Source organism: Lichenostomus cassidix, chromosome 1 (genome assembly GCF_008360975.1).
Source record: "Lichenostomus cassidix isolate B80296 chromosome 1, HeHo_3.0, whole genome shotgun sequence".
In the NCBI taxonomy this organism is placed as follows: domain Eukaryota; kingdom Metazoa; phylum Chordata; class Aves; order Passeriformes; family Meliphagidae; genus Lichenostomus; species Lichenostomus cassidix.
The window spans coordinates 77,321,096-77,464,558 of NC_139479.1; the positions used below are offsets into that span (position 1 = coordinate 77,321,096).

A 143,463-nucleotide genomic window follows, 5' to 3' on the forward strand; every position below is an offset into this window, starting at 1 on the left:
CCCAACAGACATATAGTTTAAATACAATGGATACAAATAGTATCTCACTATCACACAGAAGGACTGAAGCAAAAGTCTGAATTCCCCTCAATCATGTTTTACATGATACTTAACATTATCTTCTTTGTGCTGTATTCACCACAGCTTTGACAGCCTCTAAACACCTAAGAAAGACTGGCTATGTGTTTTTCATTTTGTATATGCTACAACCACATACAATTTCAGGAAGTATTGGAGGATGTCTGCTAGTGTTTTACTTAGAATTAATCTTTTACACCTTTGATTCGAGGAAGTTCCTTGTCATTCTTTCTTTCAGATATCACTCACCTGTGTCATCCACATGGTATTAAAAATGAACACAGATAATTTTACTACTTATCCATGGTGCTAATTTTATTTTACTGTTTCCTGTGTTGAAACCACAAAATGACAGAATATTCCCTCATTAAAAAAAAAAACCACCAAAAAACACCCAAATGATAATATTTGTAAGATAATAGTAAGGGATGTGGCAAGCAAAAGTAGGTTAACAGGCTGAATAACACTTATTTTGCATCAGTTATACAACAGTCTTGTGAATTGTCCTTAATTGGTTTTGGTTATGTCAGGCCTTTATTTAATTCTCCATCACTTTTAAGAGCCCTGAGGTAACACACTTCACAGAGAGAATATTCTGACTGACTTTGAAAATGTGGTATTGTTGAGCAGAAAGACTCACTGAGCAGACTGCTAGTTTCTTTCAGCAGCAGGAGAGATCCAGGAGGTGATTAGCTTTGTTCTCATTTACAAAGCACCAGTGGGAATTTCTAAAGGGTTTCACAGGCCCTGGGGATAAGGCCAAGAACAAAACAGGGCAGTCAAAAGCAAATAGAGCACTTCATCAATAAACTACTTAGAGATGCTACATCAATAGCAAATTAGGAAGAAAGGAAGGCACTCTAATACTTTCACATAGCAATGGAGGTTTAGATATTGTTTTTTTTCCTGCTTGACTTTTTTTAAACAACTGCACCTCTATCAAACTAAGCTTAGTAGAGGGAATAGAGGTAATACCAACTCACCACAAGGCTACTTGATAAGGTTTGAAAGGGAGACATGCACTGCTTTCTGCTAGTTCCACAGTGCTGACCTCTCCCAAGGGTTACCACCGCCAGGAACTCCATCCCCGGAAAGGCTGGGAAGAGAGTGCACCAGTGGGAAAAGGCTACCAGGAATTGCCTGAGTGCTTCCTAAAGATGCTGAAGCACTGCTGCCACAGCACCCCCTGCCCGCCTGTGCCCACAGAGGACACCATCTGCTCGCCGGACACGGGTGTGGATGGAAAGCTAAACAGAAGAGGCAGGGAGACAGTATCACATTAGTATCTCAGTTTTTATTAATAAGTGGTGCTTCTACAATGGTCATTGCCCCTAACCAGAAGGGAGGGAAAAAAATCAACATTTAAAATTATTTTTATAGCTGGAACAAAATCAGCACAGGTCTATGGATCTTTTAATTATAATGATGTCGAGGTGTTTTGTTTGGATTTTAACACTGCAATAAAACACTAGCAATTTGCTTACTTTTCAAGTAAGGATCTCACTTTTAACCAGAAAACAGAGTTTTTATTTTAGAAAAGCCTCCACAAAGCCAGTTTTCTAGGCTGAAACCTTCCCTCCCCCCAAACTCATTTGCAAATTTATTAACTCTTTGTTCAGAAGATTAAATGAGAAATACAAAAATAAACCCTGCTTCAACAAAGTTATATTTTCAAGTTTAAACCGTGCTTCAAAACCATCCCACATCAGCCTTGCTCAACACCAGCTGATAGAGTCTAAAGGAAAGAGCAACAAAGGCAATTTCATAGCTGCATTATGCAGTCTCAGGTGGGGATGCTGCAAACCTGCTTCGGCATCCTGTATGAGTCCTGCCGACAGGAATAAAATGGGAAACAACAGAGAAGAAGAAACACATCAACTAATTTACTCCTTGGAGCATTAAGAGGGATGATGTTTCAGTAACCATTCTACAGCTGTAGAGTATAAAGATGTTTAGAAGACACAGGGTTTATCCTGTTTTGAGGTAGTATTTAAAACAGGAAGGTCCATTTAGACAGATGCTCCTGACATCAAATGCTCTTTACCAACAAGCAGGCCTCTCTGGAAACCCACCTGCCTCCCAACACATCCCCAGTGGTTCAGCCTTTTTGTCTCATGAGATTCTTGCTAGAACAGCTATACATTTGAAAGACATCTGCATCCTTGGTACGGGAGGCTTAAGATGCACTGCCTCAGTCTTTGTAAGCAATGCCAAGAGTTTTTCTCTCGCTCCTCGATTGCTCCAAAGAACTGAACGTACCAAGACTCTTCCCGCAGGAATGGATGCCGAGCTGTGCCTGCAGAGCCTCCGGGCGCAGATGGGCACGGATGCACTCAGTTTCAGCAGGTTAACTCCAGAGGATCGGAGCCAGCGCCCTGCAGACTGACCGGTGTGACTGTGACTGTGACCTGCCACCTTTCCAGCCTCTCCCCATCCAGCTGAGGGACAGACTCAATGGGGATTCTCCAGCAGTTAAGCGCAATTACCAATGTGAGGAGCACAACTGTTTTAACTATAGGAACGCAACCCAAGTGGAAACCCAAACGCAGGTGAGCTGACTTCAAGGGTGATGCTTGACTGTGACCATTTCCTTGCTCTTGGGAACGACCGCCGCGCTCCGGGGATGGAACCCGGGCACTGCCACCTGGCCTTGGCTCTCAAGAGGACGAAAGGACAGAAGGCGGCCCACCCTGCCCCCTCACGAAGCAAGCCCCGCGCCCAGCGGAGGGGCTGCCCAGGGCTGGCATCAGCTAGCCCCGCTCTGCAGCCCGGGCGGCTCGGCCCCCTCAGCGCCCCGCCTCGGCCCGCCCCCCGCGCGGCACGCCGGGCCAGCATGGCCGCTTCCCGCCCCGCCGGGCGCCGGGCGCGGGGCTGAGGGACGCGGGGACACCGCCCGCCGCCGGGCCACCGCCCGCCATGGAGGGGAGCTCCAGCTGCGAGAGCCTCGGCGCCGGGCGGGCGGCGGCGGCGCGGCCGCCCAGCGGCGACTCCCTGTCCAGGTACCGCCCGCCGCAGAGCCATCGCCGCCCGCCCGCCGGGCTCGGCGGCCGGGAACACCGCGGGGCGTGGGGCAGAGGGAGGGAGCGGGGAGGGGCCGCCGGGGAAAAGGAAGCCGAAGGGATGGAGCTGGTGCTGTTCGCTCCCTCCGTGGGCGGGAGGCTGCCGCGTTTCCCCGGGGTCGGGTGTCTGCCGCTGAGGTGTCCGTGCGCGGGGTGGCTGTGGGGTGACGGAGCAGGAAGGCAGGCGTGGGCGCTGCTCGGCTGCGGCACAGCTGCTCTCTTTCGGAGGCCTTTAGTCAGAGCAGGAGGTGCCACCCCCGCCAGGCTCTCGGTAAACCTGCATAGGCACAGCAGTGGCCCTGCCCGTGGTACCTGCGGTGGAGGGATGTGGGAGATGGCAGCACAGGTAAGGGTGCTGGAAGGGCAGGGCTGCATCCCCTTGGGAGCTGCCTTCCCGCACGCCGCCGTGCCCACGCCAGGCCTTGTCCTCTGCAGCAGCATTTTGTGGCGTGTTGAGCGTTCGTGGTTTTGCCATCATGGCTTTTTATGAGAGCTTGACTTTGCGACCTGAATGGCTTGTAATGCCATGTGGGTAATTTTCAAGGTCTTTAAGCCACGGAAGCCGAAAGGAGACTTTTGTGTTCTTCCCACCCTCCACGGGCTATCAGTGAAATTTGAATTTTGTGACTGAAACACATCCTACTTGGGCCTTGTGTTAGATGGAGGAGGTTGCAGTAGGGTAGCAAGGACGGGTGCTGAGGGACTGTTTGGGCTGGTGGTGTGGGAAGCCCTGGCGTTGTGGTAGAGTCTGGGAGCAGGATGACCTGATGGCATCTGAAGGTTGTTCTGTCCCATTCTGGCTGCCCTTGCCATGCCCAAGTTGTAGGATCACAGGATAACTCAGGTTGAAGAGATCTCAGCATCCCTGAGTCCAGCCTTCTGCTCATACCAGAGACAGCTTTAAGGTCAAATCAGACTGCTTTTGGCTTTTACCCAGTTGGTCTTGAAAACCTACAAGGATGAAGTGCACACAGCCTCTCTGGGCAGCCCATCGGCATCTCCTGCATTATCTTCCGCTGGCATTGGGGCACTGGGGCTGCTTTTTTGGTCCTCCAAACAGTCTCTCCTCAGCCTCTCCACACAGGCAGGGTGCTCCAGCCCCACCATCCCAGTGGTACTTCCCTGAATTCCCTCTAGCTCACTAGTTACTTTCCTGGACTACTGGAATGCAGTATTCCAGAAATGCTTGAATGAGAGCTGAGTAGAAGGGTTCCTTCCCTGGACCTCCTGGGTCTGCCTCTGTTCTTACAGCCCAAGATGCTGGTGGCCACTTTGTTGCCAGCATCTCCAAACTCCCATGCTTGGCTTTTACCCAGCTGTTCCTCAGACAGGCAGTGCCTAGTTTGCAGAGTTTGAAGGGTTTCTTCATTCTTGAGTCCTTCATGACTCCTGACCCTCATTTCACCCTTCTTCATCAAATTCTTCTGTTTCCTGCTCTCTGTACTGATTTCCTTGTACGGTTTTACCAGTGCCCTGCCAGATGCCTACAGGCCTCTTTCCCCCTTACCTAACTGACCCAATATATTCTTCTTTTTATCTCTGCATCAGCTCAGGCAACTTGGACCCATCTGGAGGTCATTCACTGTAAGAGGCCTATGGACACTAAAGAGAGCTTAACTCAGAAGAGCCAGTGGCTACAAGGAAGCTCCTGTTGAGCCTCTCGGCAGCATGCCCTGCACAGATGGAGCTGTGGGGAAATGGAGATGATAAATCTGTTTCTGTTGAGCATGCACAAGGCTGTGTCCTCCAAGTCCTGAAAGGGCCCAGACTCGTAACGGATTTCTTGGGATGTAAAAAAAGCTTATTCAAAAGCTTTCAGAATCTCAAGTCTCTGCTTGAACATCTAGAACCCATGGAAGAAAGCTAGCCAGTTGGGGGTCTTTTAATGTATTCCAAACAAAATATAGGTATTTGAAATAGATTAATGTTTTTCATCTGTAATTATTAATAAAAAGACCCTCATCTTGACTTGGTGTATGCTGTGAAACTTTTTAGTTGAAGTGGTTCAAGATTAGGGCAAAATTACAAGAAAATAAAACAAGGCTCTTGTAATGAGAGATGCTTGGTGACCTTTAGAATGTTTATTATCAGCTTCCCTTGCCAATCTAGTGATGCATATACACAACTAAATAATTGTCTATGAATTGGACAGTGATTGATTTTAATCAGTTTTTTTTCATTAAAGCTGTAGTGCAATCTGATTTTATACATCAGAATAATCTTGTGAAGCTAATTGGACTATTTGTATGCATTGAAATGTACTTATTTGAATCTCTGTGATTGTGATCTAACAGCTAGACCAGCTTCAAATTGTAACCTATGACACATTTTTACCAAATGATTTTGTTTAAAAAGAAGTTAGCTTTGGGGATGATGTGAGGAACACAATGAATCATGAGGATGCTGTCATCAGTTTTTATAATCCATTTTACTGAAAAGGAACAAAAACCAAAAAATGAGTCGAAGGTCACTCATCCTAGCATCAGTCACCTAGCCATGTGAAGCCTTACTGAGTTGTAGTTACTGAGCTGTTTTATGCAAGATTTAGAAGACTTGGAAAGGTGCTAGTATGAAATGACATACAGCAGTGCATTCTTTGGATTCTGTCAGCTCTGTGTTTGGAAGTGTTGTTACTTGTAGAGGTACTTAAGCTCTAACTCCTCAAACAGACATGCTTGACAGAGTTTACTTGTACATAAGGCTGCTCACATTCAACTAAGTGCCTTGAGGAACACTACAGGTTTGTCTTTCAATAGTGCACATGAGATATGGCAAAAAGGGCATTTGACAGTGAAAGCTGCTTTGATATTTGAATAGACCCTAGTAATGTGCAATACCTGTGGTCCTTGAGGAAGATGTAGGAATAATTAAACAAATGTTACCTACTTTCTGTCCCAACTAGAAAAACATTTGAAAAACTCCTAATGAGACTTACAGTGTAGTTGTTTGTACAGGGTAAAAAAATCGCCAGCTCTCTGTGAAAATACCGAGTTAGTTTCAGATGAGCAGGTCACAGCTTATTAACTCAGCTGCCCTCATGGTTGTGCTGAAACAGCTATTCTGCTTTTCAAGTCTCAGCCGTCTCACCCAGTGCTGGCTTTGTGTGGCACAGCACTGAGCTCTGCAGCTCTCTGTGGTTTCCAGAGGTCAGTATTTAGGATGGACTTTCCCCTTCCATCCTGTTCTCATAGAAGACACATGACCATGAGCCAGCTACTCATAAAGAGCTGTGGTGGTATTTGACAAGCAGCTTGCAAGAAGTGCTTGTGTCTGCAGTGTCTGTCCAGGAACAACCCGTGAGACAGAAGAAGGAGTGAGGTAAAACACTGATTCAAATGTTTGATGAGCTACAATATGGTTTATGTCCAGAAGAGCAAGCTTTTCTCAATGTTACAGAATGCTTTTATATTTCTAGAATGGCCTGAGGATCCTGGGTGAGTGAGTGATAAACACAGTTCAGCTGTGCTAGTTATTCAGACTTCTTCCAAGACCATTTTTTAAAAATGAATTTGCGGATGGGTTTGTTGTACTGTTTTTGCAAATTTGAGGTTGCATATGGACCCTCTGACCTTTGGAATTCAAAGGAACAGCCAACAAAATTCTACCATAATCTTTTCCTTTTGTGAAAGGAAAGCCAGATAGAGTTGTGTATGACTTTAACAGAACATATGAGTCTAGGAAAAAAATTGGTGGCAAACTTCAGATATTTACTTTTCATTAAAAGCGATTAGGCATTTTGTTCATGCAGTCTATGTGGTTATGTTCTGTAGTTTCTGAAGGAGCATAAATCTCTCTGTATTCCTCAGGAAAAGCATATCACAGTTCAGTCTGAACAATTGTCCAATAAGATATCTAAGAGGCTTTCTGTTAAATCTGCTGAAGATAAATTTGCATTGCCTGTGCAAAAGTGTGGAGGCGATTGTACTGTTAAAAAAACTGCTATAGGAGATGTCAGTGATATTTCAACATCAGTATAAAATAAGAGAAAGATAAGGCGGTGGGTAGATGTTTCCCACCAGCATGACTGTAGCAATGCTTGATGTTACCGCTTTCTTGGTTGCTTAAACACCTTTCTTCTGGTGTTTATCATCCACAGAAGTCTGCAGACACAGTGGATCCTATGCACTGCATTTTTACTGAAGCATATGAGAACAATCTTGCTCCTTGTCTTAATGTTTGCAGGGATAAGTCTGAAAACATAAACTCAGTGTAAATCAGTAGAGTAAGGTCTGTTGAACCGATAACTCTGAGAGGTAGAAACTCCCCCCTTGTCTCAAATAAGGCCCTGTCAATACCTGGTCTGATTTAAGGCTATGTTGAAGGAATTCTTTCCCCATGGGTGAGAGTGATGCTGGAAGGAGTTGGGTCTGTGAGCTGTTGGGTGAGGAGGGCTTTAGCTGTAGCACCACATTGCTACCAGATGTATGAGCTTTGCTGATTGAGTTGTTTTGTGATGAGTCATTGAAGTTAAAGTTTGAAAGGGAAGATTTTTGCCAGTTCTGGTGTTCGGTGAAATGCAAGTAGCTGTCGTTTTCCTCATGGGCTTTGAGAGCATTTCTTGCATTTGATTTCTTGTAAGCATGAAGCAGGATTTCTCAAGAGTTGTTACCATTAAAGACAAGTACGTTGCTGGCTGAGTGTTGATAATGAACTGGATTTATGTCTCAGGAAATTAACGCCACACCAATTAGCGACTCCAGAGAGGCTCATTATCATTGATTTTAATAAATGAGTGATAATTTCTAACACTTACTTGCAGCTGAAGTCCATTCTGAGATAGGGGTGGGTTTTTTGTGTATTGTGTATTGTGAAGATAAATAGCAGGTTTACCTGCGTGTAGATTTCCAAGGTGGGGAGAATATTTTTAACAGTCTCAGGGTTTGGGGCAGAAAATAATGAAAATAACATTTAGTCAAAAAGACTTTAGAGCTTTTAATATATAGCAGTACACTTGTGAAGAGAAAGCATTGCCTCTAAAGAATTCACAAATTGTTTTAATAGCAATCTTTGCCATGCACATTTCTGCTCCGGCATTCAGCAGAAGCCATTTCTACTTGTTTCAGAGTATGAGACCTTCAGTCTTAAAAGTCTTCTTCTGTCAGGCACATGCACATCTTTTTGTCTCAGTTCTGACCATTAAATGAAATGCTTTTTATTGATGACAAAAATATTTGGGTTTAAGTATATTTTTCATTTGAGAATATAAAATACGATTGATACTCACCTGTTCATCATATTGTAATTAAGGTTACAGTGGTATTTAAAGGCTTCAGGAATTTGCAGTATCATAGCACTAACTGCTGTACAGATGGCAATGCTTTCTGTGTTGAAGAGACGGGGACCAGCTATTTAATTGTGCCTAAGCCAGGACTACTCTATTTTTAATAATGTCTGGTGGGTAATTTTACTAAGTTTTTGGATGTGGAGTCGCGTGCTGAGATTCCTTGCTGAGAGATTGGGCAGAGTGAGAAAGTCCAAGGATGAGATGAGAAACTGCCGTGGAGACGTGAGGCGAGATCCAACAACTGGCGAGGAGTAAAGCTAGGCTCAGAACACGACTCTCTTGGGTCCCATCAAGCACTGCCTTCTCTGAAGAGAGATGGTAATGCTGTGTTGACTTACAGTCTGTTTGCTAGGCAGCTCTGAGTTGTACACGTAGTTCCTTAACTACAGGCTATTTACAGCAGAGGTGCAATTACAGAACCTGAATTTTGAGACTGAGGATGACCTGGCAATTTTAAATTTCACAGTTCCTATCTGTTGCATGATTGTACTCCTGATAGGTTAACACCTGTCTTGAACATACTTTATCTATTTCTGATGTTTTATCATCTCCCTTCCTTTGCTAATTCTTTTACACCTCGTGTACAATGGCAAGAGCTGTGTTTGGAAAGGTCATAACACCTCTTTAATGGCTCAGCAGATTGATTGTCCACATCTTCTTTTTTGGTAATCTTTTCCTGATGACCTGTTTCACAGTTACTGGTTTTTCAGTGCTGAGGGTATCAGCAGTGTAAAAAGAGACCTGATCCATACACCAAAAGGCTTTTGTTGACTCAGGAGTTAGGCTCAGTGATCCTTGTGAGTCCCTTCCAACTCAGGATATTCTGTGTTACCGCAAAGGTTAGTCGAGGAAAACAAACAACAGGACCTCATTAGAAATGAAGGAAACAGTCCAGAGGTCACTTTGATATATAGGTATTATGTACAAGTGTAGTTGTAATACAACACATGAAAAAGCCTTTTTATTTGTCCATTGGAAGCCCATTCCACCATGAGGAAGAGTGTTACAGGAAGGGAATGAAGTATTTGGTTTGTAGAGGTGTCTGGGATAACCCAGGGAAATGAGAATACAGGAGAGACACTGTCACAGTAATTACCCCATCGTCATTTTTAACTGATACAACATCTGGCTCTTTTATTGCCCCAGTAACTGGGAGCTAATTGAAGAAAAAATATCAGTGAAAGGCAACAAAAAATCAGTGGAACTTTTCAAGTATTTGCTTTTCCCTTTCCTACCATCTGTAGTTACTTTTGCCAGGGAATGTTCTCACTCAGTAATTTTCCAGTGATTTCAAGGTAGCTCTTTTCTTTTTTTCTCTCTTGCTTCTCTGCTCTGTGAATTCTTTGTGATTGCATTCTAAGCCATGATATATTTGATGAAGAGAAAATGTTTGTACTTTTTGAGTCCATATCCCCTTTAAGGTGATTTTCTTGTACTTTTGTTAGCTCTGTACAAATGCTCCCACTTTACAAATCTGGCTTCTGTAGCCTTTTGGCCATGGCTCCAGAATCATTAATGCAGGGTCACCCAATGATTCAAATTTGATCTGGGTCAGGTGTGGGTGTGTGATCATATTTCTGCTGAAGTATTTAGAAAAACAGGGGTTTATAGGGTTTTTTTTTCCTTTGTTCTGGGAAGGTTGGCAACACCTGTTTAGAATAAAACAACATTTTTATCTGGATTTATTTACTGTGATGTAGGACTACATGTCCATACAAAGTGTTATGCTCAAAACCTTGTTCACGGGCAAAAAGGCAGTGCATTTTTATGTAGCAAAAAATTCATTCTTAGTGTAACTGAATTTTTGGAAGTCTATTCATTATTAGCCCAGATACAATTTTTACAGAAAAAGAAAGAATAATGCAGTTAAAACTGTCATACATTCAGTTCTTGGTTTCTACCTCTCTTCTGCTCTGCTGGGTTCCAAGGTTGCTGATTTTATTCTGGTACTGGTGGGTGTTAGAGCAAATTGACAGCATCTGGAGTCCTTTGCGGGGAGAAGTATGAGGCTCATTACGTTGATTTCTTTCCTTACTGTAGGATCCACCTGGGATCATTTTTAGTATGTTTGGTAAAGCAACTTTACACCTATCTCTTCATTGGTCTGAATTACTGTGCTGAACCACAGCCTCATTCATACCTTCTTGCCTTTAGTGAAAATAATGCATTTGTGCTATTTTTATTGCTGTGTTAATAAATCCTATTGTTAACTTCCATTGATACCACTGCTCAGTGGTCTTCTCAAAGAAAAAGATTGCACAGATTGATAGTAGGACTGCCCTCATGAACGGGTTCAGCTAAATCTGCCCATGAAAGCTGGGAACAAGTTGGTTACAGTTGTGAGATTGAAGGGCCTGGCTGGCTGCTGTGGATCGCTGATGCCGAAGGTAAGGGCAGGTCACTGGGACCTCTAGTACCAGAGATGAACTGTTCAAGGCTGACTGTCAAAATCAGTTGATTTAACCTTTAACAAATCCAAACGGATCAGTATCTCATTTGTAAGTAGAAACTCTCTGAAAATAAATGAAAAATGTGGGATCTTCTGCTCATATTTTACCCAAGTTGACTTTTGGAATAGACTGTTCTTGAAAATTCAGGCTGTGTCTTCCAGTCTGAGAATGGATATCTCACTCCCACACTGAAAATGAACCCCCACTCCTTATGAGGAAGTACTTCCCAAGTCTTTTTCCTCAAAGGTGGAGCAACATGCTAACAGAGTAGTCCTTAAACACTGGGTGTGAGAAGAAGGATGTAGGGGGACTGTTGGTGGATGTGCTTAGGACTTGTGACAGAAGAGCAGTCTTGGGCCTTCACGTACCTGTTTGGGTACAGCTTCTGCTGATCTTGCCTCCAACACCATGGAGAGACAGACTTCACCTTTTTTTTCTGAAACTATGATTATAGATTCCACACTCTGATTCCCTTCTCTGCTTCCACCTTGCATAAAGAAAAATACAGGCATTCTGCATGAGATTTTTCTCATCTGATTGGATTGATACAGAGTTCTGGTAGTCTCTGGGTTGGTGTTTTTTTTTTTTTTTTTTTGGTAGACAATGAGGAAGAATGAGTCATCTCAGTTGCTCCACGGTGACTCTAAGTAGAGCCTACAGTGAGTAATTCAGATGTGACCACCTACACAGAACTCCCTCCCCATCATTGTGGTAAGGGCAAAGAGAGCATTGAATTTGGGTTGTTCTCAACTCCAGAAAAGGAAGGAGCTATTTCTTGACTCACAGCATTCCTCTTTTTTTCATGTTAACTAAATATATTTGCAACTGAGAAGAGAGCAGAGATTTGTAGTCTGGTTTCCTAAGCCCCATTTCTCCATGTATGTGTGTGTATCTCTCTAATTTGTCCACTGATATTTTTTGTAACATTTCGACAGTTTTAGCTGTGTTTGGTAGAGGAGTGAAAATAGCAATTTGAGACAAGTTTGCATTTAAGCAAAAAGGGAGATAGGAAGGGAGGGCACAGCAGTTCTTCCTGTACAGGAAAAGTTTATTTCATTTTCAACACAAGGGGATACTTTGATGAGGACGGTATCACGAATATGTGTAGATTGTTTTGGACAAAGCTTCTCTCAAGTTGGAGAAATACATTATATTCCCTCATTTTTGCACTTCTTTCTTTCCCTTTTCTTTCTCTGATCTTTGCAAAAGGCTGTGTTCAGTTAAAACCACAAAGTGAATACAAGCTACTCTGTCACAAGACACTGATTTTCAGGAAACCAGAGTAGAATCTCATTCAGATTGCTCTATCTCCATGTGAAGCAGATGTCTAAAACCTCCCTACACTCAGCAGAATCAATATACTGCACAAATAGTTCAGTAGAACAAAGACAGGTGTCCACTCCAGGAGGGCTGAATTGTTGTCTGTACTCCACTGCCTGGGTTTCCATTGGCTAAGTGGAAGCAGAGACACCTATGTTATCCACCAGCCAGAGGCAAACCATTCTGACCTCATTGGTCCTACTCCTTTTGAGTTATTTGGTTTTTCACATACACTGATTTCTGTTTGAGGAAGCAGAAGTGGCAGGAAGAAGTGGCTGTGGGTGATCTTAGATCAGCCCTCATTTCAGATAAATGAGAACTGATGTACAGAAAATCCTCAGATGAGCTTGCATAGTTTGTGTTCCTCATTTCATTGTAAGGTGGAAGAATTTGAAAGACCTTTGTTTTCAACAGGTACCCTAGAAGTTCTCCCTCATGTTGAAATGGAACTTCTTGTATTTTAGTTTATGGCCATTGCTCCTCATGCTATTGCTCGGCACTACCGAAATGAGTCTGGCACCATTGTCTTGGCACCCGCCTTGGAGATATTGATGAGATCCCTTCTCAGTTTTGTCACAGGTGCTCTGTGTTTCTGAAAACATCCTGTGTTGTCTTAGATTGAATTTCTGGAAACACAGCCCCTAAATTATTGAATACGTGTCTGACTCGAGCCTTGAAATTTTGCTTGGGACCAATTTTGTGCAGGAGCTGAACTGAATAAAGTCACCAGAATAAAGTTGTTCCCAGTCTTTTTATTTGAGCTGAATGTGGCAGAGCACATGGCTGCATAGTGTCTGTGAAAGCTTAGCAAGGTGTTACACCACGTCAGTTTTGCTAGGTGATACAACACTCTCCAGCTTGCTTATATTTATACATCCTTTCCTCCTCCTTTTGATTTTTCCCAGGATGGAACAAGTAATGTCGTTGATTAGTAAATTGCTGGTATTTTTAATTCCTGTGGGTGTTAGGTTTATTGGGGTGAGGGTGGTGTGTGGTATGTGTTTTTTAAAGAAAGTCAGAAAGTTTAACAATATGTGTTACGTTCTAACTAAGGTGTTTCTGTACTAGGGACATAGGAAGGAAGCTAAAGAAAAACTGAGACAGCACATGAGCTGTGAGAAGTGCATGTGTATTTGGTTAATCTATACACAACTGGTTCTAGTACGTAACTAGACATTGAAGCAGTGCCAGAATACAAATCATAAAAGAGAACTTATATCTGTCTTTTTATTCAGTTCTTATTTCTGTCCTAAGGTAAGTACTTATTAATTTTTGTTTCTCTTTCTTTCCTTGATCAAGTTAATATATTTTTCCTAAAAGGTAAAAATTAACAACCAAAAAAAAAGATTTGATATTCTGTGTTTCCATTTTTAAAAATTTCTCTTTGCTCTCAGGTTCTGGACTAGTTTTTGCAACTTAGCCTGGGAATGTCTGAATTTGTCAAAATCCTGATAGTTTTTTACTTGCATGTCTTTCTTTGGCTTGATAGGTTTTTAAGGAAGGGTGTCAACATTTCTATGGTAGATATAAATTCTGATTAACTGCAAGGGTTATTTTGAATTGCATGTAGGATTTCCATCATGGCTTTTGTCTTCATTCAAAGTACTTGTGGAGATAGTTAGATGTTGCCAGCTCTCTTTCTCGTGGGGGTGCAATGGGAAGTCCAGGTTTGCTCTGATGTGGGAGATAGCAGTACCACCCAGGTGTTTTAGTGCTTTGCCACAGGACATCCTGAGCCCTGGAATCAGCATTTTCCACAGCAGGGCTGAGAGACAATGGGTGTTCTTGTAGCACCAGGAAACTCTTGAAGTTGGATTCATGAGTTCCCTTTCTTGAGTCAGAGCAGTCATGCAGCAAGGAGATTCCCTTGGCAGAGGTGGCTGCCTGGGCTGTCTGGGGGAGAAAGCTGCAGGTCAGGACATGTGCTGGTTCATCACAGCCCTGGAGATCTCCTGTCAGGCGTCTTGTCAATCAGTCATCTCCCTGATGGCTTTCTGTCTGTCCCTGTGCAGCACTGCTTCAGCTATCTGAAGCCTGAGGTGCTGGAATGTCTCCACCTCAGCCATATCTTTTTGATCTAGAAATAGTTTTCTCAGGGGGCAAGATCTTCTTCACTTCTAGTTTAATCCTGCCCTCTGTAGCATCTGATAGTTGAAAACAAAGGCTCTAGCTTCTTCTGAACAGTACCAAAGATGCCAAAAAGCATAGCAATAACCCAGGGTGTAGGAAGGCACAGAGAGGAGCAGGTGGGAGCACTGTTCTAGCAGGGCAGCCTTGTTTGTCTTAACAGGAAATGGTTGTGTTTTGAACCTCTCTTCACTTTATAATCTTAATTTATTTTCAATGCTAAGGGCCTGTGCTGGTGACTGGAAACCCCTAAGCTTCGGAGCACAGACCTAGATGTGTGCACCATCTCCAGGAAGTCTGTCAAACCTTCCTCCCAAGGCCTAGGGCAGAGCCAGATGGACAGGGCTGCCTTTCCGTTGTGTCTCACCTGGGGAACGTGGGATGCCTGCCTTGCCCACCACTCCCTGCTCAAACTCAACACTGCAAGCAAAGTGCTCATGCTAGGGGTGGATTTTGCAATCCAAAACATTTCCATTAGGAACTAGAATCAGATCAAAATACTGGATTATCAGCCTGTTTTCAGAAGGTAGTAACTAACTTAGGCCTCTCTGGATATGGGCTGAAATTAAATTGCTGGAACAGAGTCAAAGTGTCAGTTCCCTGCAGAAGTCTAACAACTTCTTGATTTTTTTTTTTCTTCTTTTGTAGCTGAGTATCATCCCATACCAGCTGGGAGCTTGTTAGAAACAAAACTTCCCTTTTGTTCCTCTCATGAATACAGATCATTTTGTAGTTACCTTTCTCATGCTGATCAGAGAATATTGGTTCAGGGGTCCAAGAGCTCCCATTCTTCCTGGTTTTTACCTTCTGGATTGTTGACTCATGAAAGCATGATACTTTGGATTTCTTGCTGTTATTAATTACAGGATGCATATTGGTTTGTCTTTGGGCATTGGTCTTTATTCTTGGAATCTTGCAAATATTTTAAACAATCAGCCTATTGTTAAGCAAGTGCTCTACACACACTGTAGGCCTTTTGTGAATTTCAGTTTAAAAAAATAATAAAAGAATGACTAATGGAGCACGAACGGTGCTTGTGACACTGTAGTCCATTGTGTAACTATTGAGAGCAAAATTTGCATTCCTAGAAAAGCTTGTTCACGGTCAAAATATAGGACATTCTCTTTATGGCTCATGGGAAAAGATGTACTGTATGTTCAGCTCAGGATGCTACGTGGAAGGATCAACTTTTAAAAAATGTCATTTTCCTCCCTTGGAACATTGAAGTCAGACTGAGACCCGGCTTTGCTTGGCAACAGAAGTAACTTTCATTCAGGCAAGTGGCATGGGGGGGCTATTTTGGGTCTGTCACATACATGCACCATGATTTGTTTGCTAAAATAGCTTCTCTTTTAGATGATGTTAAACTCTGACATTGATGGCCTTTTTGTGAGAGTACCTTATTGTGTGCTGTAACGTATTACATTATTATATAAATGTCTGCCTTCTCTGAATGCCAGAGGCAGCCTGGCAGTCAGTGATTTTCTTTCCTTCAAAAGTGTATTTGTTTATGGATTTTAGTTTTTCCTCTCTGAGGTTGTTACAGGTCAAGCAGAGGTTGAAGTGGGATCTTTAAATGTTTAGGAAAATTGTGAGTTCCAGTCAACTCACCTGAAGCTAATAGCTGTCTGTGCTGCATGTGCCTAAAAAGACAGTCCTGGGTACTCAGAGGGGTAAGGCTGCATCTTATATATGCTACAGGTGGTTTCCTGTGGCATTTGCTGTCTAGGTAGAATTAGCCTGTTTTAACTTTCTATTTTGCTCTGAAGAATTAAGGTCCAGTCACTGCTCACTGGAGACACCAGTACTTTGTCTGTCAGCGAAATCTCTTTGGGAAAGGAATTGCCTGTTAAAGTGGGCACACGTGGTGCCAGTCACTGTGGGATTCCTGTCCTGGGAGAGATGGTGTTAGAATGCTAAAACTTAACTCACAGCAGCAGAGCCTGTGGTGGCCCCATGGCAGCGTGGAAGAAAGCACGGAGTACCCAGCTCCTGCTGCAAGGCCCTGCTTCTGTCAGATGCCAGCTGACCTTTCGAGTGCTTGCCTGGAGAGGGGTGCATGAGGCACTTTGAGGACCCTTAGGAGTATATGTGTATACACAGATAAGGACTGTGGGGAGCACTTAGCACAGATCTACAGAGAGCTGCTGCAAATGGGAGAGTCTGATGTGGGCAACAGCTGGGTGTCCCAGGCCAGCTCAGCCAGGGCTGCCTAGGACAGAGTCATATTCATGGGAAACAAGCACCAGTTTGTCTCCCTCTGCTCTGATGTGACCCAGGGGTTTTTTCAGTATTACGTTTTTCTTCTCTTGAAGAAACAGGAGTGTTGGAAGTATTGAAGAGGGAGTGTTGTCAGTCTGAGCTTGGGAGGTGAGCGGGGACCACTCAATACCTCTGCAGCATTATATTTCTAAGAGAACTGCCCTAGTATTACAAGTGGTTCTATTCACAGCCCTGCTGTAAATTCAAATCAATTGGGCCTTGCTCTCTTGGCATCTGAAGCTTCCAAATTAAACTGTGTTTGCCACTTGCCACTATTAATTTGCGGTTTTCACCTTGATTAATTTTTAGGAATGTACATAATGAGAAACTTAAAAAAAAAACAGGAAGAGAGGAAATGGAAATTTGCCCTCTACAGTGTTTTTCTCATTTATGACTTCTGTGTCTGAAACTGTATTGCTCAGTGGTGCATTTTGTCACCTGTTTTCCATGTCAGTTCAGTGACTATTGAAACAAAATATTCTGTTTGATACAGAAAAAATGGTGTGAGCAGCTCATGGCAATTAGTGTCTGAGTAATTGGCACACTTTTGCAAGCATTGAAGCAGCTGCTTGTTGCACTGACAGGGAAAGAGAATTCATAAAGAAGGTGCTGGAAAGGTGGCTTTATCATCACTGACTACTGATTTGTGTTGTGTTATTTATAGGAGTGAGCCAGGTTAGTATTTTAAGACATTGGTACAAAAAAAATATGTGTCCTCAAGCCCTGTGCATGTACTGTAAATAAAATGGGCTTATTTTCCAGAGGTGTGTTTCCCTTCTGTTCCATCATTTTTGTAGAGTTCTGGGTGTTAAATTCATATGCATATTCCTGCTCCTGGATTTAGGAGGGGAACTTTAGGAATCAGAATTTAATCTTCTGATTTTTTTCTGGTCTCTCTTTTGGTTTTGTTTTATTTTGTTTTGGATTTTTCTTTGTTTTTCAGACAGTATCTTATTTTGAAGCAAGACAAAACTCTCTTTTTTACTTTTCAGTCTGAACAAGTGTCACAGAATCACAGAATGGTTTGGGTTGGAAGGGACCTTAAAGATCATCCAGTTCCACGCCCCCTGCCATGGGCAGGGAGACCTTCCACTAGACCAGGTTGCTCAAAGCCTTATCTAACTTGGCCTTGAACACTTCCAGGAATGCCACATCCACAATTTCTCTGGGCAACCTGTGCCAGTGCCTTACCACCCTCATTGTACTTGCCCCTTTCTGCATAGGATTTACTTTTCTTTGGAAAGGTGTATATTGTCACTGTTGAGCCCCTAGCAGAGAAAAGGACCCAAGTTCTCAGTGTGGCAAGAAAGAGAGAGTTTATTATTTTGATTTCAATATATATAGACTTTTCAGAGGTTGCCCAGATTGCTCAGCCAGAAACCTCCCCCTAGGCCTGATTGGCCAGGCCTGAACTGTCCAAATCTCGAGACACTGTTTTAAAAAACATCCAAACTTTATCTTTGTTTATAAAACACAGCGGAATGTTCTCACGAGAAAGACCTGTGCTAGCCACAGTATATAATTTAGGTTCTTGCTGGTCAGAAATGTAGTAGAAGGAATATGTGTATATTTTATGATTTTGCTGAACAGAACAAGACACACCTCTAAGAGCTTGCTCAGAAATAAACATTCTCAGCAATTACATGCTGGGATGGTTTAGCTAGATCACACCTCATATTAATTTTGTGACTTTTGTTCAAGATTTTGCCAGAAGTTTTCAAGTTCTAAGTGATACATGAAATTGATATTTGTGACTTTCTTCTTGAGTCACGCAACCTAAGAGAAGAGGTTGTATAGCATGGTCATCTTCAGGCCTGATGTTCACAGAAAGCTGTTCATAGAAATCTAGCAGAACTTTTTCTTTCCTGCGGACTGTGGAGACAGCAAAGTAAAATGTCCTGGGTTTGGAAGAATGTTGTATTAAGTTCCCTACAACAGGGTTAAGGATATAAGTAGGAGAGCTCAGTCCTGCAGAAATGGTGCATTTGTCTTCATCAGGTTAAAGCTTCAGGGCTTCACAGTTTGATTCTGGCAGTTCCTTTGCATCTTTGTGCTTATCTTCTACCTGACTTGGACTCAGTGTCATGCTCAAACCCTCATAAGGTCAAATTGCCCTCTTCAGAAGCTGTACTTGTGCTTTCTACTTCCAGGGAAAACTATCTCTTCTCTATGCTGGGAAAGAAAGAACTTCATAGTCAAACTCTGAGTGTAACAGTTGCCAAAACAAATGGCAACTACGAGTTTTTGTTTCTCTTCCTGGGCTTTCTTATACGTCACATTTTCTACATTGCAGGGAAATTGCCTTGTATCATTAATGGCATTATCATTAAAGCCTTTTTGAAGTGGCTTAAGACTTTATCACTGGTTCACCCAAAATATTTTCCCTACATGTTCACAGTTTAACAGGTCAAGTTTGTGCATCACAGACTCTTCTGTTTGCAGCTTCTTTCCATCTTTGTTGACAGTTTAAGCTCAGCACGCTGGCATACCTTCAATTCTGCTACGGGTGCAGTAATACCTTTCAATTGCCTGAACAGGAACCACCGGAGGGCATTTGTCTGAGTATGAATTATGTTTTAAAACCATCTGGCATATTGTGGGATAGTCCTAATAATAACAATGAACGCTTTATCAGGAGTTGAGTCACTGTGCTTGGTTTTCAGTGTAATTCTCTTATTAGTTGCATGTATGTATTCCATATAGCCACAGGGTTACTGCTGCGTGCAGATCCTTTATAAGAGCATTTTGCTGACAGCCCGCATTTGGACTCATTTGTCATTCAAAATCTGCCTCTAAAGAAAAACATTTAAATAATAAAAATAATTACTAGGATGAAAGACACAGATTAGTGTTAGTTGCATCCTAGACCTGTTTCCTGTTTCTGTGTGGGGGAGGAATGAGGAGAGGAGTAAATGGGGATGGCAGTCACAGGAGTAAGGTGCTTTCAACCTGTTGAAGGGGTCTCTTTCTGTATTTAACACAGACATCCATCAACAAGATGATGTAGAGCTGCCTGGGCCTGAAGCATGTGGAAGAGAAATGCTAGAGGAGGTCCTTGGTCTTCCCTGGTTCCTCACAGGAACTTACTTATTTTCCTGTAGGCAGAGTTCAAAGTATTTTGTGAACCTGAGTAAATGTTGTTCCCCAGAACCTTGATGAGGTGCAGAGATAGTACCATAATTTTGCATGTGTGAATAGTATTGAACCAGACCTTCAGCTAGCAGTGACTGGCACAGCTCTAGTGATTTTTAACCCTGGCTGAAATCTGTCCAAACCTACGTGTCTTCTCAGATGTTTATCAGGTGCCCCCCAGCCCAGCACTTACATGTGCCCATCGTGCCCTGGCCATCCCTCAGGTCTGCTCTGTGTTGCCTTACTGGTGAAACACAGCTGTTGTGGGGCTGTCCCTGTGAGAACAGAATGTCCTCAGTGGGGTCCTCAGCACATTAAACTGATGCCAGACATACCCGTCATGCTGCCAAAAGTACTGCACGAGACAGCTTTAACTTTACATTGGCAAAAGCTGGGATAACGTGCAGGATCCGTGACAGAAGCACAAGTAAATGATTTGCCTGAGTTGATGCAGAAGGGCTGGTGGCAAAGCATGGAAGAGCTCTGGTCTCCTCACTCTTGAGTTTGTGTGCTAGTCCCAGGATGCTCTCCTGCTCTCCCCCACCCAAAGGCATATGAAACTGTGTGGTTTGAGGATCTTTGCTGTTGTATTGGCAGCAGAGGAGAGCTAGGATTGACTAAACCACTGAAACTAATAAACTTCTCATGTGCACGCAGGGACATCAGATTAATTAGTTTGCTAAGCAGCAGAGCTGGAGCTGTGCAGCTGCCTGACAATGATAAGAGGAGGGAGCTGCAAACCAGTGGCCTTTCTGCTGTCTACTCCTTCCTTCCATCTCAGCTCCCTGCAAATGGCAGATGAGGGGAACAGAGGTAGTGAGCCAAACATATGCAACCTATGCATACTGTGCCAAACTGCATAATCCAGGGCTATTGTTTGCTGTGTGTGCAGGCGTCGCTTCCCAAAAGCTCCCACTGCTGTCACTGGAGGGAGGCTTCTCTGGTGCTTTCTGCGGGAGCACAGGGACATTGGTACAGGGAGCTTTTGAAAATCCACTTCTGAAATGCAAATGCTTTCCTTCTTTAACAGCCACTTGAAGCCAAGCGTGATCAACAAACACAAAACACTTTCACAGCTCAGACATGCTGTGGATTATGGTTCTCCCCCTTTTTCCTTCTTCCTTTTCTTTTTCCCCTGCGTAATGCAAGTTTGCCCCTTAGTTTGGCAAAGTGAAATTAATTAACAATTTCATAAAAATCTTTGGTCTACAATGATTAGATAATCACTGCTTGTGTATTAAGCAGTCACTGCGAACGTACCCAGGCAGACAAAGTTGTGTCAGCAGAAAAACTGGTGAAATTTTGATCCTTTTGTTAGCACTCTCCCTCCCTGGGAGCTGTTCAGAGCTGGTTAGACAGACAGCTTTTGCGAGCTGTTTGGGTATAGCTTGCCCTAGCTTTGGGGCAGAGAGACTAGCACGCTCCACTAAACCTGTCCAGCCTTTCCAGCTCCCTTTTCTGTCACTAAAGGATGTGAAATTTTTGATGCAAATGCTTCTATCAATAGAAGTATCAATACTGTGCTCAGTGATTTCACAGTGGTCACTTGGTTAAATAAGCTGTGCTGCATGGCACACAGGGCCAGGTCAGCTGTTGGTGTGCCCTGGCTTAGGTACTTACACCTGTGCTAAAGGATTTGTAAACTCGGCAGAGTCGCTGACCTTTAAAATGCATTTAAATACACAAAAGTTCGTGTCCTGGAAGGGGAGGGAAGGGAGCTAGAAGGAAGGCTTCTGGAGGCTTACCCTGAGCCTCTGGCTCCCCCGGCTGGAGCCAGTGTGGGAGAAGGCAGGGTGGAGACCCAGGGACAGGAGTCAGAGTTGTCACCCAGCTATGAAGGCATCTACAGTATCTGCTTGCTCACTGATAACTTTAAGTACCTTAAAGTTCACCTAAAGTACCATCTCCTTACGGGTTGCTGTACAGTAAACAGGTGTTACTGTGTGGAATGATTAAATTAAGTGTTTTTGTTTTTTTTCCAAACACGCTTTTAAAAATCAATTTAATTAAATGGGTGCATACATGAGGGTGAACACTTGGAAAATGAAGACTGACCGTGCAGAAACCAGGCTGAAAGAAGTTTCAAGGGAACACATCAGGGGTCTGAGCTCGTTTAAGTAAAGTAATGTAAAAATGTGGTTTAGTGCTAAGCCTAATTTAGCATGCCTGCAGGCTGCTGTGCGCAAAGTGTTCTCAGCCTTCCTCATTATCTCCAGATACAGATTCCTTCCCTTTCTGTGTACTGCATCTGATGATTTATATGGCCATGTAATGAATCCAATCAGCCTTGTTACCCAACAGAAGACTCTCTTCATGTTTATTAATAGTTTACTGCCCCGTCAGATCAGCAGATTGAGCCATGCATCCCTTGATGCCCATCCAGCACAATGGGGATGGCAGCAGTGTTCAGTCTGGGTTGAGAGGAGAGGGGAATGTGACCAGCCCAGCAGCAGCAGCAGACGCTTTATATCAATTTTGTTACAATGAGAAACTGTACGTAAATTCAGTGCATGTATGAGGCCTTTTCATTCACAAGAATGGGAGGTTTTGCAGATTTGGTTCTTGCTGTTTTAGTATAAGATAATTTTCTGCCTGAACAGACACTGTAGGGTGGCTGTGGCATGAGTTGTATGCACAAGTGCCACTGGCCATCCAGACTGATGTGAGTTTACCTGGCAACTCAGCAGGAGTTGAGCACGTTGGAAAGCTGAATGATTAGCTGTTGAACCTTGTACAACAAGTGCATTCAGTGGAATTGTGCTAACCGATTGGCACACCAGTGTCATTTATTTTAAATAATTCTTTTACTGTTCCTAAAGGTTCCATTTTGAAGTTTCTGCTTTGTAGGATGAAAGAGGTGCCAGTACTCTTTAATCCTTGAAAAGATAGGAGTAAATCCCAGCAAGAACCCAATTTTTCTGTAATCCTTTTTGTTTTTAACATTGCCTGTGCAATACTTTGCCAAACTCCAAAGAATAGAAATAAAAATGGAACATTTACATCTTTTGGTGGCTTTTTATCAGCAGCAAAACATTTTTCAGAGAATTAACAAATCTGCAGGCCCTTTAGAAGGTCAGATACAGCTATTTCTAGATTGTCACATGTCTAATTAATAGAAGTAGCAATGGTAATATTCCTGCTGGTGTTTTGGTTTGGCCAAGGCTAGGGTTCCAAATCTGATAGCTGATCCTTAAGAGTGTCTTTACACCCAGCTAAAACCTTTCTGGGGTCGGTAAGAGTATGGGAATTAATTGGCACAGGTAGTGTTTATTGCTGTACAGTGACTTCAGGGAGTAATGTTGTACCGCATAGGATCTTTCTTTACAGCCATCTGGGGTTTTAAAAGCCTTAGTATCAAAAGCTAATTTTAAGCAATTAGGGTTCTAGGAGAGGTTGCAGCATAAAAATGCTGTAAAATATAATCTTATTTTAATTGCTTACAGCTATATTAGAAAAACTGTACAGCAAAAGAAAATTGTTGTTTTGCTTTGTTATTTAGTGAATTGCACTTTGTATCACCAGAGAGGCATGCTAGGAGAGTCTTTTTAATTCTCCTTAGGTTTGTACATATCCTTGAAGAAGAAAAGTTGTGTGTGATGAAAAGAGCTTTAATTCTGAATTTCTTCCACTGCTGTAAAGCTGTGGTTGGAGCTGTGCTGGCGTGCATTCAGGAGTCTGTCTGTTTTCATCCCCTTGCAGCGCACTAATATCTCCCATCTGAAAGGCTGAAATGGAGGCCCTTAGTTTCTTTAATTTCGGATTTGATCCAGTGTTAAGGAAACTTCCCTGTCCAACTATCCAGGAGCCAGTCTGGCAGTCCCTCTCTCCGCACCTGAGCTGGGACCGAAGCCCCTTTGCAGCTACAGCCCCCACACTCGCAGACAGACCAGGTTTCCGTACCCTCTCAGTCCCAGGCTTCCCAAACCAGAGTCTAAGACATCCCATCCTTCAAATAATTTAATCATGGTGCAGTAACTAAATAACAAAATAGCAGCTTGAGCTTGTGTCTCCAAGGAGGGACCCCAAACAAAGGAAACCCTGGGGTTTTACGCCCTGGCAGTATGAATGCAGGAAGGTATGGGAGTCATTGGCTCCTGTGCTGTGTCTCTGAGTGTCTAAACACCTGGCTGGGCCACACGTCCCCAGGCCCTTTGCTGTGCAAAGGGCTGGCAGTACTGGCCTCTTGGCTTGGGCTCTCACCACCCACAGCTCAACCTGCAGCTCCACTGCAGCTGCTCACCCAGCTTTGGGCACTGAGTGTGTTCCTCAGCACAAGCTGGTGGTTGTGTTAATGTTGGCTCAGTCTGAGCTGAGATTTAGGAATGAATTGTGTATGCTTTGGTAATCCCTGGTAATGGCAAGTAGAACAGGTTCTCTTAAAGCACTGCTGAGGGTTGAATAACTGAGAATGGAAAGGGTGGGAATAGTGAAAAATGCCTGATGTGACTGTAAGCAAGTGGCTGGACTTGTCAGCTTTTGAACCTTCTTGAGCACAGTTTTGATGTACTCTGGTGTTTCTCTTTATAGCGCTTCCACTTCGCAGTCAGACCAGTCCACGCACACCAAATCTGCTTCTGCTGTGTCATCTGACTCCATCTCCACCTCAGCAGACAACTTCTCTCCAGATCTAAGGGTATGTATGTTTAAAAAGAAAAAAAATGTGACCTCCCTCAGAGAGTATGTCTTGCTTCTGTGAGTTGGATATGGTAAAATAATGTCAGCTTTCAGTAATGGCAAAATTTATTTAGCAAAATCATTGAAAAGACCTGAAGTCAAACAGGTGAAATTGAAGTTTAATCTTTACCATATGATGTCCTTCTTTATAAAGTTGTTTAATCTTCAAAAAGCTGACTCTGCAATCCTCACTTAGAGATGAATTTTCAAAGCAATTCCATTTTCTTTTAGGTACTTTAAGAAAGTGAAGTGCTCAACCTGTCAGCTGTATGTGCTTTTTCTTCCTGTTACATGTATATATATAAAGTGGTGTTCTGTCTTGAGAGCTTCTGCTTGTTTGTAAACATGGAGTCCTTGGAAGTACCTTCTTTCAGAGAAAGATTGCTATCTCCAAGCTGATAAAAATAATCTTCTGTCACAGTGAATTGCTCTGACATAAAAAAGGTCTAAACAGGGCTCTTTTAAGTCTGCTATTATATTAGTTAATTATAAACTCAGAGTTCTAGTTCTGTGTCACAGGAGTTTTGAAAGCTATCTGTATGTTCCTCTTATGAAATCAAGGGGTTTGCTGATGTATCTTTGCTTTAAAAAATTGTCCCTGAGTATAAAACTGTTGGTACTGGTACGTTCTAGTAACAACCTCAACATTTCTCAGCTGCGGTTGAGAATCTTTGTAAAATCTAAACACAGTAAGATTGCATAAAAATCTCTGAGTACAAAGCTAATTCCTCTGACAACCGTGATGATTTTTCATCCCGTGAGTCTTGTCTCAGTCATCCATAATTAATAACAGAGAGTCCACCTGTTCGTAAGTGACAAGAATATGGATGTTTTTTTCTAAAGGCAGCTTATTAGCCAATTTTTGGAAACTAATCAGTAGTTTATGTGCATTCTATGATAGTTTGCACCTTTTGCCTATGGATACAAAAAGTAATCTTCTGAACATGGCTGGGTATGGAAATTTGTAATATGTCTGAAGTTTTTCCACTGTGAAGTTGGGGTATTCAGTTATTCCAACATACAGAAAACTTCATTTTTAGGTTGAGGCTAAGTGACTCATTTATATTAATAAGATTGCAAATTCTGCTACAGCTCTAACTGTATAATATTATATATATAATATTATTGTTTGAAAAAGCTTATTTTCTTATTTAACTTTTTACTGACATTTACTTATGTGGGATTCCTTTTCCAATTTTGATGCACAATTCAACTTGCCTTCTCAGTTTTTGTGACACTTGAGGACTACCTTTAGAAGCAGAGGACCAGCCAATATTTCCCTTTTAGAATCAAAGTTGTCTTTCTCTTCCAGTGGTTTTCCTTGTAGTGCTGATTGTGTCTTGTGGCTCTTTCCCCCTTTTGTCACCTTGTCTGTGGGAACTCTAAGCTATCTGGGCAGGGATTCCAGCTTTCCTCAGCTTGTGCGGTTCTCCATTCAGCAGGGCCTCTGTACCCACCAGCAATCAAAAACAGTGTCCACAGAGGAATGTTCACTTTGCTGCATGACATATTTTTTCTAAGCAGAAGATGCCTATATATTCATGGAGGCCATCAGAAGCCCATAATTTCATGCTGTGCCACAGTTCCCGTAATTTGCAGAGTGATTTCTTCACAGCCTGCCTTCTTTTTTTATTTCTAAGCAATCTGAAGTTCTGCCTGGGTTAGCACAAATGCTGCTCCTCTTTCATTTTAGCATGGTGTTTCAGGAGAGATGGTGAAGCAGAGAATTACTTATTTACAATGAAGTCACTGCAGGCAAAGTGTGAGCACCTGCTTCTGCTGGCAAAATGCTTCTTGCTCTTCACCTGCATCAACTCTGTGTGAACACAATTCAGCACAAGCCTTCTGTGCTTCACCCAAAGCTCACTCTTGCAGAGGTGGTGTGAGTGGCTATGTTGCAGCTGTGTAGGTGTAAAGCTGGGCTGTGCCTTTACACTCGAGTGGCTGCTTGTCAGTGGTAGGCAGAGCTAGAGAAAATGCATTCCCATGCTTCTGTATTAGAGTGTAGGGAGAAAGGGACATTTCCACTACTACAGGTTGACTTAATTCTCCTACAGGAACTCATGCATTCATCATTTTGCTCTTCATTCCTGTGTGTGTGATGCTGGAGAGCAGCCCTGGGAGGTCAGATGAAGATCTGTTCTCTACCTCTGGGCAGCTTCTCGTGTTGGTATTGCCAGTGCAACTGCAGACCCACCATCTGTCCTCAAATCAATCACTGTCAGTGCTAGTGTGTTACTGTTTGCTCCCTGGGCTTCCTCTTGGAGCCTGGTGCCAGCTCCAAAAGGGAACAGTTATTATGAGTGGTGGTCAGATAATGCCAGTTTCTTTCATGTCTTAAGTCAAGGATGATGAATGTTTCTTCCCTAGGCTTGTCATTCTTTGTCCTTCAAATTGACATCTCTGTCGTGTAACAGTTCCGCAAGCTTTGAAAGTCAGTCCTGTGAGAGATTTTTTAAGGTCCTGATTGTTTTTGCTATTTTCTTTGTTATTTCTGAGATTTGGACTTAGCTTGGATACTGCAGATGAGGCAATACTATTAACTGATACAGTGGCACAAGAGTGTTCTCTGCTCTAGCTCTTTCCTTACCAGCCTGAGTGTCTTGTGCATATTGATTGGCACAAGACAGCACGAACTCCCAAGTGTTACCAGGTACTGAGATTTGAGCTAAGCATCTCATTACTGTGGGACAAAAAGAGGTCCCACATTGTTCCTGGAAGAACCTAAGAGAACAAGCCCCGAAGAGGGAACTGATAGATTTTGTGGTAGCTCTGTGGTATGGGAGGCAAGTGCCTAGGCTATGTGGTGTTCTCACAGGAAGGTGTTGCATCAGCTAGCTTTAAGAGGCTGAAAATAAGCTTTTCAGGATATTGATGTGGATATGCCAGTTATGGGATTGTGATCTTGTTGTGTGTTTAAATTTTTCCTGCTAGAGTGAATTGCTACGTGGATTCACCATCACTCCTACCTCTATTTGGTCTCTGCCTCTGCGTGTGCATTGGCTCAAATTTAGGAATTGAATTTCTGTGACAATGGAAAAACACTTTGTGATAGCTACAATTAGCACTCTCTTTTTCTGTGGGGAATTTTTAGAAGAATAGTAGGCGTCCATTGGGAGGAGGGAACCAGGGGAAGGACCCACCTAATTTCTTGCAGTCTGTGCCTGCAGTTTTCTTTTGGAGTGCAATTAACACTCTGTGTGTGTGCGTGCATGTGTGTAATGAGGTAAATGAGACAACCATTGGGGATTCCTACTAAATGCATGTGCAGTATTTTTCCTAAATCTTTCTCCAAAGTATTTAATAATAACCTTTATGAAGGTTTGGGTTATTTTTTTTAATGTATATTGAGCATGTCAGTATCTGGAACTGAGATTAAATTGCCTTTCCAGTAGAAAGTTTACAGAATTTTCACTTCATAAACTAACTCTAAATAACTTTTGGCTGCTTCAGTTAGTTTCATAGGGAAAAAAAAAAAAAGAAGAAGAAAAAAAAAAAACAACAAACCAAAACCCCAACAGAAAAACAACAAAGCACTCTTAGGTTCTCCTTCCACCCCCCTTCCTGATCTCAGATCTGAAGCCGTTTAGACTTGATTTAGGGTATATACTTTTGGAGGGATTTTTTAGCAAATACACTGCCATATGTTTTAACATAAGTTATAGATCAGGCAAGAACAGAATTGAAGTAGTTGGAAGTGAAAATGGAGCTGGAAATCCATAGATACTTTGTAATTTGGGTTGAGATGTTAAAAACACCTTAAAGCCAACATTGCCAAAGGGATTGGAGTGTATAAATAGCTGTTACAGATTTGGGAAGTTGGTAAAATACAGTGAGTTTCTTGCTCCTAAGTCCTGTAGGCAATATTTTCTCCTGTGCTTATGAGGAGATGTGTCTGTGCATTTTATAGTACTTAAGTCTTCTTGCTGATGCTCTTTTATCAATAGGGATTTTCATTTTTAGGTAGCTGTTGCTTTATAGGATAATGCCTGAAGCTTACCGTGTTCAAAGCTTTGGAGCATCTCTTATTAAAGGGTTGGATCCTGTTCATTTGCAGCTGAGAAGCAGTGGATATGGCCAGCAGAGCCTGCTGCCACTTCCCTTAAGAACAGTACCCTTGCCTGATAATCTGTTAAGGCCCATTGTGTTTGCTTTTGGATTGTATACAGGAAAAGCTTAAACAAAAGGATGGAGAGTCATATGTTGTTTTCTTTATATTGCTTCTTGTGTCTAGAAAGAAGGAAACTACAGTAGATCCATATGTCATCTGCTTAGCTGTGCAGCCTTCAGAAAATGGTTCAGATCTTTTTTGTTAGCATTGCTGTTGTGACCACTAAACCATTCTCCCCTTTGAGGGCAACAGTAAGATCCACAATTCCTGATAGTCCTCTGAAGTCCATACAAAATACTGTACAAGTGTATGAGCCATCCTTCATGACTGTTTGTTCCCTACACTGTGATTTTCCTCATTAATATACAAGGAATTGATGGATTTGCAGTGGGTTTATACATGCGATGCAAGAATATTACTGTAGCATTCCCAGGACTTGAAGGTTAGAAATGGGAAGAAGCAGAGTAGCTTGTGTAACCTTAATTTGTTATCTATTGTGTGTATGGTCAGAGACTGGAGACAATCCCATGTGGTTTATTTTATAAGATACATAACTGGTGCATGACCAAAGGTATATGAAGGAGTGTTTTCCTTCCAAGACAGTAAATGGATACCACTGCTGTCTCCTTAGGTTTCCTGGATTAAATGTGTTTGGGCATAAGTCTGCATTCAAGCTAGCCAACCACTATTCCTTTGCACTCAATGGAAGGACATAGATAATTTATGATCTGATTTATCTCAACTTTAAGGATATGCCCATGCTAGGTGAGAATGTCATGGAGCTGAGCTAGAGAAGTGCTTGGTGCAGATGTTGGGAACACACTTTGAGGGGCAGCAAGTGATTTCTGTGGATCCCAGCTTTAACTGGGCTCCAGTAAAGGTGCAGTTTTGTCTCTTTTGAGAACCTAATGTGTTTCTCTTCTGACTGTGGAGAGAGTGCAGAGTAAACTCTCCAGATACAGACTTACAAAATCGAGGTAAATCCTGTCCCTCAGGTGATGTTGGGCAGGATTAACTGAAATGCCAGTCACTGACTCTGCCACCTTTGTCTTGCTTTATTCTAGCTTTAGTGCTTTAGCTTAGAGTAGTTTTATGTTGAGACGTATATTGTTAGTAGAAAAACATATTGAAGAAAGATGTGATCTCCCCCCTCCATCCTTTGCTGTAAATCACTAAAACTAGCCTCAGTGAGCTTTTCCATTACTATCTCTCTGCCAATGCAGGAAGTGTGTCAGGCTTTGGTTATGTGTAACACATGTTCAACAAGAGCTGGGTTTAGAGAGTGACATAACGTTTTAAACTCTAAGCACTCATTTAAGCAATGTTTTTCAGTTTTGATTTTAAGGGACTTCTCAGTCAGTGAGTGATGCTAGCTTGGAAGCACTAAATCATGACAAAACCTCTGCCGAAGCTCCTCCATGGTAGTTGAAGACTTTCTGCCCTGCCAGTCAGCTCTATGATAATATATGGGGATAAATATTCCTGTTTCGGACTAGCCCTTGACTCTTTGCATGGGACTGCCTGTAAGCAGATTAATTCATAGCAAATGCAAAGATGTCTCATGTATTGGGAGCTTTCCTTCCCGGTGCACTGGACTGTGGCTGCTATTAAGTTACAGACTGTATTGCATGAGCCACCAGATGGTGAAGGTAATTGACCTGTGGTCACAAAACACTTGGCGAGATGTGAGGTGGTGATACAGCAGTGAAATTGAATAAACTGTTCATCTTTTTACTGTCACTATGTGAAGACTTGACTGTACATATCTCTGCATCACTGCTTAGTTATGTTCTCACACGGAGGTGCACTTCACGTTTTTGTGGGTGTACAGGGGTAGAAGCTATGCAGGCAAGCAGTGGCCCTTACCTGACCTGCCAGTAGTACTTCCATAGGTCCCTTTGTACACAGGGATGAAGTCCAAGGGCCAAATCCAAGAACAGGCAGTGCTTTATGTTATCAAAGGTGTCAAACAAGGGGACTTAAAGAGCAGCAGAAGAGAAGTAAGGAAGTCTTACAGGGAAACGTATTTTAACTATCTTGAAATTCTGATTTTGACCATATGAATTGCGTGTGTGTGTCTGTGGGAAATGGGCTTTCTTTCTTTGGAGCATTAAGCTGTTGATGAGCAAAGGCACAAAGCACTGGTTCTGGAGAATGAATGATGCTCTTGTCCATAAGCATGGTCATACCAGGACAGCCCTGTCAGTGACTGGAATTTAGCCCTTGCCATTGCCACATTTTTTGAGGACTCCAGTTTATAGTAAATGCTGCATATTTCATAAGAATTATAATAATTTTCATTTTAAAGTATCCCAAGAGATGCAAAATCTTGGTCATCTCCTTGCACTTCTCCCCAGTAAGTCCTTTTCTGCACCTCCCCCTTCCTTTCTAGGAAACAAGCCCACAGAGTACCCAACCTCTGGGTTGAAAAATACTGATTTCATGCAACTTAGATAGGAGGAAAAGCCAGATGCAGTCAGTTTTCTGTCTCCTGTAGATGGAAATAATACTCCCTAAGTGCTCATCTAGTTAGAAAAGAGCAAAGACAGCAAACATTGCTAATTTTTCTTATCTAGAGGTACCTACATACTTGAATATGGAGTAATGCGCAGTGAAAGAAACCTCTGGAAGCGTTTATGATTGCCACCTATTAGGAATGGAAAACTAAGGAGAATAAGCAAATGGCCTTCATATGTTCTCAAAAATATTTTCATCTCTTCCTAATCAACTGCCATATTTCTCCTAGCTACAAAGTGCAAGAATTTTTCTTTTGTTGAGTAAAACCAGGTAAGAGGTGGTTTCCCCTGCTGCCCCCTGTTACAGTTTTGTAAATTGGAGGACAGATCAGGCAGGAATGAACAAGCATGGTATTTAAAGGGAGTACATGGATTTGTGATTGCATGCAGTGCCTGCCAAGATTTGATTTTCTGTGGATGTTTTTGCACGGAATGAAACATATTTTTTCCCCCTCTGTATGATTGTTTTCTCATTATAACTATGTAATTAGCTGTGTCAGACTCAAAAGTGAAGTTCTTGGTAGCGGAGGTAGAATTCTGTGACTTATTTTATAACTCTGGTTTTGGTCTGAGTGTTTTTCTGTCACTAAGACCAATGATATGAACTTCACTGAATTAGTTTAATGGTTTCCTTGAAGCTTTTAATCTTTTCTTTCACATATATGTTGTTTGCTAAACAAAATTCAGTAAGAATAAAGGATAGAGTCAGGCTAATGTGCTGTCCAAAGTTTTTGAGCAGCCCATGGAGAACAGAGGCTGGTTTGAGCCTCTGTGGTTTGAGACGTATGTGGAACCCTTGGCACTGTAGAAGGTTCTGTATTAAAAAATGTTGGACTTGTCTGAATAGATAATATCTGCAACCTTCTGTGCCAGAGAGCATTGAGTCAATGACGACTTTCTGTCAGAGCCTAATGAGAGAATTGTCTTGAGGCACCAACCCATACAAACTTGAAGAGACAAGCCAGCCGTGGTTGAACGAGTGGCCCTCAACAATGTGTTCCTTTGAGCTTCTAAGCCTTGCCTTGTAGCTGTGCAGCGAGGGCCCAGGAGATTCACCAGCCCAGAGAACCCAGAGAGGCTGTTCTTTGTCACTGGACATTCGGGTCTGACTGGAGAAGAACATAGTGGAAAAAACAAAGCAGAAAACCCCAGGGAAACACTGCATGGTGGCTCCTTCCTCCTGCAGAGGCATCCCTTTATATTACTTTGGGGACTCTATTTCTTTTCTTAAAACACAATAATCTTCAACTTCTTTTTAAAGATTTTCAAGACAGTGGTAAGTAAGCAAGTTCTTTCTCAAGGCCTTTTATGCTTTCTCAATATATATATGGTAGGTAGATATCCCAGTTTGTGATTTGTTTTTTTAGTTGTGTCAGGAAGGCATAGTTAAAAGGCAGTTGCAGTGTACTTTGTATGTTATGACTGTCTTTAGAGTAGTGTAATACGTGATCTGTTGTCAGAACATTTTTTGATAACATAAGTACCTCTTGTGGTTTTTTTAACCAAGCCAGGAGGCTGCCTTTGGCCAAGCTCTCTTAGGAGCTGAATGGGCTTGATGTGGTCTTTGGACAGTATATTTGATTCTTTGTGTACTCTTCTGAAATGATATGTGTCCATAGTGTTTTGTCTTTTCCCCTTTGAACTTTTAATATCCCAAAGGAATAAGACATAAAGCATTTCTCTGCAATTAATATCTTGCAGCTCTGAATGTCTCTAACATAGTTTTTCAAGCCATCTGGTCAAAATCCTCAGAAAAGTCCCTGTGCCTCAATCAGGCAGAGATATTTCTGTTTTCTCCCGTAGTCTTTCTGCTGTGGTATTCTTAATGATTCAAAAATAATCAACAAAGTCCATTTACTTGCTTGATTTATGTTTTATTGCATTTCCAGTAGGATTCTTAGCACATAAATCTTCTCCAAGTACACTTGAAATAGCCATAAATGGCAGCTGAAATTCTCAAAGTAGTGCAGTGTTTGCAGTCAAGTAAGCACGGCTTCTGTTCCGTGGTCCTGCTAATAGAGAGGATAGAAGCACCTTAGCAGTGAAATGCTAGGAAAAATGTGCCCTTCCTCCTGTTGTTAGAAATGTTGCATTTAGAGAAGAAACCTATGCACCTATGAAAAACGGTGCTAAAGAAGCATACTCGTCTTGGTTCTGCACAGATTTGTGTCAGTTCTGCAGCTTCTGTCAGTGTCAGCTGGACAAAATTACACCTCTCTGGGGATTTTTTTCTGGGATGAATGGAAAGAGCTTCTCTGTTTTGATGCAGACATTTTTACACCATCATTGGAGTAATGATAAATCTTGATGCACCTGCCATAGTGGCACTGTCCTTTGTTGACTGACTGATGGAAACATCCATGAAAGAAGAAAAGGATGGAGTGGCAGGGCAATTCAGGGGAAAGAATAGGTCAACATTGAGACTCCCAAAAGGTATTTAAAGCAGAGAAGCATTGGTTATGTAAGTGTATATGTTTTGCTCTTAATTAATAAACAAAGTTAATAAAATAATCAAGTACATAAAAGTAATCTTATGGCTAAGTCTTTGCAGCAAGGCTGACTTCTCTTTTGTGGCTCTTTGTGACAGCAGACAAGAGCCAGCTCTGACACAAAAGCTGTCTTTTATACCTCAGCTAAGACAACCTGTCCTACAAGCTTTGGAGTCATGCCTTTTTAAATGAAATTCATGCAGTATTTGTATCTGATTTGGCTCATTCCCTGCTGCCCCTCTGCACACAGCACGTTTGTATGTCTCTGCAAAGCATAGGATATGACTACTCAGTTTGGGGATGTCCAGGAGATTGGGTTTTGCTATGCTGACCCAATCAGAACAAGGAAGGACCAGGGTTGGGATTTGCCCTTCCAGATTTGCACTGACCTTCCTTTACCCTAGTTGTTAGCCTTCAGTAGGAAAAAGGGTACTTATCCTAAAGGTGCATCTCCTAGGTATCCTGCTTTCCACTGACTGCTACAGAGTGCCCAGGGTGACCAGTGCAGATGTAGATCTCCAGTTTTAGGTGAAATTGATATTCCTGCAGTTTACTGACTACCATGCCTGCAAAGTGGCAAAAATGCTGATTAAGGAGGGTATTTAATAATTTTCCATTTCTTGAGACAAAGGCATTAAAGAGGGAGTGAAGGAAGGTTTAGATATGTTAAGTACAATCAGAATATTCCCAGGTAGTCCTTTAAATGAGAAGTATCAGAGAGATATTTTTCTGTAGGAGATAAAACCTGTCACTTGTCTGTTGAGTTTCAACTCCATATTTCACACCCGATTTGAAAAGATACATATTTTTTAAACTCTACTCATTCTCTCTGTATGTTCTTGCACACATACAGCATGCACGTTCTTGTCCCTGCAGCATATATTTCACCTGTTGCTGCTGACCAGTGCATGCTCATGAGGTAGACATAGATGTGCCGAATCTGTGAGTTCAGGGGCTGCAGAAGCAAAGAGATTTTGTGTGTGTAATGTTTGTCTGTACAGGCAGGTTTTATATGTTTATGTCAAGGGACCAGTTAAGAGACTGCCTTCCTGCTACAGGAAACATAAAATTGGACTGTGTGTAGCTGGAACAAAAGCAGTTCCCAGCTTGGAGAGCTTGTCTTCTCAGTAGATGGAGCAGACATGGTTTTGAGGAAAGGAGTAATACAGGAGCAAGGTGTTCATGTTCATGCTGTCGGGTTGAACGTGTCGTACCAGTGCTGTGGCTTCATGCATAACAACTCTGTTCAAAATGTGCAAAGTGACTTGGAGTGTGTAGGAGGTTACCAAGGAGAGATTAACTCAGAGGAAAAAAAATTGCAAAAAGGGTACATTTTAATATTGTCTAAGCCAAAAAAGATTCCTTTTGCTCATTTTTATTGTGATTAAGGATAGAAGAATCTCTGCAGACTTGGGAAAACTCTTGCACAACAATTTGGTAACACAAACCTGTCTCCCCTTAAGTTGCATGAAGCCAAACAATCTGACCTTTGTGGGTTTCAAGACTCAAATATTTAGGAGAAAGTAAAAGAGAATAACTAGAAAACGGCTAGGAGAAGACCTTGGGTGCTCTCCTCATGCATCTTTGCTATCAGGAGGCTTGTGCAGTGTCCAGGGATAAAGTTACTCTCCCCCTGGCTGGTCCGAGCTGCTCCCTCTCTCTTGCCCAGGCTTTACACGTTCACTCCTGTAGTCACACCCTAAGCTAGTCCTGGCAAAATGATCCAATTTATGGAAAAACTTCCATTGTAAAAGCTGTAAAGTGGACATAAAGGGTGTCTTGACTGAAGTAGACACGGAAGCAACAACAGCACTGGCAGGGTGGGTAGGAGGAGGCAGTGCTGGCTCAGCCTCAGCCAGAGCAGGATGGGGGTTGTCAGCTGGGCTGTGCAGCATTGCTGGTAGGCAAGCACCTCACTAGGCAATACAAGATGAAAACACATCAGCTGTTTTGTTCGTGGGCAAAAAAACAAACCCTGAATTCAGAGTCTCTTGTACCTTCTCAGAGTCTCTTGTACTTTCTCAAGTCCTTCTGGAGCAGTGTTCTGCGATGCACAGACCTCTAAGACCCTGTACACAGAGTTTGCTTGCAGTTCAACTCTGTACCATCCTGGGTTGGCTGCAGCTGCTCAGGATGAGCTGCATGCACGAATTATGTAGGGACATCAGCCAGAAGAGGGATTTTTGTAGCAGCATTCTGGCTGCTGTGTTAGGAGGAAGTGTGAACATGTGGTTGGAGGGACTTGCCAGAACTGCAGTAACCTGAATCACAGCAGTCTTACCTTTTTAGCAGGACCTAAACCTCTTTCTCTGACCCCATACATGCAAGCAAAGGAGATGATAATTTTGTTGCTCAGATCTAGAGGTTGCCTCAACAAAGCAGCAGTTTCCCTGTCTTGGGTGCAGTATTGGGAGGGCATGAGAGAGCTCTGCACCTTCAGCCAGGAGTGACTGTGCTGGAGCTAACACAAGGTGGAATTCTGGAGTAGAGAAGCAGTTGTTAAATGTAGCAGTGTGGGTTTGTTCTGCCAAGTCGCTGCTTGAGCAGAGGACAAAGGTAGGTGGTGGCATGCAGTTCTCACACCCTGTGAGCTGAGAGCAGGACTTGTGTTTAGTTTCTAAGGCAGTCCCATTCTCAGACTCCTAGAGAGGTATTTCATCTAGAGAGAGAGCTGCTGGCAGGTGGGATGGGTAGATGATGTTACTTGGTAAAAGAAGACAGAAATAAAGGCTGTTCTGGTGTGTAATGCAACTTCATTCCTCCAGAGATTCAGTTACCAAGCCTAACATTTTTGTGGGGAAGAGATAACTTGTTGAACTTAGAGGCAAGGCAAAGTATTCTACTTTTATTTGGTCATTGTATCTGTTTCTTACGGAAACCATCTTGGTGATGATTGTGAGAGAAAGAGCTGTGTGTGACTCTATGTCATCGTGGTCCTGTTCCTAAGTAATAATGATTCGCTCCCTCTGGCTGTGCTCTTCATTGCAGATCTCTAAGAACTCTTTGGTTTTATTCCTACTGAACAATATAAAAGGCTGAGGCACACAGAGGGGGGACATTTCAGCTGCAGGTGGTACCTGCCTCAATAGCATTTAGTTACCAGCAGCTGCTGTCTCCCCCCTGCAGCCAGGCTGCCGCAGTCGTGTCCCTGGCTCCCTTCCCTGCTTCCTCGTCTCTTAATTTAATTTTGTGAGGTTTGCAGAGGGCTAAATTTGGGCCCAGCAGTGTTATTTTTAGAGTCTTGAAAATAGGCTAGTGTACAAAAAAAGATTTTTCTCACAGTTTAATGAACCATTTTTGGATTTTGAGGGGGAGAGGAGGATGGCAGTAAGATGGAAGGGCTTTTCATGTCATCTCCTTAGTCACGTAAGGAGCAAAGGGCCCATCTATGATATTGACGTCATCTCAGAGCTTCATGTGCATTGTCCCATACCATTCTTTCTCCTTGATCTGTTTCCAAAACTCCTCTTACCCACCCACTTTTCTTACCTGCTGCCAGCCTCTGTCCTTCAGTGGTGCCACAGATGTCTTGTCCTGTGCCCGCTGCCTACATTTTCAGCCCCACACAGATTGCATTTCCCCGAATCAATTTTAAGGAGCTATTGACGGAGGTGGATTTCAGGAAAATGCCTACCATTCATTTCTTGCTTTCTGCCAGGATGAGTTTCAAGTGTTCATGTTCCATCTAGAGGCTCATTCAAAATCTTGTGCAGGGCAGATAGTGCATAGACTGGCACAACAAAGAGGTATCTGTCCTGGACTTTCTGACCATGTCTGTCTCAGCCTCTTGGGAAGGATAACTGTTGTCCAGGGGTTATGTGCTTGCACTGACTTTGAAATCATCATGGAGTCAGTGCTGTGTTACCTGAGATTGGTATTGTGCTGAAGTCACTCGAGGTGTGGTGAAAATGGGTTTAGTACTCAAGACTGTAGCAAAAAAGAAAGAAATAATAAGAGGGGAGGCAAGGAGTCTGACCTTGAAGTGCTGTGCTTCCAGGAAGCCAGCTGTCTGCTGCCCTATGTTGAAGTGAGCACGGGTTTGGATTGCTAACCCTTTCCTCTGACCCTAGGGACATTTCAGAGAAGTGTGAGCGAGCAGATGGATTTTATTAGACTTAGAAGAGACAGTTTTTAAATTGAAAAGGCTTTCAACCTTGTCTTTACAGAATGATGTTGACATGGAGGTCCTTGTCTTTCATACTGCTTGCCTATTCCTTTCTCTTCTCCCCCACGTGCAGGACAGTGTTTCAAACCCACCTGAGCACTGCCCACCTCTGCCATCTCGGCAGATATTTGTCATACCAAGTGCTTTCTGTGTATCTTACCTCATGTTTGTTTTGGCTGAAGATACAACCCAGTCCCCCAAATGTTTACTGCTGGATGTGCTCCTGCTGACATCTGCAGGAGAGCAGCGAGTCCAGCTGTTGACCGAAGTGATCCTGGCAGCAGCTGCTGCCCGTGTGGGGTACAGACCTTCTCAAAGAAGCTGTGATGCTGTTCTGAACATGCCGAGTATTTTCACTAATGTCCTTCCAAGATAAAAGGCCAAAAAGATGACCACCACTTATGGGCTAATTATCCAGAAGCCTTCATCTCATTCATCATAATCCAGATGTTATCCTGCTAATTTCAGGGCTGTTACTCAAGCACAAAATTGGACCCACAGGAGTTGAGAGTGGGTCTACATCACAGGCTTTTGTCGGGGAGGCCCTCAGTCAGGGCTTTGATGGGGTGTGTGATCTTTGGCCAACACAGCTGTGCTGACAAGAAGTCCTCAACATTGATTTCTGCTCATTATACCAGCAAAACCTTATTTTTACTGATACTGCTGATGTGGGGGAAGAGAAGCTTTCTGGCAAGTTGCTGCCAGTGTGAGTTCTGCCAGTGGTGACCTCTTCTTACTCATCCTGTGGACTCCAGCCCAGCTGCTCTGGCAGCCTCCCTGGTAAGACCTGGTCTAAGTGGGTGCAGTTGTGAGGCTTCTGTTAGGAAGCCGGGACTGTTCTTGCTTTTATTATTAATTTTTTTTCCTAAGAGTCTTTTGAATGCATTTTTAAAAATGTACATCTTGTTCTCAAGAAGGCTTTGATCTTGTTAATCTTTTCATCTATGCATCAATCTGTTGTGTGAAAATGCTGGAATGTGCTCTTATTGTGGCAAGGGCTTTCTTTGGGTTTGTTTCCAATTTTTTTTGCATAGTTTAGGGAATTTGTCTTCCCTGAGGCTCTCCCTCTGGCTTGATCCTACATGAAAGTTGACCACAGACGTGTCAGGTTCTAGAATGCCGCTTCAGGCTGTGTCTTTGAATTTTCTTTGCAGGGATTTCCTGATACCAAATTGAAGCAATTCTTTCTCTTTCCTTGCATTATGATAAAGAAAACATTTTGGGCAAGCCTGCACATTCAGTTGTGAGCAGCAATGAGCTCCCTCTGCTTGTCTTTACCAGGTGGGACACACGCCAGCCTTGAACAAAAAGTTTTGTAGTTGCTGTAGCGTGAGGCAGAGTCTGGACTAACTTACCTGCCCTCTGTGTTAAGAGGCTGATCAAACTGTACTGCTGTGATTATGGTCATTTGTCCAGTTCAAGGCATGGACAACAGGGTTAAATCTATCTGCATTTGGCCATACAGACTTAGCCTTGATCTTAATCACTTATATTTGCTTTTCTCTCCTAGTTGTTATAGGTTTAGGCTTCAGTTTATGCTTTCCTAATTACAGCCATGCTTTCCTAAAATGTCCATGTGCTCATGATAGCAGAGTTCTTGTGAAAACCCTTGTGTAAATGCAATCATAGGTCTGAGAAGTCATGTGGTATATCCTGTGGTATAACGTGAACCTAAAGGGAAGTGAAGAAGGGGTCACTTGGCAGCCAGAAAAAAAAAAGAAATCAAAACTGTACCTCCTATATATGCCTATCAAAACAGTACCTTTGTAACTGAGTGAAGTCAGGACTTTTGCAGCTGTGGCACCCTCACTGAAGACAATGGAGTGACCAAGGTGTCCTTTTCAGCTTTCCTCAGTGTAAATTAGAGATTGCTCTGCTGAATAGTTGATAGCATTGTGGTAATTGCTGAGCACTTGAGCTGGGAAAGAAACTGATTCCTTTGGGTCTGTACAGAACTGTGAGAGAATTTGACTTGTGATGGTGGTCTGGGCAGGAGAAGGTTGGAGCATGAAAGGACACCTGGGAAGTGTGCTGCCAAAGCATAGAGCCTGGTGATGACCTCTGAAGAGGCTGAGACACTAGGCAGTACTTCAAGATCTTTGAATATTTGTTGGCCTTGATACTGTTGACCCGTAAGTGTAAACTTCTTGGTTTATGAAAAGATAATGAATTTCCTTTTGCACTTTTGTCTTTTGCCTAGGTCCTGAGGGAGGCTAATAAATTGGCTGAAATGGAAGAGCCACCTTTGCTTCCTGGGGAAACAATTAAAGACATGGGTACGTGAAGAGGAAATTCCTTATTGTTTGCTGACAGACAGTAGAATATCCATAGAGCAAAATATCTTGGCGGTCACTGACCAACAAGAGCAAAGTGCAGATGTTTAGGGAACCATGATCAGGTTGTTTCATTAATTGAGCTATTGCACATCACATGGGCCAAGGTAGCTGTGTCTCCTTTTAGCACATACCAAATACAAAGCAATTCAAAGCCCCTACCATGAATGATGGGTGGGTTATGGAGCTCTGCATTTGCTGCCTCCTGAGAGGACATGGATTGACTGTTTCAGTTTGTCCTTGCCACAGGGTAACTACTTAGGCTGACACAGCACAGTTGTGTGTTAAATCTGTCATGGACTCTAGGAAAGGATACAGTGCTTTTGCAGGGAACTTACTGTGATGGGGGATGGGTTTTTTCTTTTTTCATCCAGATGTTTTGACATACATCAGATTTGCTGATGCTCTCCATTCTGAAGGCTTGAGTAAGCCTCTTGATTAATTTTCTGTGAAAGATTTTGCATTCACTTTTTGAATATGTTGCCTTCCTCTTAAGATAATATGGAAGAGTGCAACTTCAGTCCTAAACATAAAAAATCAAAACCCAAAACCTGAAAATAGCTCACAAAAAACATGCACCCAACAACAACAATATAAAAACAAGCAAAAAAACCTCCAAACAACCCACCTCAATGATTAATCTTTTTCTCAACTTCTTTCCCAAGGTCTTTGAACTCATACTCCAACCATGCACTGCAGACTGATATCTAACTCACTCCACAGACACAGTTAGCTCTGACAGTGAGGCAGTATTTTGAAGGGTTCCTGGAGAATGGTTTAAGAGGTCAGAGTTACCATTGTTTTATTTGTTGGCAAATGGTGTGATGAGCCATGTAAATCTATAAGACTGGGTGGCTTTTGGAGTAGCCCAGACAGGAGCTGCCTGTTCCAGCAAGAATTTAAAGGCAGCAAAAAGGAAATCTTTGTTATTCATCAGCAATAATTGTTTCCTGTTAAAAGTGTGAAGAAAGGCAAATGTAATTCTCCTTATATTTTACAGGGAAGGGAAGAAAAAATATTTTCAGCCAACCCAATAATCTAGGGTAAGATTGGCCTGTAAAAGACAGGAATTCCACAAGCAGGGGAATTAGTAAATCTGGTTTCCAGTTTCTTTCTCCCATATGTATTCTCTTATACATACCAAAGACTGAGCTCATTAGGCTTTCCCGTGGTGATAGCGCTGCTACAACCTCTCTATTATACCTGGCATTCATTCTCACAAACAGTGAAGCACTTTAATGCCTTGGAGATCCCTGTTTATCAAGTAGAGACTGCTGAAATCATACAGCTGTGGCAGGGTTAAGGTCAGACAAGCCATGTGTGTAGATACATTTGTACATGCGCAGTGTAATTAAGTAAAATTGTTTCCTTAGGAAACCAGGCTAATAAAATGCAAATGTGAGAGGTGGTGTGGCTTACAAGCTGGCAAGGCCAGTGTTTGAGATCGTGCCTGGGGTTCCTTACCTGGAAAACATTTTTCTAGCACCTTTCCTCTTTACCCAGAAATCCTGTTCCTTTTCAGATGTAAATGCACGCTTTTCTTATTAGTGGGTTTTGCTGAGGTTTTTTAAACATTTTGAAATTACATTTTGAATAATGGGAACTCCAGTGGAAAAACTAGGCAGGCTGCCCTCACCCTTGTTATGCTTCCTGAGTCTGCTTTCAAACCTCTGTCAAACTAGTCTTTGAAATAAAGTGATTAATAATCGGCCACTAATGAAACACTTGGTTTAATTAGAAATGGCTATAAGCATTTTGTGTTTAATTGTCCTTCAAACAAATGCATTTAAATTTATATAAATAAATAAACAATGGAATTACTAGCATGTTTTTTGTAGATACATATATTTTTATTTCTTTTTAACCAGATATTGTGTGCTACATATTTTGCTCTGAATTAGTCATTTCTGATATTTTAAGGATTCTTCTCCACATCCAGATCTCAAGAGTCAGTGAAGTCTATGCAGAAGCAGAGCTGATGTGAGGATGATTTAGTTTTAGGAGTTGCCAGTGCCCTGGAAAAAGTCAGACTTCTTTTCTCTCTCCCTCTGGGTGAAATCTCATGGGCTAAAGCTGGAAAAAATTTAGGTTCCCATCCTGCCACCCCAGTAGCCTCACACCTCATGTACATGGTAGCTGTCTCCTGGATGGGAGGCGAGCTGTCCTCTTGACACAGCCCTTGCAAAATGGGTCCCCTAGGGCTCAGACTTGAGGTTTTCAAGATGATCCATGGAGTTCTTTCCTGAATCTGGCAGTCTGGGCAGTGGGTCTCCTCCATGTTTTTCAGGGGTGTCATTGCATGTTGGCACTAGTGTAACCCATTGTCACGACACAGCCTGCCAACTGCTTCAGTGGCAGAAGACGTGATAGGCAGCAGAGGTGGGGAGGCAACAACTTAAATCTTGGCATTTTTAATTGATATAAAACAGAAGGGCAGTTAGCAGAGGTGTTTGCTGTGGAAAGCCAGCAGCACCTCTTGCCTTTTGCTGGAACAAGTGAGAAACATTTGAGGCCTTTTAAGAAGGGGACTGTTTTGAGTCACCGTCACTCAGGCTCAAAAATAATTGAATTCTGCAGAGTAACTTGATCGCCAATTTCAGACCTAAGATCACTGGCAGCTGGGTGTTACACAGATTCATGGCTGCTGCAAATCACTGTAGCTCTGCTGGCTTTTAGCACGAGGGCTTTCACCCCAGGGCTGACTCCACGTGCAAGGGTGTACAGAGGGACCCAAGCATGCTAAAACCTGCATGCACAAGAGCTGCCTTCTCCTGTCCCTGGTGGCACAAACCATCTTGGGCACAATCCTTAACTTTTCTGCAGATTGTTGTCAGCTTCAAATGTGTGCATCTGGGTAGGAGTGATCTCCTCTTTTCATGCATGACGTCCTCAGCTACTGGCAGTAAGAGCAAACAGTTTGCACCAAACACTGCACTGTTGACAGGGGTAGCAGTTTTGTGCAAATGTAGGATTCTGGGTGATGGTACTATTTCTACTCAAATTTTTATTTTCTCTACAGAACTGAAACTTGTATGTTAGAACTAGGCTAGAACTCTAGGCTCTAGGCTAGAACCCCAGATTAAGATTGTTTTAATTTCATGATCTGCAAAGTAGGGCCCCCAGACATTGTTGCTGGCATAGTTTTTCTGCCATAAATTAACCATGAAATTAACAACTTCTTCTTTTTCTTTTTTTTTTTTAAGCTAAGGATGTTACTTACATCTGCCCCTTCACTGGAGCAATCAGAGGAACCCTTACTGTTACCAATTATAGACTGTATTTTAAAAGCATGGAACGGGTAAGCTTTTGATATAATCTGCTTTTGTTACCTTTTCAAATTGGTAGACCTAGGTATTGTTTGAGAGTATTCCTATGTGAAATGCAGCTATATGTTTGGGAATGTAGACATAAGAGGGAGCAGGAGCTGGGGACTTTTCCCGCTCCCCTTTTTAAACTCACAAATTTCAACTGTCTACAGGACCCTCCTTTTGTCCTAGATGCATCTTTAGGTGTAATTAACAGAGTGGAGAAAATTGGAGGTGCTTCCAGTCGTGGTGAGAATTCATATGGCCTGGAGATTGTATGCAAGGTAAACTTTTATCTGTGTTTTACAACAGGGGGAGGGGAACAAATATTTTTAAAGGTTTTTTCTGTAGTACTGCAGGAAGTTCTGCAAAATGTTTCAGTCAGTGTGACTTCACAGGTGTCAAAAAATATGTAATTTTAAAAGTAATTTTCAATATTCTCCAGCTCCTCTCGTTTGAGATGAGGTGCTGCCTTTATTCAGGCTTTGTGCTGGGCAATGGCTTTTCTTCATCATGGAAGTGTAGGCCTGCATCCTCAGTTCTCAGGGTTGCCCACCAGGCTATTCCAGGTAGACTCCAGTTATCGTGGGATACAGTAGGCCTTTCACTCATTTGCATTTCAAGAGCAAGAAAGGAGCACATTTCCCCCCTAAAGCATTAGGTCATGTCCACCTGCTGCTATGCTTTGCAGTGAGGGACTGGTGAGTAGCCTTCAGTCCTCTTCAAGGCTGTCCTTTTGTTTCTTTCAAGGCAGTACATATTTCACATGTGCCTCTCAAGAGCCCTTGGAATAACTGGAAATACAAACTGCTGTAAAAATTAACAATTTGCCTCCTCATGTCTGCTTACTGTAAACCCACAAAGTAGGTAAAGCCACCATCTCCCCTCCTAAATCCATATCTCTATATGGCATGGCCCCTCTGCTTCCCTCAGTGGCCACACAGGAAGAGTTGGATTCAGAGCCTTGTAGGTTTTGGGCTGCTTAGAGCTTGTCAGAGCTCCTCAAGGCTAAAAGGATGCCACTTGCTGGGTAAGAGCAGATGGAGGAATGAAGAGGAGTCCCAAACTGCTCTGGTTACTGCTGTGATATTGAGACACCAGGGAGCTAAGCAGACTGTCAAGCTATGGGTGTGCTGAGTCAAGACCAGTTCCTGCAATCTGTACCACATCATCCAGCTGCTCTCTTGTCCTGTTGCAGTCATAATCCACCCTAGCTAGCATAGGGTGGGGTGCTTGTGCTGGCTGATTTGTTCCCTGGTTTGATCTGGATTCCTAGTCCTCAGCTGTTTTGTCTATAAGCACACTTGGTCAGGTTTGGAGTGTACTGTATTGTTTCCCTGGGTGGGAAACTCAGGCACAAACCATAGGATGGGTGTTTTGGCCCTTTATAGCATATTTATTTATATATATCAGCCTGCTTGACCAGCATGTGCACAGAAGTTTAGTGCAGTTACAGAGTGGTACAGATGCAGCTTTTGCATCCTGGGAAGTTCTCTGTCTGAGACCAATCACATAACCTCTGTAAAGAAGCAAAGTCTTCAGCTGTTTATGTCATTCTCTGACTTGCTCTACCATCTTCATGTGCTTGAACTTGATAGCTTATTTCCTGCTGGTGGCTTTTAGACTCTATTACAAACATTTGAGTTGCAGGCTTGGCTAGAAAACCTTAGAGATACTTTATTTACTTTCCAAATTTGGTTTTGTAGATGATTGTGGAAAGGAGGTCCTGGATGACCACTTTTTGTGGAAAACTGTGCTGCTGTGCGAAGTGGAGGAGTTCTTGGTTTCAAGACATCCTCTTCTGAGAGATGGAAGCTTTAAAGGGAAATGGCACTGGATGCTTTGTACCCAACTGGCTGTCCTTGGGCCCCCTATATGCAATAGCTCTGTGGAGGTACTTTGTTAGGCCATCCCCTCCAGTGGTCTTGTGGCACTGCTTGGTGTGAGAGCTCAGTGAAAGCCAAGAAGGCCTGTCTCACAAAGTCCTGCCGGTCAGACAGAGCTTGTCCCTGAGCAGGGCTCTCCTCAAGACTTTCAGCAGGTAGAGAGCTTCATATGAAGGCAAGATGTTGTGGTCAGGCACAGCTGTGTCCTCCCACAGCTGCTCCGCTGTTGTTGGAGGCTGCAGACAACCCCTGAACTAGCACTGTTCAAAGTACAGTCTTAAATCAGTACTAGAAAGAGCATTGTGACATGACCCTGTTTGAATTCTGGCTTTTGGATTTTCCTTAGATTTTGAAGTGATTCAGGAATTTGTAACTTGATTTCCCTCTTTTTTTCCCTAGGATATTCGAAACTTGCGGTTTGCTCATAAGCCTGAAGGGAGAACTAGACGATCCATATTTGAGAACCTAATGAAATATGCTTTTCCAGTTTCAAATAATCTGGTAAGTGTTTTCTCTTCAGCTTTTTCCAAAAGACACAGAGCAGCATGTCTGTTTGTTCTGTCCCATCTACTTAATGCAGCATTCACATGGGGTGCATTTTTTTTAAGAAGTGCTCTTTTTCAAATCTGTTTTAAACTTAATTCTGTAGGAGTTTCAATCATATAGGAAACAGGAAAAGTCTGTTACTATGAGGCTTCTTTTATGCATGGGCAATGACTTACTTATAAAGCCTTGTAACAGAGGGAAAGTACTCAAATCACAGTGGCATCCATCAGAGGTTTACAGTTAATGGTGACTGCACTGCCCCAAACCTGGAATGCTGCTCCTCTGTTCTCTGATCTTATGACACTGCAATTGTTGTTTCAAATGCTGGTTGAAAGGATCTGGTTGTTAATACGTAAGAGCATTCTTGCCCAAGTAGTTTTATCTTCTCTCTTTAGTAATAAACTCCTTCTGTCCACAAAGTACTAGGTAATAGCCAAGCAAGATCAGGGACATATTGGAAGGTGTATTGTTGTATTAATTACCTGCTACAGTGAGAGTGTTAATCTTTTTTAAAAAGCCCTAAAAGAAAAGTGGTGCTATGGGGAATAAGAAGGGTCAGTCATGAGTTACTATTTAAGATATCAAACGTCTTATAAATGGTCTGTGAGTGGGCTCTTAGTGGTAAATTTTCTTTCTTTCAGCCACTTTTTGCCTTTGAGTACAAAGAGGTTTTCCCAGAAAATGGATGGAAAGTGTATGACCCAACTTGGGAGTACAGAAGACAGGTAGGTATTGTGCCACATCCTTCCTCATCCTCTCTACTCCTCAGGAGTGAGGGTCTGTGCAGTAATATAATTACAGGTCACATGGAGCAGAGAATGATCCTGCTGACCAGTGCCATGCAGGCTGCGATAGGATGTTGTTCTCCACACTGCAGTTATTGATGACAGCAGTACAGCTTTAGAGCTAGTAGAATCCACTGATGGACATTAGCTCAGGCTGCAGAGAGCTGACTTTAGGCTCTGGTAGAAAAAACTAATGCTCTGGCTTAGCGATCAGGTGCTGCTGGCAGTGAGGAATGGAGGGTGCATGTTCCAGGTTGAGTTTCACACCTCAGTGCTTGCTTGTATTAGTTTTAATTCTTCCCAGGTTTTTCTGTCTTAAACAGCAACTTGGAAGGAAAAAAATTAAGTGTAGAATGCCTTCATTGTCCTAGGTGTGGTTTCTCAGCATAGGGATCAACCTAGAGAATACTGTGGTTTACCACGGCTTAGAACACGCAGTTGTAGTGTGTCCGGAGTAGACTGATCAAAGGTACTAATGATCATAAAGTGACAGACTGTCAATTAGGCATATTGTGGTAAAAACTTGAGTAGTCCTCTTTGGGGTAAAAGATAGGAGAATTTTGGTTTTTATGATGAAATCACTCCTGTCATAAAATTCTCAAGTAGAAGACAGAGTACGATTTGGTAACACATTTGCCCTGGACACAGTAAGCTTCTGTCTCCTCCAGATCTGTCAAAATAAAACCAATTTTCCATTGTAAAATTAAGAAATTTTAAGCCATGTACTTTAAAGATTTATTTGGGTCTTTCTCATTAAATGAAACAAAACCAGACTTCTGTCCTAGCCTCATTGTTCATCTGATTACTGGAATACAAAACCTAAGGATTCTGATTTTTCTAGCTCTAGTCTTCTAAAAGCTGGGCATGGCTTCTAAATTGGTTATCTAGGCCTGCCATTAACAGATGGGAGAGAGCATTTCACTGTTGGGGGTGATTTGTTCTCTCCTAAAATAGCTGCCTAAGATAGATTGCTGGCTTCTAGGCTGCTAATGGAAAGTGAGATGTAGCTTACTGTATCTTACTGTATGCTGCTTTCATTGCAAAAAAGCGTATGTTTTGCAGTGAGATGCCACAATCTGGTTGAGACAAACTTCAATCGTTTGTAATCACTTTGTATCTGAGGTCAACTCGACTGTAAGACCAGATAATTCAGCGATTATTGCTTTGTTTAGAATTTACCTCCTTCTTGGTAGTCATTTTATGGGAAGATCTGCTTGTAGAGGATTTGCAGCCCAAGCTGTTTGAGCAAGATTTTTCTTCATAGGGCTGAGAACTTTGGAGTAACGACTAAGGAATACCTGTGCTATCAAAATAATCTCCTCTGAAAAGTACAGCATGTACTTAGCCAGGTGTCAGTTAAAAGAGGTGGAGTACAAAAGACACTTTTAGAACACCTGGAAAGAAGAAAGGGTGACCTTAGATAATTTCAGTGTAAAATACGTCACTTTCTTAATCCTGACATGTCGGTTTTTATGATATACGCTTTTCTGTCTATATTAGTTTTAGGATACATGTATTTGCATGCATGTGATTTGCAGTTGTTCATGGCCTTTCTGTAAAGAGAATGAGTGCATGACACAGCTGAGACATCGCTGCAGTGTGTATTTGTGCTGTGGCCTGCTTCTGTGTTGTTTGTGAGTGGGAAGGACAAACGTAGCCTGGCTGCTTCTATGTCAAGAAACCAAACTAATGTCCACATGCAAAAGCCATTGGTTGTTTCCTTACATTGGTAACTGCTAAAGTGAATCCAAACCAGGATTTTTTGCAGCTATAGCCTATTGGAGTTTTACACATGATGGGCCACAGTCACTACCATTCCAGATCACACAATCCATCTGTTCCAATTCCTTATCTCCAAAAGCGACTGACGCTAGCTGCTGAAGAAGAGGCAAACCATACTGCAGTAGATGTTTGTGTTGTGATCTGGCCAGGAGGGGAGTTTCATCCCTTTTGTTAGATTGATTTAGGTCCTGCAGCATGATGCTTTATGTTGCCTCCAAAACTTTTAGGTATTTTGGTCTGTTTATTTAATTCCAGCATTTGTAACTATGGATGTTCAATTTATCTGTGTGAATGTCGTAGCCTTTTTTCTTAATCCAACCAGGTTCTGCTAAAGCAATAACAAATACTACAGTAAATCAGGATTATGTCTTGAAATGGCAGCAGGGATTCGTTAACAGTGAAACAAAACTGGCATCATCAAATCAGATAATGGGATTACCTGTCTCTGACTCTATGAATTGTGATCAGAAATAGAAATGCAGGACATATGCACTGTCAGCAGGACCTTCTGGAAGTGGTTTAAAAACTGTTAGAGAAGAGCTGGCCTAGGGCATTAGCAGCCCAGCAGTGTGGCCAGGCATTAACTTGCTATGTCTTAGGCCAGGTTAGTCTTTTCCCTGTGGGAGCAGAGACACAAGGAGATGGGAGTGGAGCAAAAGTAAACTCCAGCTACCAGGCAATCAGAAAGGACTTTTAGACCAGGATCCATGGTGCAGTCTATGTCCACACTGGTAGACACGGCAAGTTTGAATGTGGTATGATTTATTTATTGTGATTTTTATTCAGAATAATAGAATGCATCGATATGATAGCAATTGTAGCAATTAGGAAAGATACTCAGTAAACCCCTGACTTCCCTGTTAGCATTCTTGGAAAAGATGGAAATATGTAACTTATTAAAAATCTGTGATTGTGTAAAACTGTGGGGAGTAATAAACAACCTGTAGAGAACAAAAGGAGCTCAGAGAGGTTTGAGATTTAGTTGGTAAATGGAATCACATGTGGCAAATGAAATTCAAAACTGAAATTGCTCCCTGATTTTTATTACACATGGGCTGGCAGAGTATAAAACAAAATTGCAAAGTGAATAAGACTCACTTGAAACCAAAAGTCCTTAAGGTGCCTTTGGAGTATCTTAGAGCTTTGTTTTCCTTAATAAGGTGGGGAGCATTTGGAAAATATTACAAGAGGTTGTGAAGTTGTGTGATGTTTCCCTACTAAAGTCATTCTTGTCTAATATCCTATGCTCTGGTCATATCTACCAGGGAGCTGCAGTGTAGGGCTGTGGTTGCTGCTTTCAGAGGACACATGTAGAAGGTAACAACTCAGAAGAACTAGCCTGTTCAGACAATACAAGAAATGCCCAGTATTAGTATACAAGCAGAGTGGGAAAGGTAGAGCATGATATCATCCTACAGAGGATTGTTGGGTGTAACTTCAGGGAGTAAAGTGAGGATTGAACTGTTAAATGTCCCATGGTTTAACTGAGGTCCTGCTTATGCTAGGTATGTCTCTGCTGCAGAACAGATCACAGCTCTCTGGTGCTGAGTGGACACAGCCTGGGCTGAGTACACAGCAGAGGGACCAGCTCGGCTCTGCAGCTCTGTCCTGTGTTGGTGCTGGGATGTGCCTCAGCCAGCGTGCTCAGCCTCTTGGAGTCTCGTGGCTCAAACCAAGTTTTAGAGGTGTACTGCTGGTGTTACTCAGGACCCTCCTTGCTTTGCCTGCTGCAGATCAAGGTGCACCTGCATACCTAAGCTCAGAGTGGATATGGTGGATCCCTCAGAGAGATGTGACTGTGTGTAACTACAGCAAGGAAATTGGTTTTTTCTTGTCAGTGAAAGATCCTCATGTGTTTAACCTTAACCATGTGCTTTGCAAGGTGGTGGGGTGTCACTGCTGTGCTGGTGTGGCTTCCACAGCTTTTCCCTGCAAACAAAAATTCCATCTTCTATAATGTGCAAATCAAGTGATAGCTGAGCCCAAGTTATTAGAGTAAGATAAGAATGACTATAAGACAGACCCGTGCAGAAGTCTCTGGTCACTAACATGGGCATGCCATGTGCCCTGGCAGCTTCAAGATGATCACAACCTGCTGTTAGTGAGGCATGCCTGAGTTCCTTCTGCAGGTGCACAGGCAGGCAGCTACCAGAGCCACTCCTTAGCCTGCAGAGGCTTATTGAGTTACATCTGTAACAGTTTGGTTTGATAGGAGGCTTTTGGATGCTTACAACTACCAGGAAACAGTGAAATGCATCTTAGATGAGGAAATACCAGTGTGCTTTAAATCACTTTTAGCTTTTTCTATTGATTCCAGCTGGAGAAAGGGCAAATCTGAAGGAGCACGAATAAATGCAGAAGCTGCACTGCATTATGGCAAACGTCCAGGGAACATGCAAATTCAGCTTCTCTTCTAGCCCACTTGGCTTTTTTCTGTTTGCTTCCAGTCCTTAGAGAAAGTCACGATCCGAATCCAAAGCATTCTGGGTGGTGCTGTGATTCCTGGGCCAGGGAAAAGCAGGCATTCTCCATGAGTCAAAGGAAATTTGAATGCTGACATACAGTGCCTTTTCTTTCTTTAAGGGCTTGTCATGGATTTTTCTGAGCTATCACAGAGGAAAGATTTCCTTCAAATTTGTCAGTGTGGCAGCTGAAAGACTTGGAGCTTTGGAGAGCTTTAGAGCTCAGCTTCTGGCCCAAGCAGTGTGTGCTGAAGCTGCACTGTCCAGCACTGTGAAGAAGGTCCTTTGCTGCTTGGTCTTCTCCATGAGCATTGGTAGAATTGCTGGGTATAATGAAGTGGAGCCTTTATTCCATGTAGCTGCTTGTGAGTCCCATTTTCCTTGCCAAGACTGCTGACAGCGTAGTTTTCATTCAGATTTGAGGGAGGTGAAATTTCCAGGGAATCCATTGTGGATCCATTGTATGTACTTATTAAGACAGGACTGAGAACTAAGCTGCCATTAGTCCACTTCCAGGTAGTAACCATCTTGGTCACTGGCAAGAGTCTTGCTATTGCCTGGCTGGCAGCAGAGCTGGTGGACCCAGCAGATTCCATCCTTGCTGTGTACAGCAGGTAGACCTCTGAGCATGTTTTACCCATCAGTAAGCTTGAACTGTGTATACACCCTGCTTGATGCCTCTTTCTGCCAATTCTTTGGCTTCAGACAGTGCCAAAAATAGCTTTCCTTCAGGCTTTTGGGGTACTTGTGATCCTTGTTGTAACATTTCCTTCCCAGGGATGACCAAAGGACAGCAGTGGTTCACAAGCAGGGTGTGTGACTGATAGCAGACAGAAGGTCTGGCCTCCCCTCAGATTTCTAACCATGACCTCTTTTGACAGCGTGACTCACCACTGGGATGGGGAACCAGCTGCAGTCTGTGTGGGTCAACCATAATTATCACAGCTCCTCTAACTCGTGTTAGATTTGTCACTTATTTCCTGTGGAGCCTCAACAGTGGCAATCAGTGTCCCACCACCCTCCTTTAAAATGAAGTAGTGTTTATTAGAACAGAGGCATGTATTGTGTTGAGTTGACATTCCCCTAAAACACATTCTGTGCTTCACAGCCTGGCCATGTTTGCTGCAGCAGATGTGTCTTCCCCACAGAGATGCTTTGTGTCAGAGCTCAGCCCTGCTGCAGCAAGGGTCTGTATAAATCTCTCCTTGCAGGCAGCTGCACCAGCCACGCCGTGCTGGTCTGTTCTCCCAGCATCAGCCAAACCATGTCTGCAGGTTGTCAGGATTGTCCCCATTGTGCTTCAGGTGATAACCTGGAGGTTGTTGTCTGGGAAGCTGTTGAGTGGCTTTCCCGTCAGGGCACGCTGAGCTCAATGATGTGTGTGTGGAGTTTCCCTGCTCTCCCAGCCCAAGTCCTTAGTGCAACTGGAGAGCTGAGTCTGGCAGAAACATGGGACTTACATGTCACACACAGTCATGCAACCAGAGACATACAATTAAGGTTTTGGTGTTTTTAGAGGTTTGCGCAGCTGTGCCACAAAAACTGAACAAAGCCCAAACCAGGCTAATTTTCTGGGAGTGTTTTACTGCCTGTTCTCCCTTCTGCCCCTCCCCTCCATCCTGACCGGTAACTCCACTTCCTATTCCCAGTTTTCACTCTCAACATTTGAACTAAGTGCTGTGAGAGGAGTGAGTTGGTCACCCATTCTGTCCTGCTCCTGGCTCTCCTGTAAGCCCATGATGAGACCAAGAGGTATCTTAAAGGTGGACTCAGGGGGATCACCTGTGTTCCTACATCTGTAGCCTCCACAGTTCCTTTGCTGTAAGTGACCCTGCCTGAAGTCCAGTTTCCCTGTTCTTCAGTGACTTGAGCAAAACATCCACCTGTCTGGGGAGAGACACGAAATGCTCGTTGCCAAGATAATGCATTCCCAGGTGCCAGCCCTACATGTCCTTCACTAACAAAGTTGCCTTGAATTTCAGGTCTGGGGATTTGATTGTGCTGAGGTCTCAGAGCAGCTCATTTGCTAACGTGCTGTTTCCCCTTTAGGGAATTCCCAACGAAAGCTGGAGGTTGACCAAGATTAACGAGCGCTACGAGCTGTGTGATACATACCCTGCCATTCTAGCTGTGCCTGCAAACATTCCTGACGAGGAATTAAAGAGAGTGGCATCCTTCAGATCAAGAGGACGCATACCAGTGAGTGGGACTGAAGAAGCCACTTTGATGTGGTTTTGTTACACATACCTTTGGGCAATAAGTAATACCAAGATCAGGCTGAGTGGATTCCAGGCAGCAAATAAATGGTCAGTGGATAATAAAAGTGACAACAACATGTTTGAGGACATAGAAATCAAGAATATCTGCTGAAAGCACTGTTGTTAAAGAGATGTAGACTAAACCATAATTAGAAGATAAGATAATTCAGCACAACTCAGACCAAATCTCAGTTCAGTTCCTGGGGAGCACAAAGCAGCCCTGTTTGGCTGTTTACAATTGTCTGGCCTACTCTGAATTACAGGACAGAGCAATACGTAATGATACTCTTGATGAGAGTGCTTATTAAATGAGTTTAAGACAAAACTCATTGTTCTGATGATTATTTCAGAGGTAACTGAAAAGGTACTGGTTTACTTCCCAAGTCTGTGGAAAATTCAGCCTGTTCCTAAAGTACTTAACTTTTATATGGTGTAACATAAAGTAAGACATATCCCACATAGTAACTCACACACCAGCCAGAAAAACAGTCTGCATCATATTTTACAGTCAGAGTTAAACAATTTCATCACCTTTTGTTTATTAAAACTTTGGGAATGCCACCAGAATGAATAAGGGCAGAAGAGTTCTTTCTTTAATTCAGTTGTGATTTAATAGAATCCAGCCTTCTGGAACCCACTAACACAGGATCCCAGAGCAAGCCATTACAGGTAATTCACTTCACTGGTTTGATGAACCTCTTTTTTCCTTAATTTATTTCCTGTTTGTTTCCAAAGGTCTTGTCATGGATTCACCCAGAAAGTCAAGCAACGATCACTCGCTGCAGCCAGCCCATGGTGGGAGTGAGTGGCAAGCGAAGCAAGGAGGATGAAAAGTATCTTCAAGCCATCATGGATTCTAATGCTCAGTCCCATAAAATCTTCATTTTTGATGCAAGGCCTAGTGTGAATGCTGTAGCCAATAAGGTCAGGTACCTTTCTCTCTGTCTGAAACTGTAAATGTAATCATTTAGAGTACATTTCCCACCACCATTTCATATTATTCTAAAGGATCACAAAAGGGTTCTTCCACTGCAAAGGAAATCTGCATGCAATGATCTGATTCTCTAGACAGACTTTTATACCTGCACTGGTATCTGTAAGCTATCAGTGTGACTACTAATGATCCATTATATTAATCTACAATGGGAAATGAGATTGGATGGGGAAAAATATCGAGGTAGTACTGAGGTCAGACTCTAGCACCCTGGATCTTGTGTATCACATTTTTCAATTTATATGGTTGAAAGACTGCTTCCTCTAACAGCACCAGAACTTTGTCCCTGCCAACTGTGATGGGAGCAGGAGATAGTCAGCACTTCTGAAAATCAGACATCAGGATTTTTAATTTCAAAGTATAACTGGGTATTGCTGATGTCAAGGAGTGTTGCTGTGTTCTTTCTGCTGTTATAGAATCATAGAATGGTTTGGATTGGAAGGGACCTCTAAAGGTCATCTAGTTCAACCCTCCTCTGCCATGAGCAAGGACATCTTCTGCTAGATCAGGTTGCTCAGAGCCCTGTGCAACCTGACCTTGAATGTTTCCAGGAATGAAGTGTCTACCATTGTTCTGGGAAGCCTGTTCCAGTGTTTTACCACCCTTATTGTGAAAAAATTCTTCTTTATATCTAGTCTGAATCTACCCTCTATTACTTGCAAACCATTACCTCTTTCCCTATCACAAAAGGTCCTACTTAAACATCTGTCCCTGTCCCTTAAACATCCCTGTCCTCCATGTGCCTTAGCACATATTCTAGAAGGATCTGTTCCATGATCCTCCCAGGCACAGAGGTGAGGCTCACAGGTCAGTTGTTCCCAGGGTCTGTCATTCTGCCCTTCTAAAATTTGTGTTTGATGTCATCACTTTAAGCTTTGTTTCAATGATGAGCTGCTTTGTTGCACTAAAGCTCGTTTTCCTTCTTTTTTTTTTTAATCTGCCTTTCCCACTACTTAGGAAAGGCAATTAGTGTGTGAGTTATACTCCTCTGTAATGGTATGGTACATTTTAAATGATAGAATAGCAAATGTAATGAGTTAGCAGCTTTAATGTGGATAAACGATAATTACAGAGGAAAAGAAGGCTTGTAATGTGATATTCTTTGGTAAAAATTGTAGCGTTCATTAGCTGTTGCAGAAGAGAGACACAAAGTGTGGGCCTGTACATGTTTGCTCCCAACTGTAAGATCAAGCCAATGTTTTTTCCCTGCTTTAGATAGTCCAGTCACTGGGGTATTTTGTCAGCTGCTATTTGCTCAGGACAAATGACTGGGACAAAGTATAAAATATGTTTTTGCATAATGATTTTTTTCTTCAGGCTAAAGGAGGGGGCTATGAGAGCGAGGACGCCTATCAGAATGCAGAATTAGTGTTCCTGGATATTCACAATATTCATGTTATGAGAGAGTCGCTGAGAAAACTGAAAGAAATTGTGTATCCCAACATCGAGGAGACTCATTGGCTGTCTAATTTAGAGTCAACTCACTGGCTAGAGCATATCAAGGTATGCATGTCTGCATCTACTCACTGCATGTGGCTGAGCAACCACAAGTCCTTACCTGCCTGTTCACTGGGAAAGATATCCAGAGCTTGCTTCAGGATTTTCAATTCCTTGTAAATTTAAAGACTTACAATTTGTTTTCCATTTATAAGCAACTAAAACTGTAGTTTCTTGGAGTGAGGAATCTTAAGGAGATGGGAAGAGAGACAAGAGAAGGGTCTGGGACACTGAAAGATGGTGTTTTGGAAGTGAAGGCTGTTCCACAGTTGATGTGTAGCTGTGAAAGCTGTGCTTAGAGCTTAGGAGTTTCCAAGCTCTTGACTCAGGTCCTTGACATCCTGATGTTATTGCCTGGTCCAGACAAGCAAGTGCTGAGAATTTGTGCCCTGTCAGCCTTTCAGGAATCCAAGCAGAGTCAGAATAAGGAGGCAAAATGTTTTGGCTTCTACAGATGTGGGTTTTCAAATGGTGTTCTTTCTCTTCTAAAAATTGCCAGCTTACATTGTTGCTCTGCTGATGCAGATAGGGCAGATCTGCTCCTGGGGCAGCTGCAAGGTGATGGCCATGTTGTGTTCCTGTCAGTCACAAAATGCTGCATTTAAATCCTGACTTGTCCAAGGACTGAGCTTAATGCAAGGACTTCTAGAGTTGTGCCTACACTACAGTTTGGATGTGTCATCAGCTTGCTGGAACAAAAAATGTGTTCACTGGTTTGCTGTCCTAGTTATGAAGTAGTTGGAACTGATTTACCATTCTCCTTGAGGCAAACAGAGCCCTTGGTTTGTCCTGTGCTGTCACTAGCTATTTTTCATTTATAGTTTCTGTTCCAAAGAGATTTTGTAATTTGTTTTTTTCCTTGTCCTAGCTCATTCTTGCTGGAGCCCTTCGGATTGCTGACAAAGTGGAATCTGGGAAGACATCTGTGGTTGTACACTGCAGTGATGGCTGGGACAGGACAGCCCAGCTCACCTCTCTCTCCCTGCTCATGTTGGATGGCTACTACAGAACTATCAGGGGCTTTGAGGTGCTGGTGGAGAAGGAGTGGCTGAGCTTTGGCCACAGATTTCAGCTGGTGAGTCACTAGCCTGTGGAAGGCACTGAACAGAAAGTTATTGTCCCTCTTGAAGGATTTCAAGGGAGTTTAGCCTTTCCTGTGAGGAGTTTCCTGCCTGGGCTTGCAAAAGAGAGATGAATACTGATGCTATTGTTTTCAACCTATAACTCCTTTCATCTCTTAACCTCCTTGGGACTGTATTGGTTAGATACAAGGAACAGGTGGTATTAAATCTCTCTAACTGACTAGTGTCTGACTAATAATGTCATGTTCCCATGCTTAGATTTAAACTAACAGTGTGGTTTGGGTTTAGTGCTGGCATTTCTGCTGGGAGTTGGCAGAGACCACTGGGGTATTTTTTGTCTTTCTTTCCAGTTCAGTCCATTTTCTGAGACTGCTTGGGCACCGTCATGTAAGAAGTGCTTTGGTATTGAAGAGGTTGGGGAATTTGTTTATAGCCTTGACCTCACATTTTCTCAGGCACGCTTTGCTTTTGGAGAGGCTTCTAATTATTTAGGTGAAAGAGCAGCAGTTTGAGCCTGGACCAAGAGTAGCTTGTGGTTGTGTCCTTGCAGTTGGCAGAGAGGCAGCTTTGTGGGCTTGTGACACAGCAATTTGTTATGGTTTGCCCTGATGGGAATTGAGAGAGCCTTTCAGTAGTATCCTTTCAGACTTTGTTCCTATTGTGTTTTGGTCATAGCTGTTCTCTAGTGGGTATTTAATTTTGCAAGGGCTAGAACAAGGTCTGTGTACAGCACTTGCTGTGGTGGGTTGCACTGTCAAATGCTCTGAGGAAGGTAGGGAAACTGAGGCACTAAAGCAACTGAGGTTCTGCTGCAGCAAAACTTGTTATCTGGGGTTTGAACAACAAGTGCTTTAGCTTTTTCACTGTCTAGCCAAGGAAGATATTGACAGTGATGTGCTTTGGTGAGGGGAGAACAGTATTAGGGATCTCTGTTACTTAGGTTTTTGTGTCTTTGTTGGGGCTCCCGGGTAATATATAACCATTAATGTACTCTGCTAGTTCTGAGGAGTCGTGCCTCACATGTGTTGGCCACACAGCATGGCCAGGGTTGGAGGCCTCCTTCTGGGAATACTGTCATTACTGCCTCTCTGGAGGTGGCAGGAGATGGGCTGGGCTGGTGTTTGTACAGCTCTTGGAAGCCGCGAGGTGTTGCGTGACGTTTATCGCCGCACGCCGTGTCTGTAGGTAGTGTTTGGGTCTAGCACGCTCTACTACTGAAGTAGCCAGGACAACAGCTGCAACTGAAGCAAAAAGCATTCTCATTTTTTTTCCTTCTGAACTTTAGCTATTAACTGAAATCAGTGCCAGCATAGCATCTGGAGCCTCTACTCAAACAACTCTTGTTTTAACTTAGCATGAAAATATCCCCATAAAGAATTTTCACTTCAAAGACAAAGGGAGTAGCTGTCCTTTACTCCTTTACCCACTGATATGGACAGAGCAGTATCAAGACTCATTTGAAGTTTTTTAAAGCTGTCGGTAAAGGTTAGGTGGCTTAGTGCAGACCCCAGCAGTTTCCCTGTGAATCCTTGTGTGATTCGTGTTCTTTGTCCTGCTGTTTCAGAGAGTTGGCCATGGGGACAAGAATCACGCGGATGCAGATCGCTCTCCTGTCTTCCTGCAGTTCATCGACTGTGTCTGGCAAATGACAAGACAGGTAAACTGCTGCGTGGCACTCATGTCCACAAAGCCAGTGAGCCAAGACATGGCACGGTGTCTGGACACAGGAATGGTTTTCAGGCTGACCTGTGCAGGCTCTCCTTCCTGGGCTTGTATTCTTATTTGATTCTAGCAGTAGGCTTTTTGGGAGTCTGTTTAGCAAAGAGTCTGAAGGCACTTGCTAATGTCAGTCCCTAGCATGGAGGGTGCAGCAGATCCCTGTTGCCTCTGCTTGAGCTGATCCTGTGACCAAACCTGCAGCAAGACATGCTCCATTTTAACTTCTTCTGAAGGCAGATGTACTGCTCCCAATTCATAACATGATGTACAGAGCTGAGTGCCTCACTTCATACCAGGCGTGGCAGAGGTACAGTCCAGGAGAGAGCCCCTATGTCTGGGAGGTTTTTCCCCAAAGTATGTGGAACATGGAAGGTTTTTTGTGCCTTCTGTGACACGAATGTCGGCTATGTCATGCAGTTCACTGAAAAAAATTTAAGCTCATTGTGGGTTAAACCAGGAGAAATGGAAGAGAAGGATTACACTATATTTGAAGGTGTACCACATCCATGCAGAGAGGCTTTGCCATCATCAAAATCTCTTTCACTGTGGTCTCCTTGGATTGCTTCTGCAGCTGGTATGGTCAGGATGTTGCAACTGGGGCAGCCCAGAGGGAGAAGGGTGGTTGTGAGGGAGGAAGGCCTCCTGCTCTCCTCTCCATCACCCCACCATGTCTTTGCAGTTCACTGCATGTGTTCTTATTGACCCTTTGTGGAGATTCAGTTGTCCTTGTCTCAGGTCAGATTGTTTCTGCACAGAGCTCAGCGACAAACAAGGCCTGTGCCCATACACCTTTTCCTCCTGCTGGCCTCTGTTGCAAGGTGTCTCCCTGCTGTTCCCTCTGGGAAGGGCTGTTAGGCACCCAGGTTATTTTCATTTGGCCCTGGGAAATTTCCACTTTTTGAATGCATTTATTTCTCGTGTGTCTTTTGTTCACAGTCTGGCTGTATGGCTTGTCATGAGGGACAGGCAGAGAAGAGCAAGCTCCAATTTGAGGCAGCACTGAGTGTGTATAAACACAGTGCTCAAACCCTTCAGACCTCTGGCTTTTGCTCAAAATTCCTCTCTGCACATGCAAAGCAGCTTTCCAAGAGGGAAACTCTTGCTTCTGGAAGGAGCAAATATGACCCTGACTATCCAGCCAGGCAGGAAACAGGGACAGATCCTGTTCTAGAAATCAAGAGGCCAACTCCTTACCAAGACCACAGCATGAGAGAAAGTTAGTTTTCCTTTTTTAAAATCCCAGCCTAATTTTCTGTTTCTGCCTAAAGTTCCCTACAGCATTTGAGTTCAATGAGTACTTCCTGATCACCATCCTGGATCACCTGTACAGCTGTTTGTTTGGGACTTTCCTGTGCAGCAGTGAGCAGCAGAGAGTGAAGGAGGTAAGACAGCTTCTCTCCAAGGGAAAAGCCTGTTCCTGATTGTTTTAGCTGGCCAGATATTGCTACAGAAGCTGGTTCCTCACTCAAAGGTAGTTGTAAATGTGGGTCTGGGAAATGCCCCCTTCTCAACAGCTGGGACTTGTAGTATTTTCCTCTTTGCACAAACTGCTCTCTATTGGAGACTTCATGTTTCAGAGCAGCACCATCTCCCTTCTGGACACTCTGTCTGCTTCCAGTTAGTCTCTAGTGGTTGAATAGCTCCTGGCGTCTCCCAGGTAGTGGAAACGCAATTTTGCTTTGAACTTCAGTTTACTGTAGCCTCCTCCATGGGAACTGGTACTTTTTTGACATCCCTTTTCTTTGAAGTGGTCCCTTTAGGGTGCTTTTAACTACCAAGTGTGCACTGTCATTCTGCACACATGGGTTACAGCAAGTAACTGGTCTTAATGTGTGTTCTTGCTGTGCTTGCATCTTTCTGGGAGAGGACAGCTCTCCTACTATTAGGAAGGACGTGCCTCTCTGTCCTGCCACAAGGCAGCTCTGCCCTGCAGTCTGGCCGAGGTTTGTTTGCCCAGGGAGGAGTGTAGAGGTGTGTACATTCAGACCCAGTCTGGAATTAGAAGGAAACAGTGGCACTCATTCTGTTCACCTACCTGAAGATGAAGCATTCTGTCACCAAAGGCTGCAGCCTAACAGCACAGAGGGCAGTGCTGTGTGGCTTGATGTGATTATATTTGATAGAACATCTCTTAAAAATAATCATAAAAATTAACTGTAATGTTAGAGGGACAGCATTTTATTGTAGTGAAATTAGTGTCCCTGTTTATCTGGAGCCCACAGTGACTGAATAATTGTCATTTCCAGAAAAGAAAATCTGCATGCTGTTTGCACGTGGGTTTGGGTTTTTTTTCTAAAGGCCTCAGCCCAGTGAAGTTCTTAGTCTAGAAAGTACTTCAACAGTGGTTTCAGTGGGAGTATTCACAGGCCTAATTATTCCACTAGATCAGGGCCTAAGTCAAATGTTTTTTTTTTCTTTTGCAATTAAATACTCCAGCAAGTCCTCCAGGAGCACTTTTGAGAAGTGAAGTTTAACTAAAGCACTGAGAGTTCACATGCCGGTGTCCCCTCACTGTACCAAGGGTGATTCCTGCTCTGTCTTGGCAGCTGGGTGGGTCAGAGGGGTTGTTCTGTGCCAGTGTGTGTGCCTGCCTGCATCCCTGTGCTTTGAGTACAATAACCACATCAAAAGAACAGTTTGGGGGGATTTTTAAGCTACAAAAAAAGGCAAACCAGCTCCATATTAATGACAGGCATATGTCTGTGCTGCTGTAGTTTGTAGATAGCCGGGATTCGTATGGCAAATAAAGCCGCCTCCACCCCCTTCCCTTACAGAGCCTTCCAAAAAAGACTGTATCACTTTGGTCTTACATCAACAGCCAACTGGAAGACTTTACTAACCCCTTGTACGTGAGCTACTCCAACCATGTCCTGTATCCCGTGGCCAGCATGCGCCACCTCGAGCTGTGGGTCGGCTACTACATCCGCTGGAACCCCAGGATGAAGCCTCAGGTACATCTCTTCCTACTTCTGCTTCCCTCTCTCGTAGTACCAGTGCTGTTGTTTTGGAGGTTGAGACCTTTAGGTAATGTACAAACTTACGCTGCCACTGCTTGAATCAGAAAACAAACACCTGAATTCAAATGCCAGCAAGAGCAAGCACCACCTTGAGCTTCCTGGTGCAGGTGCTCAGCTGGACATCACCACCTTGTGAAATCTGCAGGAACTGAAGATTCCCAGCAATTTGGGAAATTTCTCACTTAGAATATGGGAAAAATTATCTGAATTCTCTATACGAAAGAGCTTAAACCCCTAAGACTTCTCTGGATGTGGGATTCTAGATAGGCGTTTTGGGGTTGTGTTTAAATGGTGTGGGAACCTGCTGCTTGCTTGGGCTGCCTGAGGCACAGGGGCCTGATAGCAGCCATCTATCTTACACCCCTGACCCAAGCCAGCAAGGAAGCTGGCTTGCCCAGGGCAGGCACCTCAGACAAGCAGGCTGAGCATGACCCTGACTGCTGACATCATGTTTTAGTAGGAAGGGACAAAAATTCCCAGACTGCCTCAGTGCCCATCTGCAGGTAACAGCTTTGCAAATCTGCGCCATTAGAGACAGGAACCCAGCAAACACTTTGCACTACCAACTGTTAAACAGTCAGAATTATCTGAAAATACTTAGAAGAACCTGGTTGGGTTTTTTCCCCCCCAGGCCCCTGAAATTATATCCTGGCTGAGATACCATGGCCAGTATTCCCCCGAAGTCAGAGATTAGAGTTTGGCAGTTGTCATCTTCCACAATACGTACAGACTGTTTCGTTTAGCCACCATTGCATTATGCATGTTGGACCCAAATGAGCATCCCAAAGCCAGAGCAACCATTCAGGTACCTGTGGGCTGGAGACTGATGACACTCATGTACCTCCCCTCCTTCCCTCATACCTGTGTGTAAGGTCAGCAACAGTTTTGTGCTTTGGGCTCCCAGCTGACTTCCATGCTGGCCTCCCAGCACTCAGCTACACCTTTCCTTGCAGGAACCTGTCCACAATCGCTACAAGGAGCTTCTGGCCAAGCGGGCTGAGCTGCAGAAGAAAGTGGAGGAGCTGCAGAGAGAAATCACCAACCGTTCCACCTCATCCTCGGAGCGAGCCGGCTCTCCCGCACAGTGCGTTGCTCCCGTACAGACAGTTGTGTAATATAATACAGACTTGTTTTTTTGCTGAGTACCTTCCCAGGACCATGGGGGCAGCTTTTCTTAAACCGCCTGGATTTCCAGCATGGTGCCTGGGAGATGCCAACCTATTTATTTATTTCTCTCCAGGGTAATTTATTAGTACTGTAGCACTAGAGGAAGCTTAAAGCAAAAACCAACACAGACAAGGCCCCCTATGCAATTAACCTTCTCCGTGGCTAGCTTTTAATACGAGCCAACTGCACTTGCCACCTGTAAGAAGCCTGGAGCTCACTCTTTGTTCACTGATGTGCTGGGACTTGCTTGGTTTTAAAGAGACTGTGCACGAGAATGAAGCACTGTGGAGGAAAGATGTCTGCTCTGAAGTTTGAAAGGCCAAACCTGACTTTGTATTGGAGCCTCAGATGCAGCTGTGATGGATGACCCCTCCACACAGCAGAGTGAATGAGGGTGTTTGCCAGCACACCTGGAAACACGTCATTCCCTTCACCTCTACCTAGAGCATAGGAAGCCATGTAAATGATGCCTTATTTAAAGAAAGGGCAGCTTCTCCCAAGAAAACACGGCGGTAGAGGAGCAACATACAGGACTTGATTTTGTAGGACAACGTTTACTTCCATCTCTGCAACTTTAGAATGTCGCTTATGGTTTACAGTGGGTGTGCCAGGATGCAACTTAAGCGCCCTTATTTCTGAAGGGGGGAGCAGAGCGTGGCTCCCCTGGGCTTTCCACAGCTCCTCTGGCCTCCAGTGCCTCACAGTGATCAGGGGAAAGGTAGTGGAATACCAAGGGGCACATGTGAACTGCTGGGATCAGCCATTGCATTTTGCTTCAGTAAGCATAATTAGTGATTTTAATGCTTCTGTGCAGGATTATAGTGGTATTATGTGGCAGGATTATAGTGGTACTTATGGTATTTCAGCTTTCTGTTGACTAATGGAAGCAACTGTGCATCAACCAAAGACGCCTTTCTGCCTGCATTGCAACTGCTGCTTACAGTTTTTCTGGCAGACTGAACAGCTTAGCCATTTTCTAAACCCTTTTTCCTCATAGTCTGCTTCAAGAACTGGTGTCACTCAACTAAACTCAAGTTGAAATTCAATTTTAATACAAAAATTTACTGTAGGAGATAAAACACAGACTTGGTGAAACCATGACTGCCCCCTTGCTCTTCCAAACAGGTAAGCACAGGGCTGCAGAACATGGGGCTCACAGCAAAGGCAGTTAAATACATGCAAGGTCTTCACTCCAAGCTGCTTCTCCACCTCTGTGCTAAGAAGGGGCACTGTTTGGGGGGGTTCCTGTGTTGCTCCTTTATGACAGAATCCCAGACTGCAGTCACCTGTTTAAAATACCTATTAGCATGCTGCTTCATTCAGCTGCTATGTCACTAGAGGATTTTTGGAGAGAGCGTAAGAGTAGACCCATTTCAACCTAAGACTCTGCCTTTCAAAAGCCACATGCCTTCCAAGACAGTCAACACAGTACTTTCCTCCTGCAGTCTCCACTTCTGCCTGCTCTACTGCTGCAATCACCACACCGTGCTTACAGAGAAATCCACAGCCACCTTCCAACAGGATGAATAACAGGCTGCACAGCATCACCATGTTTGTTATAGGGTGGCCTGTGACATTGTGGTTCAATAGTGCAAAGAATCAACACAAAATACGTTCTAAGGACTTGGATTTGCTTTGAGGTTAAAGGGCAGGTCTGCTCTTACGTACAATCATTATATAAGATGGTTTAAAGCATTATTCTGTATTAGCAAATTGACTATGTGTGTATATTTTGTTTCTTGATGAAGGCTGTTTGGTTTCCTTAACACTAATAAAAGCTGATAAATGGATAAAGTTCCTGTGCTCTTTATTTTCAACTATGTGGTTTTCCAAAGGACTTGCAGGACATGCAAACATTAAATAGCACTGCAAGTTCAGTATGTGAAATCCAAATCTCTCTCATTCTTCTGTAAAGGGTCTTGCAAGATGCTAATGCTGAAACTCTGAGGTCTACAATGACAGAAAACCAAGATTCATCTTTGGACAAGTTTCATTTATCCTGTACAGACCAGTATAATACAGATACAGCCTTAGCTGCTCAGCATTATAAAAACAGAATCACAGAATGGTTTGAGTTGGAAGGGACCTTTAAAGATCATCCAGTTCCAACGCCCCTGATGAGAGCAGGGACACCTTCCACTCCAGACTGCTCAAAACTCAATCCAACCTGGTCTTGAACACTTCCAGGGATGGATCCACAAATTCTCAGGGCAACTTGTGCCAGTGCCTCACTGCCCTCATAGTAAAGAATTTCTTCCTGATATCCAATCTAAACCTGCCCTCTTTCAGTTTAAAGCCACTCCCCCTTGTTCTATCACTACATGTTCTCTCCAGCTCTCTTGCAAACCTTTTGGGTGCTAGAAGGTCTCCCCAAAGCCTCTTCCTCTCCAGGTTAAACAACCCCAAAATCTCACAGAAACTACTTTCTAATGCACTGTGAAGTGCAGATATTTTTGGTGAAAGTATTTCACTCAAAGTATTCTAAAATACTTTCACAATAGAAAAAAAACCAAAAAAAAAACCAACTCCACAATCTCTGCACCTTACAGTGCATTGGCACAGTAAATGTGTAAAAGGAAGATTCACATTTTTGCATGTCACTTTGCAAAGCCCAAATTCACTGGGGCGATTAGTGATCAACTCAGTGGATGCTGCTTGAGGCTCTCACCCATAGTGGGCTTAATTCTAACTTGGGCACCTCATTCACTGCAGGCAGCATGGATGGAGTCTAAAACACTCCTAAGCCCTCCATCAGTAAGGAGCTGCACAAGGACAGCCTGAGCTCATGCTGAAGTTAACCCATCTTTGAGCAAGCTGATCTCCAGTGGTCCTTCCCAAGCAAAATGACCAAGCCTAAGCTTCAGCTACGGATTTTTCAGGACCTCTGGTATGAACTGGTCTTTAAGTGGCTACTCCCATTTACCTGGTTAGCAGCATCTGACTTCTTTCACCACAGCTAACGCCTTATGTGCCTTAGATGCAAGGAGACAAGCTGGGTGGATAACCTACAGGCACCAAACTGAACCCCCTTCTGCCTGTGTTGACCCTGCAGAGCTCCCTCCCTGTTGAGCTGCAGGCAAGGGTGGACTACCCTGACTCTAGCCTTACCTGCAGCTCTCATTCATCACCCTCACCAGGCAGAAGGCACCTCGCCATGAAAAGCCCTCTGGCTGTGGCACAGTGCTGCAGCAAACACCCAGCTCATTTAGATGAAGTGCAGCTTTCTCACAATTCACTCAACAGGCAAGCTGGCTTTATTATTTTTCAACTGTATATACAGGTAATCTGGGTCTTCTATACATTCCATTAATAGGAAATTCTTTAAATTATTAACATAATAAATAACATTTAATCAGCTGTGCAAGTCAGAGCACAAACTTAATTGCAATACTACCAAAGTAGATAGCTCATCAAAGCACACACTTCAAGTTAAAAGCAAGATGCCAGGACCAATTGGCATGATTGAGGCACTTGCAGTTAAAAACCCTTGTGGTTTCTCTAACTCCTTTATCACCCAAAGCTGTCAGCTAGAGAAGGGTATTATCCCCTATCCTACAGCTTTTTCCTAAAGCAGGATTTCTGTAGAAAAATTTCACTTGATCATTAAGCAACATAATTCACAAGTTGTTTTGCTCCTTTTCTGAGTACTCAAACATCCACTGCCACTGATGCTGACTAATGCAATGCAGCAGAACAAGAACTAGGGAAGTGTTTTGAAGAGAGCTCCACAGAACACCTTTGAAGGGTTTTCCCTGTTCTCCCTCAGACACTCCCAGAGATGGAGTCATTGCAGCTGCACACAGAACAGAACAGAACTGACAAAAGCCCTCAAAACTCAGGGCTGCAGCACTGTTTTCACATGAGGTACATGCTGAGAAGCCTCCCAGATCAACAACAGCATGAAATGGCACTGGCACATCACACAGACACCAACCCATGTAAATGTGCAGTGCTTGGAGTGCTGGAACAACATGCACCGCTAGAACCACAACATAAGGGAACTTTAGGAGCCCCATTGTTAAGATTCAGTGGCTGTGTACCTTGAAAATGGAACGTGATTTAAGCTAGACCATAATATATAGAATCAAATGCAGGGATGGAGAGCCAAGGAGCCCATAAGCCTGTATTTCAAAGTGCGCTTAGCGTACAGTAGTTTCTTCCACACAGCAAAAAAGGCAGCTGCTTTAGATCCAAAATGTGAGAAAGTTTGGCCAGGATGGTTAAAGAACATCTCCTGCAGAAGAGTCAGTAGTCCCAGCTGATATCATCTTTCTGTAGTGAAGTCTGTAGGGTCTGCATGTCTCTCAGCAACTGAAGATTTTTCCGACTCTTCTCTCCAGGTTTCAGTTTGATGGGACCTGCATTCTTTCCTTTTGTGGTTACTGTAGTTGTTACTTTAACCTCATTGACAGGGAACCTGCTGTCTTTTATTTGTTTAGCAGAAGTCTTTCTGGACTTGGATTCTCTCTTAAGTCTCTCTAGCTGAAAGAGAAATCCAAAGAAAAACATTAGGAAGTGACTTGTTTCAGTTTTATGTTCAGCAGTTCTTCCAAACAGATGAAATACCCCACCACTTACCTCACCCAGTTAAGCAAACAGTTGTTTCCAAGTCACACTTAACAATAAATATTTTATTTTCCTTACAAAGCATTGTTATATTTGGATCTTTAGAGCTGTGTTTAGCTTACAGTCTGACCTACTATCTAAGAACTGAGAAGTTCCTTATGGGGGAACATCGCCATTAGGAGTGGAACAGAAGAAGGCATACACGATAAAAGTCAATTAGTCACTGTTACCATTCAGTGATTAAAAAAGAAGACAAAAGAAAAAAAGGGTCTTTTACATCCCCACTAGTCACTGCCAGAGATGTAGCTTTGAAAAGAATACCAGAACTCTGCTGGGGTGGAGAGGTGATATCCACACTCAGCACTGTAAATCACAGTGTGTGAGGCTCAGTACTCCCAGCACAGCCTGAATGGGGAACTGGACAGTCTGAGGTGACACATTTTCATATGCCCAAATCACAACATGGGTGGGTTTTGTAGGTCCCATCTCCTCAGGTGCTGGTGCTCCCTTCTCCTAGCTGACAGCATGCAACAAGTTTTTGCCAATACAACTTTTGCCAATAGCACATGCAGCACCATTACTGCTGGAAACTACAGCACATCTGCTTCTCTACAGCAGTTCCTCTGAAGATCATAAGGAATCAAAAGTGAGTAATGCTTCTAACTGCGAACATTTCATAGGTCCATTCTGGAGGTCAGCTCTCAGCATGTGTTTTGTGTGTGAGTTACACCAGGTGAAGGTGAGTCTCATTTGATATGAACTGAACCACATTAAACACATGGGTTTAAGCTCTTGAAAGAAACTCACTAAAACTAATGAAGACAAAAGAAAAACTGTTGAACAATGTTCATAGGACAAGGAGGACTGTAAAATGCAATGCAAGAATAGATGTGAAATCTCTGTCCAGGACAGGGTGAAGAGTGGGCACAAGGCTGACAGAAAAGATGTTTCTGCAAAGATACTGGGATAGAAAGATGGAGGCACACAGACTACTTTTGGGACAGTAAAGCTAGAACTAGGCAATACTACTCTAAAGGAGTTATTTCTGCTTTATGCAATTGTGCTAGATTAGGATAAAACACAAAAACCCTGCTTAAGTCAGCAACTCTACATGAGCATGAACACATCCAAAAGAAACTCACCTGCGAACGATGCCTCCGAACTTTGCTGATTTGGTCTGCTTTTGCTTCCATCCTTTCCACCAGTGCCTCAAGCTCCCTCTCCAGATCTTCCCTCACTGCAGTGGTTGGGGCTTCCTGGACAAGCTTTGACAGCTGCTGGTGATCACTAGCACACAATTCAGACAGAACAAGGCTTGCATCAGGCTCTCTTGGCTTCTACAGCTCACATCTCATTTCAGAAATAACTCTCCTAGGAAACCATAGCATCAGCAGCCAGACATGTCCAACACACCATAACAAACCAGTAAGAAGTTTTGCTGGTTTGCAGCATTATTGCAGTAGCACATCCTGGTGGCAGGCTGCTGCAACCTTAAGTCTCAATAATCTAAGTACCTTCCAGCTTCAAACTGCATATTTGAAATGACCCAATAACCCTTTGAGAACTTGATCTCAGCACTCATTCAGTTAATATTTTGTGTATTTGTACCTACTGCAGTTGTGCAGTACAGTAACAATTCATGTTCTGTTAACCAGGACAAGCAAAACAGCCAGCAAAGCTGTCCTTTAATGGAGTATTTGTCCAGATCCTGCTTTTGGCTAGGATAGTTTTCATTTTTAGTAGCTGTTACAGTGCTGCGTTTTGGATTTAGTACAAAAATAATATTGATAACACTGATGTTTTTGTTGTTGCTGAGCAGTGCTTACCCTAAGCCAAGGGCTTTTCAGGGTCTCCTGCTATGCCAGGGAAGAGGGGCACAAGAAACTGGGGCAGGGAGATATCTGGGATAGCTGATTCAAACTGGCCAAAGGGATATTCCACACCATAGAACATCATGGCCAGGGGGAGTTGGCCATGAGAGGACAATTGCTGCTGGGAACAGGCATCGGTCAGCAGGTGGTGAACAACTGTACTGTGCATCACATTCTTTTTTACCTTGGATTTTATTCCTCTCCCTTTTCCATTACTATGATCATTACATTTATTTCAGTTACTAAACTGTCCTTACTTCAGCCCATGGGTTTTACCTTTTCCAGATTTTCCTCCCCATCCCACCAGAGCAAAGGGGTGGGAAAGCAGCTGCACAGGGCTTAGCTGCTGGCTGGGGTTAAACCAAGACAGCACGTTTTGGCACCCAGCGTGGGCCATGAGGGGTTAATGACAGGTCTGACCAGAGTGCGTGAAGCTAAATTTTTTCTCGGCATCGCTGTGTTGGTTTAGCAGTGTGTGGTCACAGTGTTGGTTTATGGCACCACGGAATCCCTGGCCATAAAATTCCGGGGGTAAATCGGTGTCCTCAGCGCACTGCGGGAGCCACCTCGCGGGGAATGCGGGTAATTACACCCGCCTCCTTTCCTGCTCGGCGGGCCAGCCTACAGCGGAGACATGGTCCCACACCTTCCCCTTCTTCTCCAGGCTGATCAAACAGCCTTGGAGAGCGCTCAATATCCCTAGGGTGGTAAAACCAGCGTGGTCACAGTGCTAGGATCCAGCATGGTGCTGAATGGGGCTCAGATCAGGGCAGGATTTGGGTCTGGGGGCAGTTAGCAAGCAGCTGCCTGGGACCGAGTTGCTGGTTAAGCCCCACAAAGGACAGGATATAGAGGGCACACACCACAGGGAATCTCGAGATTTACCTGTGGGACCACAGGGAGAACATGAAGTGGGGTGGAAAACCCATATCTCAACCCTAGAGGCACAGATATGTGAATTGCTGGCAAAAACAAGCACAAATAGGGATTCTTCCAGGACAGTTGCTGCTCACATCTTCAGTGGGCAGTGTCCCAGACAGACTGGCAGGGCTGATCTTATTCCTGATGCTATGGAAAGGAATTCTAATTATTTTTTTCCAGGAAATGGAGAATCCTAGGACCAGTATAAGAGGAGCCCTGTCTGCAGCCAGGTGCAGCAGGACAACCAGGTTTACTGGACTGTGGGGGTCAGGTGGCACATCAGCCCCATGGGAGTACAAGGCTTTAGCAGACCCTGGTGCACAGTGAGCCCTAATGCCATGAAGCCCTACATGGGCAGAAGCCATTTGTATTTCTGGAGTGACAGGGGGATCCCAACAGCTGATGGTCTTGGAAAGCTGAAAGCAGCCTGACAGAGTGATTGGCAAAAGCCAATCTGTGAGTCTCTGCCAAGGGTGCACAGAGCTTATGGGCCACTATCTCTGTAGAGAGCATTTAAAGGACCCAAAAGGGTGGGCTTTCAGTACAGCTGCCTTGGAGACAAAGGAAATGAAGCATCTGTCTGCCCTGCCCCATCTCTCAGAGGACCTTTATGTTGAGGGGCTGCTGAAGGTCAAACAACAAGAGGTGACAGAATGATTTGGGTTAGAAGGGACCTTAAAAATCCACTAGCTCTAAATTCCCTACCACAGGCAGGGACATTTTCCACTAGACCAGGCTGCTCAGAGCCCCATCCAGCCTGACCTTGAATGTTTCCAGGAATGGGGCCACAGTTTCTCTGTACAACCTGTTCCAGTGCCTCACCATCCCAACAGTAAAGAATTTCTTCCCAATACCTAACCTAAGCCTGCCCTCTCTTTCAGTTTAAAGCCATTATCCCTCATGGAAACACTGCACACTCTTGTACAAAGTCTCTCTCCAGATCTCTTGTAGCCTCCTTTGAGCACCGAAATGCCACAGTGAGGTCTTGCTGGAGCTTTCTCTTCTCCAGGCTGAACAACCAGAGCTCTCTCAGCCTGTCTTCACAGGGGATATACTCCAGCCCTCTGATTGTCTTTATGGCCTCCTCTGGACTCACTCAAGCAGGTCCACATCCTTCTTATGTTGGGGGTTCCAGAGCTGATGCAGCACTGCAGGTGGGGTCTCACCACAGCAGAGCAGAGGGGCAGAATCCCCTCCCTCTCCCTGCTGCCCACACTGCTTTGGATGCAACCCAGGACAGAATTGGCTTTCTGGGCTGTGAGTGCACATGGCTGGGTCATGTGTAGCCTATCATCCACTAGCACTCCCCTTGTGACTTCAGCCATTCAGCTATCCACCCACCACTTTTTCCTGTCCTGAAAAACTGTTGTGACAGCTGAGTCCAAAGTCATGGACTAAATTAACTCAATAGACTAGTAAAGGGGATGGTCGATAGACTACAGGAATGATATCTGTGTGTACACCCATTGAAAGACTGGAAAGGTGCTGGTGGTTAACAGGGACATATGGGCAAGTGTGGGGCTTGGGCAGGACATAAATGGCACTGTGTAAGGGGTGGACACTGCCCATCCCCACAAGGGGCAGGGATGGGTGTGGGGGTGTGTGAGTGGCTGCAGGGTACTGGCTAGCTGGGTCCACACCACAATAGTCCACTGCTTTGGTGCTGTGACCACACTTCTCCCTTACCTCTTCTGCATTTAATACTGCTGCACATAAGCACAGGTCTGGTGTCCAAACTGTCTAGCAGAGTCTCTAACTAAAAGGAGAAATGACAGCCTTCACAGCCAGCAAGACAAAGATTACATGCTGGAGATTTTCTAAACTAAGACCTTACTGAGGCAAAACCTTCCAAGTTCAAAGCAAAAAGGCAAAAATATGAAATATCTACATTCATAATCTGTGATGGAGAATATACCACACTCACAAACTCATCTGTCCAAATTCATCTTGTAAAGTCAGCAACACTTCTGAGAGCTCCTCCTGAGATGAAGATGAGTCCCTGGGCAGGGATGGCCTTCTGCTTTTGCTGGCAGGATGACCAGCACTGGTGGTTTTTGCCAGTGGGGTATCATTTACCACACGCCTGTTACACAAAGCTTTCGTGTGTTGTTTCATCAGGTGTAGGACGTGTTGTACATTGGCAGCAACTGAATGACTGGGACTGGTTGACTGGAAGGCAAAGGAAAAGAGACTTCTTTTAAACAGCATTATCAACAACTTGACAATACTGGAGAACATCTAAAAACAGTGACACACTTCCTTTTGCTGACAAGTGTAATTTTTGTTTGAATTAATATGCGCTAACAAGGACATCTTGTCAGGCAGCATAGTGCAGGCCAGTTTTGGAAATACCAGCTCAGCAAATTGTCAATATCCAACAAGTATTTTGAAGACAATCGGTAAGAAAAGTGTCGAAGGAAGTTAAATGATCTGACCACTGGGTGTCAGGCGTGCACCAAACCAACGTCCCTTAAGGAGCTGCAGCTACTGAGCTGTAAGCCTTGGAATTAATCAGCTCACCTTCCCAGCCACAAAGGGTACATCACCCAGACACAGTCTGTAGTGGGGCTGCACAGCGTGATGGCTTCCAGGAGAGCATTTCTGGAAAGAAAGAAGAGAGAAGTATTGAGCAAAGATTATACTACAGCAAACCCACTTTCCCTTTACAGTAAAAGAGGCAACCTGCTCCCTAGTCACATGCACACAAAACCTTATTTAACCCCTCAGGAATTGCCATTCTCTTCCCCACATCTTACCTTCTCTGGCTGCTTAGCTTTTTTCCTGGGTTGTCTTGCTTTTGGAGAAAGCAATGGTGATGCTGCTTGAATCAGTAGTCTGTTGGTTTCCAGGCCTGTCTGAAGCTATAATTGAGGAAATAAGGGGATTTACTGAAATTTTATTAATAAATAATCAGAGACAGTAAGCAGAGAACTGCAAACCAAGAATTTTTAAAACATAGGCTCTCTAAAAGCAAGGACTGCAAATTTTTAGGATATTTTTGCAGTCCAAGGTCAACTTAAACATTAAATATTTCCTCTGGTAATACTACTCATCATTAATCCTAATAAGTTAGAGAATGAGCCTTACTGCATTAGTCCCATGCAGGCAAGTGCCAAAACATCAGCTGTGCTTTACACTTGACAAGGTATTGGGAAATCAAGCCACTCAACCCTGCTCAACTGATCCCATGACATATAGTTAATAGGCAGCTACTCCTTCTGTTCCATTAAATTTGGCAGCAAAACAACCTCCAAACAAACAAACTCAACAAAAAAACCAACCACCAAACCATCTATTAAAAAAGGTTAGAACTTCCCATTAACGGTGAGAATCTTAACACACTTCACTGTCCCTTTCAAGAAGAAGATATGGCATGGCTCTACAAATCATGTCCTGAAGAAGCACTCACAGCACAATTTTCACTATTAATTTGAGATACCCTTTTCCCCATTGCACCAAACTCATGGCAAAGGTTAATGCTAGAGCTTAACACATTACCTCCATAATTATTCAGCATACAATGAATGTTTAATGAATACCACACTTTCAGGCTAGAAGACCAGCCAGCATCATTAAGGGCTCAGTCAAGGGTATGTTGTCTCTTTTTTGCCTCCTTCTATAATATTTTAATTACAATTATGAATAAGGTAGCCCATTTGTTGACCTTGACATATTAAGAAGGTTCCTATGCATACACAATGATGAATTAGGCTGAATTTCTACTCCTCTTTTCCAACTAACTTCTTTTAGTAAAGAAATCAAAGCTTCAGGGCACAGGTGCTGTTAGAAAAAGATTTCCAAAAAGCTAAGAAAACTTCAGAACATCTGGTACCTCTGGCAGGAGGAGAAACAAAAAAGAAAAAAAAGACTAAAACCAGGACTTCATTATTCTGTGAGGCATATGGGGGACACTTTCAGTAGGCTTAGCTGGAAAGTTGGTAAAAAGGAAGAGCTAATTACAGTGCATACCAGTACAAAAGAAATTTCCTGTTGGTTACCTCAGCTGCCTTTTCCTGAACAAGCTTCCTTGCGTGCTCTTCCTCCTGAAGCTTCTGTTCCAGTACTTTCATTTTTTTCTAGTCAAAGTTGAATAAAAATAACAGCATTACTAATGAAACACTTTTTTTCTTCCTGAAGCCTACAATACTAAGAGCTTGAGCAAAACTATGAGTTCAACTTACAACTTATAGATAAATGAAGACTTGAGCATTATAATGATTGCTGATGCTTTGCCTGCACAGGCATAAATACAGCAGTCAGAAGCTTATGCTTAACATTAAAATTTATTTCTCTTACTTTCACAATTGGTATCTGCATTTAAGTCACAGCCAACAGAGCAATACACAAGGCTCTTTCTCCTCAGTTGCAAAAACACTCTAGGCAATAGGTTGCTTTGTGTACATTATCCTCCAAGATTCTGTACTACAAAAGAGCTAACAAAGACATATTATAAGGCAAGAGAAGACTTGCTTTATTTAGACCAGTAATGGTATTTTTGCTAAAATCTGTAATTTACACTCTTATAAGAAAAGAATTTTTCAACATCTAGCAACTTTCCTAATAAAGAAGAGGGAGGTTAGGTTGTATGATGCCTCTGAGATTCCCCTAAACAAAGCTGAAGTAATTTCATCTTTTTATCACAAAAGCATGTAAGAACTCCTTTGAAACTCTTTTTCAAAGGAAAAGGTTAAGGGGAAAAGCATACACTTCTTTGTAAACCTCCAGCAAGATGAAAACCTTGTTTAAACAAGATACACTGAAATTCCCAATGTGAAAGTTATCAAATAACTTACTGGCTTTATAAAGCAGTGAAAAAACAATCCAGAGCTCCAGTACCCAAAACAATTTCCCTTCTCTTCCCCCAAAGACTGATAATTCACAGAGCCACTAATCAAGCTTGAGGCAGAAAAGCATGAAATACAGAGTGACAGCTGTATTTGTACACTTGTTGGTTTACAAACTCACTACATTGAGGTAGTAAATATTTCAGTTCTGCTTTACTTAAGCATTAACTACAAGAATAATGTAACAAGCTATTACACAAGGGTGTTGAAAGGCAAAAGCCTGGATAAACATTGAGGACAAAGGCACTACATAAAGGAACCAACTTTTTCTGTTGAATAAAAGAACCCTTCTGATGATTTTCTTTTTATTCAAAACAGAGGTATTCCAGGTAACTTAAAATCATCTTTTTCCCTTTACAGTTACTGGCACAACTCTTGATATCCATGTGGTCAGTCTCAAATATCTTTTATTAACCTGTCAAATCTGACAGAATTTTTAGTATTAAAATATTGAGGAAAATATTCTGCTTAAACTGAAAATTTGCATGAAGCTGGGCCAAGGCTTTTATTCTGAAATGAGTGAGTATTCCCTCAGCTAGCTGTTCTGCTGCAGCATGCAGCTCAAACTGCACAGCGAGAGTACATCTTACCGTATCATCCACGATATGTGATACACTGAACTGTGATACAGTTTTCCTGTTAGAAATTAATATAACCAACTTAGATTCCCTAAATAATTTTGTTTTCTTGTTTACAGAAGGTATTATGCAGACAGTCACTAAGAGAGAGAGGTCACAGAGCCAAGCAAACAGACCCTGCCCTGCCCAGCAGTGCTGCCCATCATGTAAGACAACACTGCCCACAAGCAGCCTGCAGGTCAGCACTGGGCTGTCTGAGCATCCTGCCCTATCACCAGGAGCCACTGCAGAAACTTTAATGAAAAAATAGAAATAAAATGTTTCAATGTCTATTTTTGCCTGTTTTCCAACAGAAAAATAAATTTCATGCAATCACCTCACTCACAGAATCCCAGAATCACAGGATGGTTTAGGTTCAAAGGGACCTTTAAAGATCACCTCAGTCCAAGGTCCTGCCATGGGCAGGGACACTTTCCACTAGACCAGGTTGCCCAGAGCCTTGTCCAAACTCATCTGGAATGTTTGCAGGAACAGGGCATCTACCCCCTCTGTGGACAATCTGTTCCAGTGTTTTGCCACCCATTTTAAGAAATGTCTTCCTTGTACTTAGTCTATCATCTTCAAGTTTAAAACCTCCCCACCTTGTCCTATCACTACAGGCCCTGCTAAAACATCTGTCCCCATCTTCCTTAGTAGCCCCCTTTAAAAACTGAAAGGCCACAGTAAGATCTCCCTGCAGCCTTCTCTTCTCCAGGCCAAACAACCCCAACTCTCTCAGTCTGTGTCAGAGAGGTGTTCCAACCCTCCAGTGATTTTTGTGGCCTCCTCTGGACCTGCTCCAACAGTTCCATGTCGTTCCTGTGCTGAGACCTCAGGGCTGGGCACAGCACTCCACGTTGGGTCTCACAAGGGCAGAGCAGAGGGGCAGAACCACCTCCCTCACTCTGCTGGCCACACTGCTTTGGATGAAGCCCAACCCACAGAATGGTGGGGGCTTTAATTCTCATTGTTAGCACTAAGATCCATTATTACAAAGCAAGGTTGTTCAAAAAATATCATCCACATGTACATTAAAATTCTGGACATCTGGCTACACCAAGACCACAGCCCAAACTGCACTTTTAGGGAACAGTTCTGTTTCTTTACTCCACCTTCAGACACAAGACATGTTCGGATCTTCTCAGTCAGCTGTCCAGAGACCACACTGCAGGACTACAGTTGCAATAAAGAGGTCTCAAAAGTATTTCCAGGCTTTCCAATTACAAGTACTTCACATAAATAGGAATCTCAGCATTTCCTTTTCACAGGCAATACTGACATTAGCAAATTACTTGAAGATAATACTTACAAGGCCAGGTAGTGGCTCTGGGGAGATTAAAAGCTCACAGTAAGAGCCCTACACAACTTGTGCTCTGGCAGTGTCTGAACTGGGAGGCAGATACGTCACTGCTCACTCATGAGCCATCACCTCACCGCTTTCCACCCACTTCAGCACATCATGTATGAAACAGTCTCTTACTTCTTGCTTCAAATTCAACTTGAAAATGTTCCTGTGATCTTGCCACAACTACAGCGGAGATCAAAGAGGGAACAGATGCAATGCTTCTGAGTAGAGAGTGCAGTCACTCTCTGAAGATTATAAAGTAACACCTATCACATGGATGCTCACATAGGAACACAGCTTATAACCACAGAGGCAGGCAGACCTGTCATCCAGAAAATGGCTTATGACAGCATAATGATCGTAAGAAAAATGACCTCTCATCACAGCTAAATCCAGATTCATTTCAGCTCCTAGGACTGCTTCAAAATTTTGTGAATTTAACACCCAATTCCTCTAAAATGTATTTAATTGTGACAGCTACTAATTCCTAAAGAATCAAAGACCTCAAAAAAAGGTCAAAAAAAGAACCATAAGGCTGAAATTATTTTCACTAGCCAGGCACAAAAAGGCAAACAGCCAAGTCTCACCAAACTTCAGCTACTACTGTTGAAAAACTTGGTAAAAGCCTTTCAGAGGGAATGCCAGTTGCTGAACTGGTTATTTCAACTCTACCCCTGGAGGAAACCACTGCTACTTTCAGAGTACAAGACCCAGGAGACATTTACTTCTCTTTTCAAGTGTTTGGCCTAAGTAAACAACGCAAGCACTTGTGCTCCACAACTGCAGCTCACCACAATGGGGTGTCAAGACCTTAAACAGCTTGTTGCAGCTGCCTTGGCTCAGGGACTTCCAAGAATAGTTGTGGCATCTAAAATGTCCTGAATCAAGCCAAGTAGCTAAAGATTTACTACCAAACATCTCCTTATGTACTTCTGGAGAAACATCATCTACTTCAGCACCTAGTAAAAGCTGGTGTGCAGGGTGGCAAGCCTATGAGTTTGACAGAACCCAAAGCACAAGGCTTTGCTCAGCTCTATTGCCATATAGCTATGAAGCACAGACTACAATAAATAAAATAAATCTGATACAGTATCCAAGACAAATGACACACCTCTGCTATGGACTGCATCGTAGTAAGTCTGCTATACTCTTTTTCCAGCATATCCAGCTTTTCCAATTTAGACTGAACATGTGATTGGTCAAGAAGCCGATCTCTCTCCAAGGAACCCTTGAAGGGAGAAGTGAAAAGAAAAACAATTACAAGCACAAGAAAACAAGACCATCTATAGTAAGCCTTCTGTCTGGAGCACAAAGGAGGCCCATAAACAGCCCAAATGAACAACTACTTCCTGTGTGCAATTTTAGCTGGTGCCACAATCAGGGAGCAAACTGCACTACCCAGTGCTGGGAAACCACACACTTAACCACATCTGATGGGAGAGGATTCTGCAGTCTCTCCTCCCTCCCAACCCAACACAGTAAAGAAAAAAAAAAAAAAATCATTATCCAGCTATCAGAAAGTTTCCTTGAATTTTTTCTTCAGTAAATATTTAACAGACTGAAATTGAACAGCCACAGAGAGCTCTAGGTGACCCATATGCCCATAAAACAAAATTCAAGTTAATTTCAGATATAGGCCAAATCCCAATCACTGATGGTAGGAAAAAGAAATTTTACTGATATTTCTACATCAGTAGAATCAGTATTTCAATTTAGCAGTAGAGTAGTGCTAGTAAGGAAAATCCCCAAAGATCTGAAGAGTGCAAACCCAAAAGGGAGGTTTTCTCCCAGTGGCACACAGGTGTAACACTGGAAGACAAGGATGAGCTACTGCAGTAAGCCAATCATGCAGAAGCAAACAATTCATATTAATACCAGAGCCTGCTATTGCCTTAGAAACAGGTGCACAAAGAAAATACCAGGGTCATGAGAAGACTGGGAAATTTAAGCAGGGAAGCTATCCATACCTAAGTACATGAATGTTAACTGAAATAGACACCCACACTTGAAGGTATTAAAATCATGGTAACTATGAAAAATCATGACATAATTAATGATTTTTATGATTTAACCCTGAGATAGTCTTGGGAACACACCTGTTTCTCCAAAAGATGTGACTTCTCATTTTCTGCATGCTGGATCATTTTTCTCATGTAGTCTAGCTGTTTCTCCAGAAGGCCGCACCGAGACTCAGCAGCTGCCAGCTGTGAAGCCAGTTCTGAAGATAACAGAAGGCAGAAAATGGAAATTGTGCATTGCTTGTTCCTGGGTTTTTTTTTTTTTGTTGCTGTTTTCAGAACAGTTTCAAAACAAACAAGGAAAGGAACATCTAAGAAACTCATACACTACGCCTGATGAACTTCTGTATGCTTAAAAATTGCTAAAACAAAGAATTTACAGCTTTCAAGTTATTTCTTTGTAACTCCATGTGTCATTGCAAACTAAAAGATGCTGAACAAAGTAAATTAAAATTGGTTTATCCATTGATAGAAATCAAGTTTCAACCACATCCATGCTCTATAATATCTATACAAAGTTTGCAAACAACCTTGATTTTTCTTTGACACTTCAGTCTTGTCATGTTCTTTGTGCTGCATTTGTTCACTCAGTACTTTTTTATAATCTGCAGTTTCCCTGCTGAGGTGTTTTACATTCTCTTCTGCCTGAAATCGTTCCAGCTCCAGTCGATGAATTTTTTCCTGGAGATTCTTCAGAGCAGAAAATATTGCTGCAATGGAACAAGGACCTTTTTTTAGATACCATTTTTAATGGTAATCACCATTACCATTTAATGGTAAATCACCACTTCAGGACAACACTGAACATTGAAATGTTATTATGAAAGCTTGTCATGTGAGAAAGTCAGAGTGTTCCTTCCCAGCATCCAAGAGTCCTTCCAGGAATTAAGACCTGCTTCCCTTTAAACCATAATTGATTCTAAAACTAGCCTCAAACAAATAGATGCTCTTAGTGCACACCCTTCACCTGACACATTTGGGAAAAATACAGCTATTTCCTAGAACAAGGCATATAAATATTGTGTCTCTTAGGAGCAAACAGTGCATCCTCTGACCCTTTATCAACAGGAAATGAAAACTCCAAATTAGATAGTTAAGGCAGTGGCAATTCTCTATATTATTATTCCTACCACATCAAATACACAAACACAATGTTCCTATGAATGGCAACACAGCACAATAAAGGTTAATTATGAGAAGGGCTATGAAAGTGCTTATTTGCAAGTGGACTTCTTTTTTAATTCTTCTGGTTTTGTACTTGTGTGTTTTTAGGTGGAGGAGGGAAACATCTCCTTTGCGCTGAACCATTTTCCCTTTGCTGCATTCCCAGCTTTAGCAGTTACTAAACAAAGCCTTTATATACTCTTCACCACAGAAAGAAAAGCAGCAGTAACAGAACTCACATCACCTTGCAATTAGACCATCTGCTGGTAATCTGATAAATTACGTCTCTTAGCTGTGCTGTTTAATTCTGTAAAGGGAACCATAACCATAAGCCCTTTCCCCTGTACAGTGCTGCTAAAGTAAAACACAAGAACATCTGTACACATAGCTCATATAGCAGACTAATCTGCAAGGTCACATTAGCCCACTCCTTTGTGCTTAAATCCACACCAGAGAAAAAATGTACCTTTAATGCTTGAGCACTAGAAGAGTTGGGACTGCATATTGGTTTGGCATCACATCACCAAAAATAAAAATAAAAAAATTAAAAGAAAAAAAAGGAAAAAAAAAATCAACAGAATGAGGATTCCAGAGTAAAAATTCATCAAATCATGAAATGCATAACAGCACAAGATTATTGCATTGATGAAAACCACCTGATTTAAGGGTACCTGTTATGTACATAAGAAGTGGCAACAGCAGTCATATTTAAGAGGAAGTTATTGATAATTTAGCTCTATTTTCAATATCAGAATCACCAATTGCACCCTCTTCTTTATTTGCACTGTTCCTAGAATTCAGCTGAAATGGGCGTAGCTGAAACAATGAACAGATTTGTTACTATTTTTCTTAAAAGCTACATTGAATTCTCTGTATATTTGCAATAATTACTAATAAAATACAGCAATGAAGCAACTCAAGCAATGGATAGATAAAGGTAAAACTCAACAGGATGCCAAGTATCATTCAGTATTAAAGTCCACTGTGCATGCTGAGACACACACGTACAACACAAAGAAATTAAAACAACAATAAACAGAATTTACTATACTCCATTTCAGGAATTTTCAATAAGATTTTTTTTAATATGGGGAATGGGAGGAGCGATATGGACCCTCAAGAAGAATCAAATCAATTTTGCCATCTGAAATTAACTACTGTATCCTTAAACTTAGGAAAATATACACTCCAGAACATTTCTGCATTTTTAAAAGCTATGCAAAAAGAGAAACATATTGGATCATCCCAGTGCTGGAATCAATTTTCAGTACACATTCTCATTTACTTGCACTTTATCTAAACATATTCTGAAAATAAAAACATTTGCTAATTTTTAAAAAGGGATATAATTTATCCAATTTTCTTCCACCACCCAGATTCCCCATTTGAAAAAAAAATTGCCAAGTGAAACTTGGAAGTCAAACTTTATTGCTAATGCAACATGCAGCACACTCTACACAAATATACCTGCATCAGTAATTCATAAGGAAGCTCCTTCCTGCATATCCAATTTTTCATCTGCAAAGATTGTTTTAGTTTTGTGTCAACAGCACTCTCAAAAATTGATGGCCTTTAGAGTATATACTGCATTTTAAATAGCACGGCAAGAACAGATTTCATCTTCTAGGTCATTAACAAAGAAGTCCCTAGTAACTCAAACATAAATTGTGTTATTGGAACAGGGACTTGAGGCTATCATCTTGATTTTTTACTTAGTTTGGGTAATATTAGGATTCATTCTAAATATTTCTCACTTTTTGCCATATAAGGAAAAAGTATCAAGTCGTTCATACTCTTAAGCCTCCATGCCACTCCGGTCTCAAAGGGAACATTTTTGCAATGACCCTGAACCAAACAGATCGAAGCTGCTCTAGTCTCCCAACTCCTCATGATGAATCCTGTATGTACCCCAAGGCAGCTCTGGAGTAAGTCTCACTATATGACAGCCTAATTCATTAAAACAGAAAACTAACAAAGAATAGGGTTTTTGTTTGTGTCTAGTGAGGCATGACAAATCTGTTTACCCAGAGATGAACATCAGGACTAGAGTGGGAAAGAAGGGAGAAGGAACAGCCTAGAAACAAGAATAAATGGCTATAAAATTGCCTGCCTTTTTGTGTTGGGAGCTCCCAGTTCAACACTATGCTCAACCCTTCCCTGTACCTTTTAAGTCTTCTCTGATATGATAAATACTCACAACACATCCTTTGTCTGTGACAATTCTTCCAATTTTAACAGGACCAAACCTCTTCCTTTGCTCCAAAACACTTTGGGGACTAAAGTCTCCTTATTTCTAACTCAGCTATGAACTCAGGAGAGGAAAGGTTGAAGAAAAGGAAAACTGAAGAAGGGACAAAGAAAACATGTCAGTACAATTTTCCAATTCTCTACTACGGAAAAGGAGCATCTTCCTCCATCTGTAAGATGACCTTTTTCATCAGCTGTTCTTTGGAAAGAGAAGTGCAAAGGACCTACAAAACAGGTGACCTGGACATCACTGGGAAGTGATAAAAGGGTAAAAAGACTGCAACATTCACAGATATGGAGGACACGCATTATTTTACCACACAATTTGGGAACAGGTAAGAAAACAACTCTGCAGAACTATTACCTTTGCTGTTGCTTTCAGGATATGGAATTACTGGTTTCCATGGGGAGCGCTGCAAATCCGAATTAATAAATGGCTTGTGCTTTGGATATTCTATAAATGAAGCTGAAGATAGTCCATCTGTGGCTGATGTAGAGTTAGCAGCTTTGTGCAGATCATCCTGAAAACAAAACAAAGCTGTTACTCAGCACATTTGTTTCTTTGTCACAACAACAAAAATAAAGAAAAGTAGGATTCTATCAAATGATGTGTAGAAGTACTGCTACAGGAGACTCATATCTCAAAAGCTGTACTTCCTTCTTTACAGCCTTAGGATGTGTCATTTTTACAACCAACTCCCCCTCCACTAAAAACAGTATCAAAAAGAAGAATGTCTCTCCCATATTAGTTTCTGATATACACTTTTGTTTTCAATTTACTTATACTGTCTCCTGCTTATTGGGAGAAGGCAGTACACCATCAGCTGGACAACAACCACCTTCTTACTGGTTGCATTTACTGCACATGAGATACTGCATTAATGTGGCCAGACCTGATAAGGCACACCCAGGACCATGGTTCTACATCCTCTCATCTAACACAAGAGCTCACTGACTGCAGCTGGGGCACAAGAAACCCTCTGCAGCTGGGAAGGTGAGGTGAGAGTCCCAGTCCCTCTCCTCCACTTGCTTCAATTAATCTTCCCTATCTTTCCATTAGTAGATGGAACTCCATAAGACACATCCAGATGACTTATGCTACACCTTATTAGTGGTAGCAGCACAGGAAAGTCAGCAGACCTGCCTCTAAGCAGGAATGAGCAGCTTGAGACTGTTCTGAAAAACATGGCCATGGAGACCATGGATTTCCCAGCAGTCTGCACCAACTTTGTAAACATCTGCTGTGCTTTGGATGATGCAATGACCTGAAGGGACCAACTAGCTGTGAAATGCTCTTCTAAATAAAGAGGACATGGCAGAATACAGTGTTTATGGTTTTGACTCAGAAACTGTCTATCTGGCCTTTAATTTTTATATTAAATTAAATGTTTATTTTTAATTTCTCTCAACGGCACCCATCACTAAACATTTTAGTGACAGAATCTGAAGGCAACCTAAGAGAGGTGGGCTGCAGGCAGATGCAAAGCTCCTACAGCTTTCTGCCTTCACCAATAAGTCAAATGGGCAATTGCTGATCTTGGCAGGGTGTTTTTAAGTTTTTGCAAATACCAATCATTGGGAGCATATCATGACCTAAATTAAAATACAGAAAGTATTAAGTATTTCACAGCAAATTACACAACAGCCCAAAATGCATTATGAGGAGCCAAATAAGGGGGAAAAAATTAAGAAAATTTTTAAGTTATTTAAAGCCCATACATAGGTCATTTCCTTTAATAAACAAAGTGATTCATCATGGGCAAGAAAATTAAGATCCTAACTACTCTGAGTATGTCAATTGGTGCTTCTAAGCACAGTTTTATAACTGCTTTGCAGTTTGTGTTTATAACATTTTCCTACACAACATAATGGCTTTTCTTGAAATAACTGCACTTGCACACATGTTTGCTACTACAGGAAGTGAATTAAAACAGTAATCCCTAACTAAGAATATTTTAATAAAACTCTTTTGAGCAGGTGTTTTATGCGTATACACACTGTTTTACACACAGTAGCCTCAACTCTAACCAGAACACATGAATCAATCTGATCGAAAGCCTGTTAGGTGCTAACATCAAAAATGCCTTCAGCATTACAGGATATGGCATTGATGAGCACTGAATACTAAGACCAAACAATGGAGTAAAAATGAACCAAGCAAAACACAGCACTTCTGCAGCAGGCAGTACAGGAACAGCAGGAGTCTCAATACATAAGCCTCAGCAACCAAAACAACAGCAACTATCGACTCAAATATCAATATCTTGTCTGCTATTGATTCAAATCAAAGGTACCCCATGAAACAGTCAAAAGGAAAAGGGAATCAGCTTGAAACCAAAGAGCATCACAATCCTTTAAGATGTCACTCTCACCTTTTATGTCTTTACAGGTAAAGTCTTGTCTGAGAATTAAATTTAACTACATAAAGACACCAAAATAAAGGAGTTCTTTTGTTTGTTTTTACTGACATAAGTAACATTTTTCTAGCCAACAGCAAACTAACTGAAAGAGAAAGCTGGTGTACTCAAAACCCTGGGGCACCAAAGTCACACAAAGCAAAGCAAACAGAGGCTTCTGAATTGCACCTGGATGCAGGGAACAGGAACTAATTTGAATAGTGTTGTAGTCAGTACAGAGATCTGCTTCCAATACCTACTGAAAAAAAATTGTGCTGGAATATCATATATTACATAGGCAATCACTTTTAGTTTCAGTCTAAATAATAATTCGCTACCAAGTATATTTTTCTTACATATTTTTAAGCAAAAAAGTAGCTTATATTCAGTTTCACCAATAGTGACTTCAAATAATTCAACGGAATGCTTTGGGAAATTTTATGAAACAGCATCAAGGAATTTCCCATCATAAAGCTCAAACATCACAGCAGTTCTCTGCCCTTCTCCCCAGCATCTCTCAAGCCATTAAAAATCATTTAAGTTTCTTCCTGCTCTTGGAAAGTCTCACAGGGAGTAGTATCATGCTCCAATGATCAGGAAAATTGTGAAAAATAAAAAAAAAAAATCAGGGAACTCTATATATTTGTTCTGAATCTCAACTAAGGCTACATTTGCTAGCTACATGTCTCTTTCAGGGTACTCCCTACAGTTTTCCTTCCTTAAGCCACACTAAAGCCTCAGAGTAGTAAATGAAGAAGCTTAACAATCCCACACAGAGCCAAGTGCACCTTATTACATAACAGCAGTGAGCTGAGCACGTTTTATCTCCACAGGTCTGATAACACTGCCTTCCAAAATTAATTGCTTCCCCCAATGCATATCAGCTGCCTACTCAAGCAGGCAGAAGGGAATATTCAAAACACAGACCAGAGATAGCTTAATGCATCGCCAGCACACAGGCACCTCCTGAAGCTCTCAAAGGCTGAACACAGCAGGGAAAATAATACACAAACTCATATGGAAAGTAATGCTTTAAGTTACATACAGTACTCCTCACACTTGGTTAAAAAACAAAAACAAACCAAAACAAAAAACAAACCAAAAACAAAACATGGAAAAACATGTATGGAATGAGAAAAAAAAAATGAGGTACGGAATTTACTGATTATAGAACATCAAAGCACCCAGTTATTCAAACTTTCATAGTCATGTGGGAGGGACAACCTCAATCACCAGCCTGCCCTCCCTCATTACTGCAGTACTAGGAAAGTACTAGGGGAAGGAAGGGGATATCAGCCCCTATCACCCACAGGCTGTGACTCCTCGATACAGACAGGAGCACACTACCCTTCAATAACTTCTCTAGCTAACAGTAGGCATAAAAAAAAGTTTACTTAGCTAAGCAATTACATTAAATGGGGAAGAAAGCATGTTGGCACAATACAGCAATTTTTGTCAACTTTCTGCTGTAGAGTGCCAGATATATTAAAAGCAACTATTTTCAAAGTCCAGAACAAATACAACGATTGGCTTAGTTTCTTTTTTTTTGAACACATACAGAAAGTCTCAGCTCAGGCCGCTTCTCATGTCACCTGTCACCAGCCGAGCCACGTGTCGCGCTGCTGCTCTCCGCTCAGCGCCTGGGCAGCAGTGCGGACACGGGAATTCTGCTCCCCGGTGTCGGTGTTCCCTGTCCCAGGTGCTCCCACACACGCCTCGGGACACAGGTATCCACTAAAGCCAAACCTCAGCTCGAGGCAACATTCCCATCCTACAAGGAGGAACAAGCGGACGCGCAATCCAGCACAGGCTGTGCGCTGGAGCTCCGTGCTTGAGCAGCAGTGCTGGAGCTCCGTGCCTGAGCAGCAGTGCTGGAGCTCCGGGCCTGAGCAGCAGTGCTGGAGCTCCGGGCCTGAGCAGCAGTGCTGGAGCTCCGTGTCTGAGCAGCAGTGCTGGAGCTCCGTGCCTGAGCAGCAGTGCTAGAGCTCCGTGCCTGAGCAGCAGTGCTGGAGCTCCGTGCCTGAGCAGCAGTGCTGGAGCTCCGGGCCTGAGCAGCAGTGCTGGAGCTCCGGGCCTGAGCAGCAGTGCTGGAGCTCCGGGCCTGAGCAGCAGTGCTGGAGCTCCGGGCCTGAGCAGCAGTGCTGGAGCTCCGGGCCTGAGCAGCAGGGCACGAACCGGGTCGGACCGAGCGCCCTGCCCCGGAGCTGCGAGTGCAGAGTGCCGGCCCGAGCCTCTGCGAGAGCAGACCAAACACAGCGCCTCACCCCCGCCCGCTCCGAACAGGCTCTGCACACACCGCTGTGGGGACAGCAAGAGGGCTGGCTGCAATGGCAGAGCACTGTCTCTGTCGCTTTAGAAAACATATATGTACACATCATGGGTTTATACCCATATATATACACACTTGTACGCGCACGAATATATATACACATGCACACACCCACACTCACATATATACACACCAACACGTACTTACACACACACATACACACACGTACATCCATATATACATACACACAGATATATGTATCTATATATACATCATTTAACAGATAAGCCAGCTTCCACAGCCTGTACGGCTCCCGGCACGCTGGGAGCAGGCAAGCCGCCAGCCCCGCACGGCCCGGCCGCTGCCCCCGGAGACCACAATCGCCGCCCGCCCTGCCCCTCCCCGCGGGCTGCCCCCCGAGCCTCACCGCGTGCTGATGGCCGGGCGCCGCCGCCATGTCGGCCGCAGAGGAGCCCGCGCTAGCCCATATCACTTTAAGGCACGGCACCCGCGCGGCGGCCGGCTTGACTGACATCCCAGCCTACCAATGATAAGGGAGAATCGGGGAGTAAGCCCCGCCTCATCCTCCCCTCAGCACTGAGCGACACGGCAGATGCCCAATAAGAACAGAGCGGGTGCGCTGCTCAACCAATCGAGAGGAAGAGGCCGGCGGCGGTGGGCGGGTCCATATAGGGAGGCGCGCGGGAGGGCGGGCGGTGCGTGGGCACGCGCGGAGGGAGGAGGGCGGAAGAGGCCGGCCTTTGTCAAAGGGAGCCCCCGCGCCTCGGCCAATCGCAGAGCAGCGCTGCCGTCGCCGCCCGGCGCAGGGCAGGGCGCCCGCGGCGGGATTGGCGGCGGCGGGGCCGGCGGGGGCGGCGATTGGGCGGTGGCGTTCGAAGGCAGGTTTGGCGCGGGGCGGCGATTGGCTGCGCGGGCGCAGCGCGAGCCCGGGCCCGGGGCGGAGGGAGGGAGGGAGGGAAGGGCGGGGGGCGCGCGCGGGGTGACGCCGCCGCCGCCGACACAAGGGGGACGCGGGCGGGCGGCGCGCGGGGCCCAGGGCGGCACCGGCGGCAGCGGCACCGGGACGGGGGCGGCGGCCCCGGCGGCTCCTCCTCGGCGGCCCCGGCGGCCGCTCCGTCCCTCGCCCCGGCGGCACCTCCCCATTCCCCTCCCTCGGCCCGCCCGTGTCCGCCCCGCCGGATGGCGGCGGCGGGCGCGGCGGCCGCCCCGGCGCTTTATGCCTGCACCAAGTGCAACCAGCGGTACCCGTTCGAGGAGCTCTCGCAGGGCCAGCAGCTGTGCAAGGTGCGGCGGCGGGGCGGCCCCGGCCGGGGCTGCTGGCGGGGCGGGGGGCGGGGGCGGAGCGCGGGCCGGGGCTCGGCCGGGCAGTAACGCGGCGCTTCCCCCGCAGGAGTGCCGCATCGCCCACCCCATCGTGAAGTGCACCTACTGCCGCTCCGAGTTCCAGCAGGAGAGGTACGGCGGGCGGCTGCTCGGGGCCAGCGCGTTTGCGGGAGCTGGGCCTGGCTGGTCCGGCCGGGAGCAGGCGGAGAGGGGATCTCATCAGTGCACATAAATATCTCCGAGGCGGCTGCCAAGGGGAGGGTGCCAGACACTTTCAGTGGTGCCCAGCGGCAGGGCGAGGAGCAGTGGCCATAAACCAAAGCACAGGAAGTTTCACCTCCCCATGAGGAGGAACTTTACTCTGAGGGTGGCAGAGCGCTGGCACTGGCTGCCCAGGGAGGGGGTGGTGTTTGCCTCTCCAGAGACACTCAGAATCCACCTGGGCACGTTCCTGTGCCACCTGCGCAAGGTGACTCTGCCTTGCAGGGTGGTTGGACTGGAGCATCTCCAGGGGTCTCTTCCAGCCCTAACTCTTCTGTGGTTCTGTTTGCCAGTAATTGTATGGGGAAGAATCTCAAAGTGCGTGTTTGTCACCTAATTCAATGTTGTACCATTTTATCTCTTTAGCAAAACCAACACAATATGCAAGAAATGTGCCCAAAACGTGAAGCAGTTCGGAACGGTGAGTAGTCACTCGGCTCTTAATGCTGAAATTTGGCTCATTTGTGCTTTAAACTGAAAACAAAGTTCTCTTGCAACTAATCTTATTTTCTTTTGGAAAAAAAAAACAAAACAACCCTACACTAGAGATTGCCCTCCAGAAAATGATGGAAAATACTGACATCTCTTGATTTCCTCTGTGGGTTACCATTTCTTTTCCCAAATTGAAATCCTTTTGATTTCAGTATAGCTTAACAGTTAAGAATAATTTCAATATAGCTATTTGTAACAAAGCAATGTTTTTTCACGTCACACATATTAAGTTATTCCTTTCATACTCTCATAAGCACACACTTGATGGCAGAAAGACTATTAGCCCTTGCTGTTCTTAGCGAGTGGTAAATGTGAAAATCTGGGAATACCACGTACTTTATATTATATAAGTCTTTAAAAATGCATGTTAATCGTGTTAAGCTAATAAGTAGAAAAGATTTTGAATATTGTCTGCATTCATGTTACTTTGCATTTTTTCCTACTGAATTTCAGCTTCAGTGCTGTTGGAAAAATGAGTTTTTCTATTATGTGAATGCACACATTGTATCTGAGCTGCCCTGCAGATATGAGTTTTTGGGAGGTATCAAGATAATCTTGTGAAACAAAAAGGCATAACTTCCTTATACTTGACATAAACCATCTTAGCTGAAATTCAACTTATTTGAGAAACATAATAGCTGTTGGTATGTAGTCAGGCACTTTGTGAATGTATATGTAAACTGAACAAAGAAATGCTTTCAAAAGCTTAAAATGCAGCAAAATGAATTGTAGGAGAGATCCAGCAATGATTTTATCAGTAGTTCAGCAAAAAACAGAACTGCACTGAAGATAATCAGCCACTTCTAACTCATGAAAACTGACAGCAAATTTATTTTTCAGCACTGTATTAGTTTGTTTGAGTGTATGAGACAAAATTTGATAACCTGACATAATGGTATCTGAAGTCGGTTTTTGTTTGGTGGTGGGGCTTTTTTTATTTGTTTGTTTTGTTTTTTAAGTTTTCTGTAGAATTGCAGGGATCAGGATACTAATCTTGGAACTGTAGGGTTATTGAATCCCTGAGCCATGCAAGGGAGAGGGACAGCTTCAGAAACTTCCAGTCTAAAAAAATTACTTGATTACTCTTCTTTTAAAGTTCTGTAAGTAATTTCTTTAGTAATGTAATGAAACTGAGAGAAAATGTCATCATACTTAAAAAAATTAAAAGCAACAGGTGTAGAGGTGAGTAACCAGATAGTTGTGTGTGTTTCTTTTATTATGCCTGGGTTTTCATGGAAAGTCCAGGCTGGTTTTCACCACTGAAGAGGCATCATTTTAGAGGTAGGAGAAAGGTTCTTTCATGTAGGTTATGTGAAGCCCTACTAGTTTCGAAGCATCGTTGTGTGAGTTGAAATACCTGTGTTCATTCCAGAAAATGCAAATGTATTGACTTCAGTTCAACTTGGTTTTTTTTTCAGCCCAAGCCTTGTCAGTATTGTAACATTATTGCAGCATTTATTGGCACAAAATGCCAGCGTTGCACCAACTCAGAGAAGAAGTACGGCCCGCCTCAGACCTGTGAGCAGTGCAAGCAGCAGTGTGCTTTTGATCGAAAAGAGGAGGGAAGAAGGAAGGTAGGCTTTGTTCCACGTCTTTCATGGCTTAGGCTGACAATGGACAGTATTCTTCCTTCATAAGAGAAAGATTAAAGGGAGTGTATCTTAAGTGTATGTTAAAGGAGTGTATCTTCTCGAATATTAATTTAAAGTTGCTGATCTGTGCTTTACAGTATTTGAATTAAATTTTGTAATCTGCAGTTGTTATGTTAGCTCTTGAGCTAACTTTAAATCACCCCTTCTAAAAATAGGCATAAGTGTAAGCAGGCAGTTGTAGCCGGGGAACAGAAGTTAAGCAGCTCAACAGTTCCTCATGTTTCAATATTTATTTTATTTTCCCATCCATTGGATCTCATGTATGTTCATTACCTGAATCTGTCACCTTGCCTCTTCTTATTTGCCTGTCTTGCCTTTAAGTACAGCACCAGAGAAGTAGACTGCCCTGAGCAGCCCTTTGTGTTCTATTTTGTTAAATAGCTTTGGTGAGTGCCACTTTCTCATTCCTGAAGGTGCTGAGAAAATGACCTCAAAAGCCTCTTGACTGAACCCAAAAATAATGCTGTTTTTACAGAAGAATTTACTTGGTACAAATAACACATTGGCTGGACATCTTGATTCTGCCTGCAGTATATTAGATTGAGAGAGGGCACACCATGTCTGAACTAAAAGAGACTGTTCCTTTAAAAAGTTATTGTTATTTCTGCAATGTAGAGCAGGTCCAACAATTGTTAGGACTCTTTGTAGCATAACTTAAAATGACAAAAACAAATGGAATAAGATCACTTTACTAAAATAAACTTGCATACATTGGAGATGCAATAGTGATGTTTCATCCCAAAGATGTCTGTTTTTCCCAAAGATAATGGATGAAGTGAAACAAATTTTCCTTGCAAATATTGTGTACATCTCTCTAGTGCAAGTGTGCTTGGAAGTAAAACCTGAATTATTTCCCAAAAGGTTGATGGAAAGTTGTTGTGTTGGCTCTGCACGCTGTCCTACAAGAGAGTGCTGCAGAAGACAAAAGAACAGAGGAAGAGCCTGGGATCTTCACACTCTAACTCCTCATCCTCATCTCTTACTGAGAAAGACCAGCATCATTCAAAACACCACCACCATCACCACCATCATCATCGTCACAGTAGCAGTCATCATAAGTAAGTACTTCAAAAATTTAAATAGTTGGTGGTATCTCTTCATCTTCTGTGTTCTGTTTGTTCTGAGGTAGTAAGAAAAGCTACTTAAAACGTGGTGTCAGAAGCAGTAGCAGAGCATTGTTCTTCACGGTCTGTCAAAATCCTTGGATTCTTAAAGTCTGACTGAAGGTAGCTCATCAAAAAAGAAAGGAATTCTTGGTGATCATTAAACTGGTTGATGTTAAAATTGGTAACAAGTCTAGCAAAGAAGCTCACAGAATGGGTACAGAAGCAGGTTACTTGGGGGTAAACTTGTATTTGGGTTTCTAGGCAGTAGCTCCTGTGTGGTACCTGCTGTTTTACATGCATTTGCCATGGGCTAAAAGGTGTGTATAAGCAATGAGCACAGAACAGCAGCTTCATTCAGAATCCTGACTTAGTTGTGTACAAATACTCACAGTTAAGAGGACAGACAGAAGCAACAGTGTTGGATTACCTTCAGTCTAGGACCAGTTTGTATGTCTTTGCTAGCTTTTATAGTAATCAAGTCTTGCTGGAATAGGCAGTTTGCAAGTGGCTGTGATACAGACATAGGGACACAAGACTGTCAGTTCTATTACTGTCACTCTGATAAAATTTCACATAGTTTTGTCCCTTCTTCTGCAGCTTTTCTGAGCACATCATCTCTGGCCATGGCATAAACAGTGGACCAACTGTGTATACCCAAGTCATAAACCCCAGAATTCATTTGGGATTTTATGTTGCTATAATAGTAGTCATGATTCTTATGTTCATTGATAGTTTTGTGGCAGCATAACTTCAGAACTACTTATTTTTTGTGTTAGATAGTAAATACTATGTCTGCAACGGTAACAATGCTGATCCCAGGCACACAGACACTTTCCTTTTAAAATTCACATTTCAAGTTCTTACAATTTTTCATCTTGTCTGCAACTTGCCTGTCTAAGTGTGACTTAAAGATAGAAGCAAAATAAGCTGAAATGATAGTGGGAATGAGTAAAAGAGAAAGGCCCATACTTTCACTTTAAAAATGAGAAAAATAAGATTAGGGGTTTTAGGAATTCAAAGAAGAAAATTATTCTTGTCATGCATAGAGTTATTGTACTGTTCCTGTTCCTTCAAATCTCTGCTGAAAATTAAGTTACAGAAAGTTAAATCTAATTTAATCCATGTGGCACAGGTACAGTAAGGATTAAGTAAAAGAAAGTTAGCTCTTCACTACAGAACAGAGCTGCTGATATACTCAAGAGTTATAGCATTAAGCATATCTATACAGATCACAACGTTCCTGGTTTCCCACCTTTTTTTTCTGTAGGCTGCCATGGGTCCATTGCTTCTGGTCCAATTAATATTATTCATTCCCTGTCCATTTCAGTTATTGTTAAGATCAGACAATAGAGACAATGAAGTAGAAATACAGATTCTTTGAACTATTTCACTCAGTGCAATCTTCTTCCTTCTACCATTCCTATATCAGAGTTCTTTATTACTTGCTTTTGAAATGATTGAAAGCAAATGGTTACACCTGAGAAGCAGTTATTTTCAGGGATCTAAAATTTAATGTTATTCTTATGGCACCAAATGAGCATCACTTCAGGCAGTGTTTGTATGGCAGTGTGGGAATCCCAGGAGTGCTGCTTTAGAGCAGCTTGCTGAGTACAAGATTAGCAAGACAAAGTTCACAAAAAATGGGAGGTATCAGCAAAAAGGTTTAGCCATCAGTCTTGAGGTCTACCCCTTGTCACTTGCAGTAGTATAGATATTTAACCAAGAAATACTTTTATAGCATCCTGACAAAGTAAAGCATGGTCAGGAACATGACAGATAGTATCAGTGTCCAACGGAAAATTCATAAAAGTTCACTGTATTAGGAAAAAAGGTGGGGGGAGGATTTTTCTCAAGTACAGATACCATTCACATAAACTTACAAATAATGGCATGTTTGGTCAGTTACCAAGTACATTTCACATATTTCAGAATCAGCAATCTGAGTCCAGAACAAGATCAGGGACTATGGAAACAGAGGTAAATATGATATTATTTATTAATTTTCTTTTGATCTATCTTGCAGTTTTCATTTAAAGAATTTATTTTTTTCTTGCATTTCTGGCTAGTCTCTAGCATTCCACCTAGGAGCATGAGTTAGTCTTTTTACATGTACCAAATGGTGATATTAGAGAGTTACATAGTATGAGGCTTTAGGTTTACATTTTGTTTGATTTCAGCCATAAATCCTCTGCAGCTATTCAGAATGAAACTCCAAAGAAAAAACCCAAACTGGAATCCAAGCCATCAAATGGAGATAGGTAAAGTTATATTTTTGTAAAGCTGAGCCATTTCAACCAAATAGAGCACTGATTTGTGGCCAGTTGCCTTTTTTTTTTTTTTTTTTTTGTTTCTTTGTTTGTCTAAAGAGTGAGGGATGTGAAACTTGTGTCCTGCCAGATGGATTACTGGGTGGCATCTGAGTGCTGTCAGTCAATTAAGTCACTTTATAAGCAGAAAACTGGCCCTTTTTTCCTGCTTTTAAGCTGTTTGGGGCAAAATTAAACAAAGCTTATGTACTAGGTAACTGTTATCAACAAAATGGTATTCCTTCACATTGGGAATTGTTTTATCAATTAGGTGCAGGGTTGAACCTGCTACTTTAAGCTGACCCAGTATCTAGAGAATTCTTTTGAACTTTAATGCAAGAGACTGAATCTTTATTCTGTCCCTGGCCAAATGGTCAGAGTAAAAGTGGCTGCTTCAGTCAAAAGGTATTTGTCCCCCTCAAAGCTAATACTGAATTATATTTCTGCAGGTGTTTGTAATGTGTGCCATTAGTAAGGTAATTTGCCAGTTGCATCCATTTCTGTCAGGTACATACTTTTTTTGCATTAGTGCTTAAGGATGTTTATGGAATTATTAATTATCCAATTTGAAATTTTTAAATTTTTTTTTTCTCTTGATGTTGTAACTAACTATTGTTTTTCATTTTTAGTAGCTCTATAAATCAGTCTGCAGACAGTGGAGGAACTGACAACTTTGTCCTCATAAGTCAGCTGAAAGAGGAAGTAATGTCACTTAAACGTCTTCTGCAGCAAAGAGATCAGACTATTTTAGAGAAAGATAAAAAGGTAAAAATTACACCTGCTTAGTAAGAACTTTATAATTTTGTTTTCTCTTTTGTAGTCTCCTAAAAATGTCAAGACAATAATATAAAATAAAAGTCAGATACAATTGTTTTATATAGCAGCTAATCACATCTTACCATTTAAAGGAAAAGTTTTTGACTTTTGTACCATGAATATATTTTGGCTCCAAATCAAAGAGTAATTTGTCTTACCTAACTTGACCATGAAGAAGTTAGCCTGTTATTCAATCTGTATAGTACAGGTGATGGACAAAATGCCAGTGGGTTGCATTTTTACATGTTCTAAACCAAGTCATAGCAAAGAGTAGTAACCATTCTGAGTTAGCATAGTTTTAATTTAGTTTAAAACTAAAGCAACTCTAGCCATGATAAGTCGAAGTCCAAATTTACATGTATAGTGTATGAAAATTTAGTGGTTTGTTTTTATAGGATTGGTAGCATGTGTAGGTTGTCAAGGCTTTGTGGGTAGTCAGAGACTGGAAGAAAAGCTTGGATTAAATGGCTGTCAGTTAACGAAAGTTAGGTAAAATAGTGGGGCCCAAGTGGCTGCAGCAAAAGTCTTACAGAAAATTCACCCTTCAAACAAGCTAATGGCTAACAAGAAAAGAGAAATAACTACAAATACACACTTTGCTTTGCATTTACTAGAGCTTATTTCTCTGCTAGCTGAATAACTAGATGCTTTTAGCACATTGTAACAGTGGCTCTGGAATGTCTGTTTAGGATTGAGTAGGCTGTGGAATTGTATTAAAAAAATTACTATGTTTTCAAGTAAAATTTTGATTGTGAATGCATGGTGGCCTACCAAACATTGATGGTTAAGAAAGACTCATTCATACTGAAAGGAAAATGCTTCCACTTTTAAACCAATAGTTGACTGTCCTCATTTCTACACTTAGTTGTGTTTTGTAAAGGATATTGAACCTATTTTAATTTATGTCACTGTTAAAATATACCTAGTGTTGGAAGTACTTGCTATTTCAAGCTTTTAAGTGTTTAAAGATCTGAAGAGTCTGGCATGGATTCTCTTTACGTATTTTCTTCAAAGGATGGACGTTAGGCCCTGATCTCTCTCTTACAAAGCCAGGCAGCCGTGAGTCAGTAGGAAATTCGCTTATCTCTTTTTATTTTTAATCTACTGGGCAAAGCTAGCAAAAGTGGTAGGTAAGGAAATCTCACCTACTTCTGCATAACTATTGCAGTGACTTGTTTTGTGCTGTTTCCATAGGGAGAGCATGTAATAATTTTAATATCCCCACTGCTAAAACTATTTATTTGGTTTCAAGTTCTTTGAACTTAAAGGTTCCTTCAGGCATGAAGTCCTTACTTTCAGAATGTCGCTTACCTTTTTCAGCTGCTGCAAGGAGGAGAAAAACTGAACACATTATACGTTTGCATAGCTGAAAAAATCACAACAAATGAACACACTGCAAATATTTTTTTTACTGTGAGTTAGTAAATTTGAAGACATGTAGTGGGTGAAAAGCCTGAGCCATACCTGTGGGAGATTCCTGTTAAGGTCATGTCTCAAGATTTGTGAAGGGACAGCATTTCAACAGTTTTGAATGCTCCAGAAGAAAAACCTCTGAATCATTTAGCATGGCAACAAAAACAACTTGGTACACCAGCTTTACAGATAGTACTGATTTATCACTTTCTGTTATGAGTCAGGGTATCAGCCATGTCATTATTAGTGCTTATTGTTTGCACTACTAGCCCTGTTTGTCTTTCTGCACAAAATGGTAATGAGAAACCACAACGTTATGATGGGGACCTGAAACTTCATTATGAGGAAAGAGACAGAGTTTGCTGAATGTTCTCAGGTAGTGTGTTTGCTCATCTGGTTGCATACTTCACTGTGGTGCAACACTACCACTATGTTTTTTTATATTTAGTGTGAGGTGTGTGGGTTTGCCCTGGATCCCCTGTAGTCTCTAGCAGCCATAAGTGCATGCCTTGAGTTATTTACCGTTGTGTCAGCATACCTGCACGTCACCATTTGATTGACTGTTCTTTTGAGCAGTACCTTGTTTCACTACATACTGTGATTTAACACATATTAAGGTTGGCAATAGCAGTCTTCGTAGTCATTTTAGGAGTGTATGCTCTGGTTTGTAATGGCAGGCATCTTTGCTAGCAAAGAGGCTTCATTTCCTGATAAATCTGGAATGTGTACATTGTATATATTTGTCCCTCTGCTAAGGATGAAATGTAGCATAAAAGGACACAATAGAATACTTTTTATTGTCTTAGTATGGAAGATTATTCCTGTGTTACACCACCATATAACTGAGAGATGTAACTGAAGATTGTGATAAGTATGTCACAGCTGAAAGAACAGCAAAGATTATAAATTGCCAATCTGGTATTTGAATTTTTCTCATTGAGGTTTAGCCTTTTTTATACAAAATATTGAGCAAACAGTATGGTTATATAACTACAGTTATTTTCTGCATATAAAATAGTTGTACAGACTTTTCAAACTGCTTCTCAAGTATTGAGCTGTCAGTACTGTAATAGGAAATACAGTGTTTCCTGAGACTTCCATAAAGATTTCACACATTGACTACAAGATATATCCTGTTGCAGTTCAAGGAATCTTCATAGGATCTGTGTTTTTCAGTTGACAGAGTTGAAGGCAGACTTCCAGTACCAAGAGTCTAACTTGAGGACAAAGATGAACAGTATGGAGAAAGCTCACAAGGAAACTGTGGAACAGTTGCAGGTGCGTAATTGTTTATCAGTACTTGGGAAATATTTCAGATGGGATGATAATTCAAGCTGTTCACTCAGTATTGTTCACTGCAATACAGTAGTACCAAGTTTGTGAGTGGTCATTGCCATGTTTAACTTTGGATGCATAGTACAGCAGTTCTGCAGTCAACAGACAGGCTCCATATGAGTTAAACTCGCTCTTTTAACTTTAAAAGGTAAAGCCTTCCTTCGCATGCTTTCTCAAAGATGATTTTTTGTCTGTTCTCTGACAGTTTATCTTATCAGTTGTCATTGGGCTATGCATCTGATTTAAGGGCTCATCATGAACACAATGACAGCTAAATGTCTCTGGTTAAAGCATGCTTTATCAGGAAGAAAAGGCCTGAATTAGTTGCCTTATGAATCACAGACTGAGCAGACACTCGGTGCAATAGTGGATATACTAAATTCTGCAATATGGGGAATGTGGTTACTTTCTCTGTTAAAGACAGAATATGCATATTGAAAAACATACACAGGTCTTTGAAAAGTGATCATTAGCTTGTCTGAATGTTCTTAGCATGTACGTTTTGAGAATTTATTAATAAATGCAAAGTATGTGACACTACTGTTTCAAGTAATTCATACTTTTTTAATCTGTATTGCAGGCCAAAAACAGAGAACTGCTCAAACAGGTTGCAGCATTGTCGAAGGGTAAAAAATTTGATAAAAGTGGGAGTATCCTTACATCTCCTTGAGGAACTGGTTATTTGTGGGGTTTGCTACTCAATGTACATTTGAGTAATTCTGTGAAGCCCTTAAAATCCTGTGTAGTGGAAAAATATTTTTGCACACCAGATTAGTTGGCATGTTTCCTACATGTTTTTATAATTAATATGCAGCTTTTTTTAGTTACTGTTCAGATGAAATACTTCAACTGGCTTGAAGAATGTTTTTATTTTTTTGATATTGGAAACCTTTTGCCAGCAATAGTATTAAACAATTGCATAGAGAACATAGCAGTGCTCTCTCTAAAAGGACAACATGCAATAATAAACTAGGTGTAATTTTTACAAAGTAGCAACTGAGTCTTTTAAACTACACTGATGTCAGCCAAAAGTTTATGAGTCTGCAGTGACACTGAACACTGGTTTCTGGCAACTGTTCTTTTACTTTGTATGAAAATATTAATTTAGGGTGGAAATCATGGTGCTCTCAAGTGGAACTAAAAAGAGGCATATATGTATGTGTAAATACGACTGTAACGGTTATATTCTTAGTTATAACAAGTAATTAGTGTTTTACATTCTTGTGATAGGGACTGACTGAAAGATTATCTATTGTACAGTAACAGAGGCAGCGTGGTTTTTGTAAGATTTACTGTAGACTTTTCTTGCAAGTGCCTTTCTCCAACTGTTTATTTATAGGAATGTTGGTATTTTGTACATAAGGTTTTTATGTTTTAAAATCATGTTTAATAAATGTTTTATGTAAATATAAATGTGTGTACAGAGGAATCTGAAACAAAGATCAAAGTGGCTAGTGCAGTGCTCGAGGCGGCATTAAGAGCTAGCTAGCTGAGTGATGGACAGTGAGTATTGGCTTTAGATAACCTTTGTAGCTTGTGTCTGTGAGGTGTAGAGTTTTGTTAGTGCTGCTCATGCCAAACACTTCCTGAACAAAAAAACAGAACTTTTTTTTACCACACTGGAGTTTTGTGGTTTGTTTATACATTTTTCCCATTTGGCACAGCACGAATTTTAATTCCATAGCAGACATTGTACTCCCAGTGTTACATCCTTAGCTAGTGATACACACTCAAAGTTTTAAATGCATTTATTCCCCATTGTCTGATTTAATGTACTTGGTTGTAACTTACAGTGATTCTTCTTAATGAATTGCGAGATTCACATCCCCCACTGAAGATACATAATGAGAAAAGAGTAGCCAAAACTAATGGTCTTGGAATTAATTAAGAGAATGAATGTGGTGTCAAAGGGTGGGTTTTAATGTTTTGGGTGGATTTTCATTCTAAATTACATCAGTTTAAGTTTAGCTCTGCTCCTAATGGACATGAGTCATATTCAGACATTTCTATTAAACAATAATTCAGTATACCCCAAGGTATCTGTTCAGGAAGGTAAGTTATGAATCAGCATAAAGGGAAGTAGACTTACATGTGTAAAGTAATCTCTGGATACTGACTTATAACAGGGTAGCTGTTGATATTTCAGCAAGCTTAATTGTGTAGAAACAGCTACACATTTTTAATTAAAGAATAAAAGTCTACAGACCCTTGGCTGTTCACCCCGGTAGTGAGCTATGAACACCTTCTCAATAGTTCAAGTAAGTTCCAGCAGTGACAGACTACTGAAAAACATGAAAAATTCGAGCTATCTTATTTCATATAGTATATGTGTATTTTTATACCCTAAAATCAACTTTGTATGTTTATAAATGCTCCTCTTTAAATGTACTAAACTAGGGTAGAGAATGCTGCTATCTTTGGGGTTGTTATTTTTTTTTAGTATACAAATTTATGGCTTTTATTAATTCAGAATTAGTATTTGGGTCATTTTTTTTCCAGTTTGATGGTGACCCGTATTCAGTGAAATGGGTTTTAAAATACAGAAATGCATAGCAAAAAGAAATGCTTGAATTAAGATTACTTAATTATATCAGTTCAAGCTGCAGTCAGGACATTTTAAAGCAACAAACAGAAATTTCTGTATTAGAAGTAATTGACTTTATAAATCCCAGTCAGAAGAATTTTTAGGGGCTTCACGGTGTTTAGTTCTAATTAAATACCTCTGGGTTTTCTTACATAATCTCATTTTTAACATTATTTTTTTAAAGTTGTTAACTAGCCAAATGACTCCTGGTCCTGAGAATCATGTCCTGGAGCTATAGATTATTGACATAATAAACTGATATTCTTTAAATGTGGATCTGCGAGGAGATTGTTGTACTGTATTGTGCTTTTTAGCCTGTTTCCACATGTTGATTAGCATTGACCAGTAATGGCCATTTTGGCTCAAGTTATTTATGTATTTTAAGCCTGTGAATATCGCGACCCCATTTTAGATAGTTTGTCCAAATCTGCATTCTGCAGTGAAGCTGTTCAGCTGTCCACATGTATAGACTATTGAAATACTGTACTGGCACACATCTGACCGTTGACATTTTGTACCTTTTCTAAATCCAATGTTTCACAATAAAATCTTGTCAAAACATTGATCTGTCCTTTCAAAATTATTCAGAAATCCATAGTTTGTGTTAATCTTTCATGTTATGTCACTCACTAAAAGTCTGTGGGCAAAAAAAGGGCAGAATTTAATATTTCAATTTTTGTGAAGATTAGACACCTTGGGCTGTTTACAGATTGTAACAAACTACAGCTACAGATTAATTTGTCTCATGAAAATATTTTTGTTTTCTACCACAGAATTATAATACATAGAAATATTTTCCTGTAGAGAAGGAAAAAACCCCTGAAGGTTTAACTGAAATCTAGTGACATTTAATTAAGCCTTCACAAGCCTTTTTATATTCTGATTAACAGCAGCACTTGTGTTTAAAAGCACCTGAATTTGTCTTAATCTGTTAACTGTAAGGTTGATCTCCTTTACATACAGTGTGTAGAAGTATTGGTGATTGGGTGATTCTGAGATTTTAAGTGACATTGATACTTTCTTTATCTGTTCCCTTTCTTGTGTCAGGAGTTAGGTGTCTACACCAGCATCCTGCTGGCTGTCAGTCACTGTGGCTCCTAGTGCTTAGAGCACTTGTGCTGCAATTTGTAGATCTCTTTTTATATGTTTCTCAGCAATCAATCTTCATCTTTCCACAATCCAGAAGAATACTTCTCATCCAAAAATTAAAGTTCAAAATGGAAAAAAACAGCAAAACAAAAACAAAAAATCAAATTAAAAAAAAACAAACAAAAAAGAAAAATCAAACAAGAGAGCAAGATTCTGTATCTGTCTCGTCAAGGCAATTACCGAGAAGGGGAGAATCTTTGAGTTTCAGAGCATCTCAAAACAGTTGATATTTTATATTAGGTGTAGTAATGAGCAGTGTGCTATTCCAATACTGAATTGTTCCTAGCGTCATTTTAATACAAACTTGCAACAGCAACTTTGAAACCATTTGTTTTTAAAGCTGAGAGTGAGTCAAAACCATGTGTGGTGTACCTATTTCAGGCGTGGCTTCAATGTGACATGCGGAAAATGCGTGTAACTGGCCATGTAACCAATTGACTCCTAAAAAGAGATTTGCAACATTTGAACAAGTTTCCTTAAAGAAGATTGAAATTGATACAACCTGTGTGTAAGTGTTCAGACAGTTCTTTAATGGTCTTCAGTAGCTCCAAAAGCTGATTTTTATGAAAACATTGATGATTATGATTGCAAACTCCAATCTTTAACTTTTTGAAATGGAGGAAAAGCTTTTCATGTAATTTTTAATCTTCAAACGATTACTGAAACATTGCTACTGCAATAGAAGATACATTTTCTCATATATTATGTGTAATTGCTTTAGCTTTCCTCAATGAAGAGGTATGGAAATATGAAATTACTTCTGTTGAATCCCACAGAAGGAGTAGGGGGTATCAGATAAAGGGATTCTTGAGGTAGAAGAAGGAGATGTTTGTGGTGTTCCTGGAGAAAGAAGGAGGGTGATGGAGGTGTCAGGGCTAAGGGGGTAGAGAAACCTCTGAGATTCCATGTTAGTTGTTTACGTGATGTAGTGAATCACACAGTTGGGTTTTTTGGAGATACCTAAATTCTATATCTGTAAAATACAGCATTGCTTAAAGAAGATTTTTGGTTTTGTTGGGGTTTGTTTGTTTTTAGCAATACTAGAGTCCAAATTTTAGAAATGAACAGAATAAATTGAAATATAAACATGTACAACATAACATCCACCTTATAAGCAGTTAGTCATACTGTGTAAGTAAAAAAAAAAAACAAACCAGGTAAAACTGTAACAGACCACTGTGTACCATAGCCCTAGCTGGGTAGTGGTGCAAGTTTCACTGTATGACTCCAAGCGACTGTCTATTCTTGTACATTAGACAGAAATTATCCTTGAAGGTATGTCACTCAGCAGCACATGAATCACTGACATTTTCCCTTGCTTTAACCTAAACAGAAAACAAGTCTGGATCTGTTGGTTTACCTTTGAAAATGTTCATTGTGATATGCTGGCACTGTACTAACTGACCTTGTTGCTCCTGGCAATTTCTCTTCAGTATCTCTCCTGGTGGAGGGAAAAAAAAAATCAATTGTGCATTTTGCCTGAAAGAGATTTAAGTGCCATGGATACTGATGTGGTAGGCAAACCAGGGGAAAGTAGAGATTTGTTTGTAAAGTGTACATTTTCCTTCTGCTAAGATTTTCTGACTTTTGAGTGTGTGGGTAAGTACATTCATTTTTAATTGTCAGCTGGAAAACAGGCATTCCAACTTCTGGAGAATACTGACAGCAGAAGTTGAACTCACATCACCTTTGCATACAAAAGGTCAGTATTGGACGTGTAAGCGGAAAACTACTTTTATGGGGTCTCTGATGGCAGAAGGCTTGTGGACAAACAAAACTAAATTGGACTAACAAATAGGTGAGAGTTTAGACCCAGGTGATCTTGTTATGTGTTGGGTCAGAGGAATGTGATGTATTCCTTCTATGGCTTCTGTGGGTATTAGCATTTGCAAATTGATTTTTCCCAGATTGATTTTTACCTCCTGTTGTAAGCCCCCTCCCACTTTTTCAGTACCTTAGAGCAATTGATTTTGAACTGAGTGCTGAAAACCTTATTTGAATCAACAGATAAATGTGTTTTGCTTTTTTTCAATAAAAGGTGTCGAGCATTTACAATTTGTCCTTCATCAAGTGTATCAGCTCATGTCTTCGGTTTTATTTATAGAGGTCCCTTGGGAAACTTTTTACAACCTTCCAAAAGGGGAAAGAGCTATATAGCTGTATTTGCTGCAGTAACTTAAATCACTGCTGAAAGGTAAAAAGGCAAACACATTAATCCAGCTGACTCTACTGAAGCAGTCTAGTAGTGCTCATTAACCTGTTGCAGTGCTATAGTTGCAGAGCGTGTTACAAAATGCAACCAGGAACAAAGTTCCTGCAGGAACTCAATCATTCCTGCAGGATCTATGAGAATTTGCTTGCTGGTCGCTTACCTGACTCAGGGTGCAGCATTCTTTAAAATTATTATGGGCAAAAAACCTGTATCATGCAATCATGGAGTGGTTTAAGTTGCAAAAGACCTTTAAGATCATCGAATCCAACATTTAAGCAGCACTGCCAGGTCCACTCCTAAACATGTCCTTCAGTGTGAAATCTACACATTTGCTGAACATTTTCAGTGATGGGGATTCCACTACTTCCCTGGGTAACTTGTTCTAATGCTTAACAACCCTTTCCCTGAGAAAATGTTTCCTAATAATCAATATAAACCTCCCCTGGTGCAATTTGAGGCTGTTTTCCTCTTGTCCAATCACTTGGTATCTGGGAGAAGAGACCAACTCTCACCTCACCATAACCTCCTTTCAGGCAATTGTAGAGAACAATATTTCGCCCTTGAGCCTCCTTTTCTCCAGGCTAAACACCCTTAGCTCCCTCAGTCACTCCTCATCAGACTTGTGCTCCAGACCCTTCCCAGCTCCCTTTCCCTTCTCTGGACACACTCCAGCACCTCAATGTGTTTCTTGCAGTGAGAGGCCCAGAAATGAGCACAGGATTTGAGGTGTGGCCTCACCAGTGTTGAGTACAGGGGGACAATTCCTGCCCTGGTCCTGCTGGCCACACTATTGCTGATCCAGGCCAGGATGCCATTGGCCTTCTTGGCCACCTGGGCACAGCTGGATCATGTTCAGCTGCTGTTGACCAGCACCCCCAGGTCCTTTTCTGCTGTGACCCAAGTGTAGGTCCTGGCACTTGGCCTTGTTGAACCTTGCACATCGGCCTTGGCCCATCGATCCAGTCTGTTCAGATTCCTCTGCAGAGCCTTCCTGCCCTCCAGCAGATCCACAATCACACTCAATGTCACCTGCAAGATGACTGAGAGCAGTCGATCCTTTCTCCCAGGTAATTGATAAAGACATTAAACAAGACTGGCCCCAATATTGAGCTCTGGGGAACTACTGTTGTGACCAGCTGCCAGCTGGATGTAACTGCATTCGTCACCACTCTCTGAACTTGGCCACCCAGCCAGGTTTTTATCCATTGAACAGTGCACATGTCCAAGCTAAGAGCTTGTCCAGAAATATTGTGGGAAATGGTATTAAAGGCTTTGCTGAAGTCCAGAAAGACAGTAGCCACAGCCTTTCCCTTATCTACAAAGTGGATCAGCTGGTCACAGAAGGAGATCAGGTTAGTCCAGCATCACCTGCCCTTCCTAAACCTATGCTGGCTGGGCCTGATATCCTGGTTGTCATGCATGTGCCACGCGATGGCACACAGGATGGTCTGCTCCATGACCTCCCTCCTCACTGAGGTAAATTTCATGACAGCTGTTCTCAAGATGGCCTCCAACTATCTTATCAGCAAAAGTGGAGTGAGCACTTGATACCTCCTCTTACTGGAATGGCATGATTCTTTTCTGCATTAAAAAAACCTTGCCTTGCAAGATAAATTTGAAACATAATTTCTTCATTCCTTGGTTGAAGATACTTGTCTTTCTCCTGTGATCAATCTGCTCCAGTTTTTAGGGTGTGATTAGAACAGTGCTTTTTTTTCTCATATTTTGCTCTAAAGTTAGTGATATGTAAAGTTTTCTTTAAACAAGCACACATTTGGATCATGTTTACAAAAACTGATGGAATGCACCCTTTCTCTTACTTCCTGAATGCTAAATATAGTAAGAGAAAACAGAGCAAAATAGGGTGGCTGTCTACCTAAGATTAGCCACTAGATGCTGCTTAAACCCCACAGTGTGTGGCTGTGCTTTCTATGCAGCAGCCAGCACCCACAGTGGATAGCTGTTCGTGTTCAAATACAACACTGAGGCTAAAATTAAAGTATCTTAAATGCTGAAATGTAGTACTTTGGAATGCTTTTTCCACGTGAGGATGACTGTGCAATGGAACAGGTTGTCCAGGTTGATGGTAAAGTCTCCATCCATGGAGACACTGAAAGCTACCCAGTCATGGTCCTGGGCAACAGGCTCCAGGTGGCTCTGTCTGAGCAATAGGGTTGGACTAGATGACCTCCAGAGGTTACTTCCAACTTCAATTGTCCTGTAACTCTGAAACCTAAACAGATAGTTTTTTCCTTAATCTATTAAAATACGTTATTTTATTATGAAAAAAAGTAAGTAAGCAATGTTTTGATGTGTTCAGTTTTTCCCTCACTGGGTTATATTTTATTTGCATAGAACAGAAAAAAATCCCAACTTTTTTGTAATAGCCATTCACCTGTTAGGCAGAGTGCTGCCGTAGGGGAACACTTGAAATTATATGTATGATTGTTACGTCACCATCAAGATAGTTTGCTGAGCTTGTAAAAGAAATACCTTTGCATGAAGAAGCATTTCTAAAAGCTATTTTTGGTAGCAAATTTCAAGTAAACAGAGCAGGAAGAAGTAACTTCCCATCTATTTCTTTCCTGGTAATCAGTTGCCAACATGATATAATTCTTATAGTATGCATAGCCAGAAACAAGTCTGTTTGAAAATAGTAAACTTCCCAAGAGTAGTTATCTTGCTGTCCAAATCTCTGAAGTCCTTTTGCAGTGTTTTGTTTTATGTTTAGGTACAGCATTCTAAATAAGTTTGGTATGAAGCATGTAGGACCTCAAGGATATGTGTAGTGCTCTTTTCCCTTTATCCATAAATACCTCTTACCTTTTGTCAAGTGTGTGGTTGAAGCACAATTGTAGATCATAATTCAGTCTGCATCCCCTGTTGTCAGTAAAGCCCCAAATGCTGTACTTCTAAAACAACTTCTGTCTCCTTAAAACAGGGTTTGGATGTGTATCAAAATCTTAAGAGTCAGAAAAGCAGTATTTGGAACTGTTGGGATTTATTATGTATTTTTGCACAATATTTATATTATTGTATAGTTTTAGTTTATTAATTCAGTTAAAAAAGCAAACAGTACAGACTAGCTCTTCACATGTTTCCTTGTGTCAGGAGAATAGAGTTCTGCAGTTGAATAAGGAATGTAACGTTCTTTTTGACTTGCTATCATGAGGACAGGTGCACTTACTTTCCTGAGAAGTATCCTTGCAATAACTCACAGAACATTGTTCCTGAGGCATACAGAAATCATAGCAAAAACCAGATAGCATCTTAATCCATTCATAATGCTGTCATAGTTAACATTTTAAGCTGAGTAAACTAGGTGATAGTGGGGGGGAAAAAACATAAGTAATTGAGATCATTTTAAAAAGCAGTAAATATGAATTTTATAGTGATTCAGAATTCACTCATAAACTTGATTCTACTGTCAAGATTGCTATCAGGCTGATAAACATGCTTTATCTTATAAAAACAAAAAATGAGTATGCTTTAGAAAACAGAACAAAAACATGCTTTTCATTCTTCAACCATAGTTAGGAACACAGATATTGATATATTATTTACCAAAATAGTATCAGAGCTTATAAAAACAGTAATTTATGTAGTCTAAAAATATCTCTGCTGCTTCAGCAGAACCTGAAAGCATTTTTTGGTAGTTGACAGAAAATAACTTTTTGACAGATATGTTTTCTTTTTAACCCCATTGGAAGTTTCCTCTAGCATAATTTCTGTTTCTTAAATCTTACTAATATTGTAACTTTAGTTGCATTTTCCGGTAGAAAGTTCCATAAATTGATCAATTTTACTCTTTGTTAATACAGTCATTGGCTCAGGATTTAAAGACTGTGACTCTGCCCTCAAGGATCAGTGTATTCAAAGATTCTCCTAGCACTTTTATTCAATTATACCACTTTGTTGCTAATTAGCACCATTGACTTTTCTCTTCGCAGTAAGATTTATTCTTCCAGGAGTCAATAAGTTAGTCACTGTGCATCTGAATTAAAAAAAAAAAAAAATTAAAAAAAAATACCCTTCCATCTGTTGTTCTAGTGCTATTTTTCACCAACAGTAAAAATGCCCAGTTTTGGGTGCTGGCACTAGTGAAAGAGGTGTTCTGGTCCACCCTGGAGTGACTCTACTCTCCAATTCTTCCCACTCACTGGGATGGCTGAGGTCCAGCCCATGTCCACCTACAGTCATTCTGCAGGAGGCTGGCAGAGGTTGTACACATCAAGCCATCATGTGTTACTTCATAGTGGAGCACAGGTCTTAATGATTAACAGCACTGCAAAACCCAGAACGCTTGAAATCCTGCTTCAGTAAGAACTCTGTTTTCTTAAACAAGGGAGAGGGAGTAAGGATTGCTGGGTACTCATCCTGCTGAGGATTTTCTCTCTTGGTCTCTTTGAAGGGCTGTTAGAAAGCGTGCTGTCAACCTCACAACTACCATGCTCTTATAGTAACTTTTCCTAAAGAAGCCTCAGTTTGACTTATTTCTTAGAGTTTTGCTGCACATGCAAATCCTGGCTGGAGTATGCTAATGTATATTACCTCCTGTATTCAAATAGGAAATGCTTGCTTCTTTTCATTTTTCCAGTCTTTCAAGATGCAATTGCACTCATTGATGCAATTTGGAGGCTTAAAGGCAGAATTCTGTGCCCTGCTGACCCTACAATAAGATTGCTGAACAGACCTCAGAGGAGAAAAAAAGAAAGAAGAAATGAGTAGCTCTAATTTATATAAATTATATATATCATCTATATAAAACATAATTATGCCTAATATACTATAATATTATACAATACATTGTATTGTATAATATTAGTTCTATTTAGAATATAAATATATTTTTATATCTATATAAAATGCCTTGTTATTTGTCTTTTCTCTTGCCCAGTGCAAAGCTGATGGGATCAGTAGCATGGGTCCTAGTCATGCCTCCTATCCTTTTATAGACTTACTTTGTCTTAAAAGCAGAGGGTTTCTTTCCATTCAGCCCACCTCCAATCAGTTGGTACACATCAGTAGGATCATTCTTTGGTTTGAAACCTAAATGGGTGGAATAGGGAGTGGTTTGTGGTTGGTTTTGAAGTTGTTGTTTTGGGTTTATTTTGTAAATACCTCTTTTCCAAATACAAGCCTGTCATCCAATGCCAGGTCTCTGTTCCTTCACATGGGTGGGAAGGGACTGCAACTTGTTTATTTCCCTAACCTCTCCAACAAACCTCACATTAATGTCAGTTCCCACTCAACACTTCCAAAACAATCCCGTGATAAGCCTCTCCAGGACACCTCCCTCTCCCATTAAGGTAAGAACTGGTAAATACTGTGAGGGCTGATATCTCAATGCACCAGCAACTGCTTGGTAAAGTGACAAATACACATGTATAGTGTATATAAGAGAATGAACACTCCTCAAATTAATCGTTTGCAGTCAGCAGCAGCCCAAACCAGTCTCAGAACTGAAGTATGGGGGGGAAAAAAGAAAAAAAGAAAAAAAAAAAAGATAAAGCAACCCCAAAATGGAGGAGAGAATGCAGGCTAACCACTCTGGCACATGCAGTAAAGAGATTTCATTTCTTAGTGCCCTAAACGTAGCTGTCTCACAGTAAACTCATACCTTTATTTTTAATGGAGCTTTTACTGGTTGTATCACACTGTTTCCCACTTGGTCTATTCTCCTTACCTCTGCACACTTTCCATGATTGCATCAACTTCTTTTCAATCTAAGAAACAGAAGTGAGCAACTTTTTGTTGCTGATCTGCAGCTGCTGAGTGTGATGCTGTGGTCCTAAATAACACAAATTCAGCATCATGGTATTAGCTAGTAGCCAAGTTTGGTACTTTAGAACATTTCTGCTTTCTGCTCTGGGATACAAAACATCATATGTGTTTTGCAGTAGTAGCATATTTCCAGCCATCTGTAATTGCCTCCTACTTGCATATGCTTAGTCACTGCATACAAACACACACCTTCTGCTGAACTTTAGTAAAGCTCATTATGTTTTTAACCATATGGTATTCTACAAAGGCTCTTTTTGACAATACTAGAACTCAGTAATCCTATATTACCTCCTAGGAGGCCAGAGGAGATAATTTAACCAAATCATTATTTTAAGTATTTACTTTCTCACGTGATCTAGTGACATTTTGATAGAACTCTTGTTGTCATCACTTTTGTCAAGTAAATGGAAACATGCTAGTATGAAGAACAAATAACAAAGTTATTGTTATTAGAGCTGAAATAACATCACAGGAATACTCTAAACCAACACTATTTTACTTCCCCAGTATTTTTAATATGTCTTAAATGACCCTTCATGCTATTGCTAAGCTAATACTTACCAAAATCATGGAGTACTCAAAGGTGTAATTACCTCTTCCCTCACATCACCATCTGGAACCCAAACTGGTTGTCTGTTGTTATCTTGTCTCTGAGTCTGGGATGGAGCTAAATGCCAGGTTGGTGTACTTTGGGAAACCTATGTCTTCTGAGCAGATAGCTTCTTGGGATTCCAACCAACACTTAAAATTGGGCAGTCTTATCTTGAAGCAGGCATGAAATGGGGATGATGTTAGTCTTCTAGCAAAAATTAGTAGTATTTGGAGAGGGAAAACATGTCTTGGAATGTTGTCTCCCTTCCTGCCAAGACAGGATCCCAGAAGAGGAGCCAGATACTGATAGCCAAGGTATTTTTTCCTTAATCACAACTATCTGGAAATCCCAGAGTAGTGAAAAATGTCAGGCTGCAGACCATCTTAAGGATTTAATGATCTTTTCTCTCTCACAGTTTGATAGCATGAAGCTTTTTAAAAGAACTTCCTTTCACCCTAAATTACTTTTTTATCATTTCCATATTTTTTCTAATCTATGCCACTTTATAATAGCTGAACTATTCCTGACATTTCAATCTGTGTTGCTGCATTAAGCTCTTCCAGTCCCATTCCTGTAGGGATGAGATTGCAGAGGGCTGGTGTTCCAGCTACACAATCAGAACTGCTGTCCTGGAGTATCCTGAGAGAACATCCTGAGATCACTGCTGTGTAATCTTGCTCCTCTTTCCTACTTCTGGCAATAGAATAAATAGCCAAGTACACAATTGGTTCTGTCAAAGAGTGCAAAGAAGCTTAGTAACCGGATTAAGAATTTATAGTACCTGTTCATGACAAAGAGGTCTATTGCTGCTTGCTGTTCCTGTTTGATCTGTGTCCTGGCTTTGTGAGAAAAATCCAGCTTGTCGCCAATATCCAAAATGAATTGGCAGGCTTCTTCAGGAGAGCACTCTGCATACTTCTAGAGGAGGAATATTATTGAATGCCACATCTTGCTGGCTGAACTAAATCCTATGGAAAAAAAAAATGAATCCTTGTCAAAAAACAACCAATTCCCAAAGCAGAATTTTAGGAGATGGTTTCATAGAATCACTTGGGTTGGAGGAGACCTTAAAGATCATTTAGTTCCAGATCCCTGCCATGGGCAGGGAGGGATGCCTTTGGGTAGACCAGGCTGCTCAAAGGCCCATCCATGCTTTATGCAACAAAAGGTTTAATTAGGCCGAATTATGTGGCCCTGATGCCCAGAGAAAAGCTGCTGTAGTTCTGTGGCTGGTGAGCCTGGCTGGCTGCACTGCTGTGTTGGAGCTGGTGTTGGCACAAGGAACCTTAGAGCATCCTGGGCTGGGTGTGCAAGGAGATGAGCTCAACCCCTCCATCAGTAGTGCAAACCTGGATCTGTTTGTTCTTTTGATGGACTCTCCATCTTTGCTTCAGTTTTCTGTCCAGGCAAATAGCTCTGCCCTATGAAAATACATTAAGCAACATGAGACGGTCAGACACAAAAGTATTGGAGAGCACAGACGCACTTAAGTGGCTAAACGGAGAATGTTGTAGTTAAGATCTAGATTTTATGTTGGTATTTACATAAAACACTGTAATTATGTTGTGACTTGATTAAAATTCAAGCCTTTCAGGAAGAACAAGAGCTAAACATCTTGTCTCTACACTGAGGCTGTAGAAATAGTTAAGATGACAAATAATAAATGCCTTTTATAAAGCAACAATATAATCAGTTGGATAAAATAATGAGCTGTTTTGAGAAATTATCAATGGACAAAGCAATCCTAAGGGAGTAAGAGGCATTAATTAATGGAGAAATGAATGCCATGCATGACAGCAGAGGGAGTTTCTGCTTATCCTTCTCTAGGTTTGTATTCACGAATTGCACCTCAGTTTGGCTGTGGATATTAATTTTATTTTTGCTTTCACAGAGTGAAACTAGAAAAGCACAAGGATAAGACAAAGAGAACAGACAGTATTGGAAAAAAGCCCCAGTAAATACAGATATTTTAGTAAAATACTGGTCCTTATACTTGATAGCTATGTGGACTGAGAAGCATAGGAAGGAAAATAAATAGATCTCAGTAAATATCTGGCCTTAGAGGTAGGTAAAATAAGGAAATTAGAGAGGTTTTTAAAACATGGCTGAACTAGATGCTGAATGCTGGTTATTAGACACATGCTTTATTTCTATTATTATTTTATTCTATTAATTCTAAAATAATGCAAAGGAGATTTCAGCTTGACACTGCATTAGTTTTAGGAGAGATGGATTGCTTTTCTGGCTCCTCTGCCAGCCTTCTCGGGACTTCAGCTCTGTTTTTAGTTTCCCATTTACAAATGGAATTCAGATTACTTTTTCCCATGCTCCCTTTGTCTTCCTTGACTATTTAATCTAGAGACATTCACAGTTTTTTCATGTTCTCTTTTTCCTTTTGGTTTTCTCCTGTTCATTGTGGAGAGTAAGAGGAGGATGCTTATCCCCTCCTCAGCCAGGATGGATTGTGGAGGAGGTGTTTCCAAGCAGCCCCTAGGAGCAGGATAGCAGGTACAGGCTGAAGGGTCCCATGGAGGTGGGATTATGGCTGGGAAGGATCAATGGTTACAAAGGAGCTGGGGTTCCTTTGAAAGAAGGAAGCAGCAGAAGGAATCTTGTCCTTCCCAGCATGTGCCAGTGTCTCCACAGGAAGGAGGGATCCTGAGGGTCCCCCAGTCTCTTTTTCTGCACAGATTTCTCAGTGCACCTCTGTCCTACAGTCTCACTGCTGCCCTTCCCAGTGCATCCCATCCTGGCTTTGGTTGACCGGAATGGCTAAGAGATTGGGTTTGCTTTTCTTAAAAGGCATAGTTGGCCCACCTTTGTCTGCTTGTCTAATTATAGCCCTGAATGATTAGAGTTTACTGCAGGGATGACTAACATCATGCCCTGGAGTCTCTGACAGAGGCAAGATTTGCATGTATAGAAGATCTTTCCTGTTCTTATTACCTGTGTATGTGTAAATGTTGGTCTTTTATGAAATGGTGGTGGTATAGTAAGAATAGTTCTGGAATCTGCTTCATGTCCCACTGGGTAAGGGCATGCTGACTTCATTCCAAATCAAATGCACTTTCTTTTTGCAAATCTTCTGTGGTCTTCTTGAAGTAGTTGGTATCTATCCTTCCCTTGCCTGTGAGCACTGCACAACAGATCTGCTATCATCCCTGATTTCCTGATTCCAAAGCACTGGCATTATTTAAGTTAACACAGTGATATATTACAAGGAATAAGCTGTGTACATCTCTAGAAGTAGGCCAACGAGATCAGAAGAAAATGGAGGCACCAATACAACTTTTCTTTCCTTTAAAGTGTTTATCATCTGTTTTTCTCTATTTCATCGTGTTTTACCATTCTTAGCAAAGCAGTTACTTGGCATTTCTTTGTACTTACAAGTGTGCAGAGTTAATTTTGCTTGTGTATTAATGTTTTGAGTTGGTGCTGCCAGTGTACATTATGTGTATTGATGCCAACACCACTAATGGCTCATAGTTTCCAGCATTTCAGTGACTACTCTCAGGACTCTTTTTTTCCCAGATAAGCCAAGCATTTGCAGGTATCTATGCCTCCTGGGCACTTGAAGCTCTAAGGTACAGCCTGGAAAATTGAAGATTATTTTCATTTCAGAGACTGAGATAAGACAGGGAAAATATTCCAAACTTACCAAAATGTGCATGAAACCTAGAATCATAGAATCATAGAGTATGCTGAGTTGGAAGGATCATCAAGTCCAACACCAAACTCTGGCCCAGAAGCTTATTTGAAAAATTACTACAAATTAACTCAGGACTCTTTTCCTTGCCCCAAATATTCTATTTCTCCTTCTAGTTATTAGGGTAGGCACAGGAGGCTAAGATCAGTCCATTGAGAGAAGCCATCATAAGGCTTTTCCATTATTTATGTCCACTTGAGTCTTCAAAACAAACTGGACTTTTCTTCAGCGGCAAATTTTACCCAGCAAGAGTCACTGTCTTGCCCCACTGAACAACCACTTACACAGCCAGGTGCCTGCAACAATATTTATAAGCTCTTTCACCTCTAAGGTAATGGTTTTCTCTCCATGTTCTCCTGGGTTGTTGTCTCCCTGCTCCTTTAGCAGTACATTGCTGAATAAGTTGCCTTAGACACTTCAGTGCCTGAGACACTTTGCACACCTGGCAGTCCAATGCATGGCTTTGAAAGATGCTGACCTCCCCAGCCTTGTCCAGATGTTGCTGTCTTGCCTCCTAAGTGTTACTGCTGTGGCCTCCAAGGCATTTGCTGTTCAGTTTTGGCAAAGCAAGGTTCATGCTTCTTTGTCCTTTTCATTTTCAATTGTTCTCTGAAATTTTCTAATTGACATTTGATACAGAGCTCAACTTTTCCCTCATATCGTGTAATTGTTTTTAATCATATTAATGTGTATGGAAGTTACAGCAGTTTCTATTGCAAGACTTTGAGTCATGCTTGTGTTTTCCAGTATTTAGTTTATTGTTCTTTTTTGTTTCCTGCTTTTCTTAGACTTGAAATCTGATCTTAAATCTTCCAAAATCTTTTCATCTCCAAGATAATAGATTTTGCAATTAGTCATTAAATTACCAACATAATGCACTTACTGGAACAGTCTGTAAATTATGTTTTCTGTTTGAGTGTTTTCTTGTTGGTATCTGAAAGGTATGCTGGTCTCATTTAAACCTGCTTAAATACAGAAAGACTTTGTTGAAGAGAGAGGAGACACTCTGCTGTTAAATTCATGTGTTTAGGACAAGAATCTGGGCCCATCCTTGACTTTAGTCTTCCTTTCTTGGAGTGGAAGAAGTCCTTTCCCCGTACAGTGATGATTAATAATTCATGCATCCCAAAACAGAAAACACATTTGAACAAAAGCAGTCCTTGCTATTATGTTCTTTAGAGGTGATAATTTGTTTCAAATTTATTTCTTTCTCATAATGCATCTCTGCCAGGGGAGCCATAATAGAAAGGACTTAGTTACTGCAAAATAGCATGATTAGATGCTGATATTTACTGAGCACTTTGTTTGCTTGTTAAAAAAAGTTGGCTTCCACTACAAACCTGCACACTCTGAACTTTCTGTGGAAAACAATGTTTGTTTCCTTGGAAAAGTACATTGCCATTAAATGCCATTTTAGATCTAATTTCTTTCTTCCTGACACTCCTATCAGAAAATGCAGAAGAATCTTCCAATCAGTGCCTTATCTCTGTTATCTTGAGACTTCAGGTTTCACGGAACTACAGTCCTTTAAGTGTTTTCAGAAGTCTGTGCCTGTCTTTTATTTGGAAAAACACTTTAAAAACTCTTGTTATAATAGCATTGCAGGCTGGGCTGATAGGCTAAAGAATCAGTTTTGAACAACAGATAGAAGTACAGAATTTAAAAGTATCCCTGCATCTGGAAATGGAGCAAAAGGCCTCTTCATATATGTTAAAAAATGGTGTGGAGATTATATTGGTTAGAAGGAGGCAGAGATGGTTGTTGGGATGGAGGCAAAGTCCTCTCAGTCACTGCTAGGATGACATGTGCATACTTGTGTCAAGCCATGCTTACAGCAGGTCATATCAGAAGGGTTGCATGCAGTTAATAGTTTGTAGGTCTTTACTCTTTCATACTGTATTGCTTAAAGCTTCTCCTTCTACCAGTATTGTACATCTGCTTCACCCATGACTCTCATCATTTTACAGCAACCATCCTTTAGGGTTTGCCTTGACATCAGCCTTGACATGTCATTTGTCCTCACCTCCCAAAAATCACCTTTGCCTGCTCCTACACTTTCCATCCATGTGGCCTTTGCCTGTTTTTCATGGATGTCCTTTCATGGTTATGGGCTGAAAACAAGTCTGTGGATAGGTTTTGACTTGTAAATTAATTTTATTTTTTATTTAAATTCATGCTTCGTTATGTCACTAAGACTGTGTATTATCTGAAGCAGAGGTAGTTATCATATAATTTCAAGTTTGTTTTTCCTTTTGTCAACCCTGCACTTCCTTGTCTGTCAGACTGTACTTTTTAGTGGGCCAGACCTCTGGAAGCAGTCACTGTAATGTAGAGTTCCCTGTTCAGCAAAGTACTTCACCATATGATTAGCTTAAAGCATCTACTTAAGACATATGCTTATGTGCTTTGATGATTGCTTTGCCGATTTCTGTGTCTTTCTGGGAAAAAATACAACATAATGTGCCAAGAATTTGACTGTTAGACAGTCATTAATGAATATACAAATGTGGAATATTTGCTTTTCCAAATAAGCTTTTGCTTTACCTTCTCTATTGTGCACGGAATTTCATTACAAGGAAATTTAAGTGATGATTAGCTGCTGAACTTAATTATGCTAGCTAATAATCATGTGATGGATCTCTTTTTAATTGCAAAGGATAAACTGAAGAGAAAGAGAATCAAGTATGGAGCAATAAAGAAAGTGAGATGACTTTTCCTCTTTGATTGACATCACTCCAGCACAGCCAGCGCCAAACCAGTGTAACTGAGGAGAATCCAAACAACATTATTTAGAATTTTGCAGTCCAAGCTGGATTAAGGTGCAGATTTTGTTCCAACAAAGCTTTTAGAATGTAAGTATTTCTATCAGAAGATACTGCAGGAAAAGGGAGAAATGAAATTTATCCACTCACTCACAGAGAGGAAGAAAGTGAGATGAAATTTCCATTTTTTCCTTTGCATGGGTTACCTCTGGGGCTAAGTTGATGGGAGTGTTGTGCTCTCAACGAAAAGCTGGATCCTCACTCGAGCCCTGCTCCTGCTAAATTTGCATCCACATGAGCAGCTTGATGATGCTTCCTCCCTTGTTCCCATGAACCAGCCCCCAGAACAAAGCAATAATAAAAAACAGGTACCTAATTTATTTCATTCTGGACTGGCTGCTACTTGTCACTGTTGTGGGACAAGGGAGAAGTCAGAGTTAGCTGGGCCCTGTGAAGAGCCTTGTGCCACAGCTGTTTCTGGGATCATTCCTCTAGCTCATACTCCGTGTTCCAGTGCCCTGCAGAGGAACACAGATATTTTTGTACTTCCTTGATCTTTGCTCCAACAACCAGTGCTCTAAATGAATGGCATATGCAAGATGCTCATCTTAAGATTATGTTCTCCCCAGTGCATGGGAAACAAATCAACAAAAGGAATGTAGACACCGAAAATATTATCTTCCCCAGAACAGATGGAAAATGGAATCCCCTGGGCATCCAAACTAAGGCAAGCAAGTGCAAACCTCGAATCTAGGAGAAAAATGGGGAATTACATCATTGTGACAGACTCTGAATCGTAGCAGATAGTCTTCCATGGTGGTGATTGCCTAGAGTGATATGTGGTGGTGTGATAGGAGTGGTGGCAATACTTGGTAGCATATTTACAGAAGGCAATGCAATGAGTCTCTTGATGTTATGAGTGCCTGCAGACCCTAAAGCGAATCTGTGGACAAGAAATAAACCACTGGATTTCTATATTTTGTTACCTAGGAAGCACTGGTTTTCCCTAAGGGTCTTTAAATTTCATTTTTGTAGAAAATGTGAGGAAATTAGGTGCAAAAGGTCTTGCTACAGAGGTAACTAAGCAGTTTTCAGCCACAGAAACAGTGAAAAAGATGTGCAAGAGAAGATTAGATTGTAAAATTCAGCAAAGGTACAGGATTTGGCATCAAATCTAGGAAAATGTGTTTTTTAAAATTCTCTGGAACAAGAGTGCTAATTCTGAGAGGTCCTCTGAGGTGACATTCAACCTCCTCCATATTGTGTACAGATTTAGGAGTGCTGGGGAGGTCTATATCAGAAGTTGGTGTGGTGATTCATTCAAGTTGGAAAACTGTACTGCTCTTTAGGATGCACAGAACATCCCACTGCTACAATCTCTCTCCAGAACACTGACCCAATACAGATCTTCCCAAAGACATTATGTGCTTCAACTTCTGAGGGTGGATCAGAAAAAAATCTGAAAGGTCTGAAAAACTGAGTATGATAATGAGTTGGGGCCAAGGCAAGATAACCAATCAGCACCCCTGATTGACCTGGTATGACTCTGGGCATCTGAAGGTTCCCTTCCAGGTGTTGCCAGTTATGGTGAAGATTTGTCTTCATGTAGAGCAAGCCCTCCAGAGAACATCTTTTATCTTCTTAGTCTTCAATATCACTCTGAGCTCATTCTGAGGGGCCTGCTCATGGCACCTGCTAATCCAAAGGCAACAAGAGAAGACCCAGGAAATTCTCCAAAATGTTTCACATTGAAAAGTGGAAAGCTTGAAAGTTCTCTTCTGTGCACAGTGTTTGAGACCTTGACATTGCTGTATTGCAAGGACCTGGCACGCAGCAGGCTTTTTGGGGGATCATATTTCTTGCAGGTGGCCCGCAAGTCTTGAACCCAAGATGTGAACCCCAAAACCTAACCTAGGTTTCTCAGATTTTTTGCTCAATAAATTAGAGAGAAATCAGAGTGGGAGGATGAGTGCTGGCAGAAACATGGCTGGGCTGCTTGAAAAACAGACTGGTCAGCAGGTCGAGGGAGGGAATTCTCCTCCTCTGCTCTGGTGACACCCCACCTGGAGTGCTGTGTCCAGATCTGGGGCCCCCAGCACAGGAAGGATGTGGACCTGTTGCACAGAATCCAGAGGAAGCTACAAAGATGATCAGAGGGCTGGAGCACCTCTTCTGTGAGGACAGGCTGAGAGAGTTGGGGTTGTTCAGCCTGGAGAATGGAAAACTCTGGGGAGAGCCCTATTGCTCCCTTTCAATGATTAAGGGCTGCCTATAAGAAAGACGGGTCAAGAAGAATATTTTCCCTCTCTAATTACAAAATTCGTCTGCAGGAAGAGTAGGGAGTAGTGTTTTCCTCACCTGGAGGCTGGTCATGATTTTGTGCTGCGTTTCAGTGCAGGTATTTCTCTGTACCTCAGAAGCCTGGTGGTCCACATTTACCTAATTCTACAATATTATGGTTTGGGATGAGAAATTTGCTTTCATCTCAGATTGGCAATGACTCAGGGGAGAAGAGCTGCCTTCCCCTATAGTATGAAGTATTGTTTGCTTTGTAGGGCTGGCCTGATTTTTATGCAACACACACCAGCCTTTGGAGGGACACAGAATATTGATACTGCTGTTCGTTTCTCCTGCTGCCTCAAGAGCTGGCCTTTCACTAGGACTAAAATTCAGTGGAAATGTCCAATGGCTTGCAGCCTGGGAGCACACAGCATCTGTGATTGAGGGGTCAATCTGGTCTGGGTGTGATTATACCCATGCAAGAGCCATCACAAGGAGCTGAGCTCTGTAACAGGCTGCATGGCTGATCCATTCACAGGCTGCACAAGAAATTCATGCTGCTGCCACTTTTCCCTGAACATCTCCATAGCTTCTTCTTGCCCAGGAAGATAGCAGCCTGTCCCTCCATAGTACAAAGCTCACATTGGAAACCTGAGAGAACATAAAAAAATATATTTCCTAGGGAAGAGATTTCTCTGGAAGGTTTCTGACAGAGCAAGATGAGGGTAAAGTCCTGGAGTCATGCCTTTACTGAAAAATAATCTTGACTGGTGATAGTAACTGTGTAAATCTACTTAAATTAGGAACAGTGAAGCATCTTTATTTTTCTCTCTTTCATAACAGAACATTTAGGCACAAACCCCCATAATTTCCAAGTGAGTCACTGGAACAGAGCAGCTTTCAAAGGAACGATCGAGAAGTTTGCAACAGGTGAAAGCAGCCAAAAAATGAGATAAGGGTGAGGCATTTCGTGCTTGTTACACAGTCAAGCACCTCAGTCCAGTCAGCTCGTGTTCATGTTGTGCTCATATGAAGACTATAAAACATAGTGTGATTTTATGGATTGAATGAAACAGGAGGCCTTGGTACTATACATGGGCTCCAGGTGTCTTAGCTCATAACTTTATGTCCTTCAAAAATATTTCTTCTTAAAAGTACATGGTTACTAGCTGGCTTTGTCAAAACATACATTATAATTCTGCACAAATTTAAGCAGAAAATGTTGTTAATTTTTTACATTTTGAGTCAATAACTGAACATGTATAAGTGTGGCAAATACTTCATCCTTGTATTTTTTCTATCAAAATTGTACATCTCTTTAAAACAAATTATCTAATTACTTCAATGAAGAGTTATACCATAATCCATAGTAAAAAAAAATAAAGCCCTTTGCCATGTTTTAGCCTGTGGTTTAGATTTGATAGTTTTATCTTGCCTTTTAAATCCAATAATCTCTACAGCAGGACAAGATTTCTCAGCATGCTTTGAATGCCAACCTGTGTGAGACCAGATCCAAATCTCACTTAAATTAGCGTCAGCAATGTCAAGAACTTTGGTGTTCTAGGGAAGAGGCCTTTACAGCAAGAATATGATGCTCAGTCTATTTCATCTTTCATGTCTTTATAGACATAAGGGCATGATCAGTAACAAAGAATCTCACACAGGTTAGAGTTGGCACCAGCTCTGTGGTTGCCCTGAGAAAGCCACAGTCTCAATGCCCACCTGCCAGAAAGAGCAGAGGCTGCGGGAAGTGCTGCAAAGGCTCCGGTGAAAGATGTTAACAGCATCATCCACATCTTGATTGCTATTGAAAGCTTAAGTGTACCCTTATGTTGGTTAGGCTGATGGTTATTTTTTGAAGAATGTCATGTGAGTAGAGTTAAAGAAACCCTTTGACATGTCCAAACCAGAGCCTCACCACCATGAAATGAGACAACTGCAAAAATAATACATCTTATGGTCACCAAAAACGGCATCCTGTCTCTTTTTTTCATCTTCTCCCTTGCTCCTGGCACCTATGGCATTGAGTGTCACCCTGCAAGGCGTCAAATCAGATTGTTGACCCACCCCAAAAAATCCACTACTTTTTGCTGGATTCATCCTCTACTGGTTTCCTGAGCTGGATTAGCTCACAGAGGATTTTTGTGATTGCTCACAAAGAGATGGGATGATGTGGTTGGATGCATGAACCTGTGGAGTATATCAGGTTACCTCCAGAGATGTAAGGGAAGACTCATGCTCGAAGGCTTCTCTTTTTCCAGCTATATTGATTAGTCTGATACAAGCTGATACCTCTCCCCACAAACTTGTGTTCTTTATCCTTAGACCATCACAACTGCAATATCACTGCTCAATAACGCACACAGTGATCCCTTTAGTCATTAAAGGAAATCCCCAGGAGCCATCCTGGACTGAATAACCTCTGTGAAGCCCTCTGGAAAGGCTGGTTATTACGTGGAGTCGACAATAAAGGGAAATGAGGTTTATGTTTGCTTATCCAAAAGGCCAGGGAGAGTTCATAGATTATTCTTTGCACAGATAAGCTAGACCTAATGTAAACATTCCTCACTGGAAAGTATCTGCTGTTTGTTTTCCTAACTTTAACCATGTGGTTAGCAAAAGCAGAATAAATGAAATAAAAGACAGGCATTTTAATAACAAAAACCCAGTGTCTTTGAAAACTCATGTTACTATTCCCTGAAAAAAAGAAAAATTAAAATTGTCTTTTCTACTGAGCGCATGAAACATGTACTGATGTTGCTGCAAACCTTTCCTGTAAGTGAAAATTGGTGAGATTTCAAGCCTATCCCAACAGATAATCTACATTACACTAGAGCAGAGCAATCTGCTCAGTTTAGTTAAAACACTGCTTAATGCCCTTTATTTGGACAATACTGAAGTTATAATGGGTTTTCAATTAAAGCAATAGATATTTGTCCATGAAGGAGCTGGAGGATTGGAGGGGAAGGTTCTAACGCTTTTCAATTCAGCTACAGAAAATTCCAAAATCCCTGATGAATATAAATTAACATAGCATGTCTCTTAAAAATCTCACCCACTACCCATCTGTATCTCTAGGTTCATAAATATTTGAGGGAAAAAACCTCTATGTCCTCTCTGCCAAAGCTGTTTATAGATTAGTTCAAATAAACTTGCAATTAATTTGTTTTCTCTTCATTGTCTTTTTTAAATGTGACTAAACAATTTATATCACCAAAGTTTCAACTCTCCATAGTCTGTTGTCCAACTCTGCCTGAGCATTTGAGAACTAACGAAAGTGTGGGTTTTTTTACAATTAATCCTCTTTGATAAAACTCTACATTCACAAGAATAAAACTTTTAATTTCTTCTTTTATCATCAAAAAATTGCAGCATGTTGTAGAAGAGTCAGAAACACAGGGCTGGATGAGGGATAAGAGGACTGGCCCCAGAATGAAAACAGAAGACCTGGCTGTTGGAGCTGCTCTGATGCGACGATGTAGTGATATTTGTGATAGCTGCCGTTTCTGTGGCAACGCAACAGCATGATTTACCACAGTAACAGGGAAAGCAAATGCAAAGCTTTTGTTTAACTTCAATGCCATGAGCTATTTGTTGATGTTGGGAGGAGGGAGGGAGAAGTCCTGTGGCTTCCAGCTAAACACATTACTAACATGTCTTAAATAAAAAGAGAAGTCAATAAAGGGGATCGTGGTGTTCAGATCTCTCTTGTGCTGTCAGAGTTTGCACACACATGCAGACATGGAACTCAGTTCCCTACAATCAGAGCATGGCAGACTTCTCTGAGCACCTTCAATGTCCATCCATCTATCCATCCATCAGCTGGCTCAGGAGAGCAGCTCAGCCCAGGTCACCGAGCAGAGTCAGGGCAGCTGCTGCACAGGCTTCACTCTGGGCTGGCTGTCTGGATGGTGGCTCAGACTGAAGGCCAGATGAGTCACTGGACTAGAGTGGCTTCTGGAGTGAGCTGGCAGAGAAGGGTCAAGGAATGGCACTGGCAGAACTAAAGAGGTGGGTTTATTGGAGTCCATGATGGCTGCAGGACCCTGCTGTGCAGTAGGGTGTGACTGAGGCAGGGAGAAGTGCTATGGTTTGGGAGAGAAATGAGACCCACCTTTATTATGAGGCTCAGAGGGCTAAGATGAAGCTTGTGCTGGCAAACAAAAGCAGTTTCTGACCATTGTGGTTGAGATCTGGTCCTCTGTACCAGATTAGGATGAAGCTGTGGGACAAAGGGGCAGAAAAGTACATTTGCTACCTACACCTAGAAGATACACAAGGAAAAAGTGGAGGCTGTTGAGTAATTGCTCCAGGTTTGGAAGATCATTTAGACCATATTGAAGACTGCAGCTAACACAAGGATAAAAGGATAGGATCAGGGAGAGTGTGAGGGCTTCAGGTTTAGTTTTGTTGTTGAACTATACAACATTGCAGCGTTGAATGAAGGCTGATTTCAGCTGTAGGAATAATCTATTGTTTAATTGTGAAGTAGGTGTGTCTGATTAGCATTAGGGTATTCGATACTGGGGCTGGGCAACTTGACTCTGCCATCACCTCCTTTCATCTGAATTTTCCATTTCTGTCTATCCCTTGTGGGTGTGCCAAGCCACCATCACAAAGAAATGCTGGTGCCAAGCCAGGGTAATCCCAACAGGGAACTGAAATCCACTGGTATAATAATGTCTTTGCCAGTGGCTGCCCATGTGAATGTCTCTGTGGGAGCCACTCAGCAGCAAAAATGGGCCATGAGCCACTAACTAGTTTCCAGCTGCACACCCTCCACTGAAGCTTTCACCTTGCTTGTTTTGTGATGGTCTCCCTCCTGGTAAAGTAAAATAATCCTGAGCCCTTCTTGCCATGCCTGTGCCTGGTTTGAGTGTGGGAGTGGGGAGGTTCTGGCAAGAGAGTGGCCACCTTTACTCCTTCAGGGTTTTACATTCATCCCTCACTGTTTGCCACTGAGCACTCTCAAGGGCAGGAAAGTCAGCTAGATAAGATTCTCATCTACTGCACAAGGATTCTTCAGGAATATGTCTTTATTAAGAACAATCTGATTTCAACTGGCCCTGAACAGCTTGGGTGATATAACTGTTTTGTCCCGGCCTCTTGATGGGATTAGGGGGAGGTTGTTTGATTTACTCTGGGCAGTGAGCAGGAGGAACAATAAAATTCCCAGGAAGTCCAACGACAAACTTTTACTTACAAACTTTAGATCATTAAGATAGAATAAGGTGCTTTGCAAATTGTAAAAGGTAGCTGTTTTGGTTAGAAATGAAACAATATAAAGGCATAAAAATAACACTTAAGAAAACATATAAGAGAAAAAAAAAGAAAGAGTGGAAAGGTGCATAATCACCATCTGTGGATCACACAACCAGACTGCATTGGTTGAAGTGATGGTCACAGTCTTGATCTGTCAGGGGTGGGGAATACCCTCAAAACATGAAGTCTAGTGGGTTTATATTATGTTCAGGCTCAGTGGGAATGCCCAGGTACCTCCCCTAGGGAGTTTTACACTGGATGATGTAATATTGTGACATCATTACATCACATTACATCATTATGTGATGTAAGAAACTTCAGGGGTCTTTGACACCTTCTAAGACATCACAGCTGCCTTTTACCTGTAGTTGAGTTAATTATGGCCCACCAGAAGGGTTGAAGACCTTCAGGCTGCGTGTGAATATCCTGGTACTTCTCCAGTGGGGAGTTTTCACAGCTGAGCCACTTGTGTAAGGACTTCGGCAGCACGTTAAGAAGCACTACCTCACTTCGCAGGATTTGCCTCTTATCAGCCTCTTCCCTTATCTTGTTCAACACCCAGACGTAGCCTCTGGTGGTGGATGTTCACCCCTCTGCACCTGGGCGGTTCCTTTGCACATCATTAGCAAAGAAGCCTGCTGATTGAGCCATTAACCATTAACAATCTAGTCTCTCACAATATCTGATGCCTTAATAATTTTTTCCTGTGTAAATAAGACGTATACCACCAATAAATAGGTTTGTTGGAATGACAGAAAGCTTGGGTATAGTTATAGAGAAGAACTCACCTGTTTACCTTCCTTCTACCTTGCAATTATGGAAGAGTGTTTGTCTATTCTTCTTTTAATCTGCACCAGTTCTTATTCCACAAGACCCTTTTGTGGTGTGTGCTGCTGGAGTGCATTTGTAAAACAAAATTAGCAAAGAGGACACAGATGTCGTTCTCCGTTTTCTTTTTAGCCATACAAATTATAAACAATGTCTTTTTATATTAAAATACACTTTTCTGTCTCATATTGGTTTTAGAGCTGATTCTTTCAGTATGTTTTCTGTTTGGAGCAGCCTGTTCTTGTTTAAATATCCCCACAACTGTATTCCATGTGAAAACAATGCTGCTTTCACATTCAGTGCACATCTCTCAAATCCATATGCATATTACCGAACCGCTGAGAGGACAGAAGAATTAATAACATTGTTGAGGGCCACAAAAAATGAACAGCACATTTCTCATTAAAGTCTTCACTGAGTCATCAAGTGTACTTTGGTTTGTGAATAACAAGGTAACAGGTAGCACCCCTAGAGCAAAAGTGCCTTCACTGCTATGACTTTATTAGGTGCACATTAATGGAGAGTCCAAGAGCTGATGGTGATGGAGGTTGAGTTGTTTTTCAGTGAGAGTTTATTGCAAAGAATTCTCTCCTACTAGAATGCATGGTGCTGAAAAACCTTAATGCAGATTTCATAGCACAGAGATTTTAAACCTTTTTTCTGTCCAAGATCTAAAGAAATTATCTGTACTTCCGATACCATCTTTTATAACATGTGTGGCATTCTGACTTCTGTCAAAATTTGATTTGGTTGACTGTGGCTGGTCCTCAGATTAGAAGATGTATTTAAGGTGAGTGCTTTTTTTCCTTTCAAAAACATATATAACCAGTTCACATTGGCTTTAATTTAATACATGCTCCCACCAAACATATGTTTTAAGACAAATATATTATTTTAAGACAAACTGTGTTAAGATGACTACCCTCAGCCCCTAAGTAGACATCAACAGATAACAGCACAACATCAGTGTGTGTGCATGGGGGAGGGGATGTTATAATTGCCCCAAACTGGAAGAAGTTTATCATGAAACTGTGAACAGCCATTGTTAAGACTCATTCTGAGCAGAGGAATGCACCTCCTGATGTTTCTGTTCATTTGGAACATTTCTGTGCCACATGGTGTCCATCACGCTGAATGCTTTGCCTATGGGCTGCGTAGCTAATAAGACAGAGCAAGCTTTATGTTGAACAGTGAGATGCCTTGAGCCAGCATGTCACATGCAATAAAAAATTATGGACTTGAGTGGTGAAAATTAATTTAGGATACTACAGATTGCCAATAATGTTCTTCAGCAGTGACCATCATATGAAAAAATGAAATTGTCCTGCTTGATCGTTTGCTTGTAGTTTGCTGTTGTTTTAATTTGAGGAACAGGGTATTATTTGGGGCTTTGACATGTTATACAGTAGGACTTGAACTGCATTTTTTAGACTTTTTGGGGGAATTATATTGCAGTTTGGGTTTTTAGTGAAGGCTTCTGAATTTATGTCAAAGTTAGAATTGAGAATGTTGCAGTTACTGCTAGAGTCATCTGGAGCTTTATTAAAATAGAAACTTGCAGGAGCTAGGATATCAGCCTGTAACAGATCTTGCAGCTGGGAGTCCAGTCTCATGTTTGGGAAACTGAAGAGATTGATTGAGAATAGGCCAGAGGTAAACAATAACCTTCTTGATAGATCAATATTGAAGTTAATGCAGCTGAAAAAACAGCAACCATGAATAATTTTGAAGAAAAGTTTGATTTTATTTTTCCACTTGTAAGCAGCATACTTCAGTCGTAAAATTGCAGAAAACACTTTGAAGGAGATCATAACCTGAGAGTTCTACTTCATTTTTTGAAGTACATGACTATTTTCTCTTCACGCCCTGTGATTTCTCTCCAAGTTTGGCAAGACAAAGACCCAAAGCAGCCATTTTATAACCAACAGCTGTCTCTCCCTAGTCCAGCTGGCAAGAACCTTCACCTCTGCCTTTCTATTTTTATATTGCTGATAGGTTTTGTCTCATTATGTCTCCTGAAACAATTAGACAGTCATCAAATGGCAGCCCTTCCAGTTTGTGTTGGAGCTGGACTCTGGTGAAAGGTCAGACCATTTCCAATTGTCCCCTCTCACATACAGACTTACTTTAAAACAGACCTCAAAAACTAATCCAATGCAGACAAGACATTTGCAGCTGGCTTATATGAAGGAGCATTCATTATGTGTATGTGTGTGTGAGTTTATATAGCTCTCTTCATGAGGAGAGAACAGGAGCTGGAAGAGTTGGTGCCTTGTGCATCTTGTCATGGCTTAGTCAGCTCCTTCCCCTGGGTTTTCGTCCTGTCTTTGGTTTGCTTCATTTCAATCTCTAAGCCTTATGTTTTTTCAGCTCTCTATTGTGTGATCCCCTCACTTTCACTGCCAACCTTTGGATGAGATGTGCTGTGCCTCAGAAGCACCTATCCTTCTGCATCAACTCTCCACGAAGCTGAAATGACTGACTCCAGTGCAAACATCTATCCTGCAGCCATCTGGAGACAGGAGAGAGATGGCACCAGCCACATCCCCCTGAAAGCAATGGGTTCATAGACAAATCTATTGAAAGCAGTGGAATGGCACAGGGCTTGCAAACATTTCATCACAGCACAGTGTGAGGTACCGCTCTCCTTTGCAAAGACCAGGCATTTGTCACTTGCTTAGAACAGTTTATCAAAGAACCAACTGAGCTTTTTCATTTCACAGCTCAGTCTAATGTCATTGCCAGTCTTTTTTTGCCCTTTATAATTTTTAGCATTAGGAGTCAGCAACTAAAAAGTATTCAGGGGTTTAATATACAAATATGGGAACCAAGAAACATGTTCGATGCCTGCCTCCGTGCAGATTTCCTTCAAGTTTTTTTAAGGAATTAAGTGTCCAGGTCCTTAACATTTTTTCATGTTTTGTTTCAGCAGATGGGATAAAGCCTGCAGTCCTACTGAGGCTTCAGCATTGAGTTCAGCACAGATAGGATTTCATTTTCTGTGTGTCTAAACCACAGCTGAACATCTGGAAAATAGGGGACTTTTCATTCCTATTTTGTCTTTTAGATCATCAACTATTCAAGGCATTTTCTTGCTAACTAATATAACAAAAGCCTGCCCCAGCTCAGCCCACAAGGCAAAAGATTGTCATTAATGCTACTTCTGACATCCTGGCAAAGAGAACACTTAACACAATGTAATGAAGAAGTGAGAACAAGTGGGTATTTCAACTTGCTCCTGTCTTTGTATATCCACGCTGAACTTTTCAAAAAGTGTAGAAAAATCATTCCCTAAACACTCATTTTGTTTAGCAAGTGTACTGGAAGGATAACAGCAAAATCTGACCTGTGTGTGGGCACACAGGCACGCACTCACACACGGACATGCGTGCCTTGGAATCTGTCTGCAGTACCATAATGAAGCAACCTCCTGGAGCTGAGCTCTCCTGGGATCCTCAGGGGAAATCCTGACTCTGCTCTTTCCAATCTGCTGAGAAGAAACTTTTTATTTTTGAGTTTGACTCAATGAAAAGGCTGATAGCAGCCCTACTGAAGAGCCTGCTTTTTGAATAAACATTGACTTGCTTATCCAAAAGGCAGTAAAATCACCTCTGGTTTGATGGATTCAGCTGCAACATTGAGTAATGAGTTGAAAAATAACACTGCACAGACCTGTCAAGGCACCTCTGCATGATCAGACTCAGCATTACACGAGCTGACAGCAGTCTGTGGTGGGAAGTTACCCACTGACAAACTTTTTCAAACCAAGTCAGCTCCTGGCTCATATAATACAAGTTACAATTGTCTCCCTGAAACCTCTCTGAGAGTGGTTTATCTGTAAACCATTGGAAGCACTTCTCGAGCTTTTTCAGCTTTGATCTCCATGTAATGACAGCTGTGACCTGGGCTGTGTGGAAACTGTGGCTTACAGGGGTGCAGACATGCTCAGCACAGAGCATCTGCCCTGGCTGGGAGACACTGGTTGAGGTTCAGGGACAATGCTGAGCTTGCTGCTGCAGTAGCACCCAGTGTGGGCTGAAGTCACTCCAACCACACCATGTGCACAATGGTGGCACTTCAAACAACGCTTGACACTTATTTTTGACTTGTCCTTCTCTCCAGGGTGGTAAATGTGGGAAATGGCTGCCTCTCTCTACAGCCAACACCGCCAAGCCCAGAAGCAGGACAGTATTTGCATGTCTTTTCATACTCCTAAATGAAATGCTGTTATTGCTGTGCTGCAGTTCACATATATAGGTGAGCCAGTCACTGCTGCTGTGTTGCAGAATAATACTAACATGGCCTCTCTGGGCTCTGGGCAGTGCTGGATCCTGCTGGTGTGTACTGAGACTGCTGAGCTGGGGCAGTCCAGTTCAGGGAGGGGAAAAGCTCTCAGGGCTGCCAAGGCACCGGGAAGTTGTGGTTGTGTTTCCACCAGCAGCATGCAGCCAGGGACAGACATTGCTGGACTGTGCCCAGCTGGTCACCATCCCCATCCTTGCTCTGCTCTTCTGGCTGGGTGTGCCATGCAGGACTGTGCCACGTCAGGGAGGGCACTGCCCTGTCCCTTGCCACTGCCCTTGGAGCCCCACTGGCCTGCCCTCTGTTGTCAAGGCGCAGTTTGGTGAAAACACTCTGCCACATCCTTTTTTAAAACACAGGACAGCTCCTTGTGAGGCTGCCAAGCAGGTGTGGGTGAAAAGCAATGCTGTGCTGTAGACATGACTGCAGCATGCAGCCAGGCTCCTGGCAGCATGCCCTGGCATGTGTCCTGCCCAGAGGAGCAAAGCAAACAGGGACCTGAAAGAGGAAGACTCGTGTGCCTGTGAACTGATCCCCTTTTCCAACCACAGCAAAAGATGTAAAGACCAGAAAGTTGACTCAATAAAAAGTATTGCTTCTGTCTATAAAACATGTCTTGTCTAGGTCCTTAAACTATCAAGGCTACAACAACATTACCAATAAATGCACCTGTATTTCACTGCACAGACATTATATAAAAAACCCTTTTTCCTTTGTGAGAGTTTCCTCTCTACAGTACAAGAAAAGTAATTCAAAACAGACTCAGGAACAATGGGATACAGTCTCGGCAGAGAAGCCAAGGTGACCCTTTATATAATCCTTAAAACCTCAGAAAATTAGACATTTCTTTTGCCTTGTGAGGACTGAAGCCCTGAAGACCTGATCCCTAATACAGATAATACACATGAGAAGTGTGATCATGATTCAAATTGATGGTGGCACTCCACTTTAGGCTGCACTGAAACATGCTAGGGCTCTGTGCACTTGTAGTTTATAGAAGCTTATCTGATGATTATTGCCTGTTACAAACATGTAGGGACATGTTAAATGTGTTACACATGTTATAGATAGTATCATACATAGATGCAAGCCATTGCTGCAGGCAACCAAATGATCTGTTAGTCTTTGTAAAAACCCACCAATGGCAGCTCATCAGAAGTGAACATACCATGAAGGGTGACCCAGCTTGCCCTAGAATGGGGATGACCTCGTTGCATGTGTTTCAGATAAATTCTCTGTATTTATGTCAGCATGTTTCAATGCTTGCTCACCAGCTGGCCTGTTAGTGCTGACCTAAACCTTTTGCTCTTACCTATTTGCTTTTGATGGGTAGGATAATTTTCACTTGGCTTTATTTACTGCAATGCCCAAAAATACCCCCACCACCTATGTATGGTCAGAGCTAGTCTGCAGGGCTGTGTGCATGGAGCAGAAGGCAGCATGGGTCAGAAACCTGCAGCCACCTCTGGGCAAGGTGGAGCAGGTGCCAGGAGGAGCTGCTCACTTGCTCAGTCCCAGCAGCAGAGCTCTCGGCAGGCAGAGCAGCACCAGCATGTTGAGCACCATGACTGCCCTTCATCCAGCTCCCTGGCACTGCTTGTGCACAGGTTCATTTATACTGACTAAGATGTGGTCCCTGGACTCTCCTTTCCTGAGAAATCCCACCTCTCTCCAGTCCATTGCTGGTGTGCATTCTTGGGCTCCTTTGTCTTTAATCCCTGTCTGATCTCAGCATCCCGGGTCGTCTTTCCCCAGCAGTCAGAGTATGCCATATGATGCAAGAGCTGTGCGTTCCAAACCCCCAGGCATTCTAGAGTTTACATCTCCTGCTTCCTAGGCATGTTTTGTAACCCATGCTGTGAAAAATGCCTGCCTCCATACCCTCACAGGGACTGCAGGAAATGAAGACGCTCAGCCTCATCAACAAATCTGAACCCAACGAAAGGCGAAATTTCAGAGACAATCCACTGCTCAGCAGTGCTGCTTGTCTGAATCTTTATTCAAAGTGTCAACTCTCATTTGGAGTTGCTGAGCTTTAGAGTCTCCCTCTCATGTACAGGGAAGAGACACAAATATACATTCATATACTGAGGTGCCTGTATAGACTTCGCTTGGATGCTTAAAGCTTTAGTGCTGCCATAAGCATTTGCCCTGAATGACTTTTACATGAAGTAGAGAGACCTATCTCCAGTCCCAGTTGCCTCCCCATCATACTGCCTCCCCACTGAATAGAGAACTCAGGACAATATTTTGTATTGCCTTGGGATCCTCTTAAACACTGGTGACCCCTTCCTTGGAGCCTAGCTAAAGCGTCTTAGTGGTTGACATTTGAGCACAGTATAGTCCAAGCTCTGAAGCTAGCCCTGCCTCAGGTGGGGCCAGAATATCTCCCAGGGTGCCTACCAAAATACATTTTCCCCTCTGATCAATGAAGAAATGCCTATAGGCTGATATAGTTGTAGAAATGTTGCTGAGGACACACTGTGACCTGCACTGTAATGTCAAAGCAAAGCCCAGATAAAAGTTCATCTGTGCTTCTGAGATTAGGATCCAAGTTCTTTTTTTATTGTTACAAAACCCAAGAGCACTGTCAGGCAAATCCTGCTAAGTAGGAGGATATGGATATTATCACTGACAATAAAGTTACAAATGTATGACTGATAAGGAAATGCTCAAATTCCACTCAAGTATTGACTGCCATTTATTTATTCTGGATATGCCAGTATATTTGGAATAACTCTGTTTTTCTGGCTTCTTGATAGGCAATAAAACACCTACCACTTTATTTTCTTTTTAAAGTATTTGGAATCAAAACCTGCAGAAAGCAAAATAACCATCACAACTGTTAGGGGATCTGCAGCATACGCAAAGCTTGAAAACTAAACATTTTGCAAAGTGCCTTATACATCCTGGATATGGGCTGAGAGAAAGAGTGAGGTCAGCACCAAATTTAACTTGTTCTGCCTCCTTCCCGGGAAATATCTGCCAGGGACTCACACACGTGTTTAGCAATGTAGTGCTCACTCATGTATCCTTGTTTGTCAAAGCTGCAGCAGCTTGGCAGGGGAGATGTCGTCTCTCCAGCCATTCCAAGGCTCATAGATTAACAACCACACCTTGAAACACCATCTTCTCAGGAGCTGGGCAGCCAGTCAGGATCCTGGAGCATGCTTTCATGTGTGGTCAGCATGCAACTCTGATTTATGAGCGAGGGCTGCATTTTGATCACAGATGCCTGTCTGGATTTGACAGCACGATCTCACTGCTGTTTAAATGAAAGATGACTGCTGTGTTATGCTGCTGGTAACCAGGAAAACTATGGAATGTGAAGTGATCAAGAGACAGAAGTTATTTTCCATGGCAAAACCCTGTCTGGCAGGCTCATGGGATGCTGCAGTCCACCGGAGATGTAATTCCAACATCATACTGGGGCAGGAGCCAGCACTGAGGTCCCTCTGGGAAGCAGCGGGCAAAGTAAACAGCCAGCCTGGCAATCTCTCCTAGATGAGAACAAGGAGGCAGGTTGTGGAGATGGTTTTTAACAAAGAGATAGTGAGACATCTGAGACAGGAAAGCCAAGTTTTGCAAACCAGTACAGAGTGTCCTAAAAATCAGTGAACATAAATAAAATTATTTGATGATTTTATATACGTACATGCTACCTTCCTTCTGGCCAGACTGTAACTGCATGGCTCTCATGTTCCTACAAGAAACTGGGAACTGCTTTGCTTTTTGCATCCATTCTTCTCATGTTTGTTTTTTTTAATTTCAGCTTCCAGCCAGTGTGCACCTTCTTCCCCCTCCTTCTAAAGAAGTCTCCATAAAGCTTTCTGGCTCTACAGCAATAAGCATAAAAGTAAGAGATAGTCTCACAGTAGAGAATTGAGGTCCCCCAGAATGCTCCAGCTCTAGCAAAGCCATAAACAGTTATTCTGCTAAAGATGTTCTCAAAGACTTGCTCAGCATGACAACAAAAGGCTGAAAGCCAAGGGTGAGATAATACAGTAATTACTTTACCAACACAATTGCTGAGCCAAATGCAGAATGCAAAGCAAAGCTGTTAAAGTTAAAACTGTTCTTGGAACTTCAGAGTGCTCTGATCAGGATGTGAAGATGTGTTTGCCCTTTGCCTCACTATACCTCCCTCATGATGACCCTCTTCCTATCAGGCAGGCATTTTTTCTCAAGGCCCAGGAGAGCTACCTCAGCATCAGAGAGGGGAAGGAGAAGCTGCTTCAATTCTCACCCCAATGTAAGTGTTAGTCCTTGGGCACTAAGCATTGATAGCCTTGGGACTGCAGGAAAATGGTACCTGGATTGTGTCTTAGGGCTGCTGGTGCTGTGCCTTTGCAGGACATATTTTGGTTTTCCTCTTCCTCATACTTCTACAGGTGTGTTGAGAGAGTCACCACTTTGTAGTGGGTTTGGGTGGGTCCTGCAATGAGCAGGAGGATCATTCCATGCTCCTGTGTACAGAGTTCATGTCCTCATGAGGTTAAGACTGTCATCCCCCGGTGATATAACCTCAAGTAAATACAATTGTGCCAACTGATAGCAACTGCAGATCTTATCCAAAACTTACACACAACCTTCATGTTTGGAAAAGCAGGGGCTAGATGGATTCTTCTGCATCTCTAATCCTTCTTGCAAAGATAATGGCCAACCTGCTGTGTAGTCTCTATTCTTAAGTGTTCTAGTATGAAAGATCAGACAGAAAGGGGAAATATAAATTAACTTATGCACCTGCACAGGACTTTTTTCATAGGTGGGATACACCTCTGTTGGGCATCAAAGAATTTGTAATTTCATTTAGACCATCAAATTAGATATTCCCCTGCCTGAGTCCTCTGCAAAACCTGAACCTCTGCATGTGCTTCAGCCACACACATCATTTATCCTAGGTCCTTGCAGCTTCTTTCCTGGGCCATTCTCCCAGAAGGATCAGAGTGAACAGGCTGGACTCTGCCTCTGTTGTCTGCCTGTGGTTGGACCCCATCCCTGTGCTGCTGGACTGGGATTTGAGACATTGACCCCAGAGGTGGGAAGCACAGGTCTGAGGCTGTAGGTTTCCACTCACACCCCAGCGTGCCCAAGCTGCCCACTGACAGACTGGGGGAAGCTGAGGGATGCACAGATTCCAGTTCCCTTTGGAATCTGTGTGCTGGGAAGTTTTGGGACTGAACAAACTGTGAGGGGACATCAGTAATGGTGCTTTAGCATCTCTCCTGGGGCACAGGACAGTATTTGGTTCCAACATCAGTGCTGCAACCACCTCCATGGGGTGTTTCTCCATTTTCACCTCTTCTATGAGCCACTCTGTGCAATCTTTTCTCCAAGCTCCTTAGCAAAGAAGAGTGAAACAAGAGCAGCCTCAGAGGGCACCAGGTGGCTGGAAGATGGATGTTCACACTGTTTTTGTATGTATCCCCTGTGTTTCCTTTTTTGTTTTTTGCATTTTTGACTAGAGGACAGTTACATTCTCCTGCTGCTCCCTCTGCTCCAGTGCTGAGCAGCTCACCAAGGCTCTGCAGAACCAGACTGGCTTTGCTCAGGGCATCATCACTCAAAAATCCTCAGTGGCTGATGAGACATTTCTAGGTATAATGTTACAATGATGCTGTTCAAGTTTTAGCACTGAAATGCTCAGCATTTGTGGGAAGGATTAAAAAAAAATAGCAATGATTGAACATGTTTCTCTGTTTGTTTTAAAGATGTTTTCACAAATGGGGTGTGGGAGTTATTTTGCTCAGACTGAGTGGGCGCTGGGAAATGGTGCCAAGAGTTGAATTTTGAAACACATCTGAGAAAGACCAAAGGGGTCATTGGCCAAGCCAGCAAGGAAGAGCCAGCAGTCAGGAAAGTGTGAGTGGGAGAAAGTCTGGCCACATTTTGGCTGTGCTGGCTGAAGGCAATGCAGACTTTTCATTGTGCTGTACAGGAAAGCAGGATCTGGATGTGACATGACTGCTTGGAGCAAAAGAAAGACTCAACCAAGCCAAGATTCAGGTCTGAATGCAGGTTTTAGAATAACAAGGGGGAAGCAGGGATGGGATGAGACTAGGGAGGGGAAGGTGCTGTTTGCCCTTTCTCAGTGGGTAACAGCAGTATCAAATCTTCCTTATGCCTTACACCTATCCTACATCTCTCTCATGGACTGGGCACATGAAAGTATCCATGGCAGTCTCGTTCCCAACTCCCACCAAGCTTTGAAGCAATATGAGTGCTCAACTGTCACAAAGTGACCTTGGGAAATTTCATCCAGTATGTGGGGGAAAAGGACCCCAACCTCCTAGACTGCATCTTCAATTGATGTGCAATGCTCACTGGCACTAGGCTGGGAAGTAAGCTGACAGCTGACTCCGTTAGGAGATCACCTCCTCCTGTATGACTTCAGAGCTTTCAGAAGCCACCAGGTGTTTCTTGAGAGACTCTCATCCTCCTAACCCAATGTGGTGGGAAGATAGAATGGGGAAGATCACTGGGCAAATTATCTACTTGCAGAAATTCATCAATATGACACTCTGTGGGTAGAAACATCTCTGAAACATGCTCTCTTCAGATGAATCAGAGGAAAATTCAAAACAAAACAACAAAGCAGAGACAAGGCTGGCATTTATTTTTTTTCTGATAGTATTTATAATTCAGATATATCCAGTGGTTCTAGAGACCTCATCTTGCATTGAACAGAAATGCATACAGTTACCCCATAGTTTATGATGTACAAGGCAGACACTGAAGGAGAAGAGCGAGTTATGGAAGGTTATAGAGCAGAGCTTCCTCTGTTTCAGAGTGACACATGTCCTTGGGTCACACAAGTGTTTGATGAGAATCCTGTCCTAAACCATTTCTGCAGAGATATTCCTAAGTTACATGAGAGGTTGGGTTTGGTTTTCCCCAGCTCTTCCCATTCCCATTAAGTGCCTTATCCATTACAGTCTAAACAAGTCTTGCCCATGCAGTGTCAAGCCTTCTTGAAGATCACCAAAAATCTGTACAGGCCGGCAAAACCTTAGAAAAAGCAAAAGAATAAGTCTGCAAAAATTTCAAGCTTGCAAAATTCTCACAAGTCCTCAGGCCATCCAGGGGCTTACAGCAAGGCAGCTCTGCCAAAGCAGCACGTTGTGTTTTCCAAACACTGCAGACCTGGTAGAAATCCAATCCATGTGAATGTTTCATGAGGAGTATTGCACTGGTAAAACGCATGGAAGGGATGTAACTTTAAAATTGGACCTTGCTTGGAGGCTGTGCAACATCACTGCTGGCATCTCATCAGGTCTGGTGTGGGAGCAGGGCTTCTTCACTACGGCCTCCACCCTTCCCTTCACCTGATAAATAGCCTTTTCCCAAGCACTGCTCAGCCTGTGAAGTGGGGCTGCAGTGAATGCATGGCATGTTTGCATGTTTTGCCTCTTGGTCAGGTGAAGGGCACCTGGGAAGGTGTTGTGTGCCCAGTAATCTGGAGTCCTGCTGGAATGGAGGGGGCAAACACCCACATGCATCAGCACTGAGGGCTGTGGGCAAGGATGAGACTGTTCCTACAGAGTGGTCCTGACCTGCATCCTGAGCCCTGTGCTAATGCATGGCCTCTCCATGCACAGGCAACTTCAGCATTTCAGCCTTCTCACCATTCCCCAAAAACCCCTTGTTTCAGAGGCTGAGAGCCTACTTTGGTGGGCAAGACAGATACAGACTGTACCTGTTAGCTCATCTGAGTGTCCAGACTCTGTCCTGGCTTAATGGAAATGGTAGATGGAGATACACTCTAGCTCCAGAGAGGAGAACCTTGCTCCTTTGTACATCAGCTGATGTACTTCTCCGGGAATAAGGGATCTGCATGTGGGGGTAATAAGGACCAGCTCTGCACAGGAAAAAGCCTTCCCCACAAAGAGGGGAAACTCTTTCTTTAACACAGAAGTGGCCTCCAATGAACTGCAGTGTGTATGACCAAAACCAAAACTGAGTGTTCTCTCTGCTGGTGCCATAGAGTCTTAAAGGAAGTGCAACCTTGCTCAGATGAACCCTGTGTCCTTGAGTTGTTTTGTAGAATTTCATCAGAGTAGCAGGAACAAATGGGCTTGGTTTTGGCACCAAGGAATGACCCCTTTCAAGAACCATGAGTTTGTGAGAGGGCATTTCAGAGGTTGCCCAGCTATTCAAGTATCAGCACAGAAAGAAACCCATGACACCCTTTTTCTCAAAATTTCAGTACTGCCTTTGTCCATGATGGTGCCCCATTCCTCCAGGGAGGTTAAACAAAAGGCAGAGTCAGGTTTTCACTTCAGGACTATCTAAAGGGTAAGAGCCAAAATCAAGTGCGTGCTGCAAATTTTGGGTGTGCAGTTAGCACAACTTCCCATGCATCCAGCATCCTGCAGAGGAGATTTTGCAGACACACGTGATGAAATAAAAAGGAATGGATTAAAGCTTACAGTGTGAATGAACAGGATTCAGAGTCTGAGCAATTTAAGCACACAGAAGCTGCAAGATGAAACATTTCTTATGCTTCTCTGTTCCTTCCTGCCTGCTGATCATATTCATTTGGAGCTGGCTCAGTAAATAAAAGCCGTGAAGCATGAGTCCAATATTGCCTGAGGTGTCTGCAATTCCCTGTCATGCTGACACTTAACAGCCATCTCTGGTTGTAGTCTCACCTCTCTCAAAGAAGTATAAATTTCAGAAAGTCACCATTAATCTCCCTGTCCTAGTCCCACACCCTCTTCTTCACTGGGCTGTCAGGAGCAAGCAAACATGGGATGGGTTGGGAAGCAGCAACTTATAAAATAAAGGTATGGAAATGCTGTTGTGTAGCATTTAATCTTTTTTATTTTCTCTTTAATTGAAGCCTAAACGATGCTGTGTTTTGCTTGGGGAGGCAGTTAAAATATCCATAGCTTTTAACAGACATGACGCCCAGCTGGAAGGGCTCAGCTCTTCTAAGCAAGGAAGGTTTGGTGTCAGTATTTGTTAAATCATCATTAGGAGTTAAAGGTGCCTCCTCTGCAATACATTAAACATGCCAATGTCAGTGATACACTGATCTTTCAGTGTCAGAAAGAAGAAATGGAAAAGCTTCATTAAATCATATAGTCTGGCAGGGGAGAGTTGACAAACAGCAGCTTTGTGAGGGATGTGCTGTGAGTGGATCTGTAAGGGGAGCAAACACAAAATGAACCTGAAGGGAGGTGAGACCATCCAGACATGGGCAAGGAGAGCTGCTTGGGACACCTCTGAAGGCTCTCAGATGTAGCACAGGATCTAAGGGACGCCCATGCCTTTTTGGAACAGTAGATACAGATGAGATGGGGATGCCCTATAGCATCTCAAAGGGGTTTATAATCAAAGGGATCCTTGACCTCCAGCAAGTAGAATGGGATCCTTGATATCAAGATTCAAAATAAACAGCCATACAGTAGAGGCTTGAGGTGTCACCCTAAATGTTACAGGATCATAGAATATCTTGAGTTGGGAGGGACCCACAAGGATCATCAAGTCCAACTCCTGGCTCTGCACAGGACAACCCCAAAAGTCACATCACATGCCTGAGAATGTTGTTGAAGCACTTCTTGAATTCTGGCAGGTTCGGTGACATGACCACTTCCCTAGGGATCCCACCCCAATACCTGACCACCCTCTGGGTGAGGAAACCTTTCCTAATATTCAACACAAACTTCCCCTGACATAATGTCATAAACACATTTAGGTCTTAATCCACAGTCTCTCTCTGATATTTGTACAGGCACTCACTGCTGCATGCTGGAAGTGCCTTCTGCCAAGCAAGACTGGAACATTCTCTGGTGTAAAAGAAATTGTGTAATCAGTGTAAAAGAAATCCAAAGTGTTTGAATTTTGCATACTTCTGATATATTGATGTAGCTATATATATTTGGCATGCAGTTCCTTCTTCAGGAAGCAAAGCAAACACGTGCTTGTCTGCCACAGCCTCTGTGTTTACCCAGCACTGAGTCTGACAGCACAGCCAGACACTCACTCTGCTGGAGAATTTCCTTTCTGAACGGATGGCAGAGGAAGGCCATGCTTAAGCTGCTCTGTGATGTGAGCTGTGACACGTGCTGGTCTGCAGGGTCTGGGCTTGACTACAGTGAATTTCTCCACTGCAGCCTGAAAACTCAGATTTCCTTGGTGAAAATGAATGGGGAGAGAAGGGGTATTCTCATCTTGATACAATTTCAGAATAAAATTAGAGCAGGGACCTAGATCCAGGAGGTTGAAAGCATTCCCATCTTCAAATCTAGTTTTAATCACTGCAGAAAACTGTGCCTCTACAAACTTTTTAAGACTGTCACCTGCACTGTATCTGCATCCATCGGAGCAACCATATTCCCATCTGCCACCTATGGGTGCTGCCAGGCTGCGAAACAGGACAGGTCTCATCCACTTCTTCTCACCCACAGGAGGAGCTGTGCTGTCTAATGGCTTAGGAAATCTGATTTTTTCTTTTCAGGCATAACTCCTGACCCAATGTATGACATTTGCTGAGCTATCCAGGTGCTCCAGAACTCGTTCTCTCACTGCAGAAAATAAGATTGCAATAGCTACTGTGTACATCACAAGAGGGATGTAAAGCTGGAGCTTCTGCTGCAACACAGACTTGTGCTTAGAATATTGCTTGATACATTCACAGGTATGATTTTAGGACACATTTCTGTGAGCTAGAAACTCAAATCAGCACACCCAGTTCTGTAGCCCCCAATCCTGGCTATGAAAACTACAAATCTTCATCCTGCGAAAAGAGTACAGCCAAAGGGAAGAGATGTTTGATTAAACAGCCCCCGTCTCAAGCACCAAATATATCACACATGCAAACAGACCCTGAGTCCAGACCTTGGGAGCCAGTTGCCCAGATGCCTTTGAGGATCTGGGCCTAAGGGCTCATTCCAACCAGCTGAAGTCAATGGGACTATCCCTATATTTAAGTTTTTGCTGGATGACAGCCAAAGGCTCAGCATCTTGCAGAACTGGCTCTCATGATGCTGCATTCCTTAATAGCTGGGAAAGAGAGCAAAGCAATGTATAGCAGAAAGTGTCCATCCATATTAGTGGGTATTAGTAACCACTTTTAAAGGTCTAATCTATGTAAAAATGTTTTCACCCCACCATCAGCAACTTCCCAGCAAAGGCAGGAATTTCCCACGGTTGACATGCCGTGAGCAAATCGAGGAGCTGAAACAAAGAGTTGGATAATTAGCTGGGAGGGCAGGCGTTCCTGCGCCGCGGAGCAACTGCCTTGTGCAGCTGTGATGGAGCTTCATGGAGCGACCTGGAAAACAGACCTGCCTTTAAAAGTGCACAGGGTGAGGGTTTTAGCAGTGCTTTTTTAATTTTAAACAGCGATGCCTGTGGCTTTACAGCTTCATGCAAAGGCGGGCAGACAAACTGGAGTATGAAAGGAGCCTTATTAAAACACGCCATACATTATGTATGAACTTGAACTCTTCCTGACCTCTGTAGTCCTGGATCCGCCCCAATCCATAAACAGCCTGGTCCAAATTTTTTGCTGCTGCAGTGAGTAATTTGAATAAAATCACAAGCTGGTTTTTTTTCAAGGCAGTATCTCCAGTCAAGAAAACTCAGGGTGCCACTTCTTGCAAAGATGCCTGTCTCAGAAAGGTACCTCAGTACTGTAGCTGGATGTTAGCAGTAGTCTGGAGCTACAAGCCCACTGTAAACCAAAGCACAGCCACCTTCCAAGCAAGCTGATAACATTTTTTTCATTGCCACTCACTAGAAAAATTATATTTGGAATGGTAAATGGATAATTGCAGTTTGAGCTGGCTGAGATGCTGAACATGAATACATGATCTGTTACATTAGGCTCTTTCTTGGACCACAGATTCTTTAACCTGATCTTAATTATTGTAAAATGCTCATATTCTCATGTTTAGCATTGTGGGGCTGTTTAGGTTTGGTTCTTTTGCTGAACCATGCACAAGCAGACTGAGCCACAAGGTTGTTTGCCTGCTCATGAGCTCAGCTCTTTGCTCCTCCTGGCATAGGCCAGGTCACCCAGCTCACAAATTGTTGCTTCTCATCCCTGATTCTCAGCCTCACATGTTTTATAAGTCTGAAATGTTATTCTGGTTTCAGTGCAAAGTATCTTCATTAATATGCAAATAGAAATTTGAAGGAAGGGAGGCACCTGGCTTCTCCTTGGAGCTGCTCAGAGCCCTCCAAAGCTGCTGGTCCCAAATTCCTGGACATCCCTTCTGCAACCAAGTGAGTGCTGTGAGCACACTAAATGCAAGATTTGCCTTTCCTCCACCAGCACTGTGTTGTGGACTCTTTGATGAGTCGCTTCAGCCACAAATACTTCTCTGAAGGGCAAATGTTCGCTGGATATTGGCCTCAGAAAGTTAAAAGAGGAGGCTGGGTGAACTGGGATGGATTTCACAGATGGCTTGCAAAACCTTCCCAGTGAGTCCCAAGCCAGCCAGCAAAGCCATGTCATCAGTGAAGAAACAGTTTCTGCCCCAGACCTTTTCCCCAGAAGAGAGACTGTGACTACAAAGTGAGAGAGAGAAATACTGACTTGTGTTACCCGGAGACAAAGAAAGTAAGCCTCCAAGAGAGCTCTGAAAATTCAATTAAATTGGAGGCGTCTTTTACATAGAAATATTTTGAATGCAAATTAAGGCTCTTTGGCAAGTTCTGAACTTCTGAGATATTGATTGATTCTTTAATTTTTTTTTAGCAAATTAATAACATTTCAGTGGTGAAGCGTAAAAGGTAATTTTCGAGTTTGTGTATTATGAAGTGGAGCCTGCAAAAACAAAATATAAAGTGTCTCCGGAAATAATCATCACAACTGTGATAATTGCTAGCAGTGGCTGTAATTCCCAGTAGCTGACTGTACTCAGCTTTACACAAAATTGATTTGACTTTGCATTTACTTTTTGACCAGGGCTCAGGTGATTTGAATCCAGGTTCAAATTAAATATGGTTTCCCCAGTTAAGATGAAGCAATGTATCAAATGCCTAAGGGAAAAGAACAGAAGGGAGTTGGAAAGCACTTTGTTCAAACTTTTAATTATTTTACCTCATTCACAGTCTGAGTGGCACAAGGATGTGTTTTTATTTGATCACATCAAACTTTCAGTGCACTACTCTTTTTTTGCTGCAGCTAGCACACTGCTTACACAGCATGGAGCTTTTTTCCCCCTGACATTCACAGATGTGATCTCTGATCCCCATGCTTCAGAGCTAGAAGCTAAAACCAAAAGAAAAAAAATCCCCAAGTACTCATTTATTTGCCTGCAGACCCAGATCCTGAACACCATGGCAGCTCCCAGCCTCTACCCCAACATCACTGTAGGCTTGCTTAGAAATGCTTGAGTGGCAGAAAGGATTTTTCCTGAACCTCCCCACTTCTGAGAAAAACAGGTACCTAAGTTTTGCTTACACATTTCTTATGAACAACTCAGCTCTGTGCAATGCCCATGAACAGTCAGATTTCTCTTTTGGGGGGTTTCCTCCCAGCCTCGATGGCCCTGCTGAGCAACCTGCAGTGCTTGTTGGCCTTTCAGCTTCACGGAAATCTCCAAAGGCTCAAGGTAAGAGCTGTGTCACCCTGCCGTGGCTTCCTGGGGAGCTCGATGGCAGGACATGGCTTCTCCTTGTGTCTCCATCAGGCTGAAGCTGTTCTGACAACTGCCCTCTTTTGGCACAGTTTGGGAAATTGCCTTTAGGAGGTACAACACCAGTAAGGACACAGAAGTTATCCCTAAGCAGGTGAGAGCAGACAGCACCCCAAAGAATGGGTGTCTGCACCCACCCTGACTCCCGTGCTTAGAAAAAGAGACAGGCTAGCAGGTCCTCTGGCTTCTGCTCCCTCTGTGGAGAGCAGTGCTGGAGGGATAGTGAAAAGGTTCTTAACTGAGGGCGAAAACAGCCACCCCACCACAGTCATCCTCTACCCCTCTTCATATGGCAGCAAAGGTGGGGAACAGATCACTTTGCAACGCTGCCAGAGGGACTTTTCAGTGCAGCTCTTTCTTTGCTGCTGGTAAAAGGCAGCATTGACCTCCCAGCAGCATCCATCTGTGGCACAGGGAAGAGAGGTCTTTCACTCTGGCTAAGCTGGACCTCAGTGCCGACCTCCCTGAGCTTTGCCCATCCACAAATAAAGCAGGAGTGAAGCCAGAACTGGGCAGAAGATAATACACCCAGGCCCTCCAAGAGTAGGAAGAGTCCTAATCATCAGAACTATTTTTGGAGAGATCATTTAACTTTCTCCCCTTCACCCCTCTGAAGCTGGAGAACAGAGCCAAACAGCCAGAGGGAGAAAAGATGATAAAAGGATTTTTCTTTCTAAGGGGAGGAGGGACCATTATCACAGTCACAGAAAGAAGATCAAAAAGAGCTACACAAAGCAGAGGGGAAGGCTCTTTCAGTCCAGAGGATTGAATTGTGAGCCAGCAAAATACCTTAATAACAAATTTCTAACCCCCATATATATGTAATTATATCCCACCAAAGTATTATTGCACCAGCATGTTTTGTTA

General features: G+C 42.4%; 3 protein-coding genes across 11 annotated transcripts; 2 read left to right on the plus strand and 1 right to left on the minus strand.

Annotated features, from left to right (window-relative positions):
* The first annotated feature begins 2,886 nt into the window (after window positions 1-2,886).
* Window positions 2,887-63,320, plus strand: MTMR2 (myotubularin related protein 2). Of its 3 annotated transcripts, none has more exons than XM_085064668.1 (15): window positions 2,887-3,077; window positions 24,240-24,345; window positions 39,868-39,943; window positions 43,204-43,298; window positions 43,479-43,589; window positions 45,591-45,692; window positions 46,379-46,462; window positions 52,816-52,965; window positions 53,760-53,948; window positions 55,336-55,521; window positions 56,384-56,590; window positions 58,162-58,254; window positions 59,585-59,698; window positions 61,091-61,267; window positions 62,287-63,320. In XM_085064668.1, the coding sequence occupies exons 1-15, from the start codon at window positions 2,995-2,997 to the stop codon at window positions 62,446-62,448; spliced, it is 1,935 nt and encodes a 644-aa protein (XP_084920794.1). In that variant the 5' UTR covers window positions 2,887-2,994; the 3' UTR covers window positions 62,449-63,320. The 3 variants fall into 3 exon arrangements, with proteins under 3 accessions (XP_084920794.1, XP_084920804.1, XP_084920813.1); XM_085064678.1 differs by lacking the exon at window positions 2,887-3,077 and adding an exon at window positions 15,454-15,594; XM_085064687.1 differs by lacking the exons at window positions 2,887-3,077; window positions 39,868-39,943 and adding an exon at window positions 15,455-15,594.
* A 2,411-nt stretch (window positions 63,321-65,731) lies between these two features.
* Window positions 65,732-87,363, minus strand: CEP57 (centrosomal protein 57). Of its 2 annotated transcripts, XM_085064701.1 has the most exons (11): window positions 87,186-87,361; window positions 82,458-82,614; window positions 79,213-79,392; window positions 78,761-78,882; window positions 77,776-77,892; window positions 73,857-73,934; window positions 72,615-72,719; window positions 72,379-72,459; window positions 71,783-72,027; window positions 68,209-68,353; window positions 65,732-66,982 (listed from the first exon to the last, which is right to left on the minus strand). In XM_085064701.1, exons 1-11 carry the CDS (start codon window positions 87,291-87,293, stop codon window positions 66,746-66,748), a joined length of 1,575 nt encoding a protein of 524 aa, XP_084920827.1. In that variant the 5' UTR covers window positions 87,294-87,361; the 3' UTR covers window positions 65,732-66,745. The 2 variants fall into 2 exon arrangements, with proteins under 2 accessions (XP_084920827.1, XP_084920836.1); XM_085064710.1 differs by lacking the exon at window positions 77,776-77,892 and having other exon boundaries at window positions 87,186-87,363.
* A 400-nt stretch (window positions 87,364-87,763) lies between these two features.
* Window positions 87,764-100,630, plus strand: FAM76B (family with sequence similarity 76 member B). Of its 6 annotated transcripts, none has more exons than XM_085064728.1 (10): window positions 87,765-88,063; window positions 88,170-88,234; window positions 88,730-88,784; window positions 90,274-90,429; window positions 91,369-91,565; window positions 93,543-93,590; window positions 93,791-93,871; window positions 94,552-94,684; window positions 97,325-97,426; window positions 98,064-100,630. In XM_085064728.1, exons 1-10 carry the CDS (start codon window positions 87,959-87,961, stop codon window positions 98,151-98,153), a joined length of 1,032 nt encoding a protein of 343 aa, XP_084920854.1. In that variant the 5' UTR covers window positions 87,765-87,958; the 3' UTR covers window positions 98,154-100,630. The 6 variants fall into 6 exon arrangements, with proteins under 6 accessions (XP_084920857.1, XP_084920864.1, XP_084920854.1 ...); XM_085064721.1 differs by having other exon boundaries at window positions 87,766-88,063; window positions 94,549-94,684; XM_085064731.1 differs by lacking the exon at window positions 93,543-93,590 and having other exon boundaries at window positions 87,764-88,063; window positions 94,549-94,684.
* Window positions 100,631-143,463: the final 42,833 nt, after the last annotated feature.

What these genes read in the sequence shown, in the direction of transcription:
- MTMR2 (XM_085064668.1), top strand. Translation starts at nt 2,995, where the DNA reads ATGGAGGGGAGCTCCAGCTGCGAGAGCCTCGGCGCCGGGCGGGCGGCG. An exon ending in ATTTTAAAAGCATGGAACGG is followed by an intron (nt 43,299 to 43,478) that starts GTAAGCTTTTGA and finishes AACTGTCTACAG; the next exon opens with GACCCTCCTTTTGTCCTAGA. An exon ending in TTGGCCACAGATTTCAGCTG is followed by an intron (nt 56,591 to 58,161) that starts GTGAGTCACTAG and finishes CTGCTGTTTCAG; the next exon opens with AGAGTTGGCCATGGGGACAA.
- CEP57 (XM_085064701.1), bottom strand. Translation starts at nt 87,293, where the DNA reads ATGTCAGTCAAGCCGGCCGCCGCGCGGGTGCCGTGCCTTAAAGTGATA. An exon ending in AAGCTAAGCAGCCAGAGAAG is followed by an intron (nt 72,460 to 72,614) that starts GTAAGATGTGGG and finishes CTTTCTTTCCAG; the next exon opens with AAATGCTCTCCTGGAAGCCA. An exon ending in TACCCTTTGTGGCTGGGAAG is followed by an intron (nt 72,028 to 72,378) that starts GTGAGCTGATTA and finishes TTTGCCTTCCAG; the next exon opens with TCAACCAGTCCCAGTCATTC.
- FAM76B (XM_085064721.1), top strand. Translation starts at nt 87,959, where the DNA reads ATGGCGGCGGCGGGCGCGGCGGCCGCCCCGGCGCTTTATGCCTGCACC. An exon ending in ACGTGAAGCAGTTCGGAACG is followed by an intron (nt 88,785 to 90,273) that starts GTGAGTAGTCAC and finishes TTTTTTTTTCAG; the next exon opens with CCCAAGCCTTGTCAGTATTG. An exon ending in AAGAGGAGGGAAGAAGGAAG is followed by an intron (nt 90,430 to 91,368) that starts GTAGGCTTTGTT and finishes ATTTCCCAAAAG; the next exon opens with GTTGATGGAAAGTTGTTGTG.